This window comes from Homo sapiens, chromosome 11 (assembly GCF_000001405.40).
Source record: "Homo sapiens chromosome 11, GRCh38.p14 Primary Assembly".
Lineage (NCBI taxonomy): Eukaryota > Metazoa > Chordata > Mammalia > Primates > Hominidae > Homo > Homo sapiens.
This window is the reverse complement of record NC_000011.10, coordinates 60,313,951-60,455,117: the sequence shown is the minus strand read 5'-3', so window position 1 is coordinate 60,455,117 and position 141,167 is coordinate 60,313,951. Positions and strand designations below refer to the sequence as shown.

Sequence of the window (141,167 nt, the reverse complement as noted above, 5' to 3'; positions counted from 1 at the left end):
TAGTGTCAGGAGAGTCTAAATATTTGGGATGTGAATCAAAGTTTTGCCCAAAGATAATGTCCTCTCTCTCCCCCTACAATATTCAACTTTTATGTTCATATGTGGGATTTTTAATTACATTTTTATTTCCCTGTTCATTGCTTCATTTTATTAGAGACACAGAGCTATAGTTAGGTAATTATTTGTTTATTTAATCTAAAGGGATGAAATATGGCAGGCAGCTCTGTTGCCTAATTCGAGGTTCATTCCTGTCTCTCTCTTTCATCTCTTCTCTCTTTCTCTTTCTGCCTCTCTTTTTAAATTTAAGATAGTTTGGAACCATAGGGTTAGATCCACTGGGTAGAAGTAGTTCTGGGGAGGCTGATTGTGGTGTGATATTTAAAAAGATGCCACTCTAAAAAAAAAAATTGTTGGAGCCGTTCATTAGGGGAACTGGCTACCATTTCAATAGAGAATTTACTTCTTCAAGAATACTCAAGTAAAGTCATGCAGTCACCTCTCAGAGATGCTGTAGAGTGAAGGAGAGTGGGAACAGAAGATCCATCATCCATTTAACATTCTAATTGAGGGTCTATGCATATCTGCTGAAATGCTTGAGTGATTGGTGATGGGAGGACAATTACCTAGGGTCTGAGTTGTGGATGATTGTGAAACCTGAGGTTTGAGTCCTGGATGGTGGGGTGGTTAGAGGCATGTGCCTTCATTTTAGTTGGCATGGGAACAGGGTCAGGACTTGGCAAATGTATGGCAGCAAAGGGGCTTGAGTTGTGGCAGCACAACCTGGTCTTTTGCATCCTTTTCTCTGTTTGAGCCCTGTATTTCCCCAGTCAGTCTCAGGTTGTTTGCTACTTTGTGGCCAATGAGATAACTTAGGTGGCTCTATGTATGATTCTTCCCAAATAAACTTGAATTTGAATTTGTATGAATGCATAAACATTTACCTTGTCTTTGCTCATTTGAATGATCAACATTTTAGTGCTTGAGTGTGTTGAAATTCTCACTACAATTTGGACTTGTCAATAGCATCTTATTTGATGTATCACCATCACTCTTCCCCCAAGGTTTGAGAATATTTTATTAGGTTGATAACATATTTAAAATATTTCTCTTTGAATTAAGCCTATTTTCATTATCTAGTGACCTTGCTTCCAAAAGACAATCTTAAAGTCTACATAAAAGTATGCCAACTTTTATTTAGTTAGTATTTTCCTGATGTGAATTTCCTTTTTATTCTCTGCACGTCCCAGCACTCCAATTTTTTTAATCATTGCCTTCTATATGAAAACTGTGTGCTACATCATAATTATTTGTGTCCTTGCCTTAATCAGCCATTGTCTCCTTGTCCCTTGAAGGCAGGGTCAGTTTTTGTGATTGCTGTGTCCCTGGCAGTGCTGAGAAGGAATGGTTCTGTTTGGCTTTTTCTTTCACCCAGGTGATTGTCCCCAGGCTCTCCAATATTAGGAAGTAACATTATGCCACGTTCTCAACTTCTCAGCAAGGCCCTGGCACCCAGAATTATCTGCTGTTGGAGGGTTCTGGTGTCAAAGAATTGGTAAGGGAGACATAGGGCTCGTCAGAGGTGAGGCTAAAGATCTAATTGCAAATAGAACTTGGTTACAGGTCAGAAAATCCCATTGTTGCACTTATAAATAATTCATAGTAAGGAAAATGTAAATTGAAATACTTAAGAACTTTATAGTTGATAGGGTCTTCTTTCTCTTCTAAGGGACTATACATTTGGAACAGCTAGGAAGGTAATATTAGTTAAATAATTCCTTTTATGTCAAGAATTGTCCACATATAAGCCTTACCACACATATAATATTGATTCTGTTTTATAATTGTGGAAACTAAATTTCAGGAAATGGAGGAAGCCATTCCCAAGTTGGAAAGCTGGTAAATGGTAAAATAAGTGATGTTTAGAGCAAGAAAATCTCAATTATAAATTTCAAAAACTAGCATTTACTAAGTGATTTTTAAGTTCCAGGCACTGATAAACTCACTTTCCATGTTTCATTTAAGGTTCACAGTAAACCCATTAGGTAGGTATTACTATTATTGCATTCTAGTCTAAAAATTTTAAGCCCGCAAAGATTAATTTGTTCAAGTGACACAGCTTTAAATGGCAAAACATTTATTATTATTCGTTTTAAGATATAAAAATGTCTGATGTACTCCCATGTGCAGATTACTGGATCACTCCCTTTGCTTTTGTGACGTGGGAATATAGCTGAAGAAAAAAATGCAATTATGACCTCATAGTTATTGAAAAGAGTTTTTTCTCTTATGTACCAATAAATATGCTATCATTGGAGATGAAGTGTTACTGATATGTAACGGTAACATTTTTCTGCAGGTGTTGACTATAAAAATATCATTATGTGATAAAAAATTTAATGAAAATAAGATGTTGTTTTGCTTTCTCAATTATATTTCTCAAAAAATTAAATAATATGTATGAAAAAGTACTTATAACAGTGAGACAAGAAACCATGTGCCCACAGCCATGATTAGAGATACAAGAGTGTCACTGATACCTTTGAAAGCTCTCAGGTTATCCTTCCCCAAGCCACCCTCTTTATCAGAGCTCACAATTATGCTGAATTTGGTGTTTATCACTCTCTTCCTTTTCATTGTATTTTGACTTTCCACATATGCTTACATTTCACACGGACATATTGCTTAGTTTTTGTGTTTTCTTTTTTTTTTTAATTTATTTATTTTTTATTGATAATTCTTGGGTGTTTCTCACAGAGGGGGATTTGGCAGGGTCATAGGACAATAGTGGAGGGAAGGTCAGCAGATAAACAAGTGAACAAAGGTCTCTGGTTTTCCTAGGCAGAGGACCCCGCGGCCTTCCGCAGTGTTTGTGTCCCTGGGTACTTGAGATTAGGGAGTGGTGATGACTCTTAACGAGCATGCTGCCTTCAAGCATCTGTTTAACAAAGCACACCTTGCACCGCCCTTAATCCATTGAACCCTGAGTGGACAGAGCACATGTTTCAGAGAGCACAGCGTTGGGGGTAAGGTCACAGATCAACAGGATCCCAAGGCAGAAGTTTTCTTAGTACAGAACAAAATGAAAAGTCTCCCATGTCTACTTCTTTCTACACAGACACGGCAACCATCCGATTTCTCAATCTTTTCCCCACCTTTCCCGCCTTTCTATTCCACAAAGCCGCCATTGTCATCCTGGCCCGTTCTCAATGAGCTGTTGGGCACACCTCCCAGACGGGGTGGTGGCCGGGCAGAGGGGCTCCTCACTTCCCAGTAGGGGCGGCTGGGCAGAGGCGCCCCTCACCTCCCGGGTGGGGCGGCTGGCCGGGCGGGGGGCTGACCCCCCCACCTCCCTCCCGGACTGGGCGGCTGGCCTGGCGGGGGGCTGACCCCCCCACCTCCCTCCCGGATGGGGCGGCTGGCCGGGCAGAGGGGCTCCTCACTTCCCAGTAGGAGCGGCCGGGCAGAGGCGCCCCTCACCTCCCGGACGGGGCGGCTGGCCGGGCGGGGGGCTGACCCCCCACCTCCCTCCCGGATGGGGCGGCTGGCCTGGCGGGGGACTGACCCCCCCACCTCCCTCCCGGACGGGGTGGCTGCCGGGAGACGCTCCTCACTTCCCAGACGGGGTGGCTGCCGGGCGGAGAGGCTCCTCACTTCTCAGACGGGGCGGCTGCCGGGCGGAGGGGCTCCTCACTTCTCAGATGGGGCGGCCGGGCAGAGATGCTCCTCACCACCCAGACGGGGTCGCGGCCGGGCAGAGGTGCTCCTCACATCCCAGACGGGTCGGCGGGGCAGAGGCGCTCCCACATCTCAGACGATGGGCGGCCGGGCAGAGACGCTCCTCACTTCCTAGATGTGATGGCGGCTGGGAAGAGGTGCTCCTCACTTCCTAGATGGGATGGCGTCCGGGCGGAGACGCTCCTCACTTTCCAGACTGGGCAGCCAGGCAGAGGGGCTCCTCACATCCCAGACGATGGGCGGCCAGGCAGAGACGCTCCTCACTTCCCAGACGGGATGGCAGCCGGGCAGAGGCTGCAATCTCGGCACTTCGGGAGGCCAAGGCAGGCGGCTGGGAGGTGGAGGTTGTAGCGAGCCGAGATCACGCCACTGCACTCCAGCCTGGGCACCATTGAGCACTGAGTGAACGAGATTCCGTCTGCAATCCCGGCACCTCGGGAGGCCGAGGCTGGCGGATCACTTGCGGTTAGGGGCTGGAGACCGGCCTGGCCAACACAGCGAAACCCCGTCTCCACCAAAACCAGTCAGGCGTGGCGGCGCGAGCCTGCAATCGCAGGCACTCGGCAGGCTGAGTCAGGAGAATCAGGCAGGGAGGTTGCAGTAAGCCGAGATGGCAGCAGTACAGTCCAGCTTCGGCTCAGCATGAGAGGGAGACTGCGGGGAGAGGGAGAGGGAGAGGGAGAGAGCAGTTTTTGTGTTTTCTAATCATTATTTAGGTAGAATTAATAAGATGTTCTTTTGTGACTTGCTTTCTTTACTCAACATTAAATGTGTATAATTCATCTTTGTTGATTTGCTTCAAGTAATTTATTTTTACCAATATGTGGTCCTCCAGTAGGGAACATGGTACAATTGATCTGTTCTCTGTCCATGGACATTTGAGGTATTGCAGGCAATCCTGCTCTGGAAACATTCGTACGTGTCATATGTTGCACATGTACAAGGATTTCTCTTGCGTATATTAACTAGCAGTGGAATTGTTGGGTTATAAAGTATGTGTATCTTTACCTTTACTAGGGAATAGTTTTTAAAGTGGTTGTCTTCATTTACACTCATACCATTGTGGTAGGAGAGTTCCTTTCATTCCACAATTGCTTAAGAAATTGAGTGCTTTTCATATATTAACCTTTGTTTCTGTCTCCTGTGAAATGGCTGTGCATGGCTTTGGACTAAGTTTTCATCAAGTTGTATTTTTCTATTAATGTATAGGAGGATTTTATATATTCTATATCCCATTATTTTTGTTGGTTATTTGTGTTGCTAAAAGGCTTTGATTTGTAGCTGCTCTCGTCACACTTATGTAACATTCTTAATAACGACTAAATGGGTTGTATCAGTTCTTGCTGGTACTATTCATGTTCTGGGATCTGTTTAAGAAATTCTTTACTACCTTGACTTTGTAAAGAAGTCTTCTATCTTTATTTCTAATAATTTTAACATTTCTTCTTTGTTTTTTAAATTTTATTTTAGGTTCAGGGTACATGTGCAGATGTGTTATATAGGTAAGTGGCATGTCACGGGGGTTTGATATACAGGTTACTTTGTCACCCAGGTAATAAGCATAGTACCCAATAGTAGTTTTTTGATCCTCACCCTCCTCCCATCCTCCACCCTCAAGTAGGCCCCAGTGCCTGTTGTTCCCTTCTTTGTGTCCATATGTACTCAATGTTTAGCTCCCACTTATAAGTGAGAACACATGCAGTATTTTCTTTTCAGTTGCTGTGTTAGTTTGCTTAGAATACTGGCCTCCAGCTTCATCTATGTTGCTGCAAAGGACATTATCTCATTCTTTTCTATGGCTATGTAGTATTCCATGGTGTATATGTACCACATTTTCTTTATCTAGTCTGCTGTTGATGGGCATTTAGGTTGATTCCACGTTTTTGCTATTGCAAATAGTGCTGCAATGAACATATACGTGCATATGTGTTTATGGTAGAACGATTTATGTTCCTTTGGGTATGTACCCAATAATGGGATTGCTGGGTTGAATAGTAATTTTGCTTTGAGTTCTTTGAGAAATTGCCAAACTGCTTTTTTTACAGTGGCAGAACTAATTTACATTCCCCCCAGAAGTGTGTAAGCATTCCCTTTTCTCCACAACTTGCATCTACTATTTTTTGACTTCAAGACAACATTTAAACCTAGTTGACTTAAAAGCCCAAGACTTTGCACCCTCAAATATATCTCAAGCCTCACACATCTGTACATCATTCAGTTGCCAAGTATTTTTCATCATAACCTAACTTCACTGAAGTAAAAAACTTACTTATTTTTCCTGCCATGTTGTATCCGTCACCTTCACAAATGCACCTATAACCTAAGCTGCTGCCAGCAAATAGTAGAAATGAAAGCCTGTTACTTCATTTTTTGAGTATGCTGAGTTTTTTTTTTCTATACCATAAACAACATAGGATAATGGGATTTGAAGTTAGGGAACTTGACTCAAATCCTCTTTCTAAATCATGCTCCTTTTGTGCTCTCAGAAAAGCTAACCACTTTGAGCTTCAATTTTTATGACTATGACAAAAGACATATCTACCCTGAGGGCTGTCAGGACAAGTGAGATGATACAGGTGAGACCTCTAATACTTAGGAGGTATTCAGCCAGTGAGAGGCAATACCATATAAGGTAGTGGTTCTCAAAGTGTGGTCTCGGATTTCCTGGGGTCCTTGAGACCTTTGTAGGTGCCCTATAAGTTCAAAACTATTTTTGTAATAATACTAAGACCTTATTTCTCTTTTCACAAGTTTACAGTAGTATACTCCATAGGCTACAGAACACGAGATATCATAACAGATTGAATGCAAAAGCTGCTAAGAGAATCCAGAGGAAAGTAGTTCCTTCCAAACTTTGCTTGGCATTGGAATTAAGACCTTGGATTCTGGAACCGGCTGCCTGTTGATACTATGGCTCTGCCATTGCAAACTTTATGACCTTGAGCAAATTACTTACCCCCTCTGTGCTTCAGTTTCCTTTTCTGTAAAATGGGTATAATAATACAATTCACCTCCTAGGACTTTTGTGAGATTAAATGAGTAACACCTATATAATACTTAGAATGATGCCTGGAATATAGTAGTGGTTCCACCAATATTTGCCTTCATTATTTTTACTATTGTTAGTATTCTAGTTGATCAGCTCTTTAACATTGATGATCTTGCAGCATTAATGTAGAATTTATGGGCCAAACCATTCCACCAACCAGCTCATCTTTCCACACACCACTGGAGTAGGAGCCACTGGGTGGAGTCTCTTAGTGAAATCAACAGGAGATGTCATCAACCAGAGAAGTTAGATGACTGGGTCACCCCAGGCCTTGGGCTTTGGTTCCTATCTTTGCAACACCACATTGCTGTCCTTTAGTTGAAATAATGCATGACTAACAGAGGTGACAACACCAAGGTGACCATTTGATTTGGGGAGAGGTGCAGATGGCATTGCCAAGAGGCAGAATGTGCTTTATCAGTCAAAATGTCCCCAGAACCCCTTCACTTGAGCCACTCCCCTTTGCTTCAAAGAGTTCCCAGCCTTAAGATTCTATGTGTCCTTTGGCTTTCCCTTACAAGCAGAAGTCATTGCTACATAATATTTTAACACATCTTTATTCTCACAGTGCTAGTCAACAACATTGTTCACAATCACAATCCTCTGAGTGGCACCCCAAAATTGAGAAAGGCAGAGAAATGAATAATTCAATAATGCTGAAAGTCATCAATGTAATCAAAATTCCCTGTAATAGAAGAAGAAGAAAAAAAAATGAAGAGTCATGATGTTGGCACAGTAACGGTTTTCCTGATTATAATGACATAGTGATGCCCAGATAATAAAAGCTTCCCCAAATATCTCAAGTGTATCTGATGCTTAGGAATCAAATCAGTGAAGGATTTTCAGAGTATGCATCTATTTAAGCATAGGATAGCATAGCATAGAATAGGATAGCATAGCATAGCATAGCCTAGGATAGCATAGCATAGTACAGCACAGCATAGGATAGCATAGCACTGCATTGCATAGCATAGCATAGCATAGCATAGCATAGCATAGCATAGCATAGCATAGCATAGCATAGCACAGCATAGGATAGCATAGCATAGCATAGCATAGGATACCATAGGATAGCATAGCATAGTATAGGATAGCATAGCATAGCATAGGATAGCATAGCATAGCATAGGATAGCATAGCATAGGATAGCATAGCATAGCATAACATAGGATAGCATAGGATAGCATAGCATAGCATAGCATAGCATAGGATAGCATAGGATAGCTAACATAGCATAGCATAGCTAGCATAGCATAGGATAGCATAGCATAGCATAGCATGGGATAGCATAGCATAGCATAGCATAGCATATTATCTTTTTAGAGAAAGGCATATAAAAATACATTTTTGATTTATATATGTAGGAAATAGTCCATTTTATAAATGCATAAAATGCAAAGAAATGCATATATAAAAGGTGGTCTAATGAAGGGGAAAGAAAGAAGGTGAAGAAACAGGAAAAAGAACTAAAAATAGAAAAGAAAAAGAGGGAAAAAAGAAAACTATTGGCTTAGTAAAAGAGAAAGCGAAAGAGACATAAGAAGCATACGCTAGTAGTTCACCGTTTTTTTGGTTTCTTTTTTGTCTTTTTTTTTTTTTTGAGACGGAGTTTCACTCTTATCAGCCAGGCTGGAGTACAATGGCAGGATCTCGGCTCACTGCAACCTCCAACTCCCAGGTTCAAGCGATTCTCCTGCCTCAGCCTCCCGAGTAGCTGGGATTACAGGTGCCCACCACCAAACCCGGCTAGTTTTTGTGTTTTTAGTAGAGACGGGGTTTCGCCATGTTGGCAGCGCTGAACTCCTGACTTCAGGTGATCTGCCCACCTTGGCCTCCCAAAGTGCTGGGATTACAGGCATGAGCCACCATGGCCCGGCCCCACCTGTGTTTTTTTCAATCACAGCAAAAGACCTTCAAAATATTTTGTATTTTGGCAACTATGAGCACAAATAGAGATACACATCTTGTCAGTAGCCCAGAGGCTGCAGACCTGCACTTACCAGTTAAAGTTTGCAGTCTTCTGAGAGCTTTACTTTATACTTAGGTTGCAAAGGTTAATATGGTTAACATCCTCTCCTGAAGCCTTATTTGTCTACTATATTTTAACTATAGATTGAAGAGCTATTTTAGAGCCACATGGTTTTTAATGGCCACTTAATATTTCATGGTGTAGTTTGTCATCATTCATTTATTCTTTTGTGACAGGAACTGATTGATTTCCTCTTTTTTTCTGTGTTTTTTTGTTTGTTTGTTTTACCCCTCTGAACAATGCTGCAATAGCATTGTTGTACATATACCATTATATACAGGTGGTTTAATTACTGTAGAGATAGACATCTGGGTTAAAAGGTCTGTTTATCATTCAGGTAGGTAAATGTTGTATCCTTGCTTCCCAAAATGGCAGTGACATTGCACACTTCTAGTCCTGATATACAAGAACATTGTTTTCACCAGTGATAAATACCAGCCATAAATTATAACTCATTAATTTTTGCCAGTCTAGTGATGTAAATATTAGTTCATTGTTAAATTAATTGACATTTCCCTGACTATTAGTGAATTGGAGCATTATTGTATGTTTGGCCATTGTAGTTTCCTTTTTGTAAATTCTTTCCTCATATTCTTTATCTTTTAAAAAGAAAATTTTTTCTTGACTTCTTGTCAGTTATATGCACTCTGTATATAAACACATGAAAATGTTGCTGTTATCTGCTTTAAAACTATATTTTCCATTTTTAACTATATCAAAGTTTATATATAAAGAAGTGTATTTTGGCTGGTTGCGCCAGCTCATGCCTGTAATCCTAGCACTTTGGGAGGCCGAGGCTGGTGGATTGCCTGAGCTCAGGAGTTTGAGACCAGCCTGGGCAACATGCTGAAACCCCATCTTTACTAAAATACAAAAAATTAGCTGGGCATGGCAGCATGAGCCTGTAATCTCAGCTACTCGGGAGGCTGAGACAGGAGAATCACTTGAACCTGGGAGATGGAGGTTGCAGTAAGCCGAGATGACATCACTGCACACCAGCCTGGGCAACAGAGTGAGACTTCATCTCAAAAAAAAAAAAGAAGAAATGTCTTTTATCTCTTTTTCTTTCCACGTCAAGATATATCACATTTTTATCACCCCAGTAGGTTCTCTTGTGTCCCTTCCCAATCAATCCTCCCACCCTATTGAGAGTCAACCACCCTTCTGATTTCTAGCATCATGTGTTAAATTTGCCTGTTTATTTTTTATCTGAAATTGTTTGCCTCGGTATAATAAATTGAAATTCATTCATGCTCCTCTGTGTCAGTAGGTTGTTCTTTTATATTGCTGAGAAGTATTCTATTATTTGAATAATTAGCCATTTTGTTGTTGATAGAAATTTGAGTTCCTTATCAGTTTAACTATAATGAATAGGACTGCTATAAACATTTTTGTCTATATCATGAGACATAAAGTAGGTGTATGATTAACTTTTTAAAAAACCACCCAATAGTTTTCCAAGGTGGTTGAACCATTTTCCGTTTCCCATTTCCATCAAAAGGGTATGAGAGTTCCAGTTGCTTCACATTCCTTCCAACACCCGGTATTGGTGGTCCTTTTAATTAAAATGATTCTGGTGTGTGTGGAGTAGTGTCTTATTGTGATTTTAATTTGCATTTATCTGATGATTAATAATGTTGAGCACGTTCTCATATGCTCACTAGCCATTTATCTATCTTTCTTTGTGAACTGCTTGCTCAAGTCTTAATCTTTTTTTGGCCTTTTTATTATTGATTTTCAGGAGTGCTTAATATATTCTGGATGTGGGTCTTTTGTGAGAGAGAGATATATATAGAGAGAGGAAATTTTCTCCCTTTCTGTGCTTTGGTAGTCCATTTTATTTTATTTTTCCCCTATATTTAGTCCCTTTTATGTTTTATCTAAGAAAGCTTTGTCTACTACCATGGTCGTGAAGATATTCTCCTAAGTTCCCTGCAGCCCACCCACTCAAGCTTTATAGTTTAGGATTTCACATTTAGGTGTATCACTGATTGATGTTTGAATGTGAAATCAATTGTGTACTTCTGATATCCACTGACTTGGCCACGGTATATTATCATATATTATGCTGAATTTGATTTTGTTAATATTTTATTTCAGATTTCTTCACAAAGTTTACAAGATAGAGTTACCCGTAATTTTTAAATATTTTATAATGTCCTTATGTTTTCATGTCAAACTTGTGACAGCCTCACATGAATACTCGTGAGTTGGGAAGTGAACTGAAAGTATTCAGTTTGGTGTTGTTTCTTTTCTAAATGTTTGGAAGAAATTAGTCTGCTCCTGCAAGGCTTTGCTTTTTCTTTTTTGAGAGAAAGTTTTAAATTATGTATTTGATTTTTTATTAGATATAAGCCCAATCAGATATATACATTTTTTCCTGTGTTAGTCATGGCGGGTGGTTTTGCATAGTTTTGGTAGGTAGGTTTTATAAGGAAACAATCATCTAATGCATCAAATAATTTTTATGTTAATAATTTCCTCATATGTTCTTGGCTATTGTATTGATAGTGATACACCTTCATTTCTGATAATGATAGTTTGTGTTTTCTCTTTTTTCTTTTTAAATATCTAGGGGTTTACCAATTTTATTAGTTTTTCAAACATCCATATTTTAGCTTTATTTTATCTTATCCATGGTTTGTGTTGTATTTCATTAGTTTTTATCTCTATTCTTTGTTATGTCTATTATAGAATACTATATCTCAATTCTTTCATTTTCTTTAAATTTAATTTTTTAATCTAATTTCTTGGTATGAATATTTAGATAATTTACTTTTTAGTCTATTTTCCTTCCCAATACTTGCCTTTGAGGTCGTAAAGTTTCCTCTAAGCACACTTTAGTTGTAATCAATTTATATAAATATTTCTATTATTTTGTTTTTAATTTTTTTATGTCTGTTGTAAATTCTTTGAGCCTTGTATAACTTAGAATTTCAAAACAGTTTTGGGGATTTTTTTTTTGCCTTTTTAAAATTGACATTTAATTCAATTCCATTGTTTTCAGACAATATACTGTATATGATTTCAATTCTTTGAATTTTGTTGAGGCTTGTAGGCTCAGCACATGGCTAATTCTTGAAAATGTTCTAAGTGAAATCTGTCAATTTTTTCAGTTGTTTTTATTTCACTTTCATTGTGTTTTTGTTGTTGTTGTTGTTTTTGAGACGGAGTCTTGCTCTGCTGCCCAGGCTGGAGTGCAGTGGTGCAGTCCCGGCTCACTTCAACTTCCGCCTCCCAGGTTCAAGTGATTCTCCTGCCTCAGCTTCCCGAGTAGCTGGGATTAAAGCTGCCCACCACCATGCCCTGCTAATTTTTGTATTTTTAGTAGAGATGGTGTTTCACCATGTTGGCCAGCCTGGTCTCAAACTCCTGACCTCAAGTGATCTGCCCACCTTGGCCTCCCAAAGTCCTGGGATTACAGGCCTGAGCCACTGCGCCTGGCTATTTCACTTTCATTTTTGAAGAACATTTTCACCAGGCCTAGAATTCTGGGTTGGCATTATTTTGTTTGAGCACTTTAAAGATGTAATTCTATTGTCTTATCACTTCCATCAGTTAGTTAGATAGGAGGAATAAGTTCAAGAGATCTGTTGTACAGCGGGGTGCCCATAGTTAATGACAGTATATTGTATTCTTTTTTTATTATTATTTTACTTTAAGTTCTGGGATACATGTGCAGGACGTGCAGGTTACACAGGTATACATGTGCAATGGTGGTTTGCTGCACTTATCAACCTGTCATCGAGGTTTTAAGCCCCACACGCATTAGGTATTTGTTCTAAAGCTCTCCCTCCCCTTGTCCCACTACCCCCCAACAGGCCTTGGTGTGTGATATTCCCTTCCCTGTGTCCATGTCTTCTCATTGTTCAACTCTCACTTATGAGTGAGAACATAAGGTGTTTGGTTTTCTGTTCCTGTCTTAGTTTGCTGAGAATGATGGCTATTGTATTCTTAAAAGTGCAAAGATAGTGAATGTTAAGTGTTCTCACTGCAAAAGTGATAACTATGGGAGGTAATGCCTTTGTTAATTAGCTAGATGTAAACATTCCACAATGCATATATGTACTTCAAAATATGTTATACATGATAAATACATATAATTTTATCTGTCAATTAAAAATGTCAGTTGACAGTATTATAATTGTAGTTATTTGGTGTAGTGTTCATTCTATATATGACATTTAGGTCAATTTTATCAATTGTATTCAAAATTCTGTAATTTTATGGTCTGTCTACATATTCTTTCAGTTGCTGAGAAATGTGTGCTAAAATTTCTTATGATGATTTTAGCTTTCTCTACTCATTCAGCTGAGTTAGCTTTTCCTTTTGGCTTTGAGTTGTTATTAGGAGCATTCAAACCTAGAAATGTAATATTTCTCTTGTGAATCGACCCTTTTATTATAGAAAGTCCCCTATTATACGTTTAGCAATGCTTCTTGCCTTAAATCTATTTGTTTGTTACTAGTGTAGCTGTTTCTTGTAAACAGAATGCAGTTGTGTTTTGTTTTTTAAACTCTTATTTACTGGGACCATCTTTTTTTAAAATTTTAAATTTTTTAATTTTCTATTTTTATGGGTACATAATAGTTTTACACAGAAAATCTTCTAGTTCACTTTCTTTTATTTTATATTCCCTGAGGTATTTTAAAGTTTATCATTTCTTTCTTTTTTTTTTTCAAGTCTTGACATTTTTATTATTGAGGAGTATTTCAGACTGACAGATAATAAGAGAAGGTAGGTTATGCTGACAAATAGTAAGGATATACCCATTTTTTTTGTCGAGTTTCTAAGTCAGCTTGGAAAACTATTGGCTTATCTCCTTTCTTTTTTTTTCTTTTTTTTTTTAATGGCCTTTTTCTTTTTCTTTTTTTTTATTATACTTTAAGTTTTAGGGTACATGTGCACATTGTGCAGGTTAGTTACATATGTATACATGTGCCATGCTGGTGCCCTGCACCCACTAACTCGTCATCTAGCATTAGGTATATCTCCCGATGCTATCCCTCCCCCCCTCCCTCCACCCCATAACAGTTCCCAGAGTGTGATATTCCCCTTCCTGTGTCCATGTGATCTCATTGTTCAATTCCCACCTATGAGTGAGAATATGCGGTGTTTGGTTTTTTGTTCTTGCGATAGATTACTGAGAATGATGATTTCCAATTTCATCCATGTCCCTACAAAGGACATGAACTCATCATTTTTTATGGCTGCATAGTATTCCATGGTGTATATATGCCACATTTTCTTAATCCAGCCTATCATTGTTGGACATTTGGGTTGGTTCCAAGTCTTTGCTATTGTGAATAATGCCGCAATAAACATACGTGTGCGTGTGTCTTTATAGCAGCATGATTTATAGTCCTTTGGGTATATACCCAGTAATGGGATGGCTGGGTCAAATGGTATTTCCAGTTCTAGATCCCTGAGGAATTGCCACACTGACTTCCACAATGGTTGAACTAGTTTACAGTCCCACCAACAGTGTAAAAGTGTTCCTATTTCTCCACATCCTCTCCAGCACCTGTTGTTTCCTGACTTTTTAATGATTGCCATTCTAACTGGTGTGAGATGGTATCTCATTGTGGTTTTGATTTGCATTTCTCTGATGGCCAGTGATGGTGAGCATTTTTTCATGTGTTTTTTGGCTGCATAAATGTCTTCTTTTAAGAAGTGTCTGTTCATGTCCTTCACCCACTTTTTGATGGGGTTGTTTGTTTTTTTCTTGTAAATTTGTTTGAGTTCATTGTAGATTCTAGATATTAGCCCTTTGTCAGATGAGTAGGTTGCAAAAATTTTCTCCCATTTTGTAGCTTGCCTGTTCACTCTGATGGTGATTTCTTTTGCTGTGCAGAAGCTCTTTAGTTTAATTAGATCCCATTTGTCAATTTTGTCTTTTGTTGCCATTGCTTTTGGTGTTTTAGACATGAAGTCCTTGCCCATGCCTATGTCCTGAATGGTATTGCCTAGGTTTTCTTCTAGGGTTTTTATGGTTTTAGGTCTAACGTTTAAGTCTTTAATCCATCTTGAATTGATTTTTGTATAAGGTGTAAGGAAGGGATCCAGTTTCAGCTTTCTACATATGGCTAGCCAGTTTTCCCAGCACCATTTATTAAATAGGGAATCCTTTCCCCATTGCTTGTTTTTCTCAGGTTTGTCAAAGATCAGATAGTTGTAGATATGCGGCGTTATTTCTGAGGGCTCTGTTCTGTTCCATTGATCTATATCTCTGTTTTGGTACCAGTACCATGCTGTTTTGGTGACTGTAGCCTTGTAGTATAGTTTGAAGTCAGGTAGTGTGATGCCTCCAGTTTTGTTCTTTTGGCTTCGGATTGACTTGGCGATGTGGGCTCTTTTTTGGTCCCATATGAACTTTAAAATAGTTTTTTCCAATTCTGTGAAGAAAGTCATTGGTAGCTTGATGGGGATGGCATTGAATCTGTAAATTACCTTGGGCAGTATGGCCATTTTCACGATATTGATTCTTCCTACCCATGAGCATGGAATGTTCTTCCATTTGTTTGTATCCTCTTTTATTTCCTTGAGCAGTGGTTTGTAGTTCTCCTTGAAGAGGTCCTTCACATCCCTTGTAAGTTGGATTCCTAGGTATTTTATTCTCTTTGAAGCAATTGTGAATGGGAGTTCACTCATGATTTGGCTCTCTGTTTGTCTGTTGTTGGTGTATAAGAATGCTTGTGATTTTTGTACATTGATTTTGTATCCTGAGACTTTGCTGAAGTTGCTGATCAGCTTAAGGAGATTTTGGGCTGAGACAATGGGGTTTTCTAGATATACAATCATGTCATCTGCAAACAGGGACAATTTGACTTCCTCTTTTCCTAATTGAATACCCTTTATGTCCTTCTCCTGCCTAATTGCCCTGGCCAGAACTTCCAACACTATGTTGAATAGGAGTGGTGAGAGAGGGCATCCCTGTCTTGTGCCAGTTTTCAAAGGGAATGCTTCCAGTTTTTGCCCATTCAGTATGATATTGGCTGTGGGTTTGTCATAGATAGCTCTTATTATTTTGAAATACGTCCTATCAATACCTAATTTATTGAGAGTTTTTAGCATGAAGGGTTGTTGAATTTTGTCAAAGGCTTTTTCTGCATCTATTGAGATAATCATGTGGTTTTTGTCTTTGGCTCTGTTTATATGCTGGATTACATTTATTGATTTGTATATATTGAACCAGCCTTGCATCCCAGGGATGAAGCCCACTTGATCATGGTGGATAAGCTTTTTGATGTGCTGCTGGATTCAGTTTGCCAGTATTTTATTGAGGATTTTTGCATCAATGTTCATCAAGGATATTGGTCTAAAATTCTCTTTTTTGGTTGTGTCTCTGCCCGGCTTTGGTATCAGAATGATGCTGGCCTCATAAAATGAGTTAGGGAGGATTCCCTCTTTTTCTATTGATTGGAATAGTTTCAGAAGGAATGGTACCAGTTCCTCCTTGTACCTCTGGTATAATTCGGCTGTGAATCCATCTGGTCCTGGACTCTTTTTGGTTGGTAAGCTATTGATTATTGCCACAATTTCAGCTCCTGTTATTGGTCTATTCAGAGATTCAACTTCTTCCTGGTTTAGTCTTGGGACAGTGTATGTGTCGAGGAATTTATCCATTTCTTCTAGATTTTCTAGTTTATTTGCGTAGAGGTGTTTGTAGTATTCTCTGATGGTCGTTTGTATTTCTGTGGGATCGGTGGTGACATCCCCTTTATCATTTTTTATTGCGTCTATTTGATTCTTCTCTCTTTTTTTCTTTATTAGTCTTGCTAGCAGTCTATCAATTTTGTTGATCCTTTCAAAAAACCAGCTCCTGGATTCATTAATTTTTTGAAGAGTTTTTTGTGTCTCTATTTCCTTCAGTTCTGCTCTGATTTTAGTTATTTCTTGGCTTCTGCTAGCTTTTGAATGTGTTTGCTCTTGCTTGTCTAGTTCTTTTAATTGTGATGTTAGGGTGTCAATTTTGGATCTTTCCTGCTTTCTCTTGTGGGCATTTAGTGCTTTAAATTTCCCTCTACATCCTGCTTTGAATGCATCCCAGAGATTCTGATATGTTGTGTCTTTGTTCTCATTGGTTTCAAAGAACATCTTTATTTCTGCCTTCATTTCATTATGTACCCAGTAGTCATTCAGGAGCAGGTTGTTCTGTTTCCATGTAGTTGAGCAGTTTTGAGTGAGATTCTTAATCCTGAGTTCTAGTTTGATTGCACTGTGGTCTGAGAGATAGTTTGTTATAATTTCTGTTCTTTTACATTTGCTGAGGAGAGCTTTACTTCCCAATATGTGGTCAATTTTGGAATAGGTGTGGTGTGGTGCTGAAAAAAATGTATATTCTGTTGATTTGGCGTGGAGAGTTCTGTAGATGTCTATTAGGTCTGCTTGGTGCAGAGCTGAGTTCAATTCCTGGGTATCCTTGTTGACTTTCTGTCTCGTTGATCTGTCTAATGTTGACAGTGGGGTGTTAAAGTCTCCCATTATTAATGTGTGGGAGTCTAAGTCTCTTTGTAGGTCACTCAGGACTTGCTTTATGAATCTTGGTGCTCCTGTATTGGGTGCATATATATTCAGGATAGTTAGCTCTTCTTGTTGAATTGATCCCTTTACCATTATGTAATGGCCTTCTTTGTCTCTTTTGATCTTTGTTGATTTAAAGTCTGTTTTATCAGAGACTAGGATTGCAACCCCTGCCTTTTTTTGTTTTCCATTTGCTTGGTAGAACTTCCTCCATCCTTTTATTTTGAGCCTATGTGTGTCTCTGCACATGAGATGCATTTCCTGAATACAGCACACTGATGGGTCTTGACTCTTTATCCAATTTGCCAGTCTGTGTCTATTAATTGGAGCATTTAGTCCATTTACATTTAAAGTTAATATTGTTATGTGTGAATTTGATCCTGTCATTATGATGTTAGCTGGTTATTTTGCTCGTTAGTTGATGCAGTTTCTTCCTAGTCTCGATGGTCTTTACATTTTGGCATGATTTTGCAGCGGCTGGTACCAGTTGTTCCTTTCCATGTTTAGTGCTTCCTTCAGGAGCTCTTGTAAGGCAGGCCTGGTGGTGACAAAATCTCTCAGCATTTGCTTGTCTGTAAAGTATTTTATTTCTCCTTCACTTATGAAGCTTAGTTTGGCTGGATATGAAATTCTGGGTTGAAAATTCTTTTCTTTCAGAATGTTGAATATTGGCCCCCACTCTCTTCTGGCTTGTAGGGTTTCTGCCGAGAGATCCACTGTTAGTCTGATGAGCTTCCCTTTGAGGGTTACCCAACCTTTCTCTCTGGCTGCCCTTAACATTTTTTCCTTCATTTCCACTTTGGTGAATCTCACAATTATGTGTCTTGGAGTTGCTTTTCTCGAGGAGTATCTTTGTGGCGTTCTCTGTATTTCCTGAATCTGAACGTTGGCCTGCCTTGCTAGATTGGGGAAGTTCTCCTGGATAATATCCTGCAGAGTGTTTTCCAACTTGGTTCCATTCTCCCCATCACTTTTAGGTACACCAATCAGATGTAGAGTTGGTCTTTTCACATAGTCCCATATTTCTTGGAGGCTTTGCTCATTTCTTTTTATTCTTTTTTCTCTAAACTTCCCTTCTCGCTTCATTTCATTCATTTCATCTTCCATCGCTGATACCCTTTCTTCCAGTTGATCGCATCGACTCCTGAGGCTTCTGCGTTCTTCACGTAGTTCTCGAGCCTTGGTTTTCAGCTCCATCAGCTCCTTTAAGCACTTCTCTGTATTGGTTATTCTAGTTATACATTCTTCTAAATTTTTTTCAAAGTTTTCAACCTCTTTGCCTTTGGTTTGAATGTCCTCCCATAGCTCAGAGTAATTTGATCGTCTGAAGCCTCCTCTCAACTCGTCAAAGTCATTCTCCATCCAGCTTTGTTCCGTTGCTGGTGAGGAACTGCATTCCTTTGGAGGAGGAGTGGCACTCTGCTTTTTAGAGTTTCCAGTTTTTCTGTTCTGTTTTTTCCCCATCTTTGTGGTTTTATCTACTTTTGGTCTTTGATGATGGTGATGTACAGATGGGTTTTTGGTGTGGATGTCCTTTCTGTTTGTTAGTTTTCCTTCTAACAGAGAGGACCCTCAGCTGCAGGTCTGTTGGAGTACTCTGCCGTGTGAGGTGTCAGTGTGCCCCTGCTGGGGGGTGCCTCCCAGTTAGGCTGCTCGGGGGTCAGGGGTCAGGGACCCACTTGAGGAGGCAGTCTGCCCGTTCTCAGATCTCCAGCTGGGAGAACCACTGCTCTCTTCAAAGCTGTCAGACAGGGACATTTAAGTCTGCAGAGGTTACTGCTGTCTTTTTGTTTGTCTGTGCCCTGCCCCCAGAGGTGGAGCCTACAGAGGCAGGCAGGCCTCCTTGAGCTGTCGTGGGATCCACCCAGTTGGAGCTTCCCAGCTGCTTTGTATACCTAAGCAAGCCTGGGCAATGGCGGGCGCCCCTCCCCCAGCCTTGCTGCCGCCTTGCAGTTTGATCTCAGACTGCTGTGCTAGCAATCAGCGAGACTCCGTGGGCATAGGACCCTCCGAGCCAGGTGCGGGATATAATCTCGTGGTGCGCCGTTTTTTAAGCCCGTCGGAAAAGCGCAGTATTCGGGTGGGAGTGACCCGATTTTCTAGGTGCCGTCCGTCACCCCTTTCTTTGACTCAGAAAGGGAACTCCCTGACCCCTTGCGCTTCCCAAGTGAGGCAATGCCTCGCCCTGCTTCGGCTCGCGCAGGGTGCACGCACCCACTGACCTGCGCCCACTGTCTGGCACTCCCTAGTGAGATGAACCGGGTACCTCAGATGGAAATGCAGAAATCACCCGTCTTCTGCGTCTCTCACGCTGGGAGCTGTAGACCGGAGCTGTTCCTATTTGGCCATCTTGGCTCCTCCCCCCTCATTTATTTCTTAAAACATGATAAATATTGTGGTTTTAAAATCTCTTCTAATATACTTAGTATCAGAAATTTACAGGTGATTTTTTTTTTGCTATGTTCTGTTTCTATTAGTTGTTATTCGCATTGTCTTATTTCTTTTTAGGCCTCTTTTGAGTGCTTACTGTTAATTTTCAATGGAAAATTTGATGGGAATTTATTAAGATTAATGAATGTTTTTCTCCTAGATAGACTTCGGTTTTGCTTCTGCCAGGTACCAGGGGCACCACATACCAAGACCAAATTCAGGTAAAACATTCTTGCCTTATCCAGTTTATGCCTAGCAAAGGTCAGTGGGGATTGGGGCGTGCAAGGAGGTTGTCAAGGGGTTTGTTTGGCTTGTGGCCACACTTCTCAAATACTTTTCCTTTTTAAACTTTGTTCAGCGACTTTGCTATTTTGGGGCAGGGTACGTTGTATATCTTTTTGCCCTTACCTGAAGAGCGTAGTAGCCTATCAAAGACCTAGTTTAATACGGAGAAAATCTCTCTTAAGTCTTTATACTTTGAGTGGATGTGAAACCTTGACTTCTTTCTCTTTCAGTCCACATGGGCCAGGGATTGGATTCCAAATAAGCATCACTGGCAAATGGGTCTGAAGGCATAAGTAGCTTTCATGCTCTTCAGAGTTCCACTTGTAAATTTCAGGTTGCAGGCTTTCATCTAAAAATTGATCTAGTAGTTCCAGCTGACCTTTCAGCTTTTTAATGTCTTTAAGGTTGTTTTGTTTTTTAATAAAAAGACTTCTGTTTTCAGAGAAGAGTTAATCCACATAGCCATACTTAACCATTACCAAAATCAGTCTCCCTATTTTCTGCTCTTTAGTCCTGCTTTCTGTGGACCTGGTGCATTCAAATATTAAGTATTTCTTAGGCTCTGCTGTAAGAAATATCTTCTAATATGACTTCCCCCTGCTTTGCCTTAGATGGTGGGTTTTCAATTTCCTCAGCAATTTTTGTGTGTGTTTGGTAACTCTCTTTTTCTCTCCATGTGGATCAAACCTTTTACATTCTTTTACACTAATCTTAGTGGTATTTTGAAGGCAGCTAAAATAAATGCCCCTTTTCAATCTTATCATGCTTTATCGGAAGTTCAGCCTGTTAAAACCAAATCAAGAACTGTAAAAACACACCACTGTGATTCTAATGTACATATAGGGCTATAAACTACAGCCATACTGCTGTACCTTTTTTTTTTAGATTTATATTTGTATCATACTGATTTGTGTATGTTTTATCTCTTGTGCTCCTGTGAATTCCTAAAGGTGGGAGTTATAATGTGTTTATTTTTCTCTTCCACAATGCCTGGTGTAATGTCTATCAAATATTATGGATTTCATAAATGTTTGTCAGTAAAAGAAAATACATGTGTCCACAACATGATCTGAATGGTGCTGATTGAGTGCTAATAAATATTTTCTATTAAGCCCTTTACTCATCACTCTATAAATGCAACATACTTACCAAGAACAGGACAGTAACAGCCTTACACTGACTATTTTGGTGAGAATAACCACAAATGTAGTTTTGATCTAGGATGAAACCAAATGTGAGGAGAATGATTCCAGCTATTGCTCCCAGGGCACTAAGAAAATTCATTATTCGGCTCAATATTATCTGAAATAGAATAAGAACATAACAATGTGACTGAGGTCCAGCCTGTACTACAAACAAAGCAATGAGTGCGGAGAATGGAGAGCAGGATTTTAGTCACAGCATCTTAATGCCACGAGGCAGCTCTGTGATCCTGTGCGAATTGCTTCACATCTTTGGGCTTCAGGCCTTCATCTACACAATAAGGGGATCTTGTGAACTTTTAGTAACCTTTCCATTCCCCATATTCTATGCCTAAGTTAACTCTTATTCAGTTGGGAGGAAGGGTGTGCCTGTAACAATTGCATTTTGATTTTCTGGTGAAAGTCATGGTCTGTTTACATTTTTATTTTAAGACTCCTAAGTTTAACTGAATGCTGCACTTCTCTGCCATTTTTAATTTCTCCCTAAAATGACAAACTAAGGATTTTCAGTCCTTTGCTAAAATCTTTTGTTGGCATAGTAATATCTTATGTCTTCAATTCTTTGAGTAAAGTAAAAATATTCTACTTATAATTTATCTATAACTTTACATTCAGTAGCACTGTATTCTTTATTTTGAGATTCTGTTTATGGTTTAATTAGATTGTCTACAGTTTGCCTTTCGTATGAGTCAAAGTAGTGCCTGTCAAAGTGCCTGGTATGCCGTAAATACCCAGAAAACAAAAAAGAATGAATAAGTAACTGGAATGTTGAAATAATTCTACCATTAATTGGCTGGGAATTTGGACAAGCTATTTAACGATTGTAAGCCTCAGTGTCTTCATACATAAAATAAGAGCTAAACTAGATGACCTAGAGAAACTTTCTCCTCTAGCATAATGGGTTATAATTCTAGGAAAACAGGAAGCAAATGCTGTTTATTGGTATTAATACTTGATAGTTTGTGGAATTATGGTGACCTAATGATTTTACAAATTTTTTTCAAGGCCAGGATAAATTATTTGAAAGTTATATATTTTTAATAAAGTGGAAATAGTGAAAATGTAACTCATTACTTTTTTTTGTTTTTTTTTTTTGAGATGGAGTCTTTTCCGTTGCCCAGGCACGATCTCGGCTCCTTGCAACCTCCACCTCCCAGGTACAAGCAATTCTCCTGCCTCAGCCTCCTGAGTAGCTGGGACTACAGGTGTGTGCCACCACACCTGGCTAATTTTGTATTTTTAGTAGAGATGGGGTTTCACCATGTTGGCCAGGCTGGTCTTGAACTCCTGACCTCATGATCCACCCGTCTTGGCCTCCCAAAGTGCTGGGATTACAGGTATGAGCCACCATGACTGGCTACAAAATATATTTTTAATAAAGTAAGAATATAACTCACCAGAGTTTCTGTGGTTTTTCTTTTCACTGCAATTAGGAAGGCTCCAGAATTAATGAACTGTTAAGAGGAATAAATATGTTAATGATGACCATGTTTAGCTGATGTTGAGTTCTTACAGAATAGACCTCTATGCATTTCTTTTACAGGCCCGCCTTCTAAGTTCACACACTCCTCAGGGCAGTGAGAAGGGTGAGTTGCTTTATATGACTTTCCACAAATGGAATAGTGGACAAAACACTGGTCTGGAAATCTCCTTTAGCCCTAACTATTTATTTGAACATGAACATTTTTTTTAACCGTACAGGGCTTTGGTTTACTCATCCATGTTCTTTTTATAGCTATTGTGGACTCAGCTTTGATCTCATGACAAAGGGATTTCAAGTCAGTTTATAATCATTAAGATTGGATTCCATCTTACTGCAATCCAGTGTGTTCTCTTGGATGGGAACATAAGGTGGGGTTGCAGTGAATGTGCTGGTAGTTCTTAAAATCTCCAAGATTTTTCTTGGAAGTGGGTCACACGTGGTAGCATTGTTGTCTAGTGGAAATTTCAAATCTGATTACAGCACTTCCATGTTTAAATTTCCAGCCCCTTCATGGGTATTTTCCAGCCTCATCTCTCCATCCTCACTCCCTGTGCTGAACTCTTATAGTTCACATAATAGAAAATGCTCTCCCATACCTTCAGCCTGTGCTCATATTTCTCCCTTGGCATGCAACAAGACATCCCTAATCCTTACACTTGGGTATCCCAACTCCCATCTTCTGTGTGTGTGTCCTCACCTGATTAACCATTCACCCTTTAAAACTTGGTCAAGCTGGAAATGTCTCTGGGCGTTGTCCCCTCTGTTTTGTTGATGCCTTTCCTATGGAGGCAGCCCCTGTGTTTATTCTCCCTCATCACACCCTGTGTTAATTGTCTGACTCCTCACTCAACTGAGACCTTGAGCTCAGGCACTGCTTTCTTTTCCCTGAAGCCATTGCTCTGCCCATTCTCTGGCACTAAATTAGGTCCTAAGTTAATGTTTATTGATTGTGACTACACTGGGTTTAATAAATACCTCTCCGCAGCTCAAAAGGTATATCTGAGAAACCCTTCCCACTTCACTTCTGTAAAGAATAAATTGCTCCTTCATCTCTGCTTACATAAGCATTTCCTGCACCTCTGTGATAACATTTATCACACTGACTTGAAGTGACCTGTTTACATGTTTTCTTGCTAGACTGAGAGGTCTTTGGGGGAGAGGCCCATTGCCTTTCTCTGTGTATCTGGCTTATAATAAATAGTAACTAATTTCAAATGAATGAATAGCCAAATAAACAACTGCAAGCCTCAAAAGAAGTATTCCCAAAGGAACTTCAAGACCTAATGATGGAATATCAGTGACTGTGATGAACTAATGGGGAAATAATTTCAACAAGGTTAGTTTTTTGCACTTTTGAAAGCATGTCATACAACTGGATCTAGCTTATTTCATTGTGAAGAATTCCCTAACATCCTGGTTGGCATGGCTTCAAATTGAACTTGATTGACTATACTCACCAAAACAGAGCCCCAGAATGGATATCCTGAAAGAAATATAAAGGGAAACCTTGGATATGGTTTTAACAAGGTGAAAAGGAAGATAACTCCAAAAGAAAAGGTCATAATTCCAAACAGGATCTGGATAGTCTGCAAATAGAGGAAAAAGTCATGGTGAGGAAAAGCAAAGTGATAGTTTCCCTTCTGTTTAGAATATCTTCTTTTGGTCAAAAGGATTTGGCAATTACTCTCTTTGGTAATTAGGGGAAGAATAATAGAAGTCCCTTTATGATGCTCCTGGGTACTTTCTTAATTCCTCTATCTGGTATTTGGTGATAGGTAAAATGATCTAAATCAGTGCTCCTGAAAATGTGGTCCATGGATTGGCAACATCAGGATCACTTGGGAGCTAGAAATGCGAACTATCAGGCCCTATCCCATACTTACTGAACGGTCTCCAGGTGAGGCTGGGAAACCTGTGTCTTCATAAGTTCTTCAGTTCTTTAGCCCATAAATGTGAATGTCTGAGAAACACTGAATTCTAAATGAGTATACCAGGCTGGCCTCAAGCAGAATTGGACTGTGAGGAGCCCTGCCTGGAGATGGCCAATTCTCTGAGCCTCTTGAGGTATTGTCACACTCTCAGGCCCAGAGGACTCTCCATCTCTTCGGGTTTTTTTTTTTTTTCTCTCCCTCTCTGAGCCACTCATGTGATGCACTGTGACACCAAGCAGTGGTTTGACAAGTGCTGGGAAAGACTAATGAGGACAATATACAAAAATGGAAGGTATACAATATACAAAAACGTGTGAGTCTATGTGCTCTGCTCTCTTCTTCTCAGTCCACCTTCTCAGTCTGAGTAATCTCATTTACTGCCATAGCAACTATCACTTTTTAAGTAGGTGAGTCCTAAATGATAGCATTTTTTGTCAAGTCCAGACCCACATGATTCGTTCTTCTCAAACATCCTCTCTCAAATGGCCCACCAACACTCTATATTCACATTGTCTTAAAGAAGAATTGGAATAGGCTCCTACCTTCAAACATGTGCCAACAGATAATTTCCCTAGCCTTTCCCCTGCCTCAGTAAAATATACATAGGGGCAAGTCTTACTTACCCCTAAGATTTTCATTTTTCTAGCAAATAATTTTTGCAAGGGGCTTTGAGTTGAAAAGGTCGTGGCTGAAAGTTCTGTGGACTCATATTCTGAAGCAGTGATTTCTGGAGGAAATACCAGAAACACCGGACTGTGTGCGGTGCTTGAATCCATGATGGTGTCGGTGATAATTTGAAAGGAGATGATTTAGTTGGTACTTCAGTCTAGACCATGTTCTTTTCTTGTGCTGAGGCTGCCTGGAGCACTGGAATTGTTTGCTTTGTCTTGGAATTATAGAACCATAGAGTCACAGAGTCATAGAATCTCAGGACTGCTCAAGATCCCAAGATGGCTATAAGTAAAATGCCTGGGACTGGGGATCAGAGAACCTGACAAGTAGTCCTGGTTTAGTTAGGAGTTTACTGTGACTTTTGGCAAGTCACATCCCCCTCTCCTGGTTTCTGATTCCTCATATATACATTGACCAAATTGGACTAGATGATCTACATATAAAGACATTTTAGGGACCGCGCATGGTGGCTCGCGCCTGTAATCCCAGCACTTTGGGAGGCTGAGGCGGGCGGATCACCTGAGGTCAGGAGTTAGAGACCAGCCTGGCCAACATGGTGAAACCCCATCTCTACTAAAAATATAAAAAATTAGCCGGGTGTGGTGGCACGTGCCTGTAGTCCCAGCTACTCGGGAGGCTGAGGCATGAGAATCACTTGAACCCAGGAGCCGGAGGTTTCCTTGAGCTGAAATTGCACCACTGCACTCCAGCCTGGGCAACAGAGCAAGACTCTGTCTCAAAAAAAAGGACATTTTAGTTACCAAATGGCAACTAGATACACATTTATTCCAGTTCCATATCTTCAGACACAGGTAGAACGCAAAATCTCTCAGGCCACGGAACAAATTAACCACTTCTTGAAGTATAGATAACATCCATTTTTCCTGTCACTTTGTGGTTTTGCCACCTGATTTAAGTAGCTTTAGCTGTGTAACAAATCCCTCAAAATGTAGTTAGTTCCAGCAACCACCATCGGCTTTTGTTTACACATCTGTGGGTCCTGTGTGTGGTCTGTCTCATCTAAGGCTGCTCAGCACTTCTCTACCAGGCTGTCTCATGCAACTGTGGTCACCTGGTGGAGTGTCCAATTACATGAATTAGGATGGCCTCAGTCATGTCTCTGGCAGTTGGCAGACTCTTGGTTCTCTTCCAATTCACAAATACTTTTCAAACCTCTGCTGAGTCATGTGTGTTAATGTCATATTGGCCAATCAAATTTCATAGACAACCCAGATTCGAGGGGTAAGAAAATAGGCCCCCTAATGTCTTCATGGGAGGATCTGTACTTTCATCTTGAAAGGACAAGAAAGAAAGGGAAGGGAACAATTTGTGTCTGTTTTTAACTGTACCTTGTCATTTTCTGGTGTTTCCTATTGAGATCAGGTCTTCCTTAATTGAACCTCATGATGTGACAGCCTCTAGCCACTTACCAGTTGCCAGTTAGAATATTTTAAAAGGCCACCCCTCCCTCACAATTTCTTTTCTCTGAACGTATCCATCTCTTGTTCAGTTTTCTATGGACGTTGAATCATAATGGTGATTATCCTTCATGAACATCATCTGATGTTGTGTTAGCATTCCCTAAGTTAAGCACACTATGTTGCAACATACTTTTATAAAACACCATTTCACCCTAATTACTCAGGTTTTAACTTTGCTCTATACCTTCCCCAGTTTTTGTTTTTTCTCCCTCTAAGCATGATGACTAGCACAGTGTTATAATAGCTATCTGACAAATGGCAGAAATATAACTTTAATTTTTTATTGTTCTTTGTTTTTTATTATTCTTTAATTCATGCAATCTGGTGATGCAGTGGAAGACTTACTCTTTGGAGAAGAGAAACCTAGAATGAACCCCAAGCCCTTTTATTTACTATTTATGGGGTCTAGGCTAAGTTATCTATTAATTTACATATTTATTAAAATATTACATTTCCTTTATGAGAATAAAAATTGTTATACAGTTATTGTGAGTAAATTTTAAAGTACCTGGAGTGTAGTAGATGCTAAGTAAATTGTAGTAGTAATAAAAATAAGAGTAATAAGTATTATTTCTCTTATTATTGCCATTTTTAGCATGGTGAGCAGATACTTTGTCTTGCTTTATGTTTGCACTCTTTCCAAAGTTCATTTTTTGTTGATTCTTTATAGGTTAAATGTGTTTCTATGAGCTTAGCTATAATACTGGAAATGTCACACTGAATCAGTGCAGACATTATTTTATTTTATTTTTTGAGATGGAGTCTTGCTCTGTTGCCCAGGCTGGAGTGCAGTGGTGCGATCTCGGCTCACTGAAAGTTCTGCCTCCTGGGTTTGCGCCATTCCCCTGCCTCAGCCTCCTGAGTAGCTGGGATTACAGGTGCCCGCCACCATGCCTGGCTAATTTTTTTGTATTTTTAGTAGAGACAGGGTTTCACCGTGTTAGCCAGATTGGTCTCGATCTCCTGACCTTGTGATCTGCCTGCCTCAGCCTCCCAAAGTGCTGGGATTACAGGCATGAGCCACCGTGCCCGGCCCCAGTACAGACGTTATTTTACAATTTCTCCATTTCAGGGTGGCTGTGGAACTCCATGGCCTCCTGCTAATAAATGCCCTAGGCCCCTTTATACATTGATGACATGTATCTGTTCACTACTTCAAAAATTTTCCATATCCTCATATTTCTTCTTATTTTCCAATCTGCCAAAACCTACTCTTTTAATGCAAATTACTCTAGTCTTAATGTGGTTTATGGAATAATATATAATATGTTTGTATTCATTAATGTTCTGAAATTCAGCCTTAATTTCAAGCTTCTTATTGCTAAGTATTCCAGAGAAGTTATGATGATCTGAGGAATCCAAGTTCTCTGAACCATAGTCAATGGGATTAGGCCTTTCCTCACAGCCTCTCGTCTGATTCCCTTGCTGGAAAGTTCCAAGAAAAACACTGTATTCTTTCTATCGTTCTTCTCTTACTGCAGCTGAAAGTCAATTTTCTTTGTTTTTAAGTTTCTCTTATTTTTCTCTGTTGTTAAAGCCCTCCTTTAAAAAGATCCATATCCATACTTTGGAGAGAACAACTCTGGGAGCAGAATTAGAGCAGTCAACTGTTGTGGCCAGATGTCACCCGCTTAGGAGTCCCTAAATCCTCTAGTTTTCTTTTGTTTTTAAAGTTTATAAATAATAATAGTGTCTTTAAATCTTATTCCATGAATAATGGTAAAACCCAGTGTCACTCTTAATGTCTCCAGACATTTCTTGGAAGGAGCAAGCGAATACGAGGGAAGGGGAACCACTGGGGCTTCTATCGTGTGGAGTGGTCTCAAGCTCTGATTTTCTGCATCTATTGAATTCTTAGTTTTCTCTGCATGTCTGGGCTTCTGTAAGTGATGACTGTTTTTCTCACTGCACTGTCCTGCTGGTTTTCATTCTGATTCTTCACTCCTCTAAGGTAGTAGTAGCACAGTCTTGCATATATAGCATACTTTAAAAATAAGATTAGAAGACCATTCTACAGAACCTACAAAGGCAGCAACAGGGATTTCCTACTGTATCTTCCGACATAAACACTCTAATTACTAATTTCGGACTTACACATAGGTATTAGATATTCCCTTTGTGACTACCTAGGAATTTTATGTTTAAAGAACAAAAAGTTTCTTTGTTTCATTGTGGTCAGATGGGATTTTTATGCCTTCACTCCCTTTCCCAATTTGCAAGAAGAAAAGGTGTATATTATTCTGCTTAGGGTGCTATGGTAAATTACCATGACTGCTTCATTTAAACAGCACAAATTTATTTCTCATACTTTTGGAGGCTGCGAATTCCAAGATCAAAGTGTCAGCTAACTTGGTTCCTTATGAGAGCTCTCTTCTTGGCTTGCAGATGACTGTATTATTTCTGTCCTCACATCATCTTTCCTTTGTGTGTACACAGGCATGTGAGCACACACACAAGGACACACACACAGAAAAAGAGCAGGAGACAGAGGCCTGGTGTCTTTTCATATAAGGACACTAATCCCGTCATGAGGGATTCACTCTCATATCCTCATCTAAACCCAACAGCTTCAAAAGCCCGTCTCCAGATATCACACTGTGAGCTAGAACTTCAACAAATGAATTTAGAGTGGGATGCAGTTCACTCAATAGCAGGGAGATAATTTGTATAATTCAGAATAAAGAGAGATACTTTGGTGGCATAAATTAGATCAAGTTTATGCCATAAGAAGTAATACCGACTAGTAAAAGAATTAGCTTTATAGATGTTTTATTATGGAACAAAATTGAGCATCTACTCCGTGACAGATATTTTAAACACTATACATTCTTTAATTATCCAATCTTCTTGACAACCCTGTGCTGAGTACTACTCAACTTAGGCACGGAAATTTTAAGAAACTTTCCCAAAGTATCCCACTAGTAATGGTGCTGGGTCAAAATTATGATCCAGTTGCTTTACCTTTAGATTCCATGTACTCAATTTGATGCTTCAGAGCTTTGCCTTGACAACTAAAGCTTTCTCCAGTGATGCATAAAACTTTAACTCTCTGACCAGAAACTCCACATTTGAATCCTAGGGTAGGTCAGAGAAGTAAAAAAAAAAAAAAAAATCACAGGGACCACAGGGAAAGAAAGGTGTATGTGTGTATGTGTTAGTGGGGGAAGCAGAGTGAGAGATGAGAATTTCCAAATGTCCAAAGAGTACCTTGTGAACTGATGGAGGATATTATGGCTGCAAAGGAGATCTGCACTTTCCTCAGGACTCTTTGTGTCTGTGTGGTTCACTAACAGTAACAGCCTTTCAGAAATGTGATGGGCCTGCATGCCTTTCTAGGCATGATAACCACAAGTGAGAGGTTGCATAAATATAGATTATTATTTTCCAGAGAAGATCTCTGGATCCATGTTTTAAAATAATACATTTTTGTTCCTGCTAATGCTATATCTCAATGAGTACTTGCTTAGTATACATTTGCATCCCAGCAGCTCCTCTGATCTGTGCAGGTGATTTCGACTAAGACTCATTCCAGATTGTGGCCCCAAGACTGTGAGTATAAACAAAATACGATGGTTAACTTTATGTGTCAACTTGACCAGGTCATAGACTGCTCAAATACTTAATTAAAACATTATTTTGGCTGTGTCTGTGAGGGTGGGTATGGATAAGATTAATATTTGAATCAGACCTATGGTGTGGGTGTGGGCTAGTTGATTATGGTGTTCCTAGAGGTAAAATAGACAGAAATCCTTTTAAATTACCCCTTGATCTATATAAGCAGAAAAGTTCTAGGTCATTGAATGAAAGCCTAACCTGAATCATAAAAATATAGACTCATAGCCCCTCAATCCATTCCCAGACCTGAGCCAGTTTACAGACCTGCAATAAAATTTACAAACCCAGAAAGAACTCCTTGAATGAAAGGGGAGACCAGGTCTCCTTAAGGAAGGACCTGGTGCATTACCAAGAATTTGTACTGTTGATCTTTCTCACAGCCTTCCTCAAAGGGACCTGCAGCCTTTTTCCAGGGTACTGAGCATTGGGGAAAAGGAAATAACCAGACCTCTCAGGGACTACTAGACACTGATTCTGAATTGATACTAATTCCAGGAGACTCAAAGCATCACTGTGGCTTACCACTCAGAGTAAGTGGTTGTGGAGGTCCGATGATCCATGGAGTTTTATCTCTGGTTAATCTCACAATGGGTGCAGTGGGCTCCCAAACCCATCCTGCGGTTATTCCCCCAATTCCAGAATGCATAATTAAAACAAATATACTCAATAGGTGGTAGGATCTCATATTATTTTCTTACTCTGTGGAGTAAGGACCTTTATGGTGGGGAATACCAAGTGGAAGTTCTAGTACTGCCTCTGCCTAGGAAAATAGTAAAGCAAAAGCATCACCACATTCCTGATGGTACTGCAGAAATTAATAAATCCATCAGTAACTTAAAAGATGCAGGGTTGGTGACTCCCAACACATTCCTGGAGGGGCTACAGAGATTAATGACACCATCAGTAACTTGAAAGTTGCAGGGGTGGTGATTCCCACCACATTCCTATTCAACTTGTATGTTTGGCATGTGCAGAAGACAGATGGATCTTGGAAGATGACAGTGGATTACCAATTGGAGGTGACTCTAATTGCAACTGCCTTACCAAATGTGGTTTCATTACTTGAGCAAATTAACACATCCTCTAGTACCCAGTATAATGTTATTGATCTGATAAATGCTTTTTCTGGACAGCTATTAGTAAAGACCACCAGGAACAGTTTGCTTTCAGATGACAAGGCCAGCAATACACATTCACTGTCATACCTCGGGGGTATATCAACTTTATAGCTCTATGTCATAATTTAGTTCACAGGGATCTTAATTGCCCTTTCCTTCCACAAGATATCACACTGGTCCATTAGGTTGATGACATTATGCTGATTGGACCTAGCGAATAAGACGTAGTAACTACTCTAGATTTATTCATAAGATATTTACATGCCAGAGTGTGGAAAATAAATCTGATAAAACCTCAGGGTCTTGTACCTCAGTGAAATTTCTAGGGATCAAGTGGTGTGGGGAATATTGAGAATCTCTTCCAGCATGAGGATAAGTTGTCGCATCTGGCTTCCACAATGAATAGGAGGCACAGCATCTAATGAGTTTCTTTGGATTTTGGAGGCAACATATTCCTCACTTGGGTGTGTTGCTCTGGCCAATTTGCCAAGTGACTTACAGAGCTGCTTTTGAGTAGGACCAGAAGAAAAGCTTCACAACAGGCCTCGGCTTCCGTGTAAGCTGACTTCTGCTTGGACCATACCATCAACAGATCCAATGGTGCTTGAAGTGTCAATGGCAGATAGGGATGCTATATAGAGCTTCTGGGAAGGTAGGCTCCTATAGGTTTATTGCTGAATTTTGGAGCAAAGCCCTTCCATCCTCTTCAGATAACTGAAAGGGGTTACTGTGCTGGATGGGGTGATTGTTTCTGATGACTAAGGGGAAATTAGACCACTATTCCACAATGGACATAAGGGAACACTATGCTTGGAATATAGGAGATCGCTTCATGCATCTCTTAGTATTACCATGATCTGTGATTAAGGTCAATTAAGAAAACCACAACAACTCAGTCCAGGCAGGACCACTAATTGTCCAGGCTTTTCAGGAATGAAGGTTTGGGTCATTCTACCAGGTAAAGAACCATGGCCAGCTAAGGTGTTTGCTGAAGGCAAAGGGACTACAGAATGGGTAGTAGAATAAGGTAGTTATAAATATGAGTTACGTCCACATATCCAGTTATAGAAACTACACACACACACACACACACACACAATCTGTTCTTTCTCATTCTCTAATCATGTAACATAAGGCATGTTTATATTATAGTATTGTTAACTTTACATCATACAATTTAAATCATAGAAGTTGCTAGACAGTAAGGAGAAGAGTAAACATCATTCACAGACTTTACCCCTTCTTCTGAGAAGAGGTTGGTACATTTCCAGTTGTATACATGATAGTTGTAACATATTATGAAGAATTATCACCTTTTAGTCTTTATTTGGAGATTAAGTATGGCTTAAGGAGATGCATATGAGTGTCAGGTTCACAAAGGATGGCCTTTTGATGGTTAAATTATGCATCATCTTGATTGAACAATAGGTGCCAAGACTTTTGGTTAAACTTTATTCTTAGTGTGTCTATGAGGATGAGTCTGGATGAGGTTTTTACATTGGTAAACTGAATAAAGCAGATGCCCTCCCCAATATGGGTGGGCCTCATTTAATCTCTCATTCTTCTGTTACTGCAGCTGAAAGTCAATTTTCTTTGTTTCTAAGTTTCTCTTATTTTTCTCTGCTGTTAAAGCCTTCCTTTAAAAAGATCCATATCCATACTCTGGAGAGAACAACTCTGGGAGCAGAGCTAGAGCAGTTAACTGTTGTGGCAAGATGTCACCTGCTTAGGAGTCTCCAGATCCTCTAGTTTTCTTTTTTTTTTTTAATTATAAATAACAATAGTGTCTTTAAATCTTATTCCATGAACGGTGGTAAAACCCAGTGTTACTCTCAATGTCTCCAATGAGGGCTTAAATAAAACCAAAGCCTGAGCAAGAGAGAATTTGCTTTCTCTGCCTGTCTTTGAGCTGGGACACTGGTCTTTTCCTACCTTCAGACTAAGACTTGAACTGGAATTTAAACTCTTGGTTCTGAGGCCTTCGTACTCAGGCTGGAACTATACCATCAGCTCTCCTGGGTCTCCAGCTTTCAGATCTTGGGACTTCTCAGCCTTATAATCATGTGAGCCAATTCCTTATCTATCTATCTATCTATCTATCTATCTATCTATCTATCTATCAATCTATCTATCTATCTATCTATCATCTATCTATCTATCTATCTTCTATATATCTATCATCTATATATCTATCTATAGCTCTCTGTCTATCTGTCTAATCCTCTTGGTTCTGTTTCTCTGGAGAACCCTGCCTAATACACTACACTAGAAAGAACTGACTATGCCCCTTACTCTTGCTGCAACCTGTGCCTCTTCGTCTGTTTTGTTGATGGTAATGATGTCTCAGCCAGCTAATCTTTTAAGCTAGAGCAGATGGTTTATTCTTCATTTTCTTCAATTCTACACCTCTAGTTTCTGTCCCATCCTGACAATTTTACTCTTGAATTATCATTTTAGTCTCTACTCTTCTATACATCCCTACATCACTTAGCACCTCTTTCTTCACTATTTTAAGAGTTTCCTAATTGACTCCCTGCTGCCATCTTTCTTTCTCCAGTTCATCCTCCAAACTGCAGCCACAGTAATCTCTTTAAAACACCAATTCAGTTAGTTCCTGCTTTAAAAGTCAAACATGTTTCTAAGAAATTAGGAAAACATTAATTTTTAAAATTGTGTGTATTTTTCCATGTGACTATTTATGGGAGCCCATAATCTTTCCTAATTGTGGTTATCTTCAATGAGAAAAGGAACTTTGCACAGAAATTTAAGGTTATTAATCAATTTATCCTAAAATAGGTTATCTTGGATTATTCCAGTAAGTCTAGTGTAATAAAAGGACTCCTTAAAACCAGATGCAGGAGAGGGAGTCAGATTTGGGTTTGAGAAGACTTGACACACTGTTACCTGGTTGAAGATGGAAGGGATCACATGAGAAGGGATGCAGGAGCAGTTCCCAGTTGACAGCCAGCAAGGAAATGGGAACCTCAGTCCTGCAGCCGTGAGGACTGGATTCTTCCAACAATGGATGAACTTTGAAGAGGAGCTCAACCCCAGAACCACTGCCCTGGCCAGTCCTCTGATTTTAGCCATGTGATATTCTGTACAAATAATTTAACCAAGCTTTCCTGGGCTTCTGAACTGAGAGATAATAAGCTTGTTGTTTTAAGCAGCTACCTTTGTGGTAATTTGTTATGCAGCAATAGGTAACTAACACAAGGAGATACGAGTAGGAGTCCTGCCATTTTGAGCAAGATTTGACTTTTTTGTGCCTTAAAGACTCTATTACTCAGCTTAGACTACCTTCTAGCCAAACAGCTCCATGCATTCCTTGCCCTAATATGGGTTTTTCTTTTAGATCACAATCCAGTTGAATATTCAAACTGGAAGTAATCCACACCACGATTTATGGACCAGGCTCCATTCTCTAGAGACTCAGGGTCTTGTGGATCCTAGATTCTCTGCATCTAGCCAGTGCATGAGGGAAAAAAATATTGTAGATATAATGTTGGTGATTTTAGGAGTCAAACTTTACATTCCATTGGCAATAGTTACCATCTCACCTACCTAGATGCAAGGTGGCTGGGAAGTATAATTTAGCTGTAGGTTGTTGATTCTAGTAAATGAAAATGCAATTGTAAGCAGCCAGCTTATTTTTTTTTCCACAGTTCTTGGGAACTGAGTGTGTAAGGTAGCAGTATCTCAAATCAACTTTTCCCAATTTTACTACAAAGAAGCCTGACATATTCTAGGAAACACATATTATATTTGTAATAAGACAGTTTTTAATAAAAAAATTAGGTTGCCTTTAAGCAAATCATAAATTTTCTAGTTTCCCACAGCCTTTTGCATTTTGTCTTTTAAACAGATACTTCAAACATTATTTTTCCTTATGGGTCTTAAACACATTTGATTTTGTCAACTTCAGACCCAAACTCATTGATAGGACAGTATTAGGTGTCTCAGAAAGGGGAGGTCAAGGGAAAATGCCTTCAAGAAACAGAGAGAAAAGAGAGTCTTCTGTAGACTAGAAAGGTTACTATGGGTTCTGGGGGCCTTGGGAGCTTCTGACTTGCCCCTTAGCATCTCCCTCAGTGGGATGGAAAGGCCTCAGAAGAAGTGGTTTTTTACATTCTTCCATTCTCATATTGTAAGTCTAACCTATAGGCGTTGTATTCTTGCAATTTTGGAAAAATTTCCATGTTCCAAATGTAGCATAGAAGCAACAAGTTCACAGGACACATACGGTATATTTGAACTTGGCCTATAAGTTTCTCAGTGGTAACTGGTGTGGACTAGTCGCTGATGATGGAAATTGCCTCTCCAGTGACTTGGCACTATTTAAGATTCCAGGATCTTTGTACATTTCTGCAGAAATGTATTTGTGTATGTTGGGTAGATATAGGGATGAACTGGCAAGAGTAACTGTGTGGGCTGGATTCTCAAAGAATTTGATACAAAATTGTGTGTGTGTGTGTATATATATATATATATATACACTCTCTCTCTCTCTCTCTATATATATATATATACATACATATATATATATATATATATACATACATATATATATATATATATATATATATATATATACTTCCTAAACACCCAAGTTTGTAGACTGAAAGTTAAACTCTACATAAGCACTGTAGAAACGTGCTAATCTAGCTAAAGGAAAAGGTAGAAATTATTAGTATTATTCAGAGTAAGTTAAATACCAGGTGGTGGTCATTCAGGAACTAAAGGCTAACTCAGGTAAGGACTCTATCAAGGTCAAGCAATCATGTGAAGCTCAGGAAGCTAATATTTTACTACAAAGGCACAGGCAGCAAGGAACATGTAGCCAGTCATAAGGAGCTCTGTATCTTATTATACTACTACATATAACTTCTCTGTTCACCTCTAAGTAGAGACTCCAAGCTCCCATTTATGCCCTTAAAAATGTTTTATTGAATGTATTCTTGAATCAAGCCTTTGTGCTGAAATTCTGTAGAAGACACAAATATGACACAGTCTGGATTATTCACAAGAAGGTGAGAGAACTGTAATAGTGAATTGTCATTACAAAAAATGAATAAAGTTGGGGAGAGATCCCTAGAAATACCTATTATAGAATTTTTGAAACAGGAAGTGCAAAACACAGAAGTTAATGGGGGTGATAAAAATTGAAAGAAAAGGGATTGTTAACCTTTCCAAATGTATCAGAGATAAAGGGAAAGAGGATTGAAAAAACACGATTAGGCTTGGAAGATTGAGGTAACTGATAGCTTTTGATAACACAATTTCCTTTGATGACAGAGGATGAAATTATGTATCATAAGGGTTGAGAAATTATAATCAGTAAATGCAGGCATAAAGAAGGGAGCTGAAGCTTCACTGAATACAATACAGTATGTCATATTTTCTATTATGACATCTGCATCTCTGTTCTTCCCTAATTTCTACTTTCCTGTCTCTAGATATCTCTTAATCCCTCCCACTCCATCATCACATTCTGTATTCATTGCCACATTCTACCTCATTAATAATTGAGCAAACTCAGTCCATATATCCTCAACATAAATATGAGGAGGGAGAGTAAATAAGAGGATTGGAAACAGCAAGACAGGGAAATGGGAGAAATTTTTGTTCCTTGCTGACTCTTTTGGTTCTTGAACCCTTAGAGAGCCTTCATAGACTTCCCTGTGGTTGATTTTCTGAACTCCTATAATGCCAAAAGGGGGAGATGAAAAATACTAGCATCATACCAAAGTAGGGCCATTAAACATTAAGTTATAAAATGAAATCGTGATTATAAACTGAAACACTAACTTTGATGACAAGGAATATACATGTGAATTATTTCTTCACATACATAAAGTGATGATACAGTGTTAACATTTGGTTTGTTGTCATTTTATTTTAAGTAAGAACAAATTGTTTGAGTGCTCAGCATGCCCTTCATTTTTTTGTAAGTTAATGAGGTGGCAACCACAGTTGAGAACACAGATTGGAGGAGGCAATATTGTTTTTCCCAATTTAATTCCATTAATGGGGGCAGTGTGGTATTGGGTAGATTCTGCATGTTAGTCAGAGTCTTCAGATTGCTGTTGATCTTTTGGATCACATGAAGTAGAAGTTAAATTCACATCTTCTTTATATGAATTTGAGGAAGCTGAAGTGTCTGGTTGCACATCTTGTTCTGAATCTAGATTGGACAAATAGGCTAAACATGTGTCTTGTACTGAGCTTTGGCCAGAAGAAGAATGAAAATCTGCCTTCACGTCTTCTGATTGCAGGTCCCCTGAGGTTTGCCCTATACATTTCATGTCCCCTGGTTTGATGTCTCTAGTGTACATATCTCCTTTTTGTGTAACTCTGGATTGAAGGTCTTGTTGGTCTTTATCTTGAGTGTCTTGACATTCTAGGTTATGTTGGGCTGTTGCGTGCTGGGTTTGGACTTCTTGGTATAGAGCTTTCTGCTTTAGGGCTTCTTTCTCTAATAGATCCTGTGTTTGCCAGTGCTTCATTTCAAATTGCCATTCTCGTGCTTTATAATCTTTGTTTCTCCAGCCCTGAGTTATCCAGTCAGGGGATTCTTGGCCAAAAGATTGACAGTCCTGGGTTGTCCAGCCTGGAGATTGCCTTTGTGGAATTGCCAGAATTGGTATTGCTGTATTTGGGATTCTGAATCTTGGCATAACAGTTTTGGCACTTTCTCCACCTGAGCTTGCTGTCCTTCGGCTTGAACATTTTGGAATTGTCCTTTCGGGGATTTCTTCTCTTGGGCCGGCTGGTCTTCAGTTTGCTGATCCTGGGTTTGCTTCTTTGAGTTTTGCTCCTTATCAGTCTGCTGGTCTTTAACTTGTCCATCTTTAGATTGTCCTTCTGGGTATTGTTCCCCTTTGGCTTGCTGATCTTCAGCTTGCTGATCTGGGAGTTGCTCTTTAGTTTGATTAAGTTGAGCTTGCTTATCTACGGAGTGCCTCTTTGGGGATAGCCAGTCTTTGATTTGCTGGTCTAAGGATTTCTGCTTTGGAGATTGCCAGCCTTTGCTTTGCTGATCTAAGGAATGCCTCTTTGAGGATTTCTGGCCTTTGGCTTGCACGTCTAAAGAATGTCTCCTTAAGTATTGCAAGGCTTTGGTTTGCTGGTTTAAGGAATGCCGTCTTGAGGATTTTCTTCTATGGAGTTCCTCCTCAGATTTCCATTCTTTGGTCTCTTCCATAACTTCTGATCTAATATCTTGATATGACATTTGTAAAATTTGCTGGTTTTGAGGTTCAGTGTTTTCTGGTTGAAGATCTGGGGGCTGCTGAAGTAGGTGTTGTATTTCAGGGAACTGCACAATATGGGATGTTGAGGCTTCAGGTAATATGGCATGCGCTGATAGAGCTTGGGATAGCATATCTTGGGAAGGTATGTCTTGAGGTGGCATGGCGTGGGATGGTGTGTCTTGAGATAGCATATCTAGGGATTGCATATCTTGGGATGTCATGTCATGAAACAGCATATCTTGAGATGATGTGTCTTGGGATAGTATGCCTTGAGGGGGCAGGTCATTAGCTGTCAGATTAGAAGACTGTTTGACATGGGATGATGTAGACTTAGATGGCATGGTTTGTTCTGACAGGCCTTCTACTGGTAGAGCTTGGGATGGCAAGTCTTCAGGTGATATATCTTCGAGTTTTAGTGCAGAATGGGATGGAAAAACTTGGAGTGACGCAGCTTGGTCCTGCAGAAGCTTGGTTTGCATTTGAGAAGGTTGTACAATAGCAGATTGTAGATCTTCATCTTTCATTTGTTTAAATGTAGAGTCTAGCTGAATGGACATATTTTCTGAGGGCTTTTTCTCTAGTGTGGGAGGCAAAGGTTCAATTTCTTCCTCTGAAAATTTGGGAGATGGAAGGATACTTTGCTTTTGTTCATCTGGCACAAATTCTCTACCTTTATTACCTGGTTGGGAGACTAAAGGACTCCTAGAGAGTGTTAACTTGAAGAAAGCATAGCCTCCAAAGATAACAGATTGTGCATTTGTTGTTGAATCATCACTGGAAAACTCTTCTTGAAGCACAAATTGTAATTGATCATTTTCTTCTGGGGCAGGTTGTTCACTATTTTGAGTAACATCCGAAGGCAAGAAAAACAGAACCTATAAAAGCAAGGATGAGGGTAATTAATATGACAGAATCATGTCTGATTTTTTTTTTGTTTTCCAAGTTACTTTTCATTTCTGACTTAAGACAGTAGATAGGAAATAACATCTAAATGAGAAGGCAGAAAACGAATGCCAGTCCTGCCTTTACCATTAACTTATTGGTATTATTTTAGAAGTCATCACCTTTTAGTCTTTCAAATATTGAACAGAGGAATTTGATTAAGATTGCCTCAAAAATTCCTCCCATACTTAATATTATAAAGCTTCTGAGACATTTTATATCATCTAGTCAATATTCATATATTCATGCTTAATCTATAATAGTTTATTGATCACCCAGATGAACTAAATGCTGGGAATCAAAGACAATTAGATGTGGGATTTTCCCTTAAGGTGCTCACAACTATCTGTACATCAACATATAAATAGATAATAGTAATACAATTCAGCAAATGCAATTACATAAATAGGTACTTAGTGCTTTATGGGAACATAGAAGATGACCTAATTCTGAGACAACCTGGAAATGCTTTACAGAAGAGGCAATATTTAATCTATATCTTAACAGCTGAGTAGGAATTACTCAGGCATAGACGGTAAGATGAAATAAGACAGGAGTCAGAATCCAGGTAGAAGCAGCAGTGGAATAGCGGGTACAAAAACACAAGGTTGTGATATAGCATGGTGTGATGGCAGATGGTAAGCAGTTAGATATTACTGATATTATTAGATGGTATGCTAGGCTAGGAAATTTGGACTTTCCTTTACAAATAAGAGGAAGCAATTGGAGTTTTTTAAACAGCTAAGTGACCACATCTGATACAACCTGCAATGCTTCCCATTAGTTCTCATTTTATTATTATAATTTTTAGGAGGTTGTTACTGCAGCACAACCTGCTGCTTTTTATTCTGACTCCATGAATTACACCTTTCTGAGATAATTCATAGTCAGAATAGACTACTTGTTCTATTTGATGAAGTGGATCAGAACTCAGTGATTAAATGAATTAATTATGCTTACCTCGTTTGCTAATAGCAGGCCTAGATTGAGAATCTACACATTCTCTGAAATAATACATTGCATTTCCCATTCTTCTAATTAGTTTTTCACACCTATATTTTATCCCTATTGAAGGACTATTTATGTGAGTATAAATGGTACTTTGGAAGAGATTTCTATATTTCTAAGAATCCTCAAACTTTGTTTCATGTGAATTTTAATTTATTCTTCCACTTAAAAAGAGGTTTGGAAGAAATAATTATAGTTTCTCTGTTTATTAAAGCTCTTAAGTGCTATGATTTTAAATTTCCTCATCCATTAATGAGAACTCAGTGATTACCAGATGCTAGACAATGTTCCAAAGTCATCACAAAAATTGGTATGACATCCCTATGAAGTTATTATCCTTCTTTTAGAATTGAGGGAATTGAGGTTCAGAGATGTTAAATAACCAGACCAGTATCGTAGAGCTGTTTACTTGGGAAGGATTTAAAAATTGTAGTTGAATCTGAGGTCCTGTGCTTTCCTCTCTGATCTATGCTTCTTGTATTAATAACGTCACCTACTTCCTACTTCAGGGTGGCTAAGACTAAAGACCAAATGAAATAATACTTTCAAGCACAGAAACTGGCACAGAGAAATTTCTCCGTAAATGTAGAGTTCACTTTCCCTTTCCTTTTCTTGAGATCAAGGTACATATTTTATTATTTTTGAATCCCCTGTTGTACTTTGCACATTACTGTGCCATTAGTGGATTAAAGATCTGTATTCACTAAATTCAATTGAAGAGTTATTTAGTGTAACTTATTTTAGTATTGTTTCTAAAGGGCTTAAAACAGGGTTTGTACTCTCCTCTAGTTGTGTAATATACAGATAATACGATAAAGATGAAAGCATGAGATGAAAAATGACAAAAGCCAATACCCATTCATGATTTTAAAAAATCTGCGCAACAGGGTAAATTTACTCTGTAAAAAACCTACAAAAAACATCATATTTAAGGGTAAAATATTGAACATTTTCACCCTAAGATCAAGAACAAGGAAAGATTGCTATTTTCATCACTTATTTTAAACATTGTATTGGAGACTACACAGTGTAATAGGGCAAGAAAAATGAGGCATAAAGTTTGGGAGTAAAAATGTCTTTATTAATACTTAAAATGGTTATCTACTAAGAAAATTCTAGAAACTCTATTAAAAAAAAGCTATGGGAACTAATAAGTTAGTTTAGAAAGGTCATAGTAGACCAGTATATAAAAATAAATTGCATTTCTATATGTGGGAATGAACATTTAAAAAATAAAATTAAAAATACCATGTACAATATCAAGAAAAAATGAAATAATTACAGATACATTTAACAAAGTATGCATAAGGCTTATACATTGTAAATAATAAAATAGTGCTGAGAGAAATGAAATGAGATGTAAGAAAATACAGACATGTTTCATGGACATGGATCAGAAGACTACATATTACTAAGAAGTAAATTGTTTATAAATTATCTATAGGCTCAGTACAATTCCAACCAAAATCCCAGCAAGATTTTTGTAGCAATCAATAAACGAATTCTAAAACTTATGTGGAAATTCATATGACCTAGAACAGCCAAAACAATTTTGAAAAATAACAAAGTTGGAAGATTTATACTATCTGATTTCAAGAATTACTCTAGCATAATTTTAGTGGGGCAGAAGAGAAATCTCCATAGAGAATTGAAAAACAATAGAGAAAATCAATGAACCCAAATGTTGATTCTTTTAAAAGATCAACAAAATTGATAAACCTTTACCTATACTGAAAAGCAAAAAGACAATAAAACAATTAAAACAAGACATAAAAGTAAGACATTATTACTGACCTTATAGAGAGTAAAAGTATAAAGTATTGTAAAAGAATACTATAAAAACTTATATGCCAAGAAATCAGATACTGTATAAGAAATGGGCAAATTCCTTGCAACACACAAATTACCTAAAATGATTCAAGAAGAAATAGAAAATCTTTACAGATCCATAACAAGTAAAAAGATTCGTAATCTAAAAGTTCCTAACAAAGGAAACTTCTGGATCAGATGGCTTCACCAGTGAATTCTACCAAAATTTAAAGAAAAAAAAAAAACAATTATTCTCAAACTCTTCTGAAAACTTGAAGAGAAGGGAAAATTGCCTAACTCATTCTATGAGGCCACCATTACCTTGATACCAAAAACAGATAATTATGCTGCAAGAAAAGAAAATTACAGATTAATATCCTTTATAAGTGTAGATACAAAAATTGCCAACAAAATATTAGAAAAGGATTATTCATATGATGAAGTGAAATTGATAAGCAAAATACAAGGATGGTACAATAAGAAAATCAATAAATGTAATACATTACATTAATATAATGTTGGAAAACCCCCACACAGTCATCTCACTTGGAGTAGAAAAGGCATTTGATGAAATGCCTTTCATGAGAAAACCTCTCATAAAACTAGGAAGAGATGGAAAATTCCTCAATATGTAAAGTTTATTTATAAAACACCCACAGCTAATATCATACTCAGTGGTGAAAGATTAAAAGCTTTCCCCCTAAGATCAGGAACTATATAAGAATGCTTTCTTTCACTGCTGCTATTAAATATTGTACTAAAAGTTCTAGCTAGAGCTATTAGAAAATAAAAAGAAATAAAATTCATCCAAATTAGAAAAGAGGAGATTAAGGCCATCTGTATTTCCAGATGACATGATCTTCCTATATAGAAAATCCTCCCAAATCCACAGGAAAGCTACTAGACCTAATACAGGATTGCAACAAGGTTCAAGATACAAGAGCAACCCACAAAAAATCATTGTTGTTTCTGTATAACAGCAATAAACAATATGAAAATAACATTTAAAAAGCAATTTCATTTATAATGCCACCTAAAATAATTACATACTTTAGAATAAATCTAACCAATGGGATGAAAGACCTCTATGCTAAAAAATATAAATCATTGCTGAATGTAATTGGAGACCTAAATAAATGAAAAGACATCTTGTGTTCACGTATAAGAAGATTTAAAATTGTTAAGATGTCAGTGCTGCTCAAAGCAATATACAGATTCAATACAATTTCTATCAAAATTCCAACAGTCTTTTTCTTATAAATGGAAAAATGGATCCTCAAGTTCATATTGAATTTTAAGAGGCCCTGAATAGCCAAAACAATAATGAAAAAGAATAATACAGTTTGAGTGATTATACTTTCCAACTTTGAAACGTACTGTAAAGCTACACTAATTAAAACAATACAGGGCCGGGCACAGTGGCTCATGCCTGTAATCCTAGCACTTTGGGAGGCCGAGGCGGGTGGATCACCTGAGGTCAGGAGCTCGAGATGAGCCTGGCCAATGTGGTGAAACCTCGTCTCTACTAAAAATACAAAAATTAGCCTGGCATGGTGGCATGCGCCTATAGTCCCAGCTACTTAGGAGGCCGAGGCAGAAGAATTGCTTGAACCCGGGAGGCAGAGTTTGCAGTGAGCTGAGATCTCACCACTGCACTCCAGCCTGGGTGACAGAGCAAGACTCCATCAAAACAAAAAACAAAAAACAAACAAAAAAAAAAACCCAAAAAATATGGTACCTGGCATAAGGGAAGATATATAGACCAATGGAATCATTCAGAAATAAATGCTCACTTATATCACATATATAGTAAATCAATTTTCAACATAGACACCAAGAATATTCAATGGGGAAAGGAATTTTTTCAACATATGATGCTGGAATAACTGGGCATCCACATGTGAAAGAATAGAGTTGGACCCTTACCTTATACCATATACAAACATTAACTCAAAATCAATCCGACACTAAGCCTAAGAGCTAAAACCATACATTTCATGGAAAAAAGTTGGAAGATATCTTCATGACAATTTGGCAATAATTTCATGGATGTGACAAGAAAGGCACAGAAAACAACAAAATAATAGATTAATTATACTTCATAAAGAACTTTTGTGCATCAAAAGTCATCAAGAAAGTGCAAAGACAACCTACAGAATAGGAGAAAATATTTGCAAATCATATGTCTACTGAGGGACTAAGATCCAGAATATATAAAGAACTCTACAATTCAACAACAAAAAACAAACAGCCCAATTAAGAAACAGGCAAGACTATAACAGTTATTTCTCCAAAGAAGATGTATACATGGATGCTCAACATCAAATCATTAGGTAAAAGCAAATCAAAAGTATGAGATACCACTTCACACCCATTAAGATGGCCATTATATAAGGCTGGGTGTGGTGACTCATGCCTTTAATCCCAGCAGTTTGGAAGGCCAAGGTGGAAGGATGGCTTAAAGGCAGGAGTTCAAGACCAGCCCTGACAGCATAGCAAGACCTTGTCTCTACAAAAATAAAAATAAAAATAAAAATTTATGTGGGTGTGGTGGCACATGCCTTTCATCCCAGGTACTCAGGAGACTGAAACAGGAGAATCATTTAAGCCCAGGAGTTTGAGGCTGCAGTGAGCTATGATCTTGTGCCACTGTAGCCTAAGTGACATATGATCTTGTGCCACTGTAGCCTAAGTGACATAGTCTTTGTATAAAAATTAAAGAAAGAAAGAAAAAGAAAGAAAGAAAGAAGGAAAGAAGGAAAGAAAGAAAGAAAAAAGATGGCCATGATAAAAACAAATATGATCCAGAAATCCCATTACAGGGTATATATTCAAAGGAAATGAAGACAGTTGGAGAAACATCTGTACTCCCATATTTACTGCAGTGCTATTCACAAGAGCCAAGATAAGGAATCAACCTAAATGCCTATCTACACATAAATGAATAAAGAAAATGTAATATATATATATATAAAATATACATTATATATTACATATATATAATGTACACACACACACAAACAATAGAATACTATTCAGCCATAAAACAGAATGTAATTCTGTCATTTGTGGCAACATGCATTAACCTGGAGGACATTATATTAAGTGAAATAAGCCAGGCTGAGAAAGACAAACACTGCATGATCTCACACACATTTGGAATCTAAAAAAGTTGACTTCATGGAAGTGAAGACTAGAATAGTGGTTACCAGAGGCTAGGGAAGGTAGGGAGGATGGGAGGACCGGGAAGGATTGGTCAATGGGTATAAAATTCTAGACAGGAAGAGTAAGTTCTTACTTACTATAGATAGTAAGAATAAGTTCTATACTTAGTAGCATGACTATAGCAAATTACAACGTAGTGTATATTTCCAGGTGACTAGAAGAGAAAATTTGGAATGTCATCACTACAAAGAAATGATGTTTAAAGTGATGAATGTGGTAATTACCATGATTTGATCATTAGAAAATGTAACATGCATTGAAGCATCACACTGTACCCCATAAATATGTACAATTATGTGTCAATCATAAATTGAAAATTAAAAATAAATGGAAAATAATTACTCCCCCTTTTCCCCTGTTGGTTGGTATTGATGGAGATGTGGAGAAATTGGAATCCTTGTACACTGCTAGTGGAAATGTAAGATGGTGCAACGAAGGTGAAAAACAATTTGGCATTTTCTCAAAACATTAAACACAGAACTCCATATAAGCCAGCAATTTCGCTCTTAGGTATGTATCCAAAAGAATTGAAAACAGGGACTTGAGCAGATATTTTTACACCAATGTTCGTAACAGCATTATTCACAATATGCAAAAGGCAGAAATATCTGTGTCCATCAACAAATTAATGGCTAAGCAAAATATGGTATATACACAAAATGGAATTTTATTTAGTCATAGAAGGAATGAAATTTTGATATATGCTACAACATGGATTAATCTTGAAAATATTATGCTTACTCAAATAAGCCAGTTAGAGAAGGACAAATATTGTAAGATTCCACTTATATGAGGTCTCTAGAAAAGGCAAATTCATAATATAGAAAGTAGGATAGAGGGTACCAGGGGCAATCAGGAGGGGAATCGGGGAGTGATTGTTTTGTGGTACAGAGTTTGTGTTGGGGATGATGAAAAATTTTGGGGCATAGATAGTGGTGAGAGTTACACAACATTATTAATGTATTCAATGATTTGAACAAATGACTAAAATGATAACTATTATGTTATATATATTTCACCACAATGCAAAAGAATTACTCTAAAGACACAGAAATGAAGAGAGTGTAGAATACGTGGAAGGATAGACGTAGTGGCCAGAGGGAAAAAGTATCCAAAAGAGACCTACAAATAAATAATAAGTAAATTGATTTTCAACAAAAATACCAAGGTGATGGAGGAAAGCATTGCATTTTCAACAAATGGCGTTAACAACTGGATATCTCCATGAGGGGGGATGTGCATTAACTTCTAACCTTACCCTACAACTGTACATGAAAGTTAAGATAGACCATACATCTAAACACAAAAGCTAAAATTATAAAACTTCTGTAGGAAAAGATAGAAGAAAACCTTCATGATTTGGGGGTAGGGAAAACCTGTTAAACAGAACACAAAAACCATAACCATAAAAGCAAAAATGATAAATGGAACTTCATCAAATTTGTTTTTTTCAAAGAAGCTATTAAGAAAATGAAAAGGCAAGTCACAGTGTGAAAAAATATTTGTAAAGGATTTGTATTAAGAATTAATTAGGCTGCTATAAGGCCAATAAGAAGATAATCCAATAAAATTCAGCTAAATATTTGAACAGACATCTCAAAAGAAGATACACAAATGGATAATAAACATATAGCAAGAGTGTCATCATCATTAGTCATTAGGGAAATGTAAATTAAAACTACAATGAGGTGCCACTACATACCCACTAAAATAGCTAAATTATTAATAAACTGACAGTTTCAAGTGTTAATGATATGGAGCAACTGTCCCTCTCACACATTGTTGATGAGAATGAAAAGCAATACAGCCACTTTGACAAACTGTTTGGTATTTTCTTATAAAGTTAAACATCTGGTTACCATACGATCTCGCAATCAAATCCTAGATGCAACACTCCAGGAGAAGTGAAAATATGTCCACACAAATATATGAACTCAAATATTCTTAGTAACTTATGATAATAGTTCAGAACTTTAAACAATCTAAATACCCATCAAAAGGTAAATGGACTGGGCGCAGTGGCGCACACCTGTAATCCCAGAACTTTGGAAGGTCATGGTGGGTGTATCACTTGAGCCAAGGAGTTTGAGAGCAGCCTGGGCAACGTGGCAAAACCCTATTTCTACAAAAAAAATACAAAAAAAATTTAGCTGGGGGTGGTGGCGCATGCTTGCAGTCCCAGCTATTTGGGAGGCTGAGGTGGAAAGGTTGCTTGAGTCCAGGAGATTGAGGCTGCAGTGAGCCGAGACAGTGCCACTGCATTCCAGCCTGGGTCATAGAGTGAGGTCTCGACTCAAAAAAAAAAAAAAAAAAAAAAAAAAGGTAAATTGATAAACAAATTGTGGTGTACCCATACATAAAGGGAATGAATTCTTGATAGAGGCAACAGCATGGATGACTCTCAAAAACATATTTCTGTGTGGAAGAAGCCATATAAGCCATATACAGAGAGTACTTACTTATGATTCCATGAATATGAAATTTTGGAAAGTCAAAACCAATCTAGGTGATGAGAACATTGACTACAAAGGGGTTCCAGTGAACCTTCCGGGATGCTAGGAATGCACTATACCTTGATTGTGATGGTAGCTAAACATAGGTACATTTTGTTGTTTATAAATGATACTTCTATAAAGTTGATGTAAAAAAAAGAGAGAGCTAGAGAGAGAAATGAAATCTCCATAAATCACAAGGCCTGTACTGGTATTTGGGACTTAGTGAGCAGGCTCTGGAGACATATCACAGGGGTCAGAATCCTGATGTTATGTGGTACTGGAGAGGTTAGTTTAGCCTCTTTGTGCCTTACTTCCTTCATATGTAAAATAAAGATGTTATAATAGTTTTGTTAAGATTAAGTTGGTGCTCAGTGATTATAACAGTGACTGACATAGTCAGAATTCAGTAAATATAATCTATAACAATTATTATAAATACTATGTAGTATCAGTAGTAACAGCTTTTTTTCCTATTTCTTTTGTGGTGGTGGAACTGTGTCACACATCTTATGATCCAAGAATATACACCCCATGTCACAGTAATTTGGGTTCCTGTTAAGTCTGATATTACATATTTTTGGCAGAGACATAAGGAGCTATGTCTTAACAGAGATGACTGAGTATAAAGCAGATAGTACAAGAAAGGAAAGCATAGTTGTTTCAGATGGTGGGGTGAGCTTCAATCTTAAGCTTGCCCCTCTCTGACCTTCCTAAATTTAGATGTTTTATTTCAGCATCTGAGCATGCTGCTTTTCCTACTAATAAATCAGACATCATTGTGTGCAGTATCCCAACAGGAACAGGAACCTGTTCTCTTAATAATATTAAGAGACATCAGAACACACCTCATCTGACTGTGTCCAGCACTTGCTTCTAAAGGATGCAATAGTCACAGAGATGCTGAGCTCTGCTATGCTGATGATCAGTAAGATTAACAAAATTCCCTGCAAATAATGAGGAGAAATAAATGGTATTTGAAATGAGAGCTGTTATTTTAAATATATAAGCTGAGAACCCCTTACACTCTATCACCAAGTATGGGAAACCCATATTTTGGATGGTTCTGTAGCCATCAGACACTGCACAATTTTCATCTTGTGTCTTTCTGATGAGGCAGGGATAACAAACTCCAATGTCCATGGGAGCTGGGCAGTCATTGTGAACTAAACAGGGAAAGAGTAGAGAGTAATAGTATTCATAGGAGGCATCCATTACTCAATTCCAGCCAATTGCTGTCATGTGGGAACATGGATACCATAATGCCTATTTTGTTTGTTTTTCCCTAAAGAGCCAGATAGAACATATATACAGGCTGGATATAGCCCACAGATTGCCATTTTGCCCATTTTGCTTTAAGGTAATGTTTATATTGAGAAGTAACATGGTACCTTATGGTGTCTCAAAAGTTTAAACTATGAAGACAGAAAGACCTGAGTTACAGTGAGTCCAAGGTTGGCCGGGCGCGGTGGCTCACGCCTGTAATCCCAGCACTTTGGGAGGCCAAGGCAGGAGGATTAACTGAGGTTGGGAGTTTGCGACCAGCCTGACCAACATGGAGAAACCCCGTCTCTACTAAAAATACAAAATTAGCTGGGCCTGGTGGTGCATGCCTGTAATCCCAGCTACTCGGGAGGCTGAGGCAGGAGAATTGCTTGAACCTAGGAGGCGGAGGTTGTGGTGAGCCGAGATTGTGCCATTGCACTCCAAACCTGGGCAACAAGAGCAAAACTCCATCTCAAAAAAAAAAAAAAGTGGGTCCAAAGTCCCACTTAACCTTGAACAAATAACTGTGTGTTTCTGAATCTTGGTTTCCCTGCAATACACCCAAAATCTTAAATATTCAATATTTGTTGGTAAAACTGAAATGTATGAAGACCCTATTGTATGCAATTTACTGACTTTCTCCATTGAACAAGATATACCTGGTCTTGGATTTTGTAGAACTTACATCATGGTAAGGGAGGCAGACAATAACAAGTAATTAGATAATTATTTACCTAACTAAATTGTGATAAATGCTGTGAAGAAGGATTGGGAGCTATGCGCTACTCTAATGGGGGATCTATGCAGATATGAGCATAGAGGTGAGGTCAGGAAGAACTTCCTTAAAGAAGTGGTATTTCAGTTGAGATTTAAGTATGAGGATGAGTTAATTGTATAACTGGCCTGGTGACGGTTCAAAGCCGGAAGAAGCTGATCCTCTGATCATCTTGGGGCCGTGGATACTTGACACATTAAGGGATTATAGGAAGTGGCTGGAGTGTGGAGGAGTGAGAAGGATGAAGTCCTGGAATAATGTTGGAAAGATAGGTAGGATAGGTGTTACAGGGTTTGGTAAGGCTGTTAAGATTTGGGTCTTAATCATCATACGTTTTACAGGAAGCCATTAAGTAATGGCTCAGATTTACATTTTTAAATGATTACTCTAGCCACAGTATAGACAATAGATTGGTCTTTAGGACAGGGGTCAGCCCAAGAGACATCTAAAGCCCACTGTTCTGGCTCTTTTAGCTTATGATGTTTGGGTTACAGCAAGAAATTGTTAAGTTATGTAAGTGAGAACTAGGAAGAGATTGTTCATGGTTCTGTATGCAGGTAACTAATCTTGCAATACCCATCCATGGACAGCAGGAAATACGGAATTTCATATATCTGGAGATTTAACCCTTTCGGGTATATACAAGTTCTTCCTCGTATATACGAACATAACAAACAGTAGTTGCCTCCTGTCCATTCAGCAATGGCCAAGAATTATAATGTTGTATCATGTTCTTGGCCCAGTTAGGACAGGGTTTTATCGCTTATGTTGTTTTCTGGCTTTCTTTAGTAATCTATCATGAGTCTAATTTTAGAATTTATCTCAGAACACATGAGAGAGTCCCTGGGACCATTTCACTGAGTGATTGTGAGGATTAAATTACCTCTTGTATTCAGGAACTAACTTCTCATTTCTTATTTACTGAGGAAGACCATTTTCTGTGATTCCACTTTATTTCCCTTCTAACGGATTCAAATATTCTTCAAATTATAGAACCCATGCTTCAAGATATAGCTGGTAGGAATAAAATAAAACCCCAGGACTTGCTTAGGGAACTAGAGAGAAAGGCCTATTGGAGTCACTGACATGCTTAAAAATAATGTCACTGATTACTTGTTAGATAAATACTTTAAATTGCACAGACAACTACATTTCCTGGTAAAAGATCTCTCATCTGCTTTAATGAATAAAATTGCCACAATTATGTGAAATAATGTATGTCTTAAGCTTATAAAAATCCTTATTTTTTTAAATGACTTCTAAATACCTTCCCCCACTGTATTTTGATCTCAGTGTTATTGAGCAAACTTTTAGATCATTTTGTTCATTAATGCTGAAACAGTAAAATTTAATTCAATCTATGGCCATAATAATTGTATTAGCTAAACCTACTGACTATTTAACTGTGCAAGGTACTGTTTTAATTTAAGCAATCCTCACAACAACCCATGAGGTAAGCATTCTCATTATGTTCATTTTCCACTTGAGGAAAACCGAAGCTTAGAGAGAATACAATATTAGGCCAAGGTGACAAGCTTGTGTGAACAGGATTCAAGTCCAGAAAATATCGCTCCTTAACCATTGTAACAGTAACCCCATGGTACCCTTCTCAACCGTCAGTTCAAATGCTGACACAACTTCATTTAATAAAATAAAAATCAGTGAATCATTACATCATGGACACAGTTCAGAGAAGATTTTAGGGATTCTTCATGCAAAATAAGACCACTTACAATGAAAAGAGTTCTACTGAAAACACATATTTCTTCAAAGGATGGCATCTGGCAGTACTTGTCTTGATGTCTGTAGCTGAGAATGGTGAAAGTAATCCCAGTTATCGCAACCAAGGAGCTGATAACATTCATGCCCGTGACACCTTGACCCTGAAAGATAGTTTAAAAATGATAAAATAAATAAGATCGAAACCAAAGCAAAAATATCTTGTAAGAAATTTTTAGTGCTTTTATCTTTCCAGATACTTCTCAGGGAAGAGTTGTTCCATCAGGTCAGTATGATTGGAAGGCTTAATAAACTAAATTCTAACTCATTAAAGTCAGAAGACAAACCAAGTTTTAGAATGGGCTAAGGATGCTCTATGGCTAATGCTAAAGAAAATGTTCATTTTATCCCATTTTATCTCATTTTATCACCACCATCTTTCATAATCTGGAAGCAGTACAATGTGTTAGCAAATATCTTTGCTTGGAAATGAAACCTCATTTCAAGTCCAAGTTTCACTAGGACCTTAGGCAAGTAACCTAATCTCCTGGAATCTCAATTTCTGCCTTTAAAAATGTGAATGTGTCACCTAACTTTTAGGGTAGTATCCATTTATTCATTTATTTCATAAATATTTAATGTGCACCAGATACATGTGAGTACTGCATTAGGCCCTGGAGAAACAAAAATGAACAAAAGAGGTGACATCCTGCAATCATGTGGTTTACAGTCATTCCCTGGGAGAATTCAAGCAATAATCAACAGAATCGTTAACATTTAAAGATGTTAACCTATTTGGACTGGAGTTTAAAGGTGTTTTTTCTTGAACTCATTGTTGCAATAAAAATATTTCACACTGCCCCACCCAATTCCCTTTATTCATTCTTATTTTTTTGGAGGGGGGTGTGGGTGGGTGGGGTAGGTATATCCGAGTTCCTTTACAGGAAGGGGGTCATCTGATTTCTTCCTTCTTACCCACTCCCAGGACTGATATCACTCTTTTAAAGGAAAAACAAAGAAAAGCTTCACATTTCCATTCATCAGGTATTTGCTGTACCTTTATTGATTGTGTTATGACTACCGTGGTGGAAAATACAATGATGCCTTTACACAGCCAGTCCTTTCTGGAAGTTTGTGGCTTGGTGTGGCAAACCTCAGAAGTGTACTTGTGACTTAATGTTTACCTCAATCCCAGGTTTTTATTGCAAATAGGCACTTTGGCAGAAAATGCACAGGAACATATAGATAGGCCATCTCTCTCTTGGTCTTTAGTCCCCTTGTTTTCTCAAGGCTCTATTTTGGCTCCCATAGGACATTTTATAGACTAAGATCTCTAGATAATCAATCCCTCATGTGTATTGGGCTTTACAAAGAACATGCCCAGCCTAGTCTCTTCTGATTCTCATTATACTTTTGTGCTGTAGGAAGGACACTTGTTGTTATCCACATTTTACAGATAAATGGAATTAAGGAAGTAAGTGACTGTGAGCAATCACTTTCACGGTTTGTGGAAGGGCTGTGATGAAAAGCCAGGTCTTCTGATGCCTGGTTCAGCATCCTGCCTCCATCATTCCTGCACACCTCCATCTGCATAGCTCTCAGTGAGTCAGGAGTAGGTTTTCCTTACCCATAGTTTATTTCTCAGCTCTGGAAGGAAGTCAATACAGGGAGAACAGCATTTGGGGCTTCATCTGCATTGTCTGCATGTATTTCCATAAGCAGGGATGGAAACATTTATCTGCCCTCCCCTCAGAATGTCTCTATGCCTTGTAACTATCCCTAGAGGAAACTGGCAGAGGACCATAAGAACAGAGTTCAACTGACTTTCAGAGAGGCCCACATCCCCAGGACCTTAAACAAGATCAGAGTGGTTAGAAAGGAGTATGAACATTTAAGCATCATCTTGCCTTTTATCAGTAATGTCTCATTAAACTCTCAAAATAACCCTTAGAAGTAGGCACTTTTCCCTTCAGGTTAACACAGAAGTGAGTGATAGCCTTGGTTCAATCCTAGAACAATCCAGCATTGATGCCCAAACTCTTTCTTCCAGACCTTGGGCAGGATCTAAAGAAAAGCCTCGGTTGGTATTGGAGATAGGGCTAGGATTGGGAGGAAGAATTAGTGAGAGCTTAGGATTGGTTTTGGTTAGAGCAAGGTTTCTCAACCTTGGTACTATAAACATTTTTTGTTGGATAATTTTTGTGTTGGGGGGAGGCTGCCTTGTGCATTTTAGATGCTTAGAAATGTCCCTGGCCTCTACTCACTTGTTGCCAATAACACCAGTTGTAATGACCAAAAATGTCTTCAGATGTTGTCCAATATTTCTGGGTCCTGGGGGGTGCAGGGCAGGGAATTACCCCTAATTACAAACAATGAATTACAGGGATGCAGAATGGTTTCCAATAAACAACTCTTTTAGTTTACTTGACCAGGGAAATGGGAACAAGTGTAAGAATGTCTGTCAGGCAAACAGTGGCACTGGCAAATAGGAATGATCTGAACTGCAACTTTGATGCATACAGATTTTCCTGAAAGGTAACTTTATTACTAAAGGCTTCATACATAAAGATGATATAAAACAAATAGAAGATTTTAAATTTTATGTAGTTTAAGTGGCTTACCAGAAGTTTTGATTTCTTATCGGTTACTGTGAGGTATCCTGTAAGAATAAACTGTTAAGAAGACAAGAGACAAAAGTTAACAGGTGATGTGTTTGACCACCTTGCAGTATAATTTCCCTTGGATTTGCAAAATATCTGTTTGTGAATCTCCAAGACCATCCCGTTTTTCCACCTGAGCATCAGGGAGTAGGGAAGGTAGGCGTAGGTAGGGTAGGAAGAAACTTTGTGCTGGATTTGCTCAGCACTGAACAAGCGCTCTCTGCCAGGGCCAACTGGGACAGGCAGGCTCCTCTAAGATCCAGAGGACCAGATGTTTGATCCGGCTGGGGCTCCAAAAAGAGATTCCTGAGCTCTGGGCCTTGAAGAGAAGAGGAGGAGCTGTGCCTGTTCTGAGCAGGTGAAGGGAGACTTTCTCAAGGAAGACCCCTCTAAAGGCTGATATGGGGACTGATATCTAGTGTAGTTATCAGAGTCCCTCATTTCCCATGATCGTAGAGCCTAGTACCACCTCAGGAAAATGAGAACTCTGTCACTCCATGTGGAGTCCCTTACTTTTTTAATGTTCTGGGGATGGGAACCTTCTCTGTGGGAACTGGCCTTGGACCTTGGGGACATCTGGGTCTTAGAGTCCAAGGATCTGCAGCTGACTTGCAGAGATCAGAAAGTTACCTTTGATACCTCCCTCCGCTTCACTCCCCACATTGGATTGCCAAGTCCTGTCACTTCTACCTCCGAGTCACTCTCAAGGCTCTCCATCTCTAGCTCCATTGCCACCAAGCTAGTTCGGGAAACTCTTTCCTCATCTGTGTGTTTGTAGCCTCCTCTCATTGGATTCTCCTAGGTTTACTGTTATAATTGAATTAATTTCTCACTCTAAAAACACAATGATACTTCAACAAGTCTTCAAGTGTCACTATCCTCTTTAAAAACGTTCAGTGGCTTTCCCATGCTTTCACATTGAAGTTCCATTTTCTTAACATGACTATAGGGGTTGGCACGACCTGGTTACACCCTACCTTTATAGCCTCATTTTATGCCATCACGATAGATTCATTGGTCTTCTTTTGGTTACTCTTTCCCACATCAAGCCCTTGGCTCATGCTTTATCTTTGCCAGGGATGCTTTCCTTCCACTTCGCCTAGTGAGCAGCTACGCAGAAAGCACTTGCCTGACCTCCATGGTCAGGTGAGTCCTCTATTAAACCCTCACATCGCACCTGGAACTCTCCTCTTAGAGCACTTAGCACAAGTGTAGGAACAAATATTTGGGGTTACTTTTGACTTTTTCATGTCTAGTCTCCCAGTTAGATGACAAACTGTCTAAATCTAAGAACAATTCACCACTTCTCTCAGAGAGGAGCTGTTTTCCAGTATTCTCAGTCTCAGCACCTAGGATGCCATTGAAGACGCGGTATGTGCTCAGTAAATATCTTTTAAGTGAAAAGTAGAGTTTTCAAAAGCAGCATGCCAGAATCTCATTTTAATTCACACATGCAGAGTACACAAAGTCACACTGGGACAATTCTGTTGTGAAATGAGAAAGTGAGGGGTTGGTCTGTTTGATTTTCTACAGTATGGCATGTATAGTTTGAAAATCATATTGAATATTACATTATTTATATTGGGAAAATGAAAACACTGCTGGTTGTTTCTGAAATGCACATTATAGAAAAGGCATGGAGTATTTCTGTTTATCAAAAGAGACTGTGGATTTTTAATAGTCAGAGATAGTGGCCTAATTTATTAATTATTTCACCTATTTGTTGATTGATTGATTGATTGATTCATTCGTTCGTTCATGCACACTATGCCTCAAGCATGATTCTAGGTTCTCAGAATATAACAACTAAAACAGACAGTAACACTGCTGTCTTCTCAGGAGTGTATGTTATAGTAGGAGAAGCTCTAATGAGTCTGTCCTTAAATATTATGGCACAAAATTAGGAATCCAGGCTGTGGGGATTGGATAGAAATAGCACTGTATTAAGAATAATATTTATGGCTATATGATTATCTAGATGAGTGCCACTCATAAAGTTGTCTCTGGGGCTAAGAAGGAGGATGAGTGATAATAATTTTAAAATTCTTTTTAAGCTTTCAGAGTCTGTGATTCCATGAGTGCTAGCTAGGCTAGATATGTTTAAGTTATTCTCTACTTTTGAGCTCAGTTTCCTTATTTGCAAAGGAATAAGTAGGATATTTGTGCATCTAGTCTCCCAGGTTGGTATTGAGGAGCAAATGTCTTACTATACACACAAGGGCTTTGGAAACAAATTTTAAGCACCTGAGAGTAGTTATTACAATGATGATGGTAGTGCAGTGACCAAATGGAGTTGCTTCTTTTGCCGTGAAGGGAGCTGCCTTTTTTGGTCTCCTGGAGGGCCATATTTATGGAATTCATTACCCTAGGACGTGAAGCAGTTCAAATCTATCTTTATAGCAATTTCTCCAAAGCTTCTAATCGACAGTACTCACAATAAGTGCTCCCCAGAATGGATATCCTGTGAGGACAACAAGGGGAAGTCTTTGGGAGAAACCGATGTAATTAAGTGCAAATATAGTTCCAAAGCCCACAATGATTAGAGCAAGCAGGATCTGGGTAGCCTGTGAGGAGAGAAATGGGTACATGAGGTTACAAGTATCCAAGACCCTGTGGGCTACCCCACGTCCCTCAGGGTGTGCCTCCATGGCACACCTTTCCCTCCATCCAAATGCCTTCCTCTCTCATTTGTCAATCATTCTCAGATTGTTAAGAGACTCAGTTCAATGTGTTTCCTTCCCACTTTGCTTGCCTGGATCCTTCAGGTTCAAATCCTTCACTTTTATTCTTTATTATTTTCTATCTTCCCTGGTGTTACCAATTAATCTTATATCAGACAGATTTGAGTACATGTCTGACTACCCCCAGATTATAAGCTTCTTGAGCACAGGGACTATAAACTATTCACCTTTACATTTGTTTTTTCGTCTGTCTCACCAGTATCCTATTATTATCCTAACAGCCCCCACCCCCACATTTTCCAGCACTCAGTATAGGCTTTTGGAATTGGGGCTCATCCCAGTTGTCTAAAAATTTAAAAAGTTTGATGACATAGAGTGGAGAACCTGGGATGAGCTTGCATTTCACCTCCCCTTCATCCATGGACCCAACTAGGGATGAGAATAGCCCAGTGGGCCTATCAGCTTGTAGGAATCTGCAGGGAAAAGAATAGCAGCAGTGGTTCTCAGGGCGCAACTTCTCTGGCAGTCTAGATTTTGTCCCCAGGCCACATCTCTGGGCTGTGGCACACCAAGTAATGATTTTTGCTGTTGTACAAAGGATGGAGGCTGTGCATACAGCTCTCCCCTGGGTGCATTTGTGATGAAAAACGTTTTGCATGCCTTATCATTTGGTTCACTGTGGAGCTTTGAATATGGGTTTTGAAGCACTCCCAATTCCTTTAAGAGCATGAAGGGGAAGTCAAACCTCTCCACTTATGGTTTCTTAGCTTCAAGGGAGGTGCCACCACACCCTGAAGTCACTTCCTCAATGAGATATTTTAAAAAGTTATACTAGTTTCTTGCTTCCCCCTCTGCTGGGATTCAAAGATCAGTACTAATTTCTCATGTAAGGTGAAGGGGGAAAAGTAGAATTAACTCCCTCCCTGAAAATAATCTCTGCATATCTCTGCAGACATACATGAATAAATAAACTTCTTTTCTCCCCTTCTGGAAGACCTATTGACTGGAGAGGACTTACCCCCAAGACTCTTGGCTCTCCCTTCAGAAAATCCAGCAGAGAGCTATGAGGTCTGTAGGGAAATGCAGTCAATACAGTTTCGTTTGGTTTTATAGTGATGACGTGAGTTGCCCTTCTGTCCTGGGATGTTGACTCCATGATTCTATGGCAGAACTCTAGTAAGGGAAAGAGTGAGCAAACATTGCCGCCCAAATCATGATCTACCTCTCCACCAGAGTCACATGGAGCCCTCAGAGATGAGCCCTTAGTGATGACTCTACTCAGTAGTAGAATCTCAGAATCATAGTTGAGTCACAGAGTTTTAGAATTCTAGAGCATGCTCAGCCCCCCATCTTCCTGGTGAAAAGTACTGTATCCAGAAGACTTACTCTCTTGTCAATTTGCTTACAAACATATGGTAAACAAAGAATAGATGGTATATACGAAACAAGTCCTTACACATATGTTCATGAGTTATAAAGGAACTAAAACTTATGGAATATTCCTTATGTTCTGGGAACTGTGTAGAAGGTGTTGACATGCACTAACATTTATTCTTTTAACAGTTCTACAATACTGAAACTGAGGAACAGCAAGGTTATGTCACCCAAAGACATACAGGACAGGGAAGGGGCAAACTCAACTTGACCTGTCTCCAAAATCTATGTTTTTTAAACTCAGCCACGCTTCTGCCCTCCTTTGAAAGGAGTTTCTTTTACTTGATGAATTTTCTAACTTACTGTTTAACCATATTTCTCTGTATTATAAAAATCAGTAGATAACTTTGAATTTCGATTTTTTTCCATCTTTATTGAGGTATATTTGACAAATAAAAATTATATATATTTAGGGTGTACTACATGTTTTGATATACATATACATTCCAAAATGATTACCACAATCCAGCTAATTAACATATCCATCACCTCACGTAGTTATCTTTTTTCTTTTTTTGTAGTGAGAACATTTAAGAACATTTAACAATTCTTTGCATTTTCAAATTAAACAAAAAAAAATCAGTAGTAAAGATGCTATAGGACCAGATGGAGTTGCCCCTTTATAACAGAGAATATTTTAGCTTTCATAAAGTTAAGCAAAATCTAATGATAGTCAAATCCTTCCTGGTTTGAACTACACAAATACTAATTAAAACAACAGAAACTGCCTTTAGAAATTTTGCTTCCCATATTGATCCTTTATATTCCTAAATTTATTACAATTTTAACTATGAGATCATGAAGGTAAATTGTTTCATAAAACTAAAACCAATGTATACACATAATAACTTGAGTATTTCCTGGTTTGTAGCGACCATCGATAGCAGGGTATCTCAAAATGAGCACTGATGACATTTGGACTCAATAATTCTTTGTTGTAGAAAGTTATAAGATATATATATTTTAAACTATGCTACTCCTCATTTATTTAGGAAACCTCATATGCATAGAGAGTGCAAAGTTAAACTGCAGCCACACTGGAATTTCCATAATTGCCCAAGAAATCGAGTTTAATGCAGAGGCTCACACAGAACATATTACACAAAGAACAGACAAGATAATTGCAGCAATGACTGGGAAGAAAGAATACGCCCATGTGGTACAAAGTGCAGGGGTGATGATCTGAATTACAAAACTGTGCTATAGATCAAAATAGAGCTAATACCCAAACAAAGAAATAGACATTATTCTTTTCAGCATGAGCAGCATTTAGCTCCAAGCTAGAAGCAGAAAACATGCCAGTCAGAGATTATCTGTAACTTGTTAAGACTAAGATGTCTTCATTGACTCCTACCCTGAAATGACAGAAGAGAACATAGTTTATGTGCCAACGACTGAATATTCTTTTTTATTTTATTTTATTCATTTATTTAAAATAAATGAATTCAAAGACTATATATAGTCTATTTTTATTTTTATTTATTTTTTTATTTATTTTGAGATGGAGTTTTGTTCTTGTAGGCCGGGCTGGAATGCAGTGGTGCAGTCTCCGCTCACTGCAACCTCCCCTTCCCGGGTTCAAGTGATTCTTCTGCCTCAGCCTCCCAAGTAGCTGGAACTACAGGTGCGCACCACCATGCCTGGCTAATTTTTTGTATTTTTAGTAGAGACAGGGTTTCACCTTGTTGGCCAGGCTGGTCTCAAACTCCTGACCTCGGGTGATCCGTCCACCTCGGCCTACCAAAGTGCTGGGATTACAGGAGTGAGCCACCGCGCCCAGCCAAGAAGGCCATTTTTAAACAATAGAATGAGCACCACTGGTTGGTGCCACAGGATTGCAGAGATTTGGATTTACATGGTAAGATTCATGGGAGGCAGGGACATGCTTGCTGTGTGTTGAGAGGTAATCCTAAGCACTTGAGAAGATCTCTTTGCTGTCTTCCACCTAATGGCTCATGAAAAAGGGCCCAGTAGATCTGTTTCTCAGAGAGTGTCCAGGGCAGAGTAGTTTAATTATATATAGTCTTTAATTTTTAATTAAAGTTTTCTTACAATCCCTAATATGTAATATTTAAGCAATATGAGTGTGAAAATAATACAGAAACAGCCTGCAGAGTCACGCAACTTACCAAATTCACACTAGCATGAGTGCACATTTTCCCTTCTGTGTATCACCTTCTGCTCAGTTTACCCAAAGCAGTTTATAAAGTTTATGACCATTTTGGAAGACTGGCTGATAACATTTATTGACTTGGGCTTTGAGGAAATTATTTTCAAGAGAAATTAAATAACGACTCATAGTAAACAAATACAAAACAAAAGCTTTTTTTTTTTTAGTTTGTTTCACAGTATCTAAAATGGCAGAGATTTCAGGAAAGTCTAATCACACTTGACCATGAGTGTTGAGTTGCTTTTCCTTCCTCTGAGGCCAAGAGTTACTTATATCCAAGACCGTGAAGAACTCTTTTTGACCTGTTGGATATGATCTTGTGACTGGGTCGAGGAAAATGAACTCTAGAAAATACATAATTGGTTAGAATTTTTAAACTTTGATTTCGGAGATTAAAAAAGATAACTCATAATACCTTTTCCCCAAGTTTTGTGTAGTACTAGTTCTTCCAACTTTGCCATAATATGTAATTGCAGCAATATTAATTAAAAATAATGCAATTCTCCAGTCTGCTAATTATTTTACTATTTTAAATAGGATCATAGTTAAATCATAATTCATCCAAATTCTATAAACATTTCTTTTGTTGTTGTAGCCTTTAGGGGAAATGAAAATATTTTAAAATTATAACATCAAGAGCTAAGGGGATGTAAGGAAGAGCACAGGGAAGCATAAACAGGACAGAGACATTCTAGTAAAGTCTCATCACATTAACAAGGAAACTTGGCTAGGGAGACTCTCTCGGGAGGCAGGTAGCTGTGTTCCCGATAAAAGTGAGGGGATACGCGTTCTCATTCTCAGCCCAATAGTCTGTGTCATTCATTTTCTATGTAATTTTATCCAAGCCGTGGTTCTTTCATGAGGGGTTGGGCTATGTGATTTCTAAAACCAACTAGCTTCATATTAAGCAATTCTCTAACTGGTCTGCTTCCCAGTAGACACCAGCTGATCCCAGATGACCAGAGTGTCCTCCAGAAGGAGCCCATTTATACAAACTCTTTTTTTTTTTTGAGACTGAGTCTCACTCTGTCACCCAGGCTGCAGTGCAGTGGTGTGATCTCAGCTCACTGCAACCTCCACTTCCTGGGTTCAAGCAATTCTCCTGCCTCAGCCTCCCAACTAGCTGGGACTACAGGCGTGTGCCACTGCACCTGGCTAGTTTTTCATATTTTTAGTAGAGATGGGGTTTCACTGTTAAACTCATTTTTTTAATTATAAAAGTGGCCTTCCACATGCACCTCATGAACAATAATTGATTCTTCTTTTTGCCACTTTTTGAGGTTGGATTATTGTAGCCTGGACCTGAGACACAGCAGGTATCAGGCGACATGTCAGCATACTCACCCCAGGGTTGTTGGAGTAGAGCTGTTTCCACCAAAAGACAGAACTGTATGCAGCTAATAAGAGCTCCAGCACAGTGAAGATGAGCATCACCACTAGGACACCCTGCAAATCAGGACATGAATGGCTGGTACCCAAGACAAGCTAGCCCTTGTGCCTGGCTAAGAGGAGACAGGGCGATGAGGCTCCAGCAATGCAGAGAAAAGGAGACAGGGAAAATTGCTTAATCCTCTTTTCTGCTTTCTTTTTCAGATTTCTTAATAGATGAAGGGAAATAAGCAGCAACGGCATCATCTCAGAACTTTGGTATCCCACCTAATGATAGATGAGAGTAATCTGCCACTTATCTCTGGTTGCTTTTATTATTTTCTTTTTGACTATGGTGTTTTTATTGTCATGATGATATTTCTAGGTGTGTATTTGATTCTGTGTATCCTGCAGTGGTCTCAATGCATTCCTTCAATCTGAAATCTCATGTTTTTATTAAATTCTAAAAAATTTCTAGTTATTTACTTTTGCATATACTCTCTCTTTTATAATCTCTCACTGGGACTCCTACTAGATATGTACTGAACCTCTCCACTTCCCTGCATCCATCATACCTTTTAGGCTTTCATCCATCTTTTCCAAACACACATAATGTGTTGTGTTCTGTGTGATTTAATCAAATCTAAATTCCATTTCACTCTTTGTTTCCTTGAATATATTGAATCTGCTGTTTAACTGATCTGCTCAGTTTTTAATTTCAAAGACAATTTTCATTTCCAAGTATGTGATTTCATTTTTTTCTCAAATGCACATATCTTTTTTTTCCTTTACTGTCCTTTTTTTTTTTTTCCATTTTGGTTTCTATTACTTTTTTTTTTTTTTTTAGACAGGGTCTCATTCTGTCACCCAGTCTGGAGTGCAATGGTGTGATCTCAGCTCACTGCAACCTCTGCCTCCCGAGTTCAAGTGATTCCCCTGCCTCAGCCTCCCAAGTAGCTAGGATTACAGGCATGTACCACCCTCCCTGACTAATTTTTGTATTTTTAGTAGAGACAGCATTTCACCATGTTGGCCAGGCTGGTCTCAAACTCCTGGCCTCGGGTGATCCACCCGCCTCAGCCTCCCAATGTGCTGGAATTACAGTTGTGAGCCACTGCACCTGGCCTGGTTTCTATTACTTTTTAAACATCTTTAATGATTTAAAATGTATTTTCATAATAGCCTTGTTCAAATTATTATGTTATCTCCAATTCTTGAGCTTCTGACTTTCATGTTTCCCCATTTGCTGCCGCTACTCATTTTTTTGTGCTGTTGTTATGTTTCTCATAATATTTTGGTTATTAGATAACTTCAGTTTGTAGATGGTGGTAGTGGTAGGGTTCTTTGATAGGGAGGCATCTTATAAGTTGGGTTTACGGACATCTCCTTAGATAGTAGTTTTAGATTTGATTCTGCTAGAACCTTAGAAGTTTCACATATCTCGTAACAGTTTTTAACTTAATGCTTTTATTTGAGGTCCCCCTATTTTATATGTAATTATGAATTCAGATGGCACACTTGCACAAAGCTTAGTGAGCTGACGGAAGGTTTTCTTGAAACTTCTTGGGATGTTGGGCAGAATTTTCCTTATATTATTTTCACAAATTGAGTAAATATTCAGTATCAGCTTTCAACATTTTTGCAGGGTACTCCATATGAGCTTTATGGCCCTGTCCAATGCCAAATCTTGTCATGGATGTTAAAACTGTGTGATCCTAGCCTCTAATACCAATATTCCTATTCAGACTTCCTTGGTATTTTGGCCTCAGCTCTTGTTTGATGATTTGGCTTTAGGATCCTTCTTAGCTTCTGGAACCTAAGTCATCTTTCTTCTTAGATTTGTTTTTCCTTCTGCCCTCCCTTCCTTTCTTCTTCCAACTTTGGCTATATATTTTTTAATTTTTAAAATTTCATTACTTTTGTTCAGGTAATTGCTGTGTTAATTAACAAAGAGTAGGCCTTTGGAGTCTGCTTAGTCTGCTATGTTGCAACTTCTCTCATATTGTAGGAAGTTCTTTTGGACTCCAGTTGTCTCAGAATGGGAAGCAGTTTGGGGTAATGAAATTCATTTTCTTTAAATTAAACCCCCAATATGCCTCTCCCACCCCCATTGCTTTACCACATGTCTGTCCTACACCAGGATGACACTATCTACTGGGTTTCCTCCAGACAGGTCTCTGTGCTCTTCCACTTCCTCAAGCTCCTGAACCAAAGGGGTTGCTTTTGACAATCTCTGGGTCACATGAGCAGACCCACAGGAGTGCAAAAGCTTGCACACATTTTCTGAGATTTGTGAGATAGATGGATCCAAGGGAATGAGAGATACTACCTTGGGTTCCCTGTGCTCCTACTAGGAGGATTCATAGAGGAAGAAGTCTTTCTTCTTAAAAGGCCACTGGTTTATGGTTTTAACACCATGATACTATATTTATAGGATTGAATAAGCAAGGCTTGTCACCACGAACAGGTAGTGATCATCAAGTTTGGGAGAAAGGTGCCAAGAAAATGCTGCCCAGAGAGGTTGACATTTTTTCTAGAAGTCAAATCCGTTGTCTCCCTTCCCACCACTCTCTGTCAGCCCTGTTAGACCAAAGTACAAAATAACTATGTATTTGGACTTAAGGTTCAAGTTTTGTGCCTAACATAATGTAGCATACAGGCTTGCATTTGAAGATTAACTTAAACACCGTACAGCCTCTGCTAGTCCTCAATTCACTGATGATCAGAAGACAAGCATCTTTAAGGGGTAGGGGCATCCAACCCCTGGAAAAGAACCCAAAAGAATCCCAAATTAAAATATAATTCAAATGAAGAATATTTCTGCCTGTGATGAGTAGGAAGAATATTTCTGCCTGTGATGAGTACAACAAAGGTTGTACTTTAAGAGTTAAACCCATTAAGGTTGGAACGTTTGTGATTAAGAAAGACCAGTGGAGGGATAGACTCCCTACTGTCCTTCATGATTTCCTCTTTTGACTTTCTATAGTACATCCCCCACACCATGCAGTCAGCAGACAGGCCTCTTCCAACCACAAGTTTTTGTTTATTTCTGTCTGTCTCCAGGCATTCGGACCGACCAACCAGAGACTGCCAGAAAAGCAGAGAGTATGCAAAGGGGAGACACAGAGATTTCACATGACAGGATATTCAGTCTGAAACTACTCACTGTTAAACTGACACTGGTCAGGAGACAATCTTTGATTTCATATATTGGATAATAGTACTCCGAATAAGGCAATGAGGATAGATAATCCATTTCTGAGCCACAATGTTGAGAGGCAGTCCTCAGGGCTACCATGCTGTCAGCAAGGAGGAAGAGGCCTGCTCCTGCAGTAACAGAACTCACTGCATTTGAGGTCAAGCTGCTCAGGTCCTGGAAGAGAAACTCTGCATTGGGTTCTCATCACAGAATCAGCACGTGACACTATTAGTCCTCTGTCCATTGTACTGCAATGGTGCTTCCTTGGGTCTGTTTCCTTCCTGTTTCCTTGTGTGGGCACAAACTGTGTTTTATTCATCTTTGTATCTCTTGTCGCTATTTAGTTAATCATGTGATATAATTAGTAAATGCTTATTGAATAAGAAAATGCATGGATAATTCCTCCTTAGGGAGAGGGGTTCTGGCCCATTGACTCTCTATAGCACTCAAGATAGAGACAGTGCTGCTCAGGTCACTGCCAACATCTCCCATGACTTCCTCAATAGCCTTAGAATCATTCTGTTGCCTTCAGGGCTTCTAGAATATGGACTTCGGTCCCCTCTGGTAAACTGAATCCATGACTTTGATTTACATAAAAGAGCAGCTTCAGAGAAAAGGTGGAGGCAAACTGGAAAAGTTGGAAAACCTATCTATAGGTCTGTGGGAACATAAAATAGGCTTTCAATTGACAAGCAATTGATCTTGAATTGACAATCAATATTTGTTCAATATGACAAGCATATGCCTTCGATTTTCCTAAGTGACAGGGCATGAGGCAGAGGCACATGGGCTTAGACCCTGTGCTTCTCTCTCCACCCATTCACAAACAGAAATATTATCAGACTGTAGCCACTTTTCCCACAAACCTTGGAGGGAGAAAGGGAGGAAGCAGCTATAAAGCCTTTGCTTCTCTCCGTAGCAGCCTTTCTCTCTTCCCTGCCACACACCCATAGAGGTGATTTAGGGAAAAGCCACATCCTGACTCAAGAAGATACAGGGCCTGGCTAGGCACAGATGAGGACACATGGATGGTGCATGAGGCTGGTATATGCTCCTGATGATTGAAGCTGCAGTCTAGAACCCAGGATTATGGAAGAGGGTTTTGAAGAGTTCACAGCATTCATTGGTTGGAGTCATAGTTCTGGACTTAGAAACTGAAATCCTCTCCTCCTATCCCAGCTCTGTCACTGACCCATCTGTCACTGATCCATCTGTGTGCTTGAGCAAGTCCTTCTTACTCTGGGCTTCAGTTATCTCTTTTATAAAATGTGGAAGATGAATCTTCTGATCTCAGAAGTGGCTTCCCAAATGCACTGAATACACAGAAAGGGAAATCTATGCTTGGACTTGACAACAATGTGGGCTCCACAAGTGGGACAAAGAACAACATGTGGGCTCCATTGCTCATATGGTAGCTTTGGGCAAAGATACTGCCCACTGGGACTACTTTTCCTTCAAAGACTCAGCACATGAATCCATATAGCTACAGAGCTGGAGTAGAAAAGGGCAGGACAACCATCCTTCCCAACATACATTGTCTTCCAGTGATGCTTAAACAGAGAGGAGCATGTGCTGGAAACCTCGCACAGAGCCTGGCACATCAGTGTCTTTGCTAGTGAATCGTCATGCTATGGGAGAATCCTGTCTCCTAAAATGTAGAAGAGGAGTTGGGAAATGGTGTGGTGAATGTGGTTCTCATAGGCCTGATCCACCTGTAGGTAGGTATTCCAACTTCTTCAGTTTGCTTTTGTCTTTTCTCTGAAGCCGCTCTTTTAAGTAAGAAGACATACATTGGGTTTCTAGGGAGGGACCAAAGGTCATATTCTAGATGCACTTAGGGCAATATAATAATTCTAAAGTTGTTGAGGAAGCCAGGGGTATGTTGGCAGTGGCATGAGTGGTATTGTCTTTGAGTTTGGTGCTGCAATCAGTGCTGACATTGCAGACATCCCCCTCACCCCTACTCCATCACCCTCATTTTCTCCCACCTTACTTTAAACTGATTTTTTTTCTCAAACATCCAATTATCAAGCATGAGTCTTTGGATGGAAATAGTCTCCTCCAGCCTGGATGAAGACGGCAACACCCTCTTCTGACAGGGGAATGAATGCCTCCCCACCTGATATTTGACTGAAAGAAGTTTATTTCAGTTGCTTAAATAGTAGAACTTTGAAAATATATCATGGACTTCTTTCAACTTGTTACCACGGTCACAGAGTAGGGTAAACCAGTTATTCTGCTTTGCCTGGGGAGTAAGGGGTTTCCCAGGATATAGGCTTTCTGGGCTAAAACTGAGACAGTCCTGGGAAAACCAAACAATTGGTCACCCTGACGCTGAAGGGCTAGAATTTGTGTGAAGTCCCAACTCTATGAATGGGGACATTTGGCATCAAAAAGAACCCCAAGAGGCAGGTTTTATAGAAAAAAGGATCTGTAGGCTCTCTCTGGGATGGGTGGCTACCTTATTCAAGGTCAAGGTTACAAGCTATAAAGAGTCCATGGTACATTTAAAAATGTACACTTTTTAAATAACTGAGGTAAACCTCCTCCAAGCTTGGAATATAATCCAGGAGCAACATTGTGTAGACGAAAGAGCACTGGTCTAGAAGGCAAGAAATTTGGGCTCTACTCTTGGTTCTACCAATGGGACAGCCAGGAAAACCTGGGCTTCCTAGCCTGTTCTAAGCTTTTTCTCTCTAAATTGTAAAATAGGGATTTTTAAACTAGAAGAATTAACTCTGACGTTCCTTCAATTCCAACCAGCTGAGATTTGATGGTCCTTATACTTACAAAGGGCTTAGTTGATTGTTTTCCAGAGATAATTGAGAGGGATCCAGTAATGCCAAACTGCCCAGAAGAGAGAGAAATGATCAGTTCAGTTGTCTTGTGGAAATGTGCCCACCATGTCACTGTCAATCACTCAATCAAAAAGTGATGTTGGAAAACTTTTAGGGAGAGAACACTGCAGAAATCTTGTGGATCTATATTGCTAGATAGGCCTAATTCCCACCTGATATAAGAATGTCTATATTGACTTTGAATGACATGCAGATGCACAGAGGGGTTGGATTTGTTTTAGTGGAAATCACTAGGAACTGAGGAGGCCTGGAGAAAAGGTGTACCTGGGAAGGAGAAGAGTGTTACTAAATTACAGGGTTGAAAGAGAGGAGGTTGAGATGGACCAATGACTTGAATGGACAGAGAGATTGGAACAGCCAACAGAAGCACTCAGGAAAGAGGCTCTGATGGGACAAGGTGCAGAAACACATGGACTGGAAGTTATTGGTGTATGTTGCTTGAGTCAGAATGGGAGTCGAGGAAAGTGGGAAGAGCAGGCTCAGACGTGAAGTCTTTATCATAAAGCCCCAGAAATCAGTATTTAATCTCAGTGGTATTAAAGATCCAGCTGGCAGAGGAAGGGTATTCTGAGAAGCTGAAAAGTTGCTTAAGTGTGTGGCTTGGATATTGAATAATCACAGGCAAAGAGGGTCCAGTATGAGCTAACGCTAGCTTCTCTAAGGAGATGTGGGGCCCACAACCACTGGTTACAGGAGAAGTCAAGGACAAATTGTGCTCTGGGGCAGGACCAGGGCCTCCTTATGTGACTGCACAGTTTGTGTTCACACAGGGACTGTATCCACACAGAAGTGGTACCTTAGTATAGTTCATTTGCCCAGAATATTTGATTTTTATCCTTTGTACCAAATACTACGTGGAGAAGAAATAACCCTTTGTGGGAAGTGTGAGTCTGCCCTGGCCACTCTCTGAAAAATGGATCTACTGGGCCCTTTTTCATGAGCCATTAGGTGGAAGGCAGCAAAGAGAGTTTCTCTAGTGCTCAGGGTTACCTCTGGACACACAGCAAGCATGTCCCTGCCTCCCATGAATCTTACCCTTGTTAATCCAAATCTCTGCAAACCTGTGGCATCAACCAGTGGTGCTCGTTTTATTGTTTAAAAATGGCCTTCTCACTCTCTACCTGAAAAGTTGATTATTCTTACAATGGAGGGAATCCAATGGCCTCATCAAAGCCTCAAAGAGGGATATGGAAAATCATCCACTTTTCTAGAGGTATGCTGTAATGCCAGGTAAGAAATTCTGTGCTGGTATACCCATTGTATTACCATTCCCTCTTGCCCCCTGCTCTGCAGGAAGACAGATTAAGTCTCTCTGCTGCTCTTCTTGAATAGGGGAAATGTGACGTGGGGCAATGATAGAAGGAAAGTCGAGGCCTTGCCGCCTTTTGCCTCCTGGCCTCTTGGAGTCTGAGTCACTCCACGACTATGCACCTGGTTAGCATTTATAAAGCATGTCCCCTCTTAGAGTCCCCATTCTACTCACACACAGAGCTCCTAAAAATGGGTACCCAGACATCAAAGTGGTGGAAATTGCTGGATTGAAGTGGGAGGGGTAGGGAGCAAAAACCAAGATGGCCCCCAGACTTGAAATCAACAGGCAACACAGGATCTGGACAGTCTACAAGAGAGAAGACAGGAAATCTAGACTGCACTTCAAACAGATAAAAGTGATTATTTGAATGCACACGGTAAAGTATAAAGAGTATAAAATACATTATAATTTGTTATATTAAAGAGGAAAAATGTTACAAGGAGCCAATCGATATGCTTCTAGAGAAAGTCATGTATAGCTAACCTCTTCTTTTCTGATAGGATTATTAAACCAGCAAATCGGAAAGTGATCATACACACATTTTAACTTTTTTTGAAAAAGATACTTGACAGTTTTTAAATTTATTTTCTTGAAAAGTAGATAAAAAAGTTGTCCAGTGAGGTGGAAATAGAGAGCAAACTTTTCACAGGAGTGTTAATGAAGAGATTTTTCAGTTGAAATTAGATAGAGCAGGTCATCTCTTCTGCTGTAATTCATCTTATTTTGTTCATCATTGGATTTTAATAATAATTATTTCGCAAGTGGAAGAACTGAAGTTTAGCTGTTAGCTTGCTCTAAAGCCCATGCTTTTGCTCATAGTTTAATGCATGTGCAATTGAAAGATGATGCAAACATAGGAGAAATAAAAAAAGAAGTCAACCATTCACATCATCAACAGTTATTGAATACCACAACAGGTATGTTGTGTGCCAGGCACGAGGGAATGAAGCAAATGAAAATCACTACCATTGGAGAGCTTATATGTGTACTATGTCTTGTCTGTAAAGGTACAGACAAGTTCCATGCAAGGCAGAATAGAGTTAAGAGCAAAGTAGTAGGACATGAGGCTTGTGAAGTACTGGAGGCATGGTACAAACTATGTAGGGATTTTTAGGCTATGTTTTACCAACTTTGCTTTTCATTTTGAGCAAAAAAGGAATCCCACTGGATAATTTTGAGCCAGGAGAATACATGATCTAACTTTCATTTTTAAAAGAGTACCCTACCTGCTGTACTAAGAATAGATTGTAAAGAAACAGGGCAGGGAGATCCATCTAAATAGGCAGTGAATAGGACCTGGGTATTATAAGAGGGTATTCAAAACCACATGGAGATTAAAGTTCTGGATATGAGGGATGATGATCTGGGACACTTGGATGTCTTATAGTTACTCATATGAACGGGGAAAAATGGGTCATGAGATTAGTCTTGATCGTCTCATCTCAAAATATTTGAAAAATAAGCTCAAAGTTAATTTAATCATATTGAGTAAAATCCATATGGTTAAATAGAAAATTTTTACTGTACTAATGACAAAATAAGAAAGACTAATTTGTGGCTGGGCACAGTGGCTCATGCCTGTAATCCCAGCACTTTGGGAGGCCAAGGCGGGCAGATCACAAGGTCAGGAGTTCAAGACCAGCCTGGCCAGTATGGTGAAACCCCATCTCTACTAAGAATACAAAAATTAGCCGGGCGTGGTGGCGTGCACCCATAGTCCCAGCTACTCGGGAGGCTGAGGCAGAAGAATCACTTGAACCCAGGAGGCGGAGGTTGCAGTGAGCTGAGATCGTGCCACTGCACTCCATGCTGGGTGACAGAGGGAGATTCTGTCTCAAAATAAATAAATATATAAATAAATAAAATAAGAAAGACTAACCTGTTAATTGTGAAGCATGCTAGTGAAAAAGATCTAGTGGTTTTAGTTTCTAGAAACTGCTGCAGAGCTTTAAGAGTCTTCCCTTAAAGCTCCATTTCATGTCCTCATTAGCCTGGAGTCAGCCAGAAAAGAGTGAAAGAGTTTCCCAGACCCACTGTAGATCTGTAGTCTAGATACATTTACAAAGTATTTTCTCAGTATTCCCCTTATAATGAGGTGGACTTACCCCAAGAACGGTGGTTTCTGTTGGCAGCCCGTTCTGCAGGTAATCTTCGTTTTGGTACATGTGTCCAGGTTTCTCTCTTTGAGGGATAGTGATGCCCTTTGGTGTAAAGCTGTGAGAAACCCCCATGGTTTGGGATTGTAATAGCATGATGCTGATGATGCTGGAAGAGGCATCAAAACTCAGTTACTTCCCAAGGTTTGACTTACAGACATAAACTTCCCAGGGACCATACTTTGTAGGAACTTAAGAAGGTATTTGCCATTATTCCAAGGCTGGTTGTCCTTCAGAAACAAAACATGGGGATCAGTGGAGCATTGGAAAGTGGGCATGCTGGGCACAGTTCATCCATTGTGGTCAAGAAGCATGTCACTGGGAGAGTACTGTACACATTTTGAGGGGTCCCACAATTGAGAGGTGAGCAAATCACATAGAACTTGCTTTGTAGCCCTGAATGTGTCCATCTCCCTCTCCCTCCAGTGACCTCTGCTTCCAGCTTCCCTTCCCTATCTCCTGTATCTCTGCTTCACTTGTGCTACCTTCTCACACCACATCTTCCAGGATTACACTTTTATGCTACACCTGCACTGATCAGTCTTCTACTCCAGTCTTCATTTTGTCTTCGTAAAAATGTTGAGGATGAATGCTGTTCCACTTTCCTTTCCTATAGCGAGATGGCCTGTCCCATCCGGAATCTTCCTCCTTGCTTATATTGGCTTCGTAATTAGTAATGTAAACATTTACTTAACTCCTGCTGAATTCCAAGCATTAGACCATTGCAGCTCTAATCCTTATAACAACCCTGTAACTTACATGTTATTAAATCAATTTTATACATTAGAAACCTGGGGCTAATAAGCTCAAGTGACTTTTATTGAATGAAATAGTCACATAAAGTACTTAGCCTGGCACTTAGAATGTGTTCAATATATGGTAGCAAATATTAACAGCCTGTGTTTACATGACTGGATTGAGACTTGTCTGGCTCAGACGCTTGTGATATTTTTTTCTCTATGCCATGTTAATTCTCCTCCTCTTCCTCTTCCTTCCTTTCTTCCTTCCTAACATTTCCAGTTCCCTTGTAGATTCCAGGAGCAAGTTGTCTGCCACCACTAACTCAGCAGCATTGCTGGGCCTCTGTGGTGTCAGCAACAAGGCTCAGCACCTGAAATGTTGCCCAGATTTGTTTTCAGCTCAACATTCTCCCTACTGAAGGCCAGAGTTTAGTTAAAGGCTTGTCATCCTTGAAAGGTGCCACAGCTCTGCTGCCTGACATTTTGCCTCAATGTGTTGGTGCTTTAGGAATGGTTCTGGCCTCTCTTGGGTGGAGTGAAGAACATGTAAAAATTGGAAATGACACCTAGAATCTCTTCCTAGTGAGGGAGATGGAAAAGTGCACTGGGATGGGAGTCCAATGCCTAGGCATCTAGTTGCACATCTGACCATATGTCTTGGAGTCCAGTCGTGTGTTCAGATCCCATATCCACCAGTTACTGCTAAACTCACCCTGGGCAAGGTATTTTCACCACTTCATAGGTTTGTGGTACAGGTTGGATAAGATGACACATATAATGGACTCAGCATAGGGGGAGGCATGTGATAAACTCCCAAAACATATCAGTTTTATCTAATATTCATTGGAAGCCCAGTTCTGATATTGATGAGCTGGCCGTAGGCAGGATACTTTCCCTCATTCATCCCCAGTTTCCTTATCTGTAAAATAAGGATAATGACACTATCCTGAAGGACTCTTGTGAGGATTTGAATGACACACGTGAGTGTCTTTTGTTGTAACTCTCTGAGTTTTATCAGGTGTTCCATAATAGTCGATCCATGTTTGGACCTCCATTTTATTTCTACTCCTAGATCTGTGCCTTAGTCTAGTTTCTCATGCTCTCCGGGCATGAGATACTTTATCTGAAGAATTATTAAACCTAAAGTTCTCTTTGTTTAAGGAGATAGTTTTCATTTCTTGGAATTTTGAAATCTGGGTAGAAGTGTGGGTGAGGTTACATGTCCTATGAGGGGAATAATGTTGAAGCTGAATCCCTGCAGTGGAGTCAGGGTGAGCCTTCCAGCACATCTTTAAAGCCAGAGAAGGAGAAAAAGTGTCAGGCTTAGAGAAATTCTAGGTTCCAGAATCAAACAGTAGTTCATGATAAAATGATAATCATTGCTAACATTGATTGGGCACGTACTATGAATGTGGCATTCTATTAAGAGCTTTGTGACAGTCTCATTTAATCTGCAGTCTCAGAGATGGGTGCTGAACTTTGAAGATAAGAAAAATGAGGCTTGGAGAGGTGAAATAGCTTGTGCAAGATTGCTTATCTAGCAGGTAGTGGAGGCAAGATTTGGGCACAGGCCATCTAACACCAGAGCTCTTCTATATCCCTGTAGGTTTGTTCTTGCCCGGCTAGCTACAACTGATTCTCATCCTCTCTATTCTTCCTCCCCTATTGTTGAAGCATTGGCTGCCACTCATCAGTTCCATATCCTCTCCCAGGGACATTGCTGATCTTAGGGAATATAGGTTGAAGATTTCTTTTTCCCAACTTGCTTTCATGTTGTAGAAACTTGGCTTTTACCTTGCTCTGTGTGGCTCAATAGCCCAAATATACCAACTAGACTCCTTCCTACTAGTCTTCGTCACCAGCCTCCTGAGTTCTGGGTTCCTTTCTTTATTTTTCGAATCTCATACCTAAGGACTGCAGAAAATGCTTGATTCTCAGCCTGAAGCTAGGACTCGAAAGTTTAATTGATACTTTCAGGCTATAGCCTATCTGATACCATGAACATTTATTTTCCTTTGTTATTTCTTAACTGTTTGTTCTGTTTGAAAGAGTGCATAAAGTACCACCATTACAAGGGAATACAGTTTGAAGAAGAAAACAAATTAGCTCCTTAACTTTCAACTGCCACCCGATCACTCTTGTTTCCTATGCACATATTCTTTACATTCTCTCTTCCCATCTGTCACTTTATCTCTCTCCTCTTTATATATGTTCACAGACATTCACAATTCTACGGAAATAGTCATTCTATCCATGCCATTTTATAACTGTTCTTTTTGTACTCAACATTATTCTGTAGACATCTTTGACCGATGAATAGAAATAATAAAAAGCCTAAATTTAAAAGCAAATGATAGATTCTGATACATGGCACAACATGGATGAACCTTGAAGACAATATGGCAAGTGAAATAATCCAGTCACAAAAGGACAAATATTGTATGATTCTACTTATGTGAGGCACCTAGAAGAGTCAAATTCACTGAAAGTAGAATGGTGGTTGCCAGGGGCTGGCGGGAGAGGGGAATGGAAAGCTATTGTTTAATGGGCACGGAGTTCCAGTTTGGGAAGACAAGAAAGTTCTGGAGTTGGGTGGTGGTGATGGTTGCACAATGGTGTGAATGTGCTTAATGCCACTGAACTGTACACCTAAAAATGGTTAAGGCTGGGTGCAGCGGCTCATGCCTGTAATCCTAGCACTTTGGGAGGCCGAGGCGGGCAGATCACCTGAGGTCAGGAATTCAAGACCAGCGTGGCCAACATGGTGAAACCCCGTCTCTACTAAAAAAATACAAAAATTAGCCAGGCATGATGGTGAGTGCCTGTAATCCCAGCTACTCAGGAGGCTGAGATGGGAGAATCGCTTGAACCTGGAAGACAGTGGTTGCAGTAAGCCGAGATCACGCACTCTAGCCTGGGTGACTGAGCAAAACTCTTTCTCAATTAAAAAACAAACAAACAAACAAACAAAAAACAACAAAAAAACACATGGTTAAAAGGCTACAATTATTTTAAGCATATTTTACTACAACCAAAAAGCCAAATGGTATATTTAAATAAATGGAGGTCTCTAGATTCATTTAATCAATCACATGTTCATGACTATTTAGGTGGTTTCTATTTTTTCTTTTTGCCACTATGAACAATGCAATAATGAACATCTTTGCACTTTTGTGATACCTCCTGCATTTAATTATCTCACAGTGATGTATGGAAGTGGAATTATTACATTTAAATCTATGACACTTGAATTTAGATACACGTTGCTACTTTTAGAAGGAATCCTATATAACCAAGATTCTTTATGTTTCACAAAAGTCTCCAGACTGATGCTATCATCTCCAAACACCACAGTCTGAGAGGATGCTTTGTCCTTCCACATTCGCCTTGAGGAGATAGACTGGAGGGACCCACAGCTTTCAAGACAGCTCTAAAATCCGTGCTTTGAAGATAAATCATGACATGGAGGTCAACAGCTCTGCCCAGCAATTTTCTGTATTACAGAATTAGAGTAGGACCATGGGGTTCTAATGCAAGATTCAGTCTAATTGCACAGTATTTGTTGAGAGTAGACTCTGTAAGACTGAGTGACACACCAGGAGAATGCAGAACATTGAGGAAAATCACCTCAATGAGGGAAACCTAAGAATGGTTTTACCCAATTTTCTTATTTGACAAGTGAGTAAACTGAGACCCAAAAAGGGGACTGAGCTGACGCTCCAACTCACACAGGTGGTCAGAATCAGAGACAGGATGATAATCCAATTCCCTGGCTGTCTTTTCAAAAGCACACAATCTTCCCCAAAAGTCATGATCTAAACCAAGGTGTCTACCTGTTCTCGCAGCCTGGTCCTGTGTGCTGTGGCTGGGGATCAGCTCACCTCTGGGGAGCGCTCAGCTGGAACCTCCCACTGGCTGTTCCTGCCAGAACGATCTTGGTGCTCTGCTCTCCAGCCTCTGAGACTTCCTGTCCCTTTCTTAGAGCAGTATTTATGATTACACAGGATGTGAATTTTGCTGTAGTTACAGACAGTTGATATATAAAAAGTGCCTCTGCTTCCTCTTTCTAAATTCTGAGGTCTGGCAAAATGACACAAGATAGAAGTGACACATGAGAAAAAGACCTTTGTGCAGACTAGTGATTTGTACGGTCCCAGTTAAAATTCATTTTCCCTACTCCTACATAGAATTATTTAAGTCATCTAGTTTTGCTTAGCCTGAGTTTTCTTGTCTATTAAATAAATGGTGGATGGATAATAATAATTCCACTCTGTGGGTGTTGGGAGAATTAAAGAAAAAAGATGCAAAGAGTTTACAAAAAGTAGACAATAAATATTGATAATAGTAATGTTAGTTTTGAATTTTGGAGAATCTATTCTCTCACTTTCCAGGCTCTTGGTAAGCTGAAAGCAACCTGTGGAAAATTCCGTGTCTCCTTGTTACTTCTTTTGGGTGTTTCCATTCTCCATCTTTGGCCTCATGCTCAGGGAAGTCCAGGCACATCTTGGGAAAGATGCCAGTGGATTGGCCTCAGAGGCAGAGTCATCAGGCTCCACACAAGCTCATATTTGGGGAAGTATTTGTTGTTGAGGGGACACTGTTGCCACTTTCACATCCCTTTTAAGGCTTCTTGTAGACTAGCCATTGTTCAGAAGGGTAGGGTTTAAGATGGCTCTGGGACATGCAGCAGCTGGCGGCACAACATGCTCCATATACAGTCTCCATTTCCTGAAGGGTGGCAAGGCTATCCCCTAAGAGAGGAGCAAACCTAAGCCTGGGAGATTTAAATAACTCATAAACTACTTGGAGGGTATTTTAGTCCAGTTCTTCTCCAAATGAGGTGATATTGCTGAAGGAATCTGCCCCCAGTCACATGTCTAGTCTGTGGAAGAGGCAGGAATCTAATTCACATCTCTTGGCACTGAGGTCTGGGCTTGCTTCATGGCAAGAGTCTGCCATTTGGTCAACATCTTTTTTTTTTTTTGAGATGGAGTTTTTTGCTCTTGTTGCTCAGGCTGGAGTGCAATGGTGCAGTCTCAGCTCACTGTAACCTCCACCTCCCAGGTTCAAGTGATTCTCCTGCCTCAGCCTCCCCAGTAGCTGGGACTATGGGTGCCCACCACCATGCCTGTCTAATTTTTGTATTTTTACTAGAGACAGGATTTCACCATGTTGGTCAGGCTGGTCTCGAACTCCTGATCTCAGGTGATCCACCTGCCTTGGCCTCCCAAAGCTGGGATTACAGGTGTGAGCCACTGTGCCCAGCTTAGTCAACATCTTCATATCCACAACAAGCACTGTCTTTGCTTAAGAAAACTTCCAGGATCCAGACCTTCCTCTGGGTCTATGACCTGTTTTGACCAAATTGTTAAAGAACCTTGGTCATTTGGGCTTCTTTCACACTTCTGAGCCTCAGAAGGAATTCGTGAGAAAATCAGTTAAATATCCAGTTCACTTTCTCATAAAATTTGAAAAAAGATTTTTCAGAATTGTTGTGAGGATTAAGTCAAATAACATAAAAGTCCCCACCATAGAGCCTGACATAAATGAACCATTAAGAAAATCTGGTATTTCTTGTCCAACATCTTCTCCCACCCCCTTTAGAGAAAAGTGTATTTTATCTCTAGATTGATCTCTGATCTCTAAGTGTAATCTATGTTTACTCTAAATTCATGCTCTTTTCCATTGATGGAAATCTCCTCAGCCCTTTGCAAACAGTCCTGGTGCTCTAGACAGGCAAGTGACTCACAGTCCTAGTGCCTACTTCAAGGATACGATCTCCCCGCCATCCCCACCCCAAGCAGACCATGAAGCTAGTAAAATGGAAATGCGTCTTATATGTTGGAGGACTCTAACAGCCTTGGACAGACTAACTGTATTTTTTTTCTCTAGCAGTGGAGATGACGGGCTGGGGCTAGGGCACAAGGTCTGGTTATCCAGAGAGAGATTCCTTGGAGCAGTGTTCATAGACCCCCCTGATGTTTGACTTGGTTATTGGCTCCACTCACGGAATTTTCTCCCTGTTTCTTAGAATCTCGTATCACGCCACCGGAATGAAAGTGAAACGATTTTTCCCCCCAACTTCAGCATTTTACAGGTGGGGAAACTAAAGGCCAGGGATTGCTTAGGGAGTTAGTAGTGACTGGGCTGTGGCTGATTCATGCAGTTTCTATGTCTGTATTATTTCAGTGTTTTCTTTATGCCTTTGCAGTTCTTTAATACACAGGTAATGACTCTTTCTAGCAAGTATTCTCTGCTAAAATAACAGAAGGTTTCTGTCTTTTGGCTGATAACCTAAATTACAGAGAGGTTAAGTAACTTACCCTGTCACACACCCTAGAAAGTAATGAAGTCTAGATTTGAATCCAGGTAATCTTAATTCAGGGACTGTGCTCTGTGATCGTTTTTTTTTTTTTTTTTTTTGACGGAGTCTTGCTCTGTTACTCAGGCTGGGGTGCAGTGGCGGGATCTCTGCTCACTGCAAGCTCCGCCTCCCGGGGTCACGCCATCCTCCTGCCTCAGCCTCCCAAGTAGCCGGGACTACAGGCGCCCGCCACAACGCCTGTTTAATTTTTTATATTTTTAGTAGAGACGGGGTTTCACTGTGTTAGCCAGGATGGTCTCGACTCCTGACCTCGTGATCTGCTCGCCTCAGCCTCCCAAAGTGCTGGGATTACAGGCGTGAGCCACTGTGCCTGGCTGGGACTGTGCTCTTAACTGCTATATTATTACTTCCAGGAACTTGCTTTACTGGTCATCTGGACTTGAACAGTAAATCCCCAAACCTGGTGTGAGACCCTACCTTCCAAGTGAAATACAAACAAATGGTTATTTCCTGGTGCTCTTGATATCAGAATTGCTGGGACTCACCATTCAGTGATGATGAATAGGGCAAAAGAATGCAATTATCTCAAATGGGGATGAGGCTGAGCATCTCTAGCTTTGTATAACTGGAGGCTACACATGACAATGGGCATGATGGGATGACTAAGCATGGGGGAGTCTCTTTCTACACCATCCTCAGCAGCTCTGCCAGGTTTCTGCCTCTCTTGGTCTCTGCCTCTGCTGATCTCGCCATGCACACAGCAGGCCTCGCGTAGTACTTCACAGAAAATCTCCTTACTGAAAAGGTGTAGGGCACAACATTCCTTTAAAAAATTCCACATGAAAAATATTCCTCACTTTTCATTGAAATACCACAGTTTGAGTGCTTCTTCTGTGCCAGGCTGTGTTCTAGGTGCTTGGATTGCATCAATGGACAGAACAGAAAAAACCACCTTCCTCTATGGTGTTTTCATTCTCCTAGAATGTTCAAATAGAACAGTGAGGAAGCATACTACATAGTCCTAGTAATAAGCCTAGTAACAAGGTGAATAGACCAATGGAACAGAACTGATGTTAAGAATAGCATTTTACTCAGGATTAAGAAACTGACTCAAAACCACTCAACTACATGGAAACTGAACAACCTGCTCCTGAATGACTACTGCGTACATAAAGAAATGAAGGCAGAAATAAAGATGTTCTTTGAAACCAACGAGAACAAAGACACAACATACCAGAATCTCTGGGACACATTTAAAGCAGTGTGTAGAGGGAAATTTATAGCACTAAATACCCACAAGAGAAAGCAGGAAAGATCTAAAATTGACACCCTAACATCACAATTAAAAGAACTAGAGAAGCAAGAGCAAACACATTCAAAAGCTAGCAGAAGGCAAGAAATAACTAAGATCAGAGCAGAACTGAAGGAGATAGAGACACAAAAAACTCTTCAAAAAATTAATGAATCCAGGAGCTGGTTTTCTGAAAAGATCAACAAAATTGATAGACTGCTAGCAAGACTAATAAAGAAGAAAAGAGAGAAGAATCAAATAGAAGCAATAAAAAATGATAAAGGGAATATCACCACCAATCCCACAGAAATACAAACTACCATCAGAAAATACTATAAACACCTCTACACAAATAAACTAGAAAATCTAGAAGAAATGGATAAATTCCTGGACACATGCACCCTCCCAAGACTAAACCAGGAAGAAGTTGAATCCCTGAATAGACCAATAACAGGCTCTGAAATTGAGGCAATAATTAATAGCCTACCAACCAAATGGCTCTCATGGGGTGAATAAGCTTTAACATATTGAAACGAGGGGAGTTTTCCCTTATCCCCCTTGCAGGGTGCGTGATGGGGGTGTGGCTCACTTCTTTGGTGCCCCGCAGCTCAAACCCCTAAGGGAAGCATGCAGACGGGCAGGTCATGGGGAGCGTGGGCTCCGACTCCATGGCAGCATCTAGGGTTGAGTGTTTACAGCTCCCGAAGCCCAAATGGGTGTATGTTACAATGTGCTCTTTCAGCTTAGCCGTCCGCAGGCACCTTGCTTTAATGAGCTCAGTTAGACCCTCTACCTTATCGCAAGGACAGAGGGCTTTCTGTATCCCAGGGTTCTTGCCCAAGTGTCCCAGAAAAATCAGATCATATGTGGGCTTGGAGAGTGAGTGCAAGGTTTTATTGAGTGGTGATAGTAGTTATCAACAGATGGACAGGGAGCCAGAACGGGGATGGAGTGGGAAGGTGGTCTTCTCTGGAGTAGGGCTGCTCAGCAGCCTGGCTCTCCTCCAACCACCCTCAGCTGAATTTCCTTTGGTATCTGCTTTGTTCTGCCATCGATGGTCTGCCAGCAACTGTTGGTGTGTTCTTCTGCCAGTGTGTTCCTCTTGACATCCAGCCACTTGTGTGTGTATACCCACTAGGGTATCAGGGTTTTTATAGGCACAGGAGGAGGGGCATGGCTGGCTTGGAAATGCAACATTTGGCATGAAAACAGGAGTGCCTGTCCTCACCTGGGTTTGTGGGCAAAGGCCGAGGGTGGAACCTCGCCAGGGACCCTGCCCTTCTCTACTTAGCACTTCCCTGCCCCTCTCCCATATCAATATGTTGATGGAATTATTTAAAAAATTGTTCTCTAGGCTAGTGTGAGAATCCTGAAACTGTTCTGAATATCAGTCTGAAGATGCAAATGATAGACAGTTAATGCTTGTAAGGCCCATAGCTATGGAGATGTGGTTGACCCTAATCATGAATTTTGCACATTCATTCTCGAAAGCCCACCTGAGAATGGTGACAGTGGCACATAAGAGAAAAAAGGAGGAAAAGAACAATAAAAAGGGCAAAGACAAAGATACCTATTATGTATTTAGGGGCTCAGAAAACAATACCCCAAAACAATACCTCAGAAGCAAAAGTTTTTCTCTGACTTCCTTTCCTGTCTCTCAGTCCTATCTTCCTTTGAGGCTAGCTGTACAAACAAGAATCCCTCCCCAAGGTGGGTCATAGAAACCAGACACCCCTCTTGCCACAGCCAGCCTTAAAACCTAAAAGTGTTACTCTAACTCTCCTTCCACTCTATCTGTGTAAAACTGGTCATAAAGAAATCATCTGAGCTATCTTGTTTGACTGTAGGTCATAAGATGCCCATTCCAGAGATGGTCCTGTCCTACAACCAAAATGAAGGAATGCAGCACAGAGAGGCCAAGAAAAACCTAGACAGACGGGTCTTGCTCGGTTCTAACTAAGCCTATTAGCATAGATTATATCCAGTCATATTTCTACAGGGCTGTCCTTACTTCGTTGAACCTAAGCATACAAATGGATACTTTCCCCTATATTTTTTGGGTCTTCATTCTGAAGGCCCTCATGTCTATGTGTTGAATAATTTGTATGCCTTTTCTCAATTAATCTGACTTTTACAAGTTGACTTTTCAGCGAAACTTCAGAGGGCAAAAGGGAAGCTATACCCTTGGCCCCTGCAATGTTCTTTTTTTTTTTTTTTTTTTTTTTTTTGAGACGGAGTCTCACTCTGTCGCCAGGCTGGAGTGCAGTGGTATGATCTTGGCTCCTCGACTCACTGCAACCTCTGCCTCCCGAGTTCAAGTGATTCTCCTGCTCCAGCCTCCTGAACTGGGACTACAGGTGCATGCCACTACGCTCAGCTAATTTTTTGTATTTTTGGTAGAGACGGGGTTTCACCATGTTGGCCAGAATGGTCTCGATCTCTTGACCTCGTGATACGTCCGCCTCAGCCTCCCAAAGTGCTGGATTACAGGCATGAGCCACCGTGCCCGGCCCTGGGCCCCTGCAACATTCTTGCCATTCTTGTAAAGACTCTTGGAAGCTCCAATAAATTCGAATCCCATCTCTTAGTGATAGTCATTCAATTCCTCAAACATAGACATATTTACAGGCAACTGTGATTCTTTAGTCTGTAATAAACTTGGAGAGAGGTCAGATAACTGTCTTTTAAACTGGGGTTTAGAAGACACTGGGATTGTGTGTAACCACAACAGGTGCCTTGCTAATCCTCTCTAGTACAGTCTCCCAAAGGTGTCTTTATCTCCAATATGACATCCTGGCCATTTTATAGGTTTGCATTTTATATCTATAAAGTTTGCTTCATCCTATGCCCTCCTTTGCACTACCACTGATCTTAGCCTATTAAAATTGCAATGATTTCTATCTCCCAACAGCAGCTGATCTGCACTATTGCCCAGTAATTTCTCGAAATCAGAAGGACTTAATTCCACTTTCCTGATCCTCAGAAATCATTATATTCTTCAAGTTCCCATCCCATTTCTGTCACATTTGTCCATAAGATAATCCCATTTGTAGCGTCTCTAAGACCTAAGACTGATTGAATTTAACAAAACAATTTGTTCCAATAATTTGCCGTAATTAGGAGAGCTAAGTGAATTTTATGAGTTCTCCTTCTTTTTTTAAAAAAATTGAATACTATTAACACTTTCTGTTAAAAAGGGCTTAGTATAAAAGGGTTTCTTAAAACTGGCCTGGGACCAATATGTGTTTGTCTGTTTTTTATTTCTCCAGATCACGCTTTACTTCCTCAGTGAAAATGCCATAGTTCCTTTTTTTGTTCACGTTTTCCCTTTTTTCCCATAGAAGTTTCTGGTGCCTATTATTACAAATGTTAACAAACTCTTAGAAATATCTAGAAATCAAACAAAGCTGCATTAAATCTAAGAGACTTCACAATCATGTTACTTTCCCTCCCAAGGTAGACAAAAATGCATTTTCCCTTTGTTTATTCCACCAGGGAAAACTCAGAAAAAAAAATCTTATTAAATTATAGGTTCTATAGCCTTAATTCTTTATAGCTCTGCTCACTATCCACAGCATAGAAGAGCTTCTTTTACTCACATATCTTCCTGGAAGGTATGTGAGTCATTCCTGTGACATTATGTGGATTCTCCATGTCAAGGAGGGTCTGTTTATTTTGAACTGGCAGTTCTGGAAGTATGTACACATGGCAAAGTCACACATCTGATTACCGTACGTTATTGTATGTGTAGTGAAAAACTAGGAAGCCAATATTTAGTTAATGGCTAAAGAATCTATCTGGGCTAAAGTGACTACTAGAGACCTGGGTAGACACACAGAGATGAGCAGAACCCCCATGCCCCTCAAAACCACATAAAATACACAAATATATATGCAAACAAAACAATCCCCACAAACAAAACCCAATACAAATAATACTCTGCTGACAAAATTCTTGAGTGAGTCATTGTTTACACAGCTGTTAATTGTACAAGCTAGAAACCGAATCCGGTTCTCCATACTTTAAACTCATATTGTGCCAATCACGAAGGCTTCACAAAAACAAACTGAGACGTTCCTAGTCCTGGCAAAGGTAATATTTCCTAGGTAAACCTTTGGCTTCCCCGATAATTGGATTTGAAGGTAATTGTCTATGTCTGTGTTACACTGATGTCCAGCATCACCATAAGACATGTTGATGCAGTTACAAATTAAAGCATTTATGAGACCTTGAGAATCCAAGCTGATGAAATGCTCTCACCCTGGCCTTCATGAAATAGCTCATGTTTGCAATGCTGATACATATTCCATTATTTACTAATCTTGCTTCCCTGAGGTATTAATAGTTCTGCTGAGTATTGACAATAAATGGTAGAGAACAGGTACTATGGACCCCTGTAGGCAACACAGCATATAAGAAACAATGTTGGTCTTGGACTTATAAACTCTAAGTCTGAATCATAAATCTGGGTGAGTCACTATGGCTTTCTGTAGATTAATTTCTTCACCCATTAAATACTAGAAATCAATAAAACCAGGAGATTTTTAAGGTAATCCCAGCTATAGCATTAAACAAATGGTGCATTCTAAATGGTGGGGAAAGGTGACTGAGGTAATTATTAGTGAAAACAATTTTAACCTCACTTTTAATATTAGAATAACTTGAAGTTTATTTGCTCATTTGTACAATTACATTATTTCTAAAAATACCTAGATTAGTATATCAATTTGAGATTGCATTCCTTAATGCCAAAGCTTCACCAGTTAGAAATGCAGGCTTTTTCAAGAAGTCTAGGGAAACTGTCTAGAGCTAATTAACAAGACCTACGATATTGTAACCGCTCAGTGGGTTCTCTCTGCCCAGTTCCTAGACAGAGCCAGTTTATCAAGACAGGGGAATTGCCATAGAGAGAGTTTAATTCATGCACAGCTGACTCTATGGGAGACCCTCTAGACTTTTATTATTACTCAAATCAGTCTCCCCAAAGATTCAGGGATTAGGTTTTTTAAGGATAATTTGGTGAGTAAGGGGCCAGTGAGTTGGGAGTGCTGATTGCTTGGGTCGAAGATAAAATCACAGGGAATCAAAGCTGCCCTCTTGCACTTAGTCAGTTTCTGAGTGGGGGCCACAGGACCCAGATGAGCCAGTTTATTAATGTGGGTGGTACCAGCTGATCCATCAATTGCAGGGTCTGCAAAATATCCGAAGCACTGATCTTAGGTTTTACAATAGTGATGTTATCCCCAGGAGCGACTGGGGAGGGTGAGAACTTCGCAGCCTCCAGCTATATGACTCCTAAACCATAATTTCTAATTGTGTGGCTAATTGGTTACTCCTACAAAGGCAGTCTAGACCCCAGGCAGGAAGGGGTCTTGTTTTGGAAAGGAGATATTGTCTTTGTTTCAAACTGTAAATTAAGTTCCTCCCAAAGTTAGTTTGGCCTAGGCCCAGGAATGAACAAGGATGGCTTGGAGGTTAGAAGCAAGGTGAAGTTGGTTAGGTCAGATCTCTTTCACTGTAATAATGCTCTCAGCCAGAATTTTGCAATGGCCATTTCAGTATCATCAGTGTTTTCAGATTCTCAGGTTTTTGTGCTCAGTTCTCCATAAGGTGAGCTTTCATCTCCATGGGAGCTGTATGGTAACAAGTTGGATAATCCATTGTCAGCTTTCTATTTGCCTTTTCTTTTGAAAGACTATGAAGAACAAGAAGGAAAAGAAGGACGGTGGTGAGAGGAGAGCAGTAGAAGGGAGAGGAAGGGCTATGCCTAAATAAGAAATTAGCCCATTCCCACAAATTCCAGCAAAATTCTTCTTAGGTCTCATTAGCGAGAGCTATGTCACACTGCCATTTTTATATACAAAGAAGGCTGGGAAATATCATCTCTTAATTGTGCAGAGTCCCACTTCTCAATAAAGTAATCATTCTTTTATAAGAAAAATGGGGAGATCAGATAATAAAAAGACAAATTATGTTGACTATTATATTACTCTGTTTTCACACTGCTCTAAAGAAATACCTGAGACTGTGTAATTTATAAAGGAAAGAGGTTTAATTGACCCATAGTTCCACGTGGCTGGGGAAGCCTCAGGAAATTTACAACACAATCATGGCGGAAGGCAAAGGGGAAGCAAGGGACTTCTTCACATGGTGGCAGGAGACAGTGTGTGAGAGTGCAGGAAAAACTACTGCTTAGAAAACCATCAGATCTTATGAGAATTCACTCATGATCACAAGAATGGGCATAGGGGAAACTGTCCCCATAATCTAATCACCTCCCACTAGGTCTCTCCCTAAACACTTGGGGATTACAATTCAAGATGAGATTTGGATGGGGACACCATGCCTAACCATGTCAACTATCGACATTGAATTTGCAAGATAATTTCTATTGGAGTGTGTGGATTTATCTTGGTGAACAGGATTCCTTGCATATTTCAGATAACCCAATTGTGAACTTACTCAAAGATTTATCTGAAAATATTTGTTCTTAGAGCTCCCAAGATGGTGGTGGGCTGCTCCAAAGATGGCAGCAAGCCTTTTGTTCTCTGACCTGGGGTTCTTGGCCTCACGGATTCCAAGGAATGGAAGCTTGGGCCATGCTGTGAGTGTTATAGCTCTATTGGAAGCCGTGGATGACGGAAGAGAACTGTGGAACCTGGTGACTAGTGTTCAGCCTGATTAGGACGAACCCGGGCACTTAGCCGTGCAGGAACAATAGCGAGCCTTTAGGGGCAATGGGCGCCTCGCTGGATCAGGAGCGCAGGGGACACCCTGCCAGATCCGGAGGGGTAGAAGTCAGCGGTGGTTCTGCGACGGCGGCAAACTGCAGTGGTGGACGCAAGCGATAGCTCTGCTCCAGCCAGAACAAACACGGACCAGAAGAGCAATCAGTTGCAAGATTTAATAGAATGAAAACAGAGCTCCCTTACAAGGGAGGGGACTCAAAGGGGGTTGCCGCTCCCTGCTCGAATGCCTGGGTTTATATCCCGATCATTGTCCCTCCCACTGTGCTCTCAGGCAATATATGATTTGACTATTTCTTTACTTCCTGCTGTTAGCCTAATTTGTATTTTAGTGAGCCCTCTTTACTACCTGATTGGTCGTGTATGAGCTGAGTTACAAGACCTGTGTTTAAAGGTGGGTACCGTCACCTTCTCCAGCTAGGCTTAGGAATTCTTAGTTGGCCTAGGAAATCCAGCTAGTCCTGTCTCTCAAAATGATACCTTTATGACTTGAACAAATTTCTAAGTATTTTCTTAAACCAGATGGTAGCAGAGAATGGGAATGAAACAACTTTGCCATCTTTTTGTTGATATTACTAAAACGCATTTGGAAACATTTTATTTTTCATTTTTACACATACACACACTCCTATATCATATAAAATTTTAGTGGCATTTAGAAAACAAAATGTATTGCTCAAGTTTTTTCTTTAATTTTGGTTAGCAACTAATTTTGAGTATAAAAGGAAAATATTTTTAGGAAACAAATCAAAACTGAATGTTTTTTCTCACTGCAGCTGATTCAGTTGACCGAAACTGGTAAGTGATTATAAACAACAGGACTTGTTTTAAACAACTCACTTTCCCAGCCTAAAGACTGAAGACTGCTAGTCTTCAGTCTTCAATTTGCATAACTATTATGAAACCTCTTTCTATTCAGTTTGAAAAAACCCCTGAATTTCCCCCAGCTGGTGAATACTTAATGAATTTCCCCACAGGGAAAGAGCCACGGGGCTCTTTCCTTACTGGGCACATACACAAACACATAAACTCAGCTTTTCAATTTATATTCTATTTATAGCTCTAGTGATCTTTAATTTGTTCTTTAACACAAGTGTAAGATCTTGTCAGAAAATGGGATTCAGATTTTACCAACATCTGACCCAATACACATGTGATTTGAGATTCTTTTTAATTGATACATGATCTTTGTACATATTTATGGGGTATATATAATATTTTGTTACATGCATAGAATGTGTAATGATCAAGTCAGGGTATTTAGATTATTAACGTTGGTTAAAATTTTAAAAATAATGTTGGTTAAAATTTAAAAAAATTCCATCCTGGCTAACATGGGTGAAACCCCGTCTCTACTAAAAACACACACAAAAAATTAGCCGGGCACGGTGGCGGGTGCCTTTAGTCCCAGCTACTCTGGAGGCTGAGGCAGGAGAATGGCCTGAACCCGGGAGGCGGAGCTTGCAGTAAGCCGAGACCGCGCCACTACACTCCAGCTTGGGCGACACAGCGAGACTCCGTCTCAAAAAAAAAAAAATTTTTTTTTGAAAAATTATTTTATTGATACAAAATGCCTTCCTCTTTAAGTGGTGTTCAGATAAAATCTTTTCATCACTGAATCCGATATGAAACCGCCTTTGCAAAATTATGACTGAGACAGTGAAAGACATTTAACTTAACTGACTCCATTTTGCTTCTAACCTCCAAGCTGTCCTTGTTCATTCCTGGGAGTAGGCTGAACTAACTTTGGGAGAAACTTAGTTTATAGTTTACAGTTTAAACAAAGACAGTAACAGCCCTTTCCCAAAGCAGACCTCTTTCTTGCCTGGGGACTAGATTACTTTTGTAGGACTAACATTAGACACAAGATTAGAAATTATGGTTTAGGAGTCATGCAGCTGGAGGCTACAAGATTCTGACCCTTCCTAAACTGCTCCTAAGAGCAGTGCTTGAGATATTTTGCAGACCCCGATGGATTAGCTGGCACCACCCAGATCAATAAACTGGCTCATCTGATCTTGTGGCCCCCACCTAGGAACTGACTCAGCACAAAAAAGCAGTTTCAGGGTGGGTGAGGTGGCTCATGTTTATAATCCCAGCACTTTGGGAGGCCGAGGTGGGTAGATCACCTGAGGTCAGGAGTTTGAGACCAGCCTGGTGATTCTCCTGCCTCAGCCTTCTGAGTAGCTGGGATTACACGCGCCTACTACCATGCCCAGCTAATTTTTTTATTTTTAGTAAAGACAGGGTTTCACCATGTTGGCCAGGCTGATCACGAACTCCTGAACTCAGGCGATTCGTCCGCCACGGCCTCCCAAAGTGCTGGGATTACAGGCATGAGCCACCGTGCCTGGCCCCACAACTGTTCTTTCTAAGATCCTCAGTAGGGCTAGCTCTCCCCTGCTGCTTGTTTGAAATCTAAGATGTTACTACTGTCAGCTAATAGAAGAGTTCCTCAGTCACTTTAGTAATTAAAATATAGATTTATGCAAAAATCAAAATCCAACTGTCATTCATATTAAAATTTCTTCTTTTCCTCAGTTTGGCCTGCTTTAGGCAGGGCAGCTGACATGTAAAGTGGGGGTCAGTGCTATTTCTTCTCTAACTCTTCACCCTGAGGATTGCTAAGAGGGATTCCTGATCCTCACAGAGTCAGGGGCAGGAATGAGGAGAGAGGAACAGAAAAAGTCTCTCTCGATTGGCCGTTTCCCAACTCGATGTCAGTGCTATGCAGGCTGGTGGATGTTGAATGCATCTGTGGTTCCATCACTGGGATTCCTTGGCTGGGCTTCCTCTCAGTATCCTCATGGACTTAGCTGGCAGCTGACGATTATCCTATGTCCTGTCCCTGGATGTCCATCAGAAAATCTCCAGCCTCATTCTCTTCAAGGTCTCCTTGCTCCCTCCTGATTTCTTTTCAGAGCAAGCTCTAAGACCATCCATGTAGAATCTCTTTCACACAGCATACAGGTGGAAGTGCAGACCACCCCCACACAATCTACTCCTCTTGCTTAATTGTGCCACCATGAGAGCCACTCTAGGGTGGCTAGATGATTCCTGCCTCTTGGTCTTCATGCCCTTTTGTAGTTATTTCCCTGTAAATATAGGCAGGATCTGTGACTTGCTTTGAATAACCAGAATCCTGCAAAGGTGACAGGATGTATGTGATTTTGGGTATGTGATTATATGATCATGTCACAGAAGACTGTAAACTCTGTCTTACTGGTGTCTCATTCTCACCATTGTTGGCCTTGAGAAACCAATTTGTCATGTTGCAGTCTTGATATGGTAAGAGAGTATAAGCAGCCCTTAGGAATTGAGAGTGGTCTCTAGCCAATATCCTACAAAGACCTCGAGCCAACACCTGGCAAGAAATGAGACCATTTATCCTACAACTGCAAGGAACTGAATTCTAGCAATAACATTGTAAGCTTGGAAGTGGATCCTTCTCTAGTCAAACCTCATTTGAGGCCTCATCCCTGCCAATACCTTAAATGGAACTTGGTGAGACCTTGAAGCAAAGAACTCAGTTAAGTCATGCCCAGAGTCCCGACCTGTGAGGTAACAGGTGTGCTGTGTTAAACCTCTACGTTTGGGTGATTTATTATATAGCAATAGATAAAAACACTGGCTATAGAGTAGACAGTCCAGGTCTTAGCATTCTTTGGTTTCTCCTGGTGTGTTGGACTCAAGTTTCTCATTTTCCCTAAACTGCAGAGGATCTACAACATGATCCCCATGCGGTCCCATTCCAGCCTCTCTCTCTGAGCTGGAGATGAGGGGGAGGTTCCTCCTTCCTTCTCCTATAGTGACAGGAGGGAGGAAACCACACAAAACATCAACAATGTCCTTCTAACGAAATTCTCCAGTACAGTTTCCAAATGACATTCTGTTTCTAATGAAATCCTCTTCCTTCAGTCTTACTCAATTTCTTACTCTTTTACTCAATCTTTAATGTTTTATAATCTGGTTGAGAAAACCATGTTTGGCTCTTTTTTCTTAATTTCTACTTGGGTGAATGGGGTTTTATTGTGTAAATTAGGAGCGATTGTCATCTCTATGGCAAAACAAGAACGGGTGGTGGGTGTGGTCTCTTCAGGTGCAGACAATGAGGAGAAGCATGGTCTGTAGAAAATTTTACAACAATAACAAACTGCCATATGCTTTTTAGCATCCATTTTTAAACAATTCTAAACAGTATTGGTAACAGAATACTGCTCTCAGGAGCAACAACAACGAAAAAGATCTAAATTCTACCTGAATAATTACCTGCTCCGGGGGCTGACTCCTCCTTCTGTCCTGCCCCTTGGCACAATTCTGTGTCATCTCTTGTCTTCGGGCCACAGATGAAACTGAACAGAATGCCTCTCCTGTCTATGCTCTGTTATATATCTAGAGGGACAATTTAGCCTCTAGCTTTACACTGCCACATAGGGCTGAATTATACAGAAAAAGTAGTTCCTCAGGACACTTTGCTGCCATCTGCTGGGCAATTGTGAAAAGTACACAAAAAGTGGTTGGAGCCTCAGAGTTGCATAGCTTTCCCCCAGCACACACTTATGTAAGGGTGTTTTGTGTGTGTGCATGTGTTTGTGTAAATGCATGTGCCCCCAGCTATAAGAAAGCATATGGACCATTTAACACTATCGAAGATATGAAGAATCGAGTGCATAATTCCCTCCACATCTTACCATTTTCTTTGGTCTAGCAAGAGTGGTACCAGGAAGCCACTTGAGTGGTCTTGAGGATTCTAGGTGTGCCTGTGGGCAAGTGTTGGAGGGAGGAAGTGAGGAGGGTGTCTGGCTATGGAAGGGTGGTCTAGCTCTATCATCTAGCTCTGGTGTCTGGCTATGGAAGGGTAGTCTAGCTCTATCATCTAGCTCTATCATCTAGGGAAGCGAGGCAGGGAAAGATGGAAGAGGAAGGAAAGGAAGCTCTTAAGTCTTGATGAGATTACATTGTCAGGCTTTGTTCTAAGTGCTGGATATATATATTTTCTCATCCTGTCACCATGGGGTACTATTACATTTAACTATCTTCATTCTGAAAAGAGAGAGGAAGACCCCAAAAAGTTAAGGAAGTTGCTCAAGATATTTTTTTGTGTGTTTGAAGAAGTAAATAGGCTTCTGGGCAGAGTGCTCATACGTCTGGTCTGCTGGGTTGGATATCAGTGACCTTTCTGAGCCTACGCTGACCCTGAGTTTCAGGATCTGTAAGTGGCCCTAAGCTCCAAGACCAGACTTGCCCGCACCAGCAGGCTCTCTACCTTGGCTTTTGAAGCTGCGGCAGAAACAAATGCAGATGGCCAATTGTTATTTTCAGTGAGTGAACGTGGGGGCTTCCTTTGCTTCTGTCCTTAGAAATAAAAATAAATCTTCCAAGCCAGCTGCAACTCTGCCACCATACTTACTCTGACGACTGCAGTAGAATGTCAGCAACAGGTCATTGCAGGAACCTGAAACTTAGGTCTTTGTTTCCAAAGTTTGGGAAACACTCATGGTGTCTGAACATGGGGTGAGAAGGGAAAGGAAAACTGGGTTGTTTATAACTGTTGGGAAACAAAAATGTGCTATGTTTTCATGAGGTTTCTCTTCAATTGCTTTCCATTTGTTTGAGAAGAAATCTACTGCTTGGTTAATATGAAGTATCTCTTAGGCAGAAAGTTTTCCTTCCCATCGTTCTGGAGGGTATAGTTCCTTTGCACTTTATGACTCACACCTGACATTTTGTCCTGAAAAGAGTACTCACTGTTGTCTGAGGGGGCTACAGTGAAACACACAAAAAAGGAGGAAGGCAAGAAGGTCAAATGAGGAAAAACAACTATAAATATTTGCCACTCAGGGACTTTTATACATTTCAGAGCTGTATAAAAATGGTACATTAAATAATAATAAAATAACTTTGAGGTTCATAGGAGACTTATATTTTCTTCTTTTTCTTTTCTGTATTCCTTCTGAAAGAATCAGATATATAGAAAGGTGAGATGATAAATGACTCAGAATAATTTATAATGTTTATATGCTAATTCCAAAACTTTATACACATAGATAAAAATGCAGAAAATAATAAAACAGGTATCTACATATTTCCCCCAGTGATTCAAGTGATATTATCATTTTACATGATTATTTAGATTCACTTTTTTCCTCTCTACAGAAATAAAATGCTGCAGGTAGCCCCAAAGCTCTCCCTGTCTCCTCCTCCCCCTCCCTCCTTCCCCAGAGGTAGCCACAGTTAGGAGGGAACTTCATCTGTCTCCAGCCTCACATTTCCTTCCAGCAGAACTTCCTATAGAGAAACACACCTGTTTCTTTCCTCTCCTTAACCTGGTTCTCTTCAGGGAAGGAGGAATGCTGCACAAAGTTGCAGAGTTTGGAAGGAGGGCTTGGGCTTGTGTGGCTCAGCCCATCTGTGTTTCTTCATTTGTTTTGGAGACAGTCTGCCTGCTAGAAACCACTATCATCTGTTCTTCCCTTCCCTTGCTAGGGTTTGGAGGTGCCTCCTCTTATGGGGGAGGCCTGGGGTGACCCAGCTCTGCCAGTGACTGGTTGGACACATCAATTGAATTTCATTTGGCCTTGAACTGAAGGAATGCTTTTCCTTCAGCATATCAGGAATAAAGTGGTATTTTGGTTTTTCACCTGAGCATTTGCTGTATCTTATTTTGCAAGTCACTGTAAATATGGGACTAGAAGAAAGGGGTATTATTTATATTCCTAGTCCCTTAGTTCTCCTAAAAACATATGTTCAAAGACTAGGAACTTTGAAAAATAAATTAAAGCAAGTACTTGGGGAGATTGATGCATCTGACAGCGCCAGGAGGTAGACAATCGTAGGCAGACAGGGGCAGGAGTCCGGTGAACACCACCTTTAACCCAAAGAGAGTTTAAAGCCTGAAAGCCAAGCTACAAGTCTCAGATAAATCTGAGGCTGGATGGAGAACCTCTCTTCCCATTTGGCATGCTTTTCTCTGATTGGTCCCCACCCTTCACCACCCTTCCCCTGTTTTACATGTACCTACACTTCCATAATTGGCCTTTTACATTGTCATGCCCACTTTTGAGTGGTGTCTTTGTTTTAGCCTTTTCTGCATACTCACAAACTAATCAGCCTGCACTCCTCCATTCTGAGCCCATAAAAGCCTGGGACTCAGCCACATGGGAACTGCCCACCTCTGGGTGAGAGAGACCACCTGACTTTGGGTGGGGGACCATCCTTGTAACCCCCTCTCTGCTGAGAGTTGTTTTGTCACTTAATAAAATTCTTCCCCACCCTCCTCACCCTTCAATTGTCAACATAACCTCATTCTTCTTGAACGTGGGACAATAACTCAGGACCCACTGAATGTGAGTACAAAAAAAGCTGTAACACTGTGGCCCTTTCCCCTTCGCCAGTGGAGGGCAGCCACCCCATGCAACAGGAAGTAGCAGCAGGACCGAGCTAGCCCCAGAGCCATGGGCAGGATTAGGGCAATGGGACTGACAGAGCTGTTAACATGCCGCTGTTCACTGGGCTGCAGATGGCAGAACTAAAAGAGCTATTAGAATGTGGCAACACCCCCTCTGGGGCTTCAGGGATATGGGCATCCCTGCCTGGGTACCACCATGTTCCTCTTGTCTGAATGCCAGAGTCCACTGCGGGAGTTGCTTGTGACATGCCTGGTCCAGCTGCAAGCCCTGCACAGAGCCCACTCCTGTGCCGGTGATTGAAATAGCTGGCCCAACCCCACACTTGCTTACTCACACACCCCCTCCCACCAGAGGCTTATTGCACAGTTGCAGTGGCCATGGGATCTGTGCTGGAGTGCAAGACAGGTGTGGCCTGCCAGGCTGAGTAGATAGGGCATCTCCTGCAGTAAGCCTGGGCCCAAGCAAAGCCTGGGCAGGGGTGTCACTGGCTGGAGGTCTTCAGCTGGCAAAGAGGCCAAGAAAAATCCTGTGTTACATCTGTTGTAGCCTTGATTGGGTGGTTTGAAGTCAACAATCAAGTCCAGTGTTGGTTCCGCACTGGTAACACAGTAGTATGTCATTTAGGGGGGTCATGGGACACTGGGAGATGAAGTGGACAAGCCTTGTTTGAACAATGGATGCTTTGGGAACACTAAGCATCTTGAAGAATCAATGTAAGAGGTATGTTAGGAAGACAAAAATGTCCAGGCCAGAAAGCAAAACAAACAAACAAACAAACAAAAAACAAACCAACAGAATATAGTGTAATCAATGAACCACATCAACTTTACATCAACAGATATGGAAATGGATCCATTTAAGAAGCAGATGAATTGTTAGCAGCTTAGCAAAAGCCTTCCAAAATGTGGGAATGCTTTAAAAGGATGCAGAATTCTAGGGTCATATATAAATCCTGCAGAAATAAATGCTCCAAAGAAAAGAAACATTTCTGTTTCTCTGAAGTACTACAGCATTTTCGTATGAAGCACCACACTCAGGCCTGACAGTTCAAAGGCTGAGGAGATGCTCAGTTCTAGAATGGAGCACAGTGGCACCGTGACTAGCTGTCCTGAGCCTCCAAGGGCCACTGGCTCCCTAGGCCCTCATAGCAGCTTTGGTTCAGCCTTTCTCTCAGAGGTGTTCTTTGGCTGAAATTACAGTGAGGACAAGAGGAAAATTGTGCCTGTAAGGTTTGCTTTAGAAGCCTAAGTGAGTGCATTGAAAGAAATAGTGGCCATAGCTACTGTGGCAAAGGACTTTTGTCACTAGAGACAGATTTCACTTGATGCAACATGAGGATGCCAGGAACACAGAGACCAGAGAGGAAAAAAACATCAGGAGGTTTTGAGCAAGGCCAATGGGACAGAAGTGCCTCAAGAGTGACTTTGACACCTGGGACCACCATCAAATATCCAAACTTTGCAAAAGTACCACAATGTAAACCAAAAATAAAATTCTAAGGCCCCAAGTATCTGAATGGACTTCCTCCTCAGCCAGGGCTCTTTTAAAATGTAACCTGAAAGACTGGTTCAGGCCATGATGGGAAGTGTGGTTGAGACATGCCTCTTTATACCTCTCCAGCATTAACATCAACACAGACTTTAAGTCTGATAAGAAACATTTTACAGCCATGGCTGGGAGTGGTGGCTCACGCCTGTAATCCCAGTACTTTGGGAGGCCAAGGCATGTGGATCACTTTAGGTCAGGAGTTGGAGACCAGCCTGGCCAACATGGTGAAACCTTGTCTCTACTAAAAATTAGCGAGGTGTGATGGCATGCACCTGTAGTCGCAGCTACTTGGGAGGCTGAGGCAGGAGAATCGCTTTAACTCAGGATGTGGACGTTGCAGTGAGCCCAGATTGTGCCACTGCATTTCAGCCTGGGTGACAGAGGGAGACTCCATCTCAAAAAGAAAAAAAAAAGAAAGAAAAGAAATATTTTACAACCAATTATCTCTGAAGCCTGCTACCTGAAGGCTTCATCTGCATGATAAAACTTTGGTCTCCATAGCCTCTTATCTCAACCCAGACATTCCTTTCTATTGATTCCAGGTCTTTAAATAAATTCGACCAATTATCAACCAGAAAATGTTTAAATTTACCTATAGCCCGGAAGCTGCCCCATCACTCACTTCCTGCTTCAAATTGTCCCACCTTTCTGGACCAAACCAATATATATTTTAAATGTATAAGATTGATGTCTCATGCCTCCCTAGAATGTATAAAAGCAAGCTGCACCCCAACAGCCTTGAGCACATGTTCTCAGGACCTCCTGAAGGCTGTGTCGTGGGTCATGGTCACTCATATTAGGCTCAGAATAAATCTCTTCAAATATTTTACAGAGTTTGACACTTTTTATCAACAATAATGTCTCTAAGGCTCTAATGCTCTGAGAGGGAACATAATATGCACACGTGGATTTCTCCATCCTCCAATGAAAGCAGCATGAAAAGGTGCCTGAATTCAGCGTCAACTGATTTTAAGACAAATCATTGATTCTGGAAATCTGGAGTTTATTGTCATCCTTGAGGCTGAAAATCAAGGTTTCTTGTTCTCCATCTACCCTCCTTTCTTTAGATACTCCTGAGTTACTGCTTTGGTGTTTGGAAATAATATCATAGGTCTAGATTAAGTATGAGGTCTAGAAACGTAATTTTCCCTGGGCTAATTGTTTAAGGGGCTTGATTTTGGTTTCAACTTCTCTATTTTGCAAATGTGAAACGGGTACTAAGAAAAGTTGGAATAATGCCAATAAAAAAAAAATCCCCAACCCCATGCAGAATCTGAAGGAAACATCTCTGAACAAAATGTAGCAAAACAGAAAAATGGGGGCAGAATAATTTTGAGAGTGTTTGCTTAACTCCCAAAGTAAAGGAGTTTAAGTTTTTATTTTATTTCTTCCTGGGAACCTGGTATTGAACGAGAATTTACACCAAACTGTGTATGTATACAAATTGTGTGTGTATATGGTTGATAATGTAAAATTGGAGAGTTCATCTTATTTTGTGAATTCACCATGTGCCATTTTAGTGAGCTCTGTTGGACAACATGGTTTAGCAGAATACAGAGTGAAAAACAAAAGAGAAATTAAACAATTTGAAATAAACTTTTATACTAGAAAAGTTTTAGATTTACAGAAGAGTTGTGAAGATGGCAGAGAGTTCTCCTGTGCCCTGCACTCAGTTTCTCCAATTATGAACATCTTACATTAGTATGATACACCATTAATGAACAAACATTGATAACTGACGTTCATACTGTCCTATTCAGATTTCCTTAGATTTTGATCTAATGTCCTTTTTCTGTTCCAGGATCCCATCCAAGGTGCAGCATTCCAGTCAGGTGTCCATCTCCTTAGGCCCCTCTAGACTGTGGCAGTTTTTCATACTTTCCTTGTGTTTTATAACGTTAAGAGTTTTGAGGAGTACTGGTCAGGTGTTTTGTAGAAACTCCCTCAGTTGGGGTTTATCTGATATTTTTCTCAGATTAGACTGGTGTTTGGGTTTTGTGGAAGGAGATCACAGATGTAAAGAGCCAGTATCATCACATCCCATCAACAGTCCACACTATCAACATGACTTACCACTGTTATCTTAGTCACTTGATTGAGGTAGTGTATGTCAGGCTTCTTCACTGTAAATCTACTCTTTTTATTCCCCTTTACATTCTGTGTTCTTCGAAAGGAAGTCACTATTCACAGCCCAGACTTAAGGGGTGGGGAGTTACGTTTATGAATCCAAAGCCCGATGGCCTGTGTGTTCTTTTGCCATAGGCTCCACTCAGTGAACTGAGAGGTTGCTGAGACCTGTGATTCAAACAGCAAATGGAGTCAATGGGGTCCAGGAGAAGGGTGGGGTGGGTGGCCCTTTGGAGGTCCTCCTGAGTGTCCTGTTGGTCGGGGTCCAACTCCATAGTAGTGGCCTTTATTGTAAGCCAGTAGATGAATACTTTCAGGATATCTACGTGGGGTATTTGGGATTGCTGCCAGTAGCCAAATAGGTCTACAAATTGCTGCTCTTTTGGGGGTTTTTTTTTTTTGAGGGAGTGGGGAGGGAAAAAAAAAGGTCAAAATCTTGACAATCATCTTTGCAATGAGAGGCTTTGCTCCTTTCTGAATTATGCCCAGGAGTTTTATTAGTTTCATTTGGGTATCATTAGGTCCTTGTATCTTGTCTGTGTTAAAGGCCTAGCTGTGTTGCTGCATGTGGATCAACAGGGTGTCTAGTCCTTGTTGGGCAGTGCCTTTGTCTGAGTCCACCAAAGTACCATCAGTATAGCAGAAGGACAGAGCTCTCTTCAGGGGTGGGACTGTCTGTAAACCATAACCCATCTCTGCATGGCAGATAGCTAGGGGCTTAGGTGGCCTTGCATGGCAGATACCTGGGAGCTTAGGTGCGTGCGCTCTGCTGTATTGGTGGTGGCTGTTTTCAGGTCACTGTGAGGGACAGGGTCTACAGTGATGTGGCCACGTGGTGCCCTGCTCCCTCACTAAGTTCTACAGGATTGCCTTCTTTATCATGCTAACCTCTGAAGTCCGCAGTGAAATATTATTAAAACACCCATACATTCTCAGTATAATTACACCTTGGGAATGATATATGTTACACTGTGGGATTATATTTCCTTGTGTTTTAAATATGATTTTTCAGAGATTGAAAAATATCTGAAAATTTTCCCATTTCTTATTGCTCTGGTTTGGTTTAGATCAAGATCTTTTAAAATAAATTTGTGAGCATTCCCTTTTAAAAAAATCTTCTGAATATTTTGAATAATATTTCAATTGTCTTTTTTTTAGTATCACAAAACTCACTTCTCAGGGCATAGTGTTTTATTTATTTAGTCATTTATTTAATTTTATATGTATATTTTAAATATGTCTTCTAATTATTAATATATTTAATATTTATTTTAAATAGTATTCTGTATTCAATTTTATTTTGATTACTAATATATCAAATTTTAAATGTTTCATGGTATATTTTTCTTTCTACTCACCATGCTTTAATTTTTTAAATTTTTGTAATTTATTCTATTAGACTGACAAAATTTTGTTTAATTTCCTTCTTATTCCTTGGTGGAAGACCCAAGAATTGCCCTATGGATTAAACAACTATAGATGATTGGCATCTAGGCCCTCAAATTTGTACCAAATATTAAGTGGGCTCCTAGAAGCTGCAATTTTTTAGTTCCCATGCTGGATGTGGTTGTAGAGAACAATGGACCAAGGCAATCTTCCTGGAGAACATACCTGGAGGTGGCTCAATTGTCTGGCCAAGAAACACATGTTACTATTGAGACAGAGTTCCCTGTTTAGACAGAGCTCCCTTCATATTCCAATGCAGTGTTAAGTGCATGAGATTTCTGGCTTGATGTCCTCTTGGGAAAAGCTGAATGCCTATCATGTAGCTGTGATCATTGTTGGAAGTATGGATCAGAAGAAAGTGTTTTTGGGCATAGGGCAGACAAAGGAGTGACCTGTAGCATGCGCTTGTTGCCTGCCCAGAATCCATCTTCCATTTTCCTCTTTCAAACAGTCTGTGAATTCTGACTGGGGATCCATGTAACTCTGAGGACTGAGTCCGCCCTTGCCTCCACTGTGCTCTGGCTCTAGGCTAAGTCAATCAGTGCTTTTCACCCCCACTTTCCATTGCAATGATTGAACCAATGTGGACATATAACCTTACATGGCCTCGTCAGAATGATTATCAATAGTCTTGTTTTGAAACTTCAGACAACACTATTCTTCCAAACTGCAGGATGATAAATGGATGTAAGGCCAATACTTGATGTGGAAATTTTTGCTAAGAGGTGGGAAATAGGCCTAAGCATTAAGCCAACACACAGTAGAGGGTAGAGCTAATACACTGCACAGGTGTACACAGGAGTATGGGCTGGAGTCTCCATGACATCTAAACATCTAAACCAGTAGTTCCTATTTTTTGAAGTTTGCTTCAACTCTGTAGTTTTCAGATACATTAGCCTACATATTTTGTTTAGATTTTCTCTGTATGATAATGTACTTCTCCCTTTTCATCCTCCATTTCCATTTAGAAACACAAAAAATAATTTATTTAATGTCACAAAGACCACTGTTTCTCCAATTCAGATTGCAATTTAGATAGGTAAATGTATTAGTCCATTTTCACACTGCTGTAAAAACATACCTGAGACTAGGCAATTTACAAAAGAAAAAGGTGTATTGGACTTACAGTTCCACATGTCTGGAGAGGCCTCACAAACATGGCAGAAAGTGGAAGGCACATCTCACAAGGAGGCAGACAAAAGAAGAGAGATTGTGCAGGGAAACTCCCATTTTTAAAACCATCACATCTCATGAGACTCATTCACTATCAGGAGAACAGTGCAGGAAAGACCCGCCCCCATAATTCAATCACCTCCCACTGGGTTCCTCCCACGAAACGTGGGAATTGTGGCAGTTACAATTCAAGATGAGATTTGGGTGGGGACACAGACAAACAATATCAGTAAATGATCAAAACCCTTTACTCTTGGCCCTGGAAATGAAGGATGGAAAATGAGGAGGGAAAAATTAAGAAAGCAGGCCATTCTTTGGAAAAATAATGGAAAAATGATTTGGAGAGAGGCAATAGAAATCTTTATCTGGATTAATATATGAAAAACACTGACACAACCAAGTAAAAAGTTTAGCTCACCTCCCACCAAAAATTGTGGCTCTTCCTAATGAATACTTAGACAAACAGTTTTTCTAGGCTGTAGGAAATTGATACTGAGTTGAGGAGTCTTGATGAATACATCACAGGCTGCGGCATTTAATGCTACTATTGTGCACCCAATTGTGCAAAAGAAATATGCTAATACACTGCCTAGCATTGATATCAAGTAATTACACTGTCTACTATTGCTCTGTCATCTTATTTTGCTCTTGTTCCAAATTCACATATTTTTCCATGTTGCTGTTACTCTCTTTCCATGAAGGCATGTTTGAAAACAGATTTGTACAGCAACAATTCTCTGCTTCACACGGGAGGGACTCCTAAGTGACAGCCACTGTATATGTGAACAAGACTGCCATTTTTGTCCCACCTTTCTAGAGTTATCCTGGGTTTCTAGTCCAAATGAGCTACCATTCAGAATTATTTTATTCAGCCAATATTTATTAAGTATCTGGTGCATGCAACACTGCTAGAGACTAACAATACCTGTGGAAGATAATGTCCCTGCCCTTGAACACAGTACATAGGGAGCATCATGGGAGCACAAAGGTCACACAGTACATAGGGAGCATCATGGGAGCACAAAGGTCAGATATTAAACTTCTCTTGGAAGAGGAGGCTCCATTGAAAATTAACTTTCAAATCATGCTTTCAAAGAACAGCAGGTGCTTGTAGCCATATGCATTCTCGGTAGAGGGATCAATGTGCAGAGACTAGAGTTCTGAAACAGTTTGGCTTACTAGCAGACCTGGAAACACTTTGGTATTATTCTATCACAGAGGGAGAAGTGACAGATTCAGTTGGGAGAGAGATAAGATCCTGGATGTGCAAAATGAGAGATTTACAGGGCTTTGAATGCTTCCTGGAGACATTGGGCTTTGTCATAGAGACAATGTGTAGCCACAGAAGGATATAAGCAGCACAGTGACAAAATCCCATTTCTATTCCAAAGGTTCCTATTATAGTAGTGAATGTAAGGGTAAGGAAAGGCAAATAAAGGTCAGAAAATGCAAAATAATAAGACAAAGGATGGTGTATTAATATTAGGCAATAAAATGTCTAAGGAAAATTCTTAAATATGACAAAGGAATTCATTTATAATAATATGTTGTTTACAATTTTATGATCAAATAATATAATATACTACTAATAAAAAATGTGCCTGAGTATGAGAAACTAACAAAAACATAGTAATCATGAAAATTTTTAACAAATATAAGTTTTGATGAATGTAAGCCAAAAAATATGATTTGAATTATAAAATACTTGAATGAATCAACACTAAAGAAAGCATGCTTTTTAAGAATCCTTGGTACATTGGCAACAATTGGCCATATATCCATTCCAAATAAATAAAACAAAAATTGCAGGCCATGTTAACTAATCAATTGCAATAAAACTAGAAGTAAATAATACAAATATTTGTTACCAAAGTAAGATTAATTTCAAGCCCAATGAATAGTTATAGATTTTTAATTGTTAATAACCAGGTTAAACATCTAAAGTGTTCATATTAAAACAAAATATGAAATATTTGGTAATTCACCTAATTGAAAACATGAAGAATTTATATGATAAAAGATACACATTTTTTATTTAGGAAGGCAAATGGACACTTGACTGTACTGACATATTTCTGGTTGTCAATTATTCCAAATTTTTTTCAGATGTAATATAATGTGCTTCCAAATAAAACCCTTGTGGAACTTGACTTAATGATTTTTATGTTCATGTGGAATGAGTCTTACTAGCCAAAAGCATTTTATTTTATTTATTTATATTTTTGAGATGGAGTCTCATTCTGCCACCCAGGCTAGAGTGCAGTGGTGTGATCTCGGCTCACTGCAACGTCCACCTCCTAGGTTCAAGTGATTCTCTTGCCTCAGCCTCCTGAGTAGCTGGGATTACAGGCACGCACCACCATGCCCGGCTAATGTTTGTATTTTTATTAGAGATGGCGTTTCACCATGTTGGCCAGGCTGGTCTTGAACTCCTGATCTCAGGTGATCTGCCCACCTTGGCCTCCCAAAGTGCTAGATATACAGGCATGAGCCACCGCACCAGGCCCAAAATCATTTTAATAAAGAGTAGTGTTGAAGTAAGGATTGTACTGTCAGAAATTAAAATGCAGTGTACTAATACAAGTGATGTGTTACTTGTGTTGAAATAGACTGAATGACAAAAAAATGAGACTAGACAAATGTAGTACTACAATGAATGTAAATAAATGTTGAGTGTATTTTTAAAAATATATTTTAAACCATAGACAGAAACACAGTTAACTCAGTAAGTAATAATAGAACAAGTGGTTAAATGTGCGTGTGTGTGTGTGTTTGTGTGTGTGTGTGTGTACTGTAAACTCAAAAGTATCTGAGAGAAATGTGAAAGGAAAATATATTGGTACCCCCAAGTCACTAAGCCAAAAGGAAAAGTCAAGCAGGGACTTTCTTAGGGCAAACCTTCCTCCCATTCTATTCCTAAAATAAAGATACCTACTAAGATAAGCCACATACCTCTCTCACAAGGAATTTCCTTGTGGACAAGGGCAGACAGAACTCAAAGTCATGCCTCTGCTCACTGAATTAATGCAGATGTGATTGCCTCCTATGGAAAGGCTAATCAGAAACTCAAAAGAATGCAGCCATTTGTCTCTTACCTACCTATAACCAGGAAGACCCCTCCCAGCTTTGAGTTGTCCTGCCTTTCTGTGCAGAACCAATGTACCTCTTACAAATATTGATTGATATCTCATGTCTCCCTAAAATGTATAAAACCAAGCTATGCCCCAAAGTGGGGGCTGGAGATGGGGGTTACAGATCATAAGTAGCTCGAAACATTTTCTGGCTGGCAATTGATTGAAAGAGTTTATCTAAAGACCTGGAATCAATAGAAGGGAGTGTCTGGCTTAAGATAAGGAATTGTGGAGACCAAAGTTCTTATTGAAGACTCCTGGTAGCAGGCTTCAGCGTGAATAGATTGTAAATGTTTCCTATTGGACTTAAAGAGACTGTTCCATCAATCTTGAGGTCTCTGTTTTAATGTTAATGCTGGTAAGCTGTGCCTGAATTCCAAAGAAAGGATTGTATAATGCGGCGTGTCTAACCCCCACTTTCCATCATGGCCTGAACTAGTTTTTCAGGTTAATTTTGGAATGCCCTTGGCCAAGAGGAGGGTCCATCAGTTGATTGGGGAACTTGGAATTTTATTTCTGATTTAAAATATATACATTAGGTCCTGCCTCATATTACTTATACTATAACTTATACTATAACTATAACTATACTTATACTATAAATAAGAAAATGCCAAGTGATTAAAAAAATAAGAAAAAAGATGTCTGTTTCCTTGTTGTCATTTAGAGTTTGGAAGCAATTTCTACACATATAAAATATGTTTAATTATCCAAAAATTTCAGCATTTTTAAATTAACATAAAAATCTGATAAACAATTCAAAAGGCAAAGCCAAATTATAACAAGGGATAAATCTTTATAACATCTATAATAAGGCACAAGAGAAAGAAAGACAGAAAAAAATATAAATGGATGAAGTGCATGACCAGACAGACAATTTAACTAAAAGAAATAGACATGGCCATGCATTTATGCATGAAAAACAATGGATTTGAAAGCAAATAATTTATATAACAAAATAAACAAAAAGTGATGTGTCTTGAAATGCAAAAAAAAACACAAAAAACAAAAAAAGCAAGTTGTTGGTGGAGAAAAGCTCCAAGAGTACTGCAAGAGAAACAGTCAAGATATGAAAGTCCCTGGGAAAGAGGAAGCTGGGAAAGGACATGCAACACTGCAGTTTTTACATGATCAGCATGAAGAGTGTTGGAGTCCAAGTACCCAGGGAGGCTCTTTCAGTAAGAATATGTGGTAGCTGTTATGTGGTCTTTTAGGGACTGGTAGTGAAACGCAAGTCCTGCTGTGTTTTGATTGTGTCTAGTCAGAATGCACCACAATTATGTCCATGGGGCAATTTCATGGCATGGAAATGGTATATTTCCTTCAGGGCTGGAGAGAAGGTCAAGTAAGGAAGACTGAAGGAGAAAGTTGAACATCAAAGTTCTACATCTTGACATCCTTTGTCCTTACGTGTCTTTTAAAAACCTGGGACAAGAAAACTCCAACACTGGGTTTCTCCTGTACCTGGCATTTGGAATCTTGTATTACTGGTTCAGAGAAAGAACTGAAGAGGCCTCAGTGCACAGGCTCAGGACTGGTCCTGTAACAAAAGTGATCAGATGACACCCAGGTCCAGCTGATCTCAGCCAATGACCCGAGGTTGAACCTAAATATGGAAAACCACAGAATCAGGACTATAGCTGCCTACCACGCCCTGATTATTTTCCTTGGCCCAAGTGAACATCTTCTAGCTTTTCATTCATTAGAAGAGAAAGAGTGTTTTTTGTTTGTTTGCCTGGCAGCCTGAGAAGTAATAAACTGAGTCAGCTTCTGAAAGCCTTGGAGAGTAACAATGACCTCCAGGTTGCTATCCCTCATGGACCCTTAGGAAGATCATGGAATATTCTGCCTATCAGCCATCACCCAGGGCTTTCCTTTAAGAAGAAAAGCCAAGGGATTGGAGGTGCGTGGCCTAGGTGTAGCACATACTAGGAGGCAGAAGGTGTACTTTGGATCCGTGATCCAGATGTTGCCCAAACCCTCTTGGTATGGAATACGGGAGCTAAGCAGACCTAGTGTCTGTAAGGGCTCAAACCACTCAATACCCGACTCTGCCTACTGGAGAGTCTAGTGGATACAGTAAGTCATCCCTCTGAGCCTCTTTTTCATCTGCTAAATGTAGAGATGATTACTTATGTTGAAAGGTGTTTGTAAGGATAATTGAGAATATTAAAAGCTTATCATAAGTTGATTCTCAAGACAATATTAAAGTGCTTTAATTTCAAAAAGTGCTTTTTGTGCTATCCTAACTTTATTGCACTTTTTTATCCACCCCCACCCCATTCTCTTCACTCTGGGTGAATTGAAAGAAATCTTTTAGACTTTGTCTAATTGTTCTTCACTCCCATTCTTCTCCTGAGTATAGAAGTGGACCTCAATTCTGTCCATTCATTTTGAGGCTCTTAGCCACCATTTTAAAACCAAATCAAATAAAAATCCCGGGCATCCCATGGCCATCTACATGCCTTTAGGGCAAACCACCTGCTGTTCTCAAGTCTCAGATGACAGGCTTCCTGGAGATACCATGGCCAATCCCCCAGGTTACTGGGCATGTTGGCCATATTTTGAATCAGTTTCTCTTCATGGAGTACCTAGCTGTTGCATGGGGCTGGAAGAGGTTTTGGAGCAAATGAGGATTTCTCGCCAGGGTTACACCCTGGTGTTATCTGAAGCCTTCTGGACTGACCCCAGCCTCTGATTGCTTGATCCGGCATCAGCAACAGGATATCCAATTTTCTATTGCAAATTTCCTCCTTTTCCATCTGCGACTGCCATATCTCTTATCCTCTGTATGCAATGCTGCACAGATTTTTATGGTGTGGGGAAATAGTCCTGTTAGGAAAGATTAGCAAATGCCATATAAACTGGGAATATAGCTCAAGGGAATGCCATTTTTGTGATTTTCTAGGAGCAGAAGGTCTCCCTGAAATGAGCTGTACTCTTTCTACCCTTCATCTGGCAAGCACGTGGTATTTCTAGGTCAACAGCATCACCCAGTGGAATAAGAATCCTCTCACTGGGCACATTGTCAGTCCTTTGCTGAAACACTCTAGCTTTTCCAATTTCCTCCCTTTGTGCGCCCCTCCACAAGAGACCAGGCTTTATGCTCCTTCTGTGAATGGAAAAAAACTCTACCTTTAACCATTAGGAGAAAAATGTCCTCCAATTTTAGTTCTGAGACTGTCCTGTTAGCAGGAAAACCACCATTTGGTTCCTGGGTTTTTTAAAGAAACCTCTTCTGCCTTTAGTTAGAATGGTACTTAAATGGTAAGGGGATTTTATGTCCAGAAGTTAACCCGAATCGCTGTCTAAGGGTAAACACTTTAGCATGGGCCATAATAGCAAAATATAGAATTCAATCTAGTACACCCCTCCCATTAAAGCAGTCTTGCCCAAATGTAACTATTACATAGCCTTTCCCAAGATCCATCTTTTGGGGAGCCATGCAGATCATACAAGTCTAGGGAGTCAAAGGGGAATCAGAAGCGGAGAACTAGGGCTGCATGGGTATGCATGACTAAGCCCATTCCTTAGTTCCTCCAGTTTCATGGCTGGGGTGGGGGGTTATGCCTGCAACCATGGGCAGCACATTTAACAAGGTGCTGGGACCACAGGAAGCAAGGAGAGAAAACAGTAGGGTGGATGCCCTCACTGTCTTCGCCTCCACCCTGTGTCATACCAAAAGGAATGAGACTAAAGATAGGCCTTTTTTTTTTTTTTCTCAGTTCTCTTTCTAGATGCATAACAGATTGTCTTTGGCCTGAATTTCCTCTTGAGTGCATTCTAGAACATTGGGACTCCTCTGACCCTGAGACTTTGAAAAAAAAAGCATCTCATATTCTATTGTACAACTTCTTACCATCTTGGGGATGAACAGACTTGGCCCACTGCGGTGGAGACTTGATTTTAATATTATCCAACAATTAGATCTTTTCTACAGATGGGAGGGCAAATGATCCAAGATCCCCTATGTACAGGCTTTCTTTGCCCTGCAAGATAACCCAGACTTGCAAGCATTGCACAATCAACCTAGCTCTTTTAGCAGCCATGTCAGGAAATTCCATAGGAAATGATTCCCCAAAACTAAAGCATATTCCAGGGGGACAATCTGAGACAGCTACTGAGTGTCTCAACCCTTCCAGTCTCCCTTATCTGGGACCCCCACTAACCATGCCACCAGCTCCTCCAGCTGCACTATCTCTAAAACTACCCACTTTCCCTGCTTCACTCTTACCCCTACAAGAAATGCCTGATGAAAATTGTGCTATTAGGATTCACATTTCCTGCTCATTTCAGGACCTTTGGCAAATAAAGGGAGACTAGGCCAATTTTCTGATGACCCCAATAGGTATATAGAAGCTTTCCGAACTTTAACTCAGGTGTTTGACCTCGCATGGAGGGATGTTATGCTGCTTCTAAGCCAAACCCTCACCGCAGCTGAAAAGCAGGCAGCTCTGCAGCTAGCAGAGAAATTTGGAGATGAACAACATGTTTTTTATAGTAGACTGAAAAGGAGAAAAGGAGACAGAGAAGGTGAAGGAATAATGGAAACACCATTCCAAATAGGAAGGGAAGCAGTTCTTTTTGCCAACCCTGATTGGAACTCCAATAGTTCTGCAGATAAATGGTAAAGGAAACACTTTTAATGTGTATATTAGAGGGCCTACAAAGAACTAGGGCCAAACCTTTTAATTATTCTAAACTGTCCATGATAGACCAAAAGCCAGATGAGAATCCTGCAGCCTTTATGGAAAGGCTGAGAGATACACTAATAAAACACACTTCCTATCCCCTTATTCAGTCAAGGGATGGCTCATCCTAAAGAACAAGTTTATTACACAGGCAGTTCCCAACATTAAGAGGAAACTACAGCAGCAGGTGATAGGACCAGATAGCACCTTGGAGAACCTCCTGAGCATGGCCACTTTGGTCTTTTAAATAGGGACAGGAGGATGCCCAAGAGAAAGAGAGGAAACACAAGAGAAGGACAGAGCCTCCAGTAGCTGTTTTGCAGGCTTGCAAAGCCCAGGATTCCTCAGGTGCATCCGCTAGATGCTATTGATGTGGCAAGTCAGGGCACTTTAAGAAGGAGTGCCAGGCAGCAAGAAGTCACCTTGACCCTGTCCAGACTGTAGCATGGATCACTGGAGATCAGACTGCTCCCAGAGACAGAAGTCACCAGTTTCAGAACCAGTCTCACAGATGGTCCAATAGGACTGATGGTTCCTGGGGCTCAAACCTCCAGCTCCAGTGGCTCAAACTGTCATGAACAGCACAGAAGCCCCAGGTGATTCTGGAAATTAAAGGAAGGAAGGTAGACCTCCTTCTGGACAACAGAGCCAGTCTCTTCTCCTGTCTAATCCAGGCCTCCCCTCTTCCCATAGCATGAACGTGAGGGGCATCTCAGGAAAAATTCTAATCTAATATTTTTCTCAACCCCTTAGTTGCAGTTGGGGGGACCTATTATTTATACATGCCTCCAAGCCATTGCCACAGTGGCCCTACTGGTCCCAGAAGCCACCAAATTAACCCTGGGAAATGATTTACACCCCACATAATGTGGCAGGATTGCTGTCCTCTAGGGGGAGCCTTTGGCTAACAGCCAGCCAGCTCCTTAACAGACTCTGTTGTTAGAGATTTCCACAATTGAGTTAAACACTTGTTCTCACCTAAACACAGCCACTTTCCTTCCAGAGGAAGCTGGGGAACCTGAATATGACTGTGAACAAGTTATAATACAAACCAATGCAGCCAGAGAGTATCTCAGGGAAACTCTCCTAGAAAATCCAGACTAGACCCTCTTCACAGATAGTAGCTGTGAAGCTCCACAGTCAGGATATGCAGTAGCCACTCTAAATGACGTCTTTCAAAGTGTGTCTCTCTCTCCAGCCACAAGCAGTCAATTAGCTGAACTGATAGCTCTTACAAGAGCACTTGAATTAAGCAAAATAAAGGTAGGTAATATTTACACTCCAAGTATACTTTCTTAGTTCTCCATGCTCATGGTGCCATTTGGAAGGAAAGACACTTTCTTACTGCTAATGGATCTCCTATAAAATACCACCAGGGGCAGGGCGCGGTGGCTCAAGCCTGTAATCCCAGCACTTTGGGAGGCCGAGGCGGGTGGATCACAAGATCAGGAGATCGAGAACATCCTGGCTAACACGGTGAAACCCCATCTCTACTAAAAATACAAAAAATTAGCCTGGTGTGGTGGCGCACACCTGTAGTCCCAGCTACTCGGGAGGCTGAGGCAGGAGAATGGCGTGAACCCAGGAGGTGGAGCTTGCAGTGAGCCGAGATTGTGCCACTGCAACCAGCCTGGGCCACAGAGTGAGACTCTGTCTCAAAAAAACAAAAAACAAAAAACAAAAAAACAAACAAAAAAAACAAAACAAACAAACAAAAACCACCAGGAAATTAGCAGGTTATCATCCTCAGTTTTCCTTCCATGAAAGATAACAGTGCTACACTGTAAGGGACATCAAAAGGGAAAAGATGAAGTAGCTGAAGGAAATAGGTTAGCTGATCAGGCAGCTAAGTCAGCAGCAAGGAAGCCTCAAGACATCTATGGACTTCAAGCCCCTCTAATCTGGGAAGGTTCCATAAAGAAATTAAACCTCAGTACTTCCCTGCAGAAATAGAATGGGCCACTTCTCAAGTGTATATTTTCCAGCTCTCAGGATGGCTACAGTCAGGATGGCAAACTCTACTTGCCAGTCTCTAGCCAATGGAAAGTCCTTAAAATCCTCCATCAAGCTTTTCACTTGGGAAAGGATAAAACTCATCAATGTGCCCAGAGATTGTTTTCAGGAGAGAACTTACCAAAAACAGCCAAACAGGTTGTTAATGCTTGTGAAATCTGTCTTAAAAATAATCCCCTGAACAGGTGGCTCCTTCCTCCTCAAACCCAAAGAATAGGAAGCTATCCAGGGGAGGACTGGCAGACAGACTTCACCCACATGCCAAAGATGAAGGGCATCCAATATCTCCTGGTAGGGACAGATACTTTCGCCAACTGGTTAGAAGCATTTTCATGCCATACAGAAAAGGCATCTGAGGTAATAAAGTGTTAGTTAATGAAATAACTCCCCGCTGTGGTCTACTTAAATACCTCCAAAGTGACAATGGCAGACAAAGTGAGCCCTTTTAAAATGCTGTATGGATGGTCTTTCCTTACCAATGATTTTCTATTAAATTAAGAAATCTCTGAGTTGGTTGAGCATGTAACCTCTCTGGCTCACTTCCAGCAGGAATTAACACAGTTAGCAAAAGCCCAACTCCAAGAAATAGGATCACCTTTATTTAACCCAGGAGATTTGGTATTGGTGAAAGCTCTCCCTTCTCTCTCTCTTCCTGACCCCAAGCTGGGAAGGGCCCTACACTGTTCTTTCAACCCCCTCAGCAGTAAAAGTTACAGGTATTAATTCCTGCATACATCACACTCCAGTCAAAGCCTGGAAAGCTGAGAGAGCAACCTCTGACAGCCCAGAAGAACGTCCTGGACATCAATGACAAAAAATAGGAGATCTTAAGCTGAAAATCATAAAAGATAAGTAAGTAAGTAAGGGCTACCCATCTTACTCAGTCCCACCTTTAACTCACCAGATACTTTTTGTCATTTCAACATTTCCTCTCGAGATTCGCAGCCAGATATTAGCACTTCTTTTTAACACATATTTGCAGGGAGATTTTAATTATACATGGGATTACATTTGTAACTTCATAGAACCCCAAGGAGAAATTCTACATCTTGGCGAGTAAAAGTTTTAGACGTAAATTATCTACTACACCACCTTTCCGGGAATTGATACATGCGCTCTACTATTTGCAACACAACTATACATTGTGGCACCTGCAATATGGAATTCCGGTTGGAAAATTCTAATTGCTGTAATATTCTGTCTAATTATAATCTTTATAGTAGAATTAATAATTGGGGGACACTTATGCAAAAAAAAGGTTCCTTTTATATTAACGCGTCTAGTAAAGTAAGCGACACCTGGTGGAGGCAAACTAGTATTACAAGCCATTAAAATGGCTAACAGGTATCAAACTCCACTGGCATGGTTATGGCCTATGGTACCCCCACTAATAATGGTAATCTTAATACTCATATTCAAACCCTGTATTCTAAACCTTCTTGTAAAATTTATCTCTTTTGGCCTAGAAGCAAACTTTAAATGGTGCTGCAGGCAGAACCACACACGGACACGCCTTTCTTCTGAGGACCGTTAGATTGAACTCAGGAGGAGCCCTAGCTGCTGTCCCCACTAGATGCCCCTTTTCAGCAGGAAGTAGTCAGAAAGAGTCACTGTCCAACACCCTCTAACAGCAGTTAGGGTTACTACTTCTGAGGGGAGAAATAACACAGGAGCTAAAAAGAAATTATTTAAGTAGCTAGTGAGGGTAAGGGAGTTCTCAGTAAGATTTTCTTTTTATTAAAAAGCAGCCCCCAAATCATTTCTTGTCTAGCAAAAGAAGCCTGAAAAATCCAGCTGCAAGAATAGATAAGCAAGCTGGAAGCTTGCAAAGGTGAATGCCAGCAGTTGTGCCAATAGAAAAGGGATACCTGGAAGCTAGATATATTAAGCATGGAGGTTCCCTCTTCCCTTTTCTTTGTCACCATGTGTGCAGCAAAAAAGCAGGCAATATGGTGCCGGCCAGGTGGAGACCCCATCTGCATAATAAAAGATTAGTGTGGGATGGCCAGCACTTCCCATGCTATGTAAATGGCACATCTGGTCCAACCAATCTACTATGCCTGATGTAAATCAGACACGACCTCCTCAGACTCATCTATAAAACCAGCCTCATCTTGCCCCAAACCCAGAAATCCATTCGGGATCCCTTCCTCTGCATGAGGAAGCACTCTTCTTTCTTTTAGCCATTAAACTTCTGCTCTTAAATTCACTCTTTGTGTGTCCATGTCTTCAATTTTCTTGGCATGAGACAATGAACCTCTGATATTACCCCAGACAAATGACAATGCTTCAATGGTCCTCTCCTGTGGCGGAAGGTGGCACCATGTGATTAATAGTGGGGAGGTGGATTTTCAAAGGAAGTACATTCTGTCTTTTCTGTCTTTCTCTCCCCCCCCCTCTCTCTCTCTCTCTCTCTCTCACACACACACACACACACACACACACACACACACTTGTTTATCCTCTACATTCTTTTAGGCAGAAGATGATATTCTTTATTCTGTGCTCAAATAACAGTTAGTGTCTTTATTCTGTGCTCAAATAACAGTTAGCGAAATCCCTAACTTCATTGTCATCTCTGTTTTCCTTATTTGACTATAAATATCTTGAAGCCAAATCATGTATCTTATTCACTTTGGTAGCCCTGGCATTAAAAGCATAGTGTCTGGTATCCAATAAGTATCAATAAAAGTTGAATGTCCACAATAGGCAAATAAATAAAAGAAATGGTGTGTGTCAGTGGGGGGTGCAAAGGACAGGGAGAAGACCTAATGAAACAGATTTGAAGATAAAGCTAAAATCAAAGAAACTGACAGTTCCATTTGAGACTGGAAAAAAAGAGCAGAGAAACTCTCTGAGTATCAGGATATCTGAGACAGTGAGTATGAAGTATGACCCCTGCTACAGAGGGTCAGAGCAAGGAAATATGACAAAATCTTTCAAAGAAATGGAGGTCATATAAAATTGAAATACTTTTTTACACGTGTGTGTGTGTGTGTGCGTGTGTGTGCATGAGCAAGGTGAGGCTTATGTTTGTTATACTCAAACAATTCGTCTTTTTTATTTTGAAATAAGGACGTAAGTATGAACTGGTTGTCTCTTCATAACAGATAAGCATTCCTGGTTAGCATTTGTTCACTCGTTAGTTTTGTTTGAATATTGGTGAGGAGAAAATTGAGTTAAAATTTGGGTTTATGTCTGTCATTGTTGATTTATTCTGTGTTTAAAGGAAAAAATAACAAAATAAGTATTAAAATAAAGTATGCACTCAAAGATTTTATTTTGAAGCCGGCTACTTTCATACACTCGGAGACTTCATTATGGGGTTTGCCTTTATGCACTAATGAGTAAAATACATGGGATAAATCAGTAGCACCTGTGATAAAAGAGTCTGCGCACCACAGCAAATCAGTTAACTCCTGTTCACAATTGAGGAGTATAAGAAAAAGCTGTATCCTTTGCCTCACTGTGATCCATTGAATCATCATTCTGCCTAGTTTTCTGGGAAATGTCTAAGACTATTTGGCTAGTCTAGTAAATGGTAATTTACAGCCCTGTGCTTTTGCTGAAGTCAGTATCAGGCAAACCAAGAGATCCCCAATGAACACATATCATAAATGACAGCGAAATAATTTTTTAAAACAAATATGCATTACTTTAAATGCTTACATTTAGGAAACTCAAGTTTGCTTTTTTATAATGGTTAGGTTTTCCATATTATCATAAAAATCAACTTTCCAATTAATATTTCTCCGTTTTTTCCCAAGAAGTCAATAGTTCTTCATATCCAGCATCATGAGTCGTCTTTGAGGACATGAGTAACTGTGAGGCAGGAAAAGCACACTTTAGAAGAAACAAAGTATGTTAGGTCTTCAGACTTTACTCAGGTTCAAGATACATGTGGATATGCCATTTTTTCCAACTGTATACATAGAATTCTTAGCTAATCCAAGACAAGTAGAGCAGATCACTGGGTTCTTCAAATAATTACAATTTATCAGTCTAGTATTCTTCTATTCTCTATAATAAAATTCTGGATAAATCAAGGCTTTTAAATTCAGTTAAATAAAGCAATAAGTCCATAGGGGTGGTATCCCTTGGAATTTGATTCAACAATACATTTTTAATATATCTTTTAAAAGGAAAAAGAATTTTAAAATCACCAGGAGGAAAAGCAGAGCATAAGACATTCACTGGATCCAGTCACATGTGTAAAGGCCCTTTACCAAGTCAATACTATTAAAGAGACTAGTGGTTGTGGCAGAAATTGTTTCTGCTTAGAAGGGAGGCAAGCCAGGTTCTAGCGTCCTCAGCACAGGTACAGACTCATATCATAATGCCAGCCCAGTCATTTAACTTCCCAGAGTCTCATTCCCTTCAATGACAAAATGGGAAGATTGAACCAGTTGATTTCTCATTTTAACTATTTTCATATCCAGTGAACTCTCAGCTTGTCAGCTACTCAATTACCATCTGCTTTTCTTCTCGGTCTTCCATCACCATTTAAATGACCTCCCATGTGTATCTCATGACTGACTGATTGTTCCTTCTACCACTCTTGGTGACATACTCAACACAGTGCAGAGATAAGATACACTAGGCAAGATTAAGCGAGGCTGGCCAGCACACTCACCCAGGGAAGTCAGACAGTCTGTTTCCACTGCAGCACAGCAGTGAGCACAGCTAGGCAGAACTCCAACACAGTAGAAACCAGCATCAGAGACAGAGTTCCCTGAAAGTCAAGAAATAAAATATCAGTGATGCTTGGGTCAGCCGAAGCTTTCATGCCTAGTTTAGAGGTGACCATAGAGATGAAGACCACCTCAACCATTAGAGAATGAAGTAAGGAAACAATCAGGAAAACAAAACTGCTCCTCCTCACAATTGTCTTAATTCAACTCCTTCACTCATTCAGTTTCTTGAGAAGAGAAGGGAAGATGAGTAGTAACTAAATCAACTAATCCATTTCATACACTTGTTTCTCACTTCTTTGAGACGTACGTAGTTCTGATGACATTGTTCACTCAGTAAGAGAGCAGAGTGGCGTAATAGCTCCCAGGACTGAGAATCAGCAGCTCCATTATAGTCTCATCTTTACTGCTGAGTAGCTGTGTAAGCCTGGACAAGTCTCTTTCTTTCTCTAGCTCCTGTTTCCTCATGTATCAAACATGCATACTAACATTTATTTCTCAGAGATTTGTGAGGATCAAGGAGGTTTTGGCTGTGTAAGCCCTTTGTAAAATTCAGTATTGACATCCCTGTCTATGTATCTGAACCTGTTTGGATGTTTTTTATTTTTGTTGTTTATTTTTTATTTTTGCTGTTTTTGGTGTTTTAAGACTTGGAAAAAAACAGTGAAGGTAGTAAACTGTTGCTAATCACCAACACCAACTCACAAGGATGAGTTCTACCATTTCTGTCCTGAGACATTCTTTGTGCAGAACTGGTCATCTGATAATAAAGGGAGGTAATTTGATCACATGAACTTTTGTTTTGTGGTATTTACACACAGTTAAATAGAAGATACATGTTGTGTCCATTACCTAGAAATTGTTCCAGCAAGCAAGCTCAACAGAATCTCTCTTATTTCCAATATAAAATCGTCCCATCATGAATTTATACTTTATCACTACCAAATTTCTCCCAAATTTCTCTCCAGAATTTTTCCCAAGGTGGAATTTGTACCAATTACTGTCAGCCTCATTTGCATGCACTTTTTCCTCATTATACCATTACCTTGGAAGCAAGGCTCAGTTTATAATGGGTGCTGTACAAGCATGAATTTGACCAGACCTTTCTATCTGTCCATCGTCCAGGTGAGTTCTTGGCTGACCTCATTTTTATGATTGCAGGACAATAAATATTCTGCAACTTCTTTACTTTTATGTTGCCTGTTTTCCTCTCAATGCGTTGCTGGCCATGCACATACCCCTTAATTTTTCAACTTCAGACACATTATTTCTGTTAGCCAAACTTCATTGTTTTTCTTCTTCCAAAGAGAGAGAATTCTCCTGCGATAATTCTCAGTTACACTCTCCATCTCCCTATATTTCTTATCTCCTGATTTAAGATATCACACTTCTTTCAGCTATAACAAAAAGCAATAATAATGTTACCGTTTCACCTGATTAGTATTATTCATTATTGTAATCATTAGGAGAAACCCTTACCATCTAACCCCATATTTCCTATTCTCTGTTTCTTCATCTTTAGTCTGATGTCTTTTTAGACCAAACTGACCCCCTACCACACACACATACCACATTTCCTTGTCAGCATTTTCTGATCACCCGGGTCTTTCTGCTCTGTTTGCCAATCTGAATTCACCACTCTATGTACCAACATTCTCAGTTTGACAAACTCATAATTTATGCCTCCAAAATTAGATTAGTTGAGTAATTAAGAAACTCTACAAACCGTAAGTTTTAGTTTTTCATCATCAACCTTATCTGACATTTCAATTCCACTCTGTTAGTATGTAATCCCCTTAATCTCATCCATGCAGCCCCCCTTTGATTTACATAACCTTGGCCTTCCTCCAGATGCCCAAACCAGAATTAACAGAGAGATTTTCAAAGGATGGAATAATAAGAAATCAAGGCTTTCAGAAACCTCATAAAATTAGAACATCCCATCTAAAAAATACTTACAGCCAGACTGGCTTTGGCTCTATGGCAGTCCATGGTGTAAGGTGAATGATAATCATAAGAAAGAAGAAGTCTGGTTGGTATATCCTTTTCGTCCAACTTACACTGCAATGAGGCAGGATTTAATGCAGCCGGGTTGACAGACAGGAGAATGAAACCCACCAGGGCAGACAGAGCACTCAGAATGCTTCCAGCCAGGCTGCTATGCACCTGAAAGAGACATGCTGGGTAAGAATCATTCCCAAAGGGCCACGAATCTCTCTTATCCCTTTTTGCCATTACATTGCAAGTTATTCCCTTATCTGTCTCCCTCAGGAAGTCCCGGAGGGATCATTTCTTGTTGTAGGCCTCTCCAGTGTCCAGCCAAAAACTCAGAATCTGCAACGTAAAACTTGGCTGAATGAATGAACATATGAACTGGTTCCCCTCAAACAGGACCTCAGTAGTGTGGTAGAGAATGTTACTCTCCTAAATTCTTTCCCTGGGACAGATAGCAGGGCCCACGAGGCTTGCCTGGAAAATTACTGTGAGTGTGACCACAAGCAAAGGTGGCAATGTACCAGATGCAGTTTCTCTCTCGGCCAACTCAGAAACCCCTCGTGCAAGCATCAACCACACAGAAAATCTGGATGGTGTATTAGCATGGTGCAAAAGTAATTTTGGGTTTTGCCACTACTTTCAATGGCAAAACCGCAATTACCTTTGCACCAACCTAATAGCTCACTTTTGCGTGCCTATTGCCTCTCTCAAAAGCACACCTCTCAAAGATGAGTGAGGGGGTGGTTCTGAGTCTCAGGCAGGCCCTGGAACCTGGGCAGGCATATGACTGGCCACATTGAGCGCAGCATGGGGTGGCTGTGGGCAGAGGTCTAGGTGCGGGCCCAAGGATGGTGTAATGTGTGGGAGGCAGCGGGAGGTACAGAATAAAGGCCTGGACTGGATGTCAGAAAATTGAGGTCACAATATAGACTTGACCCAGCTTGTTCCCTTGGGTACTCAGTTCCTTGGTTTTATTTCCCACTCTGGTTCTCATTTCTACATTTATGAAGTGGAGGAAATAAATAAACTGACCTCAGAAGTGACTTCCTTTACTCCAACTCACACAGAAAAGAGAACTGAGCTCACAGCATTCTGAAAGCTATTGTTACAGGTAGGTAGGCTCCAGGGCACATCCCACAGCCATACAGTAGAGTGTTATTTAATCCCATATGGGCACTTCTTCTTTTAGGAACTCACCAGTTGATGCTCTGGGACCCCAATTTCCCAACATAATGACTGAAGTGTACACTCCTGGGCCTCCTAGTAGCCAGTAGTAGTCTTGATGCCTAGAGTCTATATTTCTTAGAATAAGCTAGATTTGTCTTGAGATGGCACTCTTCTTCAATCTCAAAAAGGGCTGGTACAATGTGTGACAAGAGTAGAACTCACTAAAGCCTCGATGTCTCTGGTGAGTCTGAGCCCACCCCGAGACCACATCCTGCATCCTTGAGCTTCCTGCATGTTCACTGTGGGATTGTTCTCTGGAGTAAGAGGCCCATATATTTCCTACTAAAAGTTTGAAAACATTACTCTTGTACTAGGCTACTCAGTATGGTTGCCAGTAGCCACATGGGCTACTTATATTTGAAGTAAAATTAAGTAAAATTTAAAATTCAGTTGCACTATCCATATTTCACATCATCGATAGCCACATGTGACCGCCATATTGTAACAGTGCAGCTGTTGTGGATTTCCATCATCATAGAAAGTTACATTTCATTTCCATCATAGACAGTTACATTGCACAGCACAGATCTAGTGTTGGATTGTAACTGAGGGTTCCAAACAATAATCTCTAAATACCAACGAGGGAAAGAAAGAACTGGCATTTTTCTGGGCACTCTCTCTGACTTCCTTGCTGGCTTTGGGAGATTTTTGTAGCCAGAGCTTCCAAATTGAGTTTCTGTGCATTAGTTATTTTTCCTGATCCTCTCCCTCCTCCCACCCTCCACCCTCTGAAAGGCCCCAGTGTGCATTGTTCCCTTCTACGTGTCCATGTGTTCTCATCATTTAGAGGCCACCACCCTTAGCAAACTAACAAAACCAAATACTGCATGTTCTCATGTATAACTGAAGCTCTGTCTTAGGAGGTAGTTTTCCTTCCTGACATCCACCTCAGAGATTCACAGCTCTATTATCATTTACCAAGAAGTTTCCTAGACCTTTTGTCACCTGAGCCTCATAGAAACCCATATGATTGTACATGAGGCAAGGAAACCAGTCCCACCAGGTCCTGAAATCCAGTCAAACAGAGTGCCTCACCTCAGATCACATAAGTGCAGAGGCAATTCTAGAAACCAAAACTCTGTGTTTCCCTCCCAATCCAAGATAGATCCCTTCTTTCTCTCCTCCCTTCATGCAATACAGCTTCTTTAATAAACTCTGGATGAGAGGAGAAACAGACAAATAAAAGGTAAATATCATTTCCATTCTCAAAAAGGTAAGAAGAAAACAGGGAGAGGAGGTATATTTTTTCTGTAATTTGCAGTAAGGGAAAAATTCCTTGCAAAGAATCAGTGTGGATTGTTAAGCATGCAGTTGTGAAATACAGAAAAATGTATATACAATATGTCATTATTTACCACCATTACTTTCGTAAAAGAAAATATAGAGAAGTACTGTATTGCAAAAATACAAAGACAACAACAGAAAATCAACTCCTCATATTCAGAATAAGGGAAAAAACGTTTCTAAGACAATCTCCTGTGGAAAAGTTCTGGGACAGTTTTCTCCAAGTGGCTTCTACCCCAAAGTCCCTCCAGCAAAACTTAAGGGTCTCCACACTCACAAGGATGACCAGTCCCAAAACATACATCATCTCTTCCCACTTCCCCTAACCCCTCTCCAACATGTTCTGAATTAGATTTACCCCAATAACTTTGACTTTTGCCTGTAGACGTTTCTTCAGGCTATCCTGCCCCTGGTTGGTGGGTTCGGGTTTCTCTGCTTGGGAGAAGTTGATGACATTTGATGGGAGCATTATGATGGTCTCATTGGAAATAGGTTGTGATGTCATAATGGTGTTGCCAACTACGGAAGAAAAAATAGATTTAGCTCTTAAAAGTACAGAGCTCCCAAGTTCTGGCTGCAAAACTGGTAAGTCAGTTTCTGCCAATTAGTCCAGACTTGGCCTGTGTGTTAGAGAAAGAAACTGATATTATGGAGCAGTGAAAGCCACACAACCTTGGTATCATGAGGATTTTTCCATAATGTTTGACACAGTCCATTATAGATAATAAACACATCACAGGGTGGCAGCAGCATGAATCTTGAGAGGTCCCAATATCCAGAGGCAAAGGGTCACACAAAATTTGCAATATGCAGCAATGTCCCTTTGCCCAGTCCTACTGACAACAACTGTATTGCCATATATTTGATGAATTTTTTAGACAAATGCACTCTAATCATTTATTTTTTGTCTATTAGCATGCATCTTAGATATGTTTATCATATTTTACTAGACATGCTCTTAGTTTTTATCCTGCAGTGCTTTTAATATTTGAAAAATACACCCAACCTCCTCCAGTCATTACAGAGTGGCTTCATACATTGGAAGACCTTTATTGGTTAGCATAGCTAGAGATTCTAGGGGCCCTTCAAGCTTTTTATGGGCTTGTGTGTGTAATTTCCCAGTTAAAGAGGTTTGCTTGTTTCTTGTCTGGAGCCTGTAACCTCTTTCTCCCCCTGGTGTCCGCCTTCAGTACTACAATCTCCCTAGTGCTGAAACAGGGTGCTTGCCTTTGTTCTCAGAGGCCCCCAACATGGCATCCAAACTCTGCACTCTGAGTCATGTAAGACAGAAACCAGTGCCTTGGGCAACCCCGCTGGAAACCCAGAATGCTGGACTCATGGCCCACTCCTGTTGCTTCCCTAAGGGAGAAGCTGGGACTTCAGGGTTTTCTCCAGATCGAGTCTCACTGTATCAGGGTGAAAGAGGCCAGGACGAGTAAAATGCCACGACTTTTTCTACTCATTTTGATGCGTCTTTTCCTGGCTCTGCACTCACCTGAAGTGCTCCCAAGTTCCCGTGGCAGAGCTCAGAAACAGATATTTATGTTTGACAACAAAGGAGTTGGAGATAAATTTTGGTGTTTCTCTAACAATATATACAACTCTCTGTGCACATTCTCCATAAAATATCTCTTGTTCCTGCAGGTCCATGGGCAAAACTGTCTCCCTGGCATTTCTAGTTCTAGGGATCCCTCCTTAGAGAATAAGAAGGCCTTAACTCTTTGGACCCAAAACAACTATCCGAGTTTTTGTTTCTCAGCTAGCCCTGTTTCCCAGGTCCCATCTGCATCTCAGCTTTCATCTCCCACTCTCCAACCCTCTCCTTCAGGACCAGGGGAATCTTCTATTCCCTAAGGACATGTGTCCTTCTCTTATTTATCGTGTTTCCCCCTCCATTCCATGATACCTCTCATACCCTGTACTCTAGGAACTCTTCTCTTTTGATATATCTTTCTAAAGCATGTATCATAAACTTTTTAGTGAGATATTGTTCTTTGGATTGCTGGAAAACAAAAGCTAGAAACTAGTAAGCAAAATCTCCTTTTCCTTCCTCCATTACTATATTCCTCTAACTCCTCCACTTATCTCTCCCTTTGCATATATTATCTTAAGAAAAGTACTAAGAAAGTCTTAAATGCTTGGGATAGAAAGAAAAAAATTCATGTGTTTGCAAGACTTTTAATCTTTCTTGTAATCTGCATTGGATACATTAGTATTGGGCAACAGGAAGTCCTCAGTTGAAAACACAGCCTGGTAACTATTCCAGCATTCAAGGGATCCAGAGAAGGAAGGGCTAATGTTCAGCATAAGCTATTTCACAAAAGTGACTGTGATTTCTCATATGTAAGTGAGAAGTTTCTTCCTATAATGAAGGAAAAGAGGGAAGTGTGAAGGAAAGAAAGGAAGAAACATTTTCCTCAAAGTGACAATTAAGCAAAATGAAGCGTGTGGGCTCTTTGTGAGGAGGAGGAATCAACAGCTAGAAAGAGTCATCTGGTTCTGACTGATTTATGCGGGCATGCGGGTGTTTTAACAAGATAAAATCTTATTTGTTATATACATAGTAGCCTCGGATCAATTGCTTTCTCTTTGTGTCTTACATATATTATTTGGTATATTTGTTTTATGGTTTATATCTGAAAATGTCTTGAAATATCTCTGTCCAAATTATGATTTTGGGTCAACTAATAAAGAGCAGTTTTATGGTTTTGACAAGGTTGATGGTTCTCTGAATCAGTTAATATTTGCACTTAGCACCTCAGCTACATGGGGAAACATTGACTTAAACCATGCCATGTCAAACTGACATAAGATCAAATAAGAGAAGGACAGATGTCCTTAGGGAATAGAAGATTCCCCTGGTCGTGAAGGAGAGAGTTGGAGAGTGGGAAATGAAAGCTGAGATGCAGATGGGACCTGGGAAACAGGACTAGCTGAGAAACAAAAACTCAGATAGTTGTTTTGGGTCCAAAGAGTTAAGGCCTTCTTATTCTCTAACTTCCTCATGAATAATGAGCATTGACACATAATTAGGATCAATTTATCTAAGAGTTTACTACAATTATGTGTTCCCAGGAAATGCAAAACTTTTATACCTTGATATCCGAGTTTCCGTCTTTCAGTTGTAACTTGAGTAATAAAGTAGACTAATACATTTAGGCTGAGAATAGAGGATGAGATGACAAATTTAATGGATACTAACACCATTCAGTGAAAATATTTTTTGAAACATAATATTCACTTTGTCTTAAAAGCATAAGACTACTGATTCCTTTTTAGTTATGAAGTTAAAAATATACCTTTAAAATGAAAATAGCATGTGAATACCACCTGTCTTTGTCTGTTCAGACTGTTATAACAAAAATACCATAATCTAGGTGGCTGAAAAAACAAACATTTATTTCTCACGATTTTGGAGGCCAGGACATCTGACGTCAAATTGCTGGCATATCCTCAAGTGTGATGAAGGCCAACTTTCTGGTTCAAGGATGTCTGTCTTCTTGCTGTGTCCTCTCATGGTCGAAAGGAGCAAGAGAGCTCTGTGGGGTCTCTTTTATAAGAGCACCAATCCCATTCATGAGGACTCCACCTTTGTTACCTTATCGCCTTGCAAAGGCCCCACTTTTTAATACCATCACTTTAGGGGTTAGAATTTTAACATATGAATTTCGGGAAGACATAAACATTCAACTGATAACACCACCCGAATCAATTGATTAAAGTAACCACCACCAAAATTGAAATAAACTGTTATTATGTTCATCCTTATGTGATGCAATGAAAAGTTGGTAAGTCACATCATCTATGTTGTGTTTTTATTAAAATTATTAACTTGAACTCATGGAAAACAAGAAGAAATGTCCAAGATATGGGGCATTATATGAAACAAATGCTCCAGACTAAAAAAACAAAAACAAAAGTCAGTGTCATAAAAGACTAAAATAAATGCAAAATCAAACAAACAAAAAATGGTGAGAAACTGCTCTATGAGTAGATTATGAAAGACTCAAAGGACAAGAGAACCAAATGTATGAGTGAACCATAATTTATGTGTTTATTTATATATAAACACATAAGCCCCTCCATTATCCTCATATTTTTATAATTAGGGAATAATGGAGGAAATTGTAATAAGAACTATATATTGGATTATTATTATATTAATAAATTTTGGGATGTAATAATTGTATTAAAGCTATATAGTAGAATATTATTCTTAGGGGACATGTCTTAAGTATTTAGACATTAAGTATCAGGATATCAAGCACTTACATTTTGTAAAATAAATTTCATTGTACATATTTAAAGTATACAACATGATATTATGAGATACATATAGAGAATAAAATGGTTACTACTGACTTCAAACTATATTACAAGGCTACAGTAACCAAAACAGCATGGTACTGGTACCAAAAAAGATATATAGACCAATGGAACAGAACAGAGTCCTCAGAAATAACACCACACATTTACAGCCATCTGATCTTTGACAAACCTGACAAAGACAAGCAATCGGGAAAGTGTTCCATATTTAATAAATGACGTTGGGAAAACTGGCTAGCCATATGCAGAAAACTAAAACTGGGCCACTTCCTTACAGCTTATTCAAAAATTAACTCAAGATGGATTAAAGATTCAAACATAAGACCTAAAACCATAAAAACCATAGAAGAAAACCTAGGCAATACCATTCAGGACATAGGCATAGGCAAAGACTTCATGAATAAAACCAAAAGCAATTGCAACAAAAGCCAAAATTGGCCAGGCGCGGTGGCTTATGCCTGTAATCCCAGCACTTTGGGAGGCCGAGGTGGGCGGATCACGAGGTCAGATCGAGACCATCCTGGCTAACACAGTGAAACCCCGTCTCTACTAAAAATACAAAAGAAATTAGCTGGGCGTGGTGGTGGGTGCCTGTATCCCAGCTACTCGGGAGGCTGAGGCAGGAGAATGGTGTGAACCCGGGAGGCGGAGCTTGCAGTGAGCCGAGATCGCGCCACTGCACTCCAGCCTGGGCAAAAGAGTGAGACTCCGCCTAAAAAAAAAAAAAAAAAAAAAAAAAGAGCCAAAATTAACAAATGGGATCTAATTAAACAAAAGAGCTTCTACACAGCAAAAGAAACTATCATCAGAGTGAACAGGCGACCTACAGAATGGGAGAAAATTTTTGCAATCTATCCATCTGACAAAGGGCTAATATCCAGAATCTACAAGGAACTTAAACAAACTTACAAGAAAAAAACAAACAACCCCATCAAAAAGTGGGTGAAGGAGGCCGGGCGCGGTGGCTCACGCCTGTAATCCCAGCACTTTAGGAGGCCAAGACGGATGGATCATGAGGTCAGGAGATCAAAACCAGCCTGGCTAACACGGTGAAACCCCATCTCTACTAAAAATACAACAAATTAGTCAGGTGTGCTGGTATGCACCTGTAGTCTCAGCTACTCAGGAGGCTGAGGCAGGAGAATCACTTGAACCCAGCAGGCAGAGGTAGCAGTGAGCTGAGATTGTGCCACAGCAGTCCAGCCTGGGTGACTGAACGATATTCTATCTCAAAAAAAAAAAAAAAAAAAGTGGGTGAAGGATATGAACAGACAATTCTCATAAGAAGAAATTTATATGGCTAACAAACATAGGAAAAAAAGCTCATCATCACTGGTAATTAGAGAAATGCAAATCAAAACCACAATAGATACCATCTCATGCCAATTAGAATAGTGATCATTAAAAAGTCAGGAAACAACAGGTGCTGGAGAGGATGTGGAGAAATAGGAATTGTTTTACACTGTTGGTGGGAGTGTAAATTAATTCAACCATTGTGGAAGACAGTGTGGTGATTCCTCAAGGACCTAGAACTTGAAATACCATTTGACCCAGCAATCCCATTACTGGGTATATACTGAAAGGATTATAAATCATTCTGCTATATAGACACATACACACGTATGTTTATCGCAGCACTATTCACAATAGCAAAGACTTCAACCAACCCAAATGCCCATCAATGATAGACTGGATAAAGAAAATGTGGCACATATATACTATGGAATACTATGCAGCCATAAAAAAGAATGAGTTCATGTCCTTTTCAGGGACATGGATAAAGCTGGAAACCATCATTCTCAGCAAACTAACACAGGAACAGAAAACCAAACACTGCATATTCTCACTCATAAGTGGGAATTGAACAACGAGAATATATGGGCACAGGGAGGGGAACATCACACACCAAGGCCTGTCGGGGGGTGGGGGGCAAGGGGAGGGATAGCATTAGGAGAAATACCTAATGTAGACGATGGGTTGATGGGTGCAGCAAACCACCATGGCACGTGTATACCTGTGTAACAAACCTGCACGTTCTGCACATGTATCCCAGAACTTAAAGTATAATAATAAAAATTTAAAAATTAACATATCTATTATTTCAAATAGTCACTCGTTTGTATTTCTATGTGTGGCAAGAGCAGCTAAAATCTAGTCATTTAGCAAAAATGCCAAATACAATACCTTGTTATTAACTATCGTCTTTGTACTGTACATTAGAACTCTAGATTTGCTCATCCTACTTATCTTTCACTTTGTATCTTTTGACCTGCTGCTCTCCCCTACCAGTTTTCTCTCTCTCTCTCTTCTTCTACCCCTGGTAACCACAGTTTCACTCTCTATCTCTCTGAATTCTATATTGTTAGTTGTTTTGTTGTTATTTTAGATTCCACATATAAATGAGATTGTGCAATATGTCTCTGTGTCTGGGTAAGTTTACTTAGCATAAGTTTCTCCAGTATCTTCCATGTTGTGGCAAATGGCAAGATCTCCTTTTTTAAGTCTGAATTATATGAGTGTGTGTGTGTGTGTGTGTGTGTGTGTGTGTATCTCACAGTTTATCCATTCATCTGTCAATAAAAACTTAGCACTTGGCACCTGTAATGGGAATGGGAGCCCCAAAGATCTTCCAAATATCACTGGGATCACCCCTCCACTGTTCTAGTGAATAGTATCTGGCTTCTACCTACACATATATATTTCTTATTTAAACAGTAGCTTGGCCATACCTTTAATTTTCTTTCTTGAACAGCCTTTTATCTTCACATGGCCAGGCTGATAATTTTCTAAATCTTTAAATTTCACTTACTTTTTGATTATACATTTTATCTTTTAATTCATTTCTCTCTTCCCGTATTTTATTATAAGCAGTCAGTTCCCTGAACACTTCACTTAGATATTTATTTCACCAAACATCCTAGTTCATTGCCTTTAAGTTCTGCCTTCCACAAAACCCTGGGACATAGACACAATTCAGCCATATTCTTTGCCACTTGATAACAAGGATGGCCTTTGATCCACTTTTTTTTTTTTTTTTTTTTTTTTGAGATGGAGTCTCACTTTGTCACCCAGGCTGGAGTGTAGTGGTGCGATCTTGGCTCATGGCAACTTCCGCCTCCCAGGTTCAAGCAATTCTACAGCCTCAGCCTCCCGAGTAGCTGGGATTATAGGTGTGCACCACCATGACAGGCTAATTTTTGTATTTTTGGTAGAGACGAGGTTTCACCATATCAGCCAAACTGGTCTTGAACTCCTGACCTCCAGTAATCTGCCCACCTCGGCCTCCCAAAGTGAATGGGATTACAAGCATTGAACCACTGCGCCTGGCCCCCTCCAGTTTTTAATTATTTCTCATTTTCATCTGACACCACATCAGAATGGCACTCACTGCCCACATTTTAATTGATATTGTAATTACAACCACTAAAATAATCTCTAAGACTGAGGTTCTGTCTACAGCTCTCTTCTTCTTAGTCCTTACCAGAATCGTCTGTTAGAGACTAGCCTCTACCCATTACCCAGTTCCAATGCCACTTCCACATTTTTAGGTGTTCGATACAGCAGTACTCCACTTATTGGTACCAGTTTCTTTCTTAGTCCATTTGTGCTGCTATAACAGAATACCACAAACTGGGTAATTATAAAAAATAGAAAATTATTTCTCACAGTTTTGGAACTGAGAAGTCCACGATCAAGGTGCCACAGGTTCAGCATCTACTTAGGGTCACGTTGCTTGCTTCCAAGATGGTATCTTGTTGCTGCATCTTCCAGATAGGACAAACTGTGTCCTCACATGGTGGAATGAATGGAAGGGTGAAATAGTCCAAATGTCTTGTGAAGCCTCTTTTATAAGGACCTTAATTACATCCATGAGGGAGGAGTCATCATGACCTAATTTCCTCTTAAAGGCCCAAACTATTGCATTTGAGATTAAGTTTCAACATGCATTTTGGAAAGGACACAAACATTCAAGGCTTCAAACCATAGAAACCATATATATTTGGGTTTATTTCTGGGCTGTATATTTTTGTCCCACTGGTTTATATGTCTGCTTTTATGCCAGTATTATACTGTTTTGATTACTATAACTTTATAATATACTTTTAAATAAAGAAGCATAATGCTTCCAACTTTGTTCTTGTTTCTCAGAATTACTTTGGCTATTCAGGGTCTTCTGTGATTACACGTGGATTTTAGCATTTCATTTTATATTTCTGTGAAGATGGATTGTGTTGAATCCTTATACTGCTTTTAGTAGCATTGATAAGTATAGGAGGCAGGGAAATTCTGTGCAGAAGAAGGCAGGTCCCCAGCAAGGGCCCCACCGTCAAGCCAAAAAGCCTGATAACTCAGCCCAAAGTGAGAACATACATCCCTGTTTTCCTGCTTGAATGTCGCCTTTTCCAAAACCACCCATATCCTGCCCCACCCTCCATCCTATGCTCATAAACACCCCAGGCTCAGCCAGCAGAGAGAGGAGATGCAGCTGGATGTTGAAGACTATGGTTGTATGGCAGACAGAAGCAGCTTGACATGAGAGGGACAGCTTGATGGTGTAGCATCTAGTCCTCGGCCAGATTCCAGGGGAAGATTACCTTCCCGCTCCATCCATCCCCTTTACATATTCCCTTCCCACTGAAAGCCACTTTCACCAGCACTAAAATCTCTTGCATTTACCATCTTCAGTTCGTTCATGCAACCTCATTCCTCCTGGATGCTGAACAAGAACTTGGGTGCCATGAGTGTAGGTGCAAAACACTGTCACACTGACCCTCCACTGAGCTATTAACACTTAAGCTATCCTTGGATGGCAAAGCTAAAATGGGCAGTGTAACACTTCTTCTGGGTCTTCAGAGATCACGGTCACCCTCTCCCTAGATGCTGCCATGGGACTGGTATGGAGTTTGCTCTTGCCGGCACCCAAAAGTGCTTGCCCTGAGTCCTGCACCTGCTCACCTGTGCTGCCCCTCCAGCAAAGGGTGGAGCAGCAAGTGAGTTAAATTTGCCTCTGCTGGCACTCGTGCAGTGCAGTTCCCACCTGTGTAGGTGTCAGGGAAACTTCAGCATACACATTTTAACAATATTTCTTCTAATGTGTGTACACAGGATATCTGTCCATTTATTTGTGTCTTCAATTTCTTTCATCAATGTTTTATAGTTTTTACTATACAGATCTTTCAATTCCTTGGTTAAAATTATTCCTATATATTTTTGATGCTAATATAAATAAGATTGTTTTCTTTATTTCTTTTCAGCTAAGTTTTTAATTGTGTGCAAACATTTAGCTAATTTTTGTTTGTTGATTTTGTATCCTGCAACTTTAGTCAATTAATTTATTATTTCTAACAGTGCTAGTGGGTGGAGGGTGGTTTTTGAGGTTTTCTACATATAGGATCATGCCATAGGCAAATAGAAATAATTTTACTTCTTTTCTGATTTGGATAGCTTTTAATTTTTCTCTTTTCTGATTACATTGACTAGAATTTCTAATACAATATTGAATAGAAATGGTGAAAGTGGTTATGCTTGCCCTGAACTAAATATTAGAGAAAAATATTTCAGTTTTTCTATATTAATTATAATGATAGCTGTGGGTTTTTATAAATAGTCTTTACTATATTGAGGAACTTTCTTTTTATACATAAACTGTTGAGTATTTTTAACAAGAAAGGATGTTGAACTTTGTCAAATGCTTTTTCAGTATCTGTTGTAATGATCATGTGGTTTTGTCTTTCATTCTGTTAATGTGATGTATCACACTGATTGATTTGCATACATTAAACCAGCTCTGCATGCCAGGGATAAATCCTACTTGGTCATGATATATAACATTTTTGATGTGTTGTTGAATTTAGTTTTCTAATATTTTGAGGATTTCTGCATCAATATTCTTCAGAAATACTGGTCTCAACTTTCATTTTTTATGGTGTCTTTGTCTAGTTTGGAATAGTTTAAGAAGTATTAACTCTTTATTTATTTATTTATTTATTTATTTATTTATTTATTTAGAATTTAGCAATAAAGCCATCTGGTCCTGAGATTTTCTTTGTTGAGAAATTTTAAATTACTACTTCCATCTTTTTATTTGTTATCAGTCTGCACAGTCTTTCTATTTCTTCCTCATTCTATCTTGGTAGATCGTATGTTCCAAAGATTTATCAATTTCCACTAGGTTATCTCATTATTGGCCTTTAATTATTCGTTATAGTCCCTTATTATCCTTTTTATTTCTGAGGCATCTGTTGTAATGTCTCTACCTTCATTTCCGATTTTATTTATTTGAGTGTTCTCTCTTTTATTAGTTCTGCTAAAGATTTGTCAGTTGTGTTTATTTTTTAAAAATCAAATCCTAGTTTACTAATTTTTTCTTTGTATTTTTTAATCATCACTTTATTTCTCATCTTTGTTTTCTCTTTTTTTTCCTGCTAACATTGTGTTCATTTTGACCTTTTTAAATCTGTTTTCCTGAGGTGTAATGTTAGACTATTTATTTTGAATCTTTCTTTTTTAAATACTGGCATTTATTGCTATAAAATTTCCTCTTAGAACTTTCTTTTTTTTTTGCATTCCATAGGTTTTATTGTGTTTTCATTGCCATTAATCTCAAGATATTTTTAAATTTCTCTTTTAATTTCTTCTTTGGTTGTTCAGGAGCATGTTGTTTAATTTCTACATATTTGTGAATTTGTGGAGGAGGAATATTCCTCCAGTTATTGATTTCTAGTTAAGTATCGGTATAGTCAGAAATTATACTTGATAGAATTTCAATCTTTTTAATGATTAACACTTATTTTGTGGCCTAACATATAATCTATCTTAGTGAATGTTTCATATGCACCAGAAAAGAATGAATATTCTGTTGCTTTAGGATGGAATGTTCTATATATGTCCATTAGGTCCATTTGGTGGACAATTCAAGTTCAGAATTTCCTGATTAATTTTCTGTCTGGTTAATCTATTTTTAAGGTATTGAAGATGCCTATATTATTGTATCGCTATCTGTTTCTCCCTTCATGTCCATTAATATGTGCTTTATATATTTAGTTGCTCCAAAGTTTGGTGCATATATATTTATAATTGTTATGTCCTCCTGATTAACTGAACTCTTCATCACTAAATAATAACATTCTTTGTCTTGTGACAATTTTTGACATAAAGTCTATTTTATCTGATAAAAGCATAACCACCTCTGACCTCCTTTGGTTTCTATTTGCATAAAATATCTTTTTCCATTCCTCCACTTTTAGCCTTGTGTGTCTTTAAAGCTAAAGTAGGTCTCTTGCCAGAAACACATACTTGGATCTTGTTTCTTATTGATTCAGCCACGCTGACTTTCAATTGAAAAATTTAATTTACTTAAATTCAAGGATATTAGTGATAAACAAAGACTTGTGATTGTCATATTGCTAATTGTTTTCTGGTTCTTTTGCAAATCCAATTGTCTTTTCTTCCTCTCTTGTCTGCCTTTGTTATTTGGTTATTTTCTTTAGTACTAAGGTTTGATTCTTTTTTATTTCTTTCTGTTTTTTATTATACTTTAAGTTCTGGGATACATGTGCAGAACGTGCAGGTTTGTTACATAGGTATACACATGCCATGGTGGTTTGCTGCACCCTTCAACTCGTCATCTACATTAGGTATTTCTCATAATGCTATCCTTCCCCTAGCCCCCCACCCCCAAACAGGCCCTGGTGTGTGATGTTCTGAACATGCAGTGTTTGGTTTTCTGTTCCTGTGTTAGTTTGCTGAGAATGATGATTTCCAGCTTTATCGTCCTTGCATAGGATATGAACTAATCCTTTTTTATGGCTGCATAGTATTCCATGGTGTGTATGTGTCACATTTTTTTTTATCCAGTCTATTATTGATGGTCATTTGGGTTGGTTCCAAGTCTTTGCTATTGTGAATAGTGCTGCAATAAACATATGTGTGCATGTGTCTTTATAGTAGAATAATTTATAATCGTTTGGGTATATACCCAGTAATGGATTGCTGGGTCAAATGGTATTTCTGGTTCTAGATCCTTGAGGAATCATCACGTTGTCTTTCACAATGGTTTTCTCTGTATCATTTGTGTATCTTCAATAGCTTTGTGTTTTGTAGTTACCATAATCTTACATAAAACATCTTAAAGCTGGAATACTTTATTTTAAGCTACAATATAGTTTCGGTGTGTTCCCACCCAAGTCTCATCTTGAATTGTAGCTCCCATAATTCCCACGTGTTGTGGAAGGGAACTGGTGAGAGATAATTGAATCATTGGGGCAGTTTCTCTTATATTATTCTCATGGTAGTAAATAAGTCTCACAAGATCTGATGGTTTTATAAGGGGTTTCCCCTTTCACTGGGCTCTCATTCTTTCTTGCCTGATACCATGTAAGACATGATTTTCACCTTCCACCATGATTGTGAGGCTTTCACAGCTAGTTCTCCCAGCATTTATTTATTAAACAGGGAATCATTTCCCCATTGCTTGTTTTTGTCAAGTTTGTCAAAGATCAGATGGTTGTAGGTGTGAGGGCTTATTTCTGAGTTCTCCATTCTGTTCCATTCATCTGTGTTCCTGTTTTCATATCAGTATCATGCGTTTTTGGTTACTGAAGCCTTGTAGTATAGTTTGAAGTCAGGTAGCATGATGCCTCCAGCTGTGTTCTTTTTGCTTAGGATTGTCTTGGCCATACAGGCTCTTTTTTATTCCATATGAATTTTAAAATAGTTTTTTCTAAATATGTGAAGAATGTCAATGGTAATTTGATGGAAATAGCATTGACTCTATAAATTACTTTGGGTAGTATGGTAATTTTCATGATATTGATTCTTCCTATCCATGAGCATGGAATGTTTTTCCGTTTGTTTGGCTTCTCACAGATTTTCTTGAGCAGTGGCTTGTAGTTCTCCTTGAAGAAGTCCTTTACTTCCCTTGTTAGCTGTATTCCTAGGTACTTTATTCCTTTTGTAGCAATTGTAAATGGGAGTTCATTCATGATTTGGCTGTCTGCCTGTCTATTGTTGTTGTATAGGGATGCTGTTGATTTTTGCCATTGATTTTGCATCCTGAGACTTTGCTGAAGTTGCTTATCAGCTTAAGAAGCTTTTGGATGACCATTTCTTATACCTTATACAAATATTAACTCAAGAAGAATTAAAGACTTAAATATAAAACTGAAAACTACAAAAACCCTCGAAGAAAATCTAGGCAATACCATTCAGGACATAGGCATGGGCAAAGATATCATGACAAAAATGTCCAAAGCAATTGCAACAAAAGCAAAAACTGACAAATGGGATCTAATTAAACTAAAGATTTTCTGCACAGCAGAAGAAACTATCATCAGAGTGAACAGACAACCTACAGAATGGGAGATAATTTTTGCAACTATCTATCTGACTAAGATCTAATATCCAGTGTCTATAAGGAACTTACACAAATTTACAAGAAAAAAAACCAAACAACCCCATTAAAAAGTGGACAAAGGGCACAAACAGACACTTCTCAAAAGAAGACATCTATGCAGGCAACAAATGTATGAAAAAAAGCTAAACTTCACTGATCATTAGAGAAATGCAAATCAAAGCCACAGTGAGATACCATCTCACACCAGTCAGAATGGTGATTATTAAAAAGTCAAGAAACAACAGATGCTGGCAATGCTGCAGAGAGATAGGAATGCTTTTACACTGTTGGTAGAAATGTAAATTAGTTCAATCATTTTGAAAGACAGTGTGGTGATTTCTCAAAGACCTAGAACAAGAAATGCCACTTGATCCAGTAATCCTATTACTGGGTAAACACCCAAAGGAATGTAAATCATTCTATTTTAAAAACACATACAAGCTTATGTTCATTGCAGCACTATTCACAATAACAAAGACATGTAATCAACCCAAATACCCATCAATGATAGACTGGATAAAGGCAATGTAGTACATATACACCATAGAATACAATGTAGCCATAAAAAGGAATGAGATCATGTCCTTTGCAGGATATGAATAGAGCTGGAAGCCATTATCCTTAGCAAACTAATGAAGGAACAGAAAACCAAACATTGCAGCATGTTCTCACTCATAAGTAGGAACTGAACAATGAGAAAATACGGACCCAGGGAGGGGAACAACACACACTGGGGTCTACTGGTGGGCATAGGGGGGTGGGGGAAGGGAGAACATCAGGAAAAATAGCTAATGCATGTGGGGCTTAATACTTAGTTGATGGGTTGATAGGTGCAGCAAACCACCATGTCACACATTTACCTATGTGACAAACCTGCACATGTACCCTGGGACCAAAAAAAAAAAAAAAAGATTGCCATGTTGGGTAAAATATTCTTTGCTGGCAAGTCTTGGTTTTTCTTCAATTTCTTTTTATATAGCGTCCCATTCTCCCCGACCCTGCAACTTTCTATTAAAAAATCCTCTGATAGCATAATAGAAATCCCCTTGTATTTAAAAATCTCACTTTTTTCTTGCTACTTTCAAAATTCTCTTTGACATTGACTTTTGACAATTTGATTATAATGTGAGAACCTATAAGATTTAAACCTTATTGGTCATCTTTGAGCTTCATGGATCTGGATGTCTATATCTCTTCCAAGAGCTATGAAGTTTTCAGCAGTTATTTCATTAAGTACGCTTTTTGGTCCTTTCTCTGTTTTATCTCCTTTTGGAACTTTCATAATGCAAAAATTTATTTGATTAATAGTGTCTCATCGGTCCTGTAGGTTTTCTTCACTTTTTTTCACTGCTTTTTCCTTTTTTCCCCTTTGCCTGGGTAATTTTAAATGACCTCCTTTTAAGTTACTGGATTCTTTTTTCTGTTTGATCTAATCTCCTTTCAAGTTCTATTGTATTTTTTATTTTACTCATTGAATTCTTCAGCTTCATGATTTCTGTTTAATTATTTTCAATGATTTCTATTTCTGAATCTCATTCATATAATATTTTTTTCTGATTTTGTTGAATTGCCTATATATATTCTCTTGTATCTTACTGAGTTTTCTTAGATTGTTAATTTGAATTTCTTTCCAGGCAATTTGTATATTTCCATTTCATTGAGGCCAGTTGCTTGAGAATTATTGTATTTCTTTGGTGGTTTTATATTTTCTTGCCTTTTCACATTTCTTGGATGCCGGTGGTCATGTCGATACATCTGATGGAGCAATCACCTCTTTCAAACTTTACAGGTTCGATTTTATAGGGATAGACTCACTTGCAAATGCGTCCCAGGCTGCCAGTTGGGCAGGATGTGGTGGCTCTGGTTCCAGTTGTGCACAGGGGTGCAGGCATCATGCAGCTTCTTCATCTGTGATCCATGTCAGTGATGACTGCAGGTGTCAAAGTGGCCTAAGCTTCAGGAGTTGGTGGCAGCTATGGTGACAGCATTGGTTATTTGGGTCCTCAGTGACAAGGCTTTTGGTGTCCTCTTTTACTCATTTTCCTCACACTAGAGAATCTTAGCTGAGGGGATCTCTTTCAGTATTGGGTCTAACACAGCCCACAGGTGGCCACACAGCTTTGGGATATGAGGTACAGCCTCTTAGAGTGGCTTTGGAGCCAGGGTCCTGGACCCATAGTCTATGAATGTACTTCCACCTAAGTCTTGGGGCACTGGTTCACTCTCCAGGTCATGGTGAATGTAGATTACCCACAAAGCTGAGGTCTGTGACTCTGGAGTACCGCAGCAGCTCAGGCGCAAGAGCCAGGGATGGAGCTATGACTGTGACTTTCGGGGGTAGAATGAAGTATCACCATACTTCTGGAGGATGATGGGTGGTCCAGAGGCTCAGGCCCTGGATAACAGGAGGATGTATCTGCAATTCAGGTCCTGGAGTCAACAATGTGCAATACCAACTCAGACCTCATGGGATGAGGCACCATTTAATTATGACTCTGTACTCTGGGTTTATGGAACATGGCAGTAGCCCAGGCTCAGTGAAGGGAAGTGCAGTGGCAGCAAAGATACAAGAATGGTGAGATGCAACTGTGGCTTGGGTCCTGGTAGGCAGAGAGTAGTGCAGCAATGGCTGCATTCCCTAGGAGGCAGCATACCTCAGCAGCTCAAATTCCAAGTGACTAGTTCCAGGGAGGCAGAGAACTGTAGATATTTGGCCGTTTGTGTGGGGTGGCATAGCTCAGTGAAGGTTTTGGTTTCCTAGGAGGTGAGGCACCACATCAGCTTAGGCCTTGCAGGCATGGCTGCTTGAAATGACTAATATTCTATTTCTTCTGAAAGGAGGGCGTTGCATTAGCTCAGGTGTCAGGAGGCATGACTGTTTGGCTAGGTCAAGACAGTAGTAACCCAGAAGTGGGACACTGCATTAGCTCAGGCCCTGAGAGGTGGGACTGCTTGACTCAACCATGATTTTATTTCCCATAGAAGCCACTGTTTCAGCTCAAGTACCCTCTGTGGCTATTTGGCTTGGCTAAAATGTTGTGTTTCCAGGACACAAAATGTAGCCATCTGGATTTCTGTGCTCTATAGGATTTTTGCTATTGTTTTGCTTTACTCCTGGGCTTTTCTTTGGTTTTTTTTTTCAAAATGTAGTCGTTTTTTCATTGTTTTGGTTAATAGTGGTAGGGATGAGCACTAAGAACTTCTTTTGGTCATCTTGCTGATGTCGCTGCACTTACTTTCAAAATGTCAGGAATATATGCATGTGGGCTGTGTGTGTGTGTGTTTGTGTGTGTATGTATGTTTAGCAAAACAAAATATTATCTACATATGATAATGTCCATCTAATAAACACCACTAGAGACAAACATGTAGTCGAACACAATAGATTTCTTGACTTGTTTTCATAAGTGATAATGCACCCTAGGAGAACCAAGAGGCATCTAATCAACCAAAAGAAGAGATGAAGTTATTTCATGATTTGGGAGAAGGGTGGAGTTTGGGTAACATTAAATTTGTAGTGTTTTATTGGCTCCAAGAAAAGCAGACCTGTCTATAAAGGGCTTAACAGCAAGCCTCATACAGAGTCCTGTTTCCTTGGAACTACAAAGTAAAGAAAAAACTGTGTAATGTTGAATTTTGAAATCTATCATGTAAAGCTCTGCATTGGAAGTTTCTCTCTTTCCTTCCTTCTTTCTTTCCTTCTCTTCTCTTCTCTTTCTTTCTCTTTCTTTCTTTCTCCTTTCTTTCTTTTCTTCTTTCTTTCTTTCTTTCTCTTGAAATGAAAACTTGAATGCTGGCATAATGTTTTATTTTCCCCTGCATAGATAGCATGGCAAAAATGATTAATGCATAGATAAATCTCTATATATACTACACATAAATAAATGTCTTCATGTATAATCTATTTACATAAGAATGTGGAAAACCTTTTTCTAAATTAATTTTCATTGTGTTAGCCTGGGTTCACTAGAAAACAGAGCCTGAGACAGGGATTTAGTGCCAGTGTTTTTGTTGGGAGAACACATAAAGTACATAAATCATAAATGTCCAGCTCGATAAATTATCAAAAAATAAAGACACATGTGTTCTTACCTCCCAATTAAAAATTAGAAAATAGCTTGTATGAAGAAGGTACAGAGCCCTTTTGCTCCTTTCCAGCCAATACACCCCCAAGAGTAATTACTGTCTCTGTTTGTAATGCCCATGATTAGTTTTGTTGGTTTTGGCGTTTTAATTAATGGAATCATATGGCATGTATTTTCGTGTGTGTCTGACTTCTCTTCAGTATTATTGTATTACATTGCTGGGCAACACACAACCAAAAAACTCAGGGATTAAATTAAATCTGTATTATTCCTCTTAAGTTTGTAGGTCAGTGAGGTTTCATTATGGTGAAAAGAGGCTAACAATAAGGAAAAAAAATAAAGTTTAGGGACTATGCCAACTTTTCATTTTCACTATTAACTCAAAACTCACACTGAATGTGCTAAAACTGCCTCCTAAATGGCAACTCTAGAATGAAACTAGAATGTCAGCTCCATGAGGTCACAGATAGCCCAATTAGTTCACTCTATACTTCCAGTAGTGCCTGGAATATAGTAGATGTCAGCTCAAGCACCCTCTGTCTGGGTTCACTAGAAAACAGGATCTGAGACAGGGATTTACTGCCAATGTTTTAGTTGGAAGAGCACATAAAGGACATAAATCATAAATGTACAGCTCAATGAATTATCAAAAAGTAAAGACATGTGTGTTCCTATTTCCTAATTAAAAATTGGAAAATAGCAAGTACTAAGAAGGTATATAGCCCCTTTGCTCCCTTCCAGCCACTATACCCCAAAAGTAATCACCATCTCGACCTCTAATACCTGTGATTAGTTTCACTGGCATGATCTTTTAATTAATGAAATCATATGGCATGCATTTTTTGTAAGTTTGACTTCTCTTCAGTTTTGTGTTATTTTGCTAAGTAACACACAACCAAAAAACTCAGAGATTAAATTAAATATGTATATTTCCTCTCAAGTTTGCAAGTCAGTGAGGTTTCAGTATGATGAGAAGAGGCTAATGATAAAAAAATTAAAGTTTAGAAACTATGCCAAGTTTTCATTTTCACTTTTAACTGAGAACTCGCATTGAATGTGCTAAAACTGCCTTCTAAAGGATAACTGTAGAACGAAACTAGAATGTCAGCTCCATGAGGTCATAGACAGTTCAGTTAGTTCACTCTATATTCCCAGTAGTACCTGGAATGTAGTAGATGCTCAATAAATATTTGTTGAATGAAGATATTGTGAGATAGAGTTAATTTACAGAGGTACTTAAGAGCTCTGTCTTAATCCTGGGGATGCCTGAATGTATGAATTTTGGCTCTTGGTCAAGATAAGACCATTAGAATTTATAATATGCAGTTTAGAATAATTTTAAACTCTCTTGGCAAGCCCCAAGGTCAGTTTCTTTGCTAATGACTTGCAACTAGCCTAATGAGTTTGACAAGCTTGACTACTACTTAATGGGATATAGAGAGTTTCTTGCATAGATCTGGGCAGTTCAAGTCAGAAACTGGCATGGTTCATGTGTCTGGTTAGGTCTATGGGGAGCTTGTACTATCTGGAATGTCTTGTACTGCTTGGAATGTCTCCAGTGCTTGCCCTCTCTCTCTTGCTGCATTGTACTCTCTGCCTTTAGATAAAAGCCTTATGTGAGTACCTTCTGTGGTATTTGTTAAGTCCTTTCAAATATCTGCCTGTGGAAAATAATAGACTCTGACTTGGGCAATACAATTGGGAAAAGAGAATATATCAGATTTACAAAGACTTCGAACTGATTTTCTTCTTAAATCAAATATCTTTTATATAGAAAAATAAAAAGGGAAATATAAGCCCTCCGTTTTCTAGGTCAGCTAAAACAAATTTATGCATATGATACATTTCTAAGAAAAATTTGCAGAATTTGCAGGCTAATTTCTGTTCCAAAATAAATTAAATCAAAATATTGAAATAATAACAACCAAATACTAAATAACTAAATTTTCTAATCCAGATTCTGGGAAAGATAATCTTTGTCAGCAAAACAAATAAAGACTCATATGTTACATGTAGATGTTGCCAGAGTTTTATAATGTATGAGAAAAAGTATATGCATATATGGATATGAAATATATATAAATTTATATGTAATATGCAAGTTATTTAAATATATTTTCAAATAATATACAAACATATATATTCCATACACATGTGTGTTTGTGTATATATATTTGCATATATGTCATTTAGGCCATTTAGCAACCCTGTTATGGGCACAGTTTCTGTGGCTTCAGAGTTAGAGGTAAAACGGGAATGCTTTCAGTATTCTCTAAATATGGGAGAGAATACTAAGTAGAAAAAAAACAAGACAAAAGAATCAGTTACTGAAAGTAATTGACAAGGGTTGAAGCATTTTGCTGCTGGCTTAAGGGGAAAAGAACCCCCCTAGATGATAGCTGGCTTATACAGCACTGTGAGGTTCCTGAGCCCCATCCAGACTGTGACTCTCCTCCTTTTGATGTCCAGCCCCTCCTGGCCAAGCTGAAAGCATGCATTCAAGAGATGGGAGCAAGTTACAGGCTATATCTGGTTAAGCTGTACCTGGAGTCTGAGAAGGATTAAAACAAGCGGTCTTGACCTTTTATTAAAAGAAAAATACCACCTTTTGCTGAAATTGATGATAGAAAGATCCAGAGGGGAAACCACAAAGAACTTTCTGAACTGCTTCCTCTGCTGGAAAGAGTGTACTTATTGAAGACAAATTTTTTTTAAATCTAGTGTTATCAGCCTCACACAGTTACTCGAAAGTACTTAAGTTCCTGGGAATCATATGAGCAGTAGCAATCTGAACAAACCTTAGTCAGTAAAAAAACAAATTGCTGATCTTGAGGAGATTCAAACAGGAAAACAAATGCATCATCAGCTCTGTTCAAACCATATCTCAAATTTAGTTGTTTTTTGTTTTTCTATCCACCAGGCAATCAAAAGGAAGTTACTTTACACATCATTTCTGTGTTTTCCTACAGTAAACTCAAAATTCAAACTGAGAGACATATTTTAATAAATTCAAAGATTTAAATATTTTCCCTGGAATTTGTATAGCTTTGTCTCATTGTGTTTCCTATATTTATGTTGTGTGAAAACAAAACTTTTGAGTGTATATTAAAACTGTCTGGATATTACTATATAAAACATTGCAAAATAACACAAATTAATTTAAATAAAAAATAATTGCAACATGCTAGTGTCTTTTAATAGTTGCTTCTTATGAAACCCAATTAAGGTGACTAAAATATCAGCATATGAAAAGGACAATACTTCAATTTTCTGCTTGAATATTTTAAATTATAAGTATTAATTTTATTAAGTTACATATGTTGACATGCTTAAATCGATTTTAAATATAAACAAATGAAATAAAAATGCTAACATCTGTGTTCATGAGCTTTTTTTTTGAGATGGAGTCTCACTCTGTGGCCCAGGCTGGAATGCAGTGGCATAATCTTGGCTCGCTACAACCTCCTCCTCCCGGGTTCAAGCAATTCTCCTGCCAAGCCTCCCAAGTAGCTGGGATTACAGGCGCGCACCACCATGCTCAACTAAGTTTTGTATTTTTTAGTAGAGACGAGGTTTCACCATGTTGGTCAGGCTGGTCTTGAACTCCTGACCTGAAGTGATCCGCCCCCCTCGACTTCCCAAAGT

General features: G+C 39.6%; 4 protein-coding genes across 17 annotated transcripts, besides 9 other annotated features; all 4 read right to left on the bottom strand.

Annotated features, from left to right (window-relative positions):
• Positions 7,326–25,546, bottom strand: MS4A5 (membrane spanning 4-domains A5). Its single transcript, NM_023945.3, has 5 exons — positions 25,291–25,546; positions 24,194–24,322; positions 22,651–22,707; positions 21,201–21,353; positions 7,326–7,469 (listed from the first exon to the last, which is right to left on the bottom strand). Exons 1-5 carry the CDS (start codon positions 25,441–25,443, stop codon positions 7,359–7,361), a joined length of 603 nt encoding a protein of 200 aa, NP_076434.2. The 5' UTR covers positions 25,444–25,546; the 3' UTR covers positions 7,326–7,358.
• An 11,815-nt stretch (positions 25,547–37,361) lies between these two features.
• Positions 37,362–58,659, bottom strand: MS4A14 (membrane spanning 4-domains A14). Of its 8 annotated transcripts, NR_049734.2 has the most exons (7): positions 58,402–58,659; positions 57,138–57,266; positions 54,664–54,714; positions 52,057–52,206; positions 50,452–50,572; positions 49,131–49,229; positions 37,362–39,681 (listed from the first exon to the last, which is right to left on the bottom strand). NR_049734.2 is itself a non-coding variant. In NM_001261828.2 (6 exons), exons 1-6 carry the CDS (start codon positions 58,537–58,539, stop codon positions 38,110–38,112), a joined length of 2,139 nt encoding a protein of 712 aa, NP_001248757.1. In that variant the 5' UTR covers positions 58,540–58,659; the 3' UTR covers positions 37,362–38,109. The 8 variants fall into 8 exon arrangements, 4 of the variants coding, with proteins under 4 accessions (NP_001248757.1, NP_115986.3, NP_001248756.1 ...); NR_049732.2 differs by lacking the exon at positions 49,131–49,229; NR_049731.2 differs by lacking the exon at positions 54,664–54,714.
• A 510-nt stretch (positions 58,660–59,169) lies between these two features.
• Positions 59,170–76,586, bottom strand: MS4A7 (membrane spanning 4-domains A7). 4 transcript variants are annotated; one of them, NM_021201.5, is made up of 7 exons: positions 76,454–76,586; positions 71,830–71,989; positions 69,896–70,030; positions 68,345–68,401; positions 65,522–65,728; positions 62,332–62,433; positions 59,170–61,331 (listed from the first exon to the last, which is right to left on the bottom strand). In NM_021201.5, exons 2-7 carry the CDS (start codon positions 71,974–71,976, stop codon positions 61,257–61,259), a joined length of 723 nt encoding a protein of 240 aa, NP_067024.1. In that variant the 5' UTR covers positions 71,977–71,989; positions 76,454–76,586; the 3' UTR covers positions 59,170–61,256. The 4 variants fall into 4 exon arrangements, with proteins under 4 accessions (NP_067024.1, NP_996822.1, NP_996821.1 ...); NM_206939.2 differs by having other exon boundaries at positions 76,502–76,586; NM_206938.2 differs by lacking the exon at positions 69,896–70,030.
• Positions 65,552–65,621: an enhancer, noted in NCBI's record as "active region_4769". NCBI's record gives its function as "activates an Ori minimal core promoter by ATAC-STARR-seq in GM12878 lymphoblastoid cells {active_cell/tissue: GM12878}" and the evidence as "EXISTENCE:reporter gene assay evidence [ECO:0000049][PMID:35858748]".
• Positions 76,585–76,634: an enhancer, noted in NCBI's record as "active region_4768". NCBI's record gives its function as "activates an Ori minimal core promoter by ATAC-STARR-seq in GM12878 lymphoblastoid cells {active_cell/tissue: GM12878}" and the evidence as "EXISTENCE:reporter gene assay evidence [ECO:0000049][PMID:35858748]".
• Positions 77,315–77,554: an enhancer, noted in NCBI's record as "active region_4767". NCBI's record gives its function as "activates an Ori minimal core promoter by ATAC-STARR-seq in GM12878 lymphoblastoid cells {active_cell/tissue: GM12878}" and the evidence as "EXISTENCE:reporter gene assay evidence [ECO:0000049][PMID:35858748]".
• Positions 87,005–87,511: an enhancer, noted in NCBI's record as "H3K27ac-H3K4me1 hESC enhancer chr11:60135080-60135586 (GRCh37/hg19 assembly coordinates)". NCBI's record gives its function as "activates a minimal SCP1, AML or CMV promoter by ChIP-STARR-seq in naive H9 embryonic stem cells {active_cell/tissue: H9 hESC(naive)}" and the evidence as "EXISTENCE:reporter gene assay evidence [ECO:0000049][PMID:30033119]".
• Positions 91,133–91,232: an enhancer, noted in NCBI's record as "active region_4766". NCBI's record gives its function as "activates an Ori minimal core promoter by ATAC-STARR-seq in GM12878 lymphoblastoid cells {active_cell/tissue: GM12878}" and the evidence as "EXISTENCE:reporter gene assay evidence [ECO:0000049][PMID:35858748]".
• Positions 91,323–91,402: an enhancer, noted in NCBI's record as "active region_4765". NCBI's record gives its function as "activates an Ori minimal core promoter by ATAC-STARR-seq in GM12878 lymphoblastoid cells {active_cell/tissue: GM12878}" and the evidence as "EXISTENCE:reporter gene assay evidence [ECO:0000049][PMID:35858748]".
• MS4A6E (membrane spanning 4-domains A6E) lies at positions 106,046–127,863 on the bottom strand. Of its 4 annotated transcripts, none has more exons than NR_170614.1 (6): positions 127,710–127,863; positions 120,076–120,236; positions 117,171–117,377; positions 115,154–115,252; positions 114,190–114,342; positions 106,046–106,648 (listed from the first exon to the last, which is right to left on the bottom strand). NR_170614.1 is itself a non-coding variant. In NM_139249.4 (5 exons), the coding sequence occupies exons 2-4, from the start codon at positions 120,220–120,222 to the stop codon at positions 115,163–115,165; spliced, it is 444 nt and encodes a 147-aa protein (NP_640342.1). In that variant the 5' UTR covers positions 120,223–120,236; positions 127,710–127,863; the 3' UTR covers positions 113,777–114,342; positions 115,154–115,162. The 4 variants fall into 4 exon arrangements, 1 of the variants encoding a protein (NP_640342.1); NR_170616.1 differs by lacking the exon at positions 106,046–106,648 and adding an exon at positions 119,469–119,588 and having other exon boundaries at positions 113,777–114,342; NM_139249.4 differs by lacking the exon at positions 106,046–106,648 and having other exon boundaries at positions 113,777–114,342.
• Positions 120,788–121,082: an enhancer, noted in NCBI's record as "tiled region #5454; HepG2 Activating non-DNase unmatched - State 12:CtcfO". NCBI's record gives its function as "activates a minimal TATA promoter and a strong SV40 promoter by Sharpr-MPRA in HepG2 cells {active_cell/tissue: HepG2}" and the evidence as "EXISTENCE:reporter gene assay evidence [ECO:0000049][PMID:27701403]".
• Positions 135,337–135,837: an enhancer, noted in NCBI's record as "H3K27ac hESC enhancer chr11:60086754-60087254 (GRCh37/hg19 assembly coordinates)". NCBI's record gives its function as "activates a minimal SCP1, AML or CMV promoter by ChIP-STARR-seq in naive H9 embryonic stem cells {active_cell/tissue: H9 hESC(naive)}" and the evidence as "EXISTENCE:reporter gene assay evidence [ECO:0000049][PMID:30033119]".
• Positions 138,534–138,593: a silencer, noted in NCBI's record as "silent region_3371". NCBI's record gives its function as "represses an Ori minimal core promoter by ATAC-STARR-seq in GM12878 lymphoblastoid cells {active_cell/tissue: GM12878}" and the evidence as "EXISTENCE:reporter gene assay evidence [ECO:0000049][PMID:35858748]".

What these genes read in the sequence shown, in the direction of transcription:
- MS4A6E (NM_139249.4), bottom strand. Translation starts at nt 120,222, where the DNA reads ATGACATCACAACCTATTTCCAATGAGACCATCATAATGCTCCCATCA. An exon ending in CAAAAGTCAAAGTTATTGGG is followed by an intron (nt 117,378 to 120,075) that starts GTAAATCTAATT and finishes TGTCTCTTTCAG; the next exon opens with GTGCATAGCAGCCTGGCTGG. An exon ending in GAGCCAAAGCCAGTCTGGCT is followed by an intron (nt 115,253 to 117,170) that starts GTAAGTATTTTT and finishes CTTGACTTTCAG; the next exon opens with GGAACTCTGTCTCTGATGCT.
- MS4A5 (NM_023945.3), bottom strand. Translation starts at nt 25,443, where the DNA reads ATGGATTCAAGCACCGCACACAGTCCGGTGTTTCTGGTATTTCCTCCA. An exon ending in GAAAAATGAAAATCTTAGGG is followed by an intron (nt 24,323 to 25,290) that starts GTAAGTAAGACT and finishes CTCTATTTGCAG; the next exon opens with ACTATCCAGATCCTGTTTGG. An exon ending in GAAAAACCACAGAAACTCTG is followed by an intron (nt 21,354 to 22,650) that starts GTGAGTTATATT and finishes ATTCTATTTCAG; the next exon opens with ATAATATTGAGCCGAATAAT.
- MS4A7 (NM_021201.5), bottom strand. Translation starts at nt 71,976, where the DNA reads ATGCTATTACAATCCCAAACCATGGGGGTTTCTCACAGCTTTACACCA. An exon ending in AACAATCAACTAAGCCCTTT is followed by an intron (nt 65,729 to 68,344) that starts GTAAGTATAAGG and finishes TTTCTCTTCCAG; the next exon opens with GACCTGAGCAGCTTGACCTC. An exon ending in TGACCAGTGTCAGTTTAACA is followed by an intron (nt 62,434 to 65,521) that starts GTGAGTAGTTTC and finishes CCTGATTTGCAG; the next exon opens with GGTGTCCTAGTGGTGATGCT.
- MS4A14 (NM_001261828.2), bottom strand. Translation starts at nt 58,539, where the DNA reads ATGGAGTCAACATCCCAGGACAGAAGGGCAACTCACGTCATCACTATA. An exon ending in CATTCTGGGGAGCACTTATT is followed by an intron (nt 54,715 to 57,137) that starts GTGAGTACTGTC and finishes TCTTCTTAACAG; the next exon opens with TTTATTCTTACAGGATACCT. An exon ending in ATAAGAAATCAAAACTTCTG is followed by an intron (nt 52,207 to 54,663) that starts GTAAGCCACTTA and finishes ACTATCTTTCAG; the next exon opens with GGTCAAGGTGTCACGGGCAT.